This window comes from Chiloscyllium plagiosum, unplaced genomic scaffold, assembly GCF_037043375.1.
Source record: "Chiloscyllium plagiosum isolate Xiang-an unplaced genomic scaffold, Cpla_swu_hap1 HiC_scaffold_20, whole genome shotgun sequence".
Lineage (NCBI taxonomy): Eukaryota > Metazoa > Chordata > Chondrichthyes > Orectolobiformes > Hemiscylliidae > Chiloscyllium > Chiloscyllium plagiosum.
Window position 1 is genome coordinate 76,522,400 of NW_028270158.1, and position 144,179 is coordinate 76,666,578.

The window sequence follows — 144,179 nt, forward strand, 5'->3', positions numbered from 1 at the left end:
GTCCCATTTGTAACTGCTGTATTGTTGGTGGTCGTGCAAATTGGTAACATTTGATTCAATCTATCCTAAAACCTCTCTGTATCTGTACTTCGCTTTTGTTCACTGAGACCCTCATTCAGTCTGATGTCTTTCCAAACATTGCCCTGATATTTCCCTAGAGGGCCTTAGAGAGCTCAGAATGAAATGTTCACAGAATTGTTACGATGCAAAAGGAGGCTGATTGGCTCATCAGCTCTCCAAAGGATCACCTCACTGAATGCCATTCTTCTACCTTTACCCCATAAATCTTCACATTCGCCCTCTTCCAGTAACCGTTCAATTCGATTCTCTTCATTGTACCTGGTTCCACCACACTCTTTGGCATTGCATTCCTGACCATAAACTTTCTCTGCATGAAAATGTTTTCTCCCATGTCACATGTGCTTCCTTTGTCAATCCCTTTACATCAGTGCCTCATCATTATTGATTATTTCATGAATGTGAACACTTTGTCCCAATCAACTCTCAGTGGATCCCTCTTGGAGGTATCTGTACCCACCATCCCCCGGGAAGGTGAATATCATCCCTCCCGGTCACAGGAGACCAGTGAGAGACCATTCAGGTGCTCTCACTGTGGGCTGGGTTCAGGACACCATCCGGCCTCACTGTACTCCAGAAAATACACACCGGGGAGAGGCCATTCACCTGCTCTGAGTGTGGGAAGCAGTTCACTCAAATATCCAGCTTGATGAAACACCAGCGAGTTCACAAGTAAGCACAGCGATTGGATTAGTTTTGTTTGTTCATGGGATCACGGCATCACTTGCTGGGGCAGCATTTGCCATCCATTCTAAATGCCCAGGAGATGGTTCAGAGTCAACCACATTATTCAGGGTCTGGATTCACATGTCGGCTGGACGAGGTCAGAATTAACAGTTTCCCAGGCCCAATGACATGATGAGTTGATTTCTGGCCTGTTATTTCTGAAATGATAATGAATAATGTTTGCCTTTGAATTAAAAGTGAAAGACCAAAATGAATTTTATTCTGATTGAGCACGTCCTCCTGTTTTCTCAGTTGTTATTGACAATCTCATTCCCCTCGCACCAGAACTTGTTCCAGAGAGTGTTACAGAAAAGGCAGAATGGTCAGCTGCAGCTGGTCACCTGACCGGTCACTGGACCCAAAGTTTCACTCTCCACAGATGCTGCAAGATCTGCTGACTTTTTCCAGCAATGTCTGTTTTTGTTTCTGATTTCCCAGCATTTGTAGATGTTTAGTTTTTCAAAATTGATCTTGTCTGTTGCAGAGGAGTTTATTGATGAGTTCAGAGAGTTTTGAAAATTGCAAGTTAAGCCACAAATCAGCCATGATCTAATTGAATGGCAGAGGAGGGTTGAGGGGTGAATGGCCTCCTCCTGTTCCAATGAAGGTTGTCCATCTGCAGCTTGTGGCAACATTTCCCTTCATTGCTTACTTCACCTCCATGTCTAACACACTGTTACTGACTGAACAAACCTGTGTTTGGTCCAAACCTGCTAATGTTCAGTGGCTCCCTCTCCTGCCACTCGGGTTTAACTCTCATCATGGAATGCTGTCTCGTATTACTGCGGGAATGCCCACAAAGGACTCAGCCTGGAGTCTGTATCCCTGAGATCCACAAACCGCGTTTATTTCCTACTTCCTATTTCATTATGGCTAATGAATTCTCAGTTTCAATCCAATCTCCTGTCATGCTCTTCAACATGCCCATGTGGGTACTAGAGGCGGCTGGGATTTAATGAAGGGAAGTGGGGATTAGGCAGAAGCATGAGGAGAGGTGACAGCAAAGAAAGCTCTCATTGTAACGGCAAAGTTTCTCTGTGACCCAGGAAGTGGTGAGGCATCTGAGTTTATGGGGGAGACAGATTCAATCGGGGATTTGGGAAGACACTCAGGCACTTAGACACTAACCTGCCCATCTGATTGTTAACTCAGACAGATAGACAAATAAATGTGCACATTTAGATAGCACCTTTGATGTTCTGGGGCAATGAAACATGCTTCGAAATCAATTATTTCAACTTCAACTCTCTGAAAACACAGGCACAAAGCTTCCTGCTTGTATCAGGTTGTCTCTCAGCTTCCTCCTTTCTTGAGAAAAGAGTTTTAAGCTGTTTAGCCATTCCTGTTGATTGTAACCTTGTAAGATGTATGACTGAACCTTTATTTTCCTGTTCCCTGTAAGCGACATTAGCAGCAGAAACAGCTCCTGACATGTGAGGGGGTCTGGTTGGAGTATTTGTGTTTACAAATTCATTCTCACCCTCACGTACTATGTGAAATTGCTGTAAAACTGAAGGAAAGGAGTGAGTGAGCACCCACAGAAACACCAAGACAGCATGTGTACCTGAGCTGAATGGCCATGGCATGAGGAAAACGTGACGACAATCACAACTAGTGAGAATCACAGAATCCCATAGTTTCAGAAGGAGGCTATTTGGCCCTTCGAGTCTGCAATAGCCTGCTCTCCCACCCTACCTCCATAACCCCACATTTATCATGGCTAACCCAACCCGCTGAACGTGCACACTACAGGCCATATTAACATGGTCATTCCAGTGAAACTGCACATCTGTGGGCAGGTCACAGATTACACCCAAATGCTCGGAATTGTGGATGAAGGCACACAAATACTTGACTCTGACACAAATGCTCTGTTTTTCAAAATAAAATCTGGGGGAAAATGCAGCCAGAAAGATTTCCAATTATTTCTGGAGGAAGAGAATTCAAAATTCGTGCTACTGACCCAGGGGGCGCAGTGAAGTCACAGAGGCTTGGGAACCATCAGAAATGTAACAGGATGTGAGCAAGGTGGGGGTGAGGCAAGGACAAAAAGACAGTCTGTCATACGGGGGAAGGCAGGAGAGATTAAATAACAGAAATGGTAGTCCCTCAAGGCCACGGGGAATGGAGTTAGGGCTGGGAAAGAAACCAGGAAACAAGGTGAGCAGCTATCAAAGAAATACATTGGAAAAATAGATTATAACAACATAGAGGGCAGAGTACACAGTCTGAAATAGTTGCTCTCATCGGTGAGTACAGAACGTTGTAATGACTAGGTAGTTATATTACAAGCAACACATACAGGATGGGCCAAGTGACCTCGACGTGCACAGTAAGTCTCTGATTTTTTTTCTGATATTTGGAGTTCAAGTCTGATGATGTTAATAAATTTTCAAATTAGACTGGAGTTTAATATTCTGGAGAAATGTCAAATAAATCACAATGATCCCATTCTGCAGACCTTAGTCCATAATCCTGCATGTTCCAGCATTTCAGTTACATCCATGTCCTGCCGGTGGGACAGGACATACAGGGATGGTGACGATGGTGTCTAGGGCATTGTAAGCTATGATTCTGTCCGTGTAACTGTGTCAGGCCTTTGCTCGACTAGTCTGCATCCAAGCTCACCCAATACGATGTTGGCAGGGTGAGAAACTAATTGGAGCTCCTCTGCTCACCAGTTCCTTTCCTTTCTGCTTTTTAAAAAAATATTTCTCTCTCACTTCCCCCTTGCAGTCTCTGACACAAATGTCTCAACATTGAATTATGTCAGGATAACAATGTATTCCATGCCTCATTACTTTCTGAATAAGCCTACCATGGGGAACCTTATCAAATACATTGCTAAAATCCATATACACCACATCCACTGCTCCGTCATCACCAATGTGTTTGTCACAACCTCAAATAATTCTGTAAGGTTTGTGAGGCATAACCTGCCACTCACAAAGCCATGCTGACTATCTCTAATCAATCTATGCTTTTCCAAATAATAATAAATCCTGTCTCTCTGAATCCTCTCCAATAATTTGCCCACAACTGATGTAAAACTGACTCATCGATGATTTCTAGGATTATCTTGATTGCCTTTCTTGAATAAGGGAATAACGTTTGCCACTCTCCAATCATCTGGTATGACTCCAGCGGACAGTGAGGATACAAAGATTTTCACAAAAACACAGTAATCCCTTCCCTCGTTTCCCATAACAATCTTAATTATATCCTTTCTGGCCGAGGAGACTTAACTATCCTCATGATTTTTCAATATGGTCAGCACATCCTCCGTCATAATCTGTACCATTGGGATGGTCTCCACCTGAACCGATCTGGTACCAATGTTCTAGCGAAGAGGATAAATAGGGTGATCAGTAGGACTTTAAATTCTGAGTTGGGGTGGGAGGGAAAGTGAAAGCGACAGGGAGTATGGAGTTAAATGGAAAGATAAACAGCAGGATAGCGTGTGTGCAGGTGGATTTAAGCTTAAGGCAGACTAGGAATACAGCAAAAAGGAGGGATAACTTCGGATATCTATGACTTGCAATATCTCTCATGATAAGAAAGTTAGCATTAAGGCACTTTACCTGAATGCTTGTAGCATTCGTAACAAAGTAAATGAACTAACGGCACAGATCATCGTGAATGATTATGATGTGGTAGGCATCACAGAGACGTGGTTTCAGGGGGTTCAGGACTGGCAGTTAAACATCCAAGGATTTACAACTTATCGAAAAGACAGGGCGGTGGGCAGATGGGGCGGGGTTGCCTTGTTAGTTAAGAACAAAATTAAATCTATGGCACTGAGTGACATAGTGTCGGATGATGTGGATTCTGTGTGGGTGGAATTGAGGAACCACAAAGGCAAAAAAAAAACATAATTGGAGTTGTGTACAGACCTCCCAGCAGTGGTCAGGACCAGGGGCGCAACATGTACCGGGAAATAAAGAAGGCATGTCAGAAAGGCAAGGTCACGGTGATCATGGGGAACTTCAATATGCAGGTGGACTGGGTAAATAATGTTGCCAGTGGATCCAAAGAAAGGGAATTCATGGAATGCTTACAGGATGGCTTTTTGGAACAGCTTGTAATGGACCCCACAAGGGAGCAGGTTATTCTGGACCTAGTGCTATGTAATGAACCAGACTTTATAAAAAATCTTAAAGTAAGCGAAAACTTAGGAAGCAGCGACCATAATATGGTAGAGTTCAGTCTGCAGTTTGAAAGAGAGAAGGCAAAATCAGATGTAATGGTGTTACAGTTAAATAAAGGTAATTATGAGGGCATGAAAGAGGAACTGACGAAAATAGACTGGAAGCAGAGCCTAGTGGGGAAGACAGTAGAGCAAAAATGGCAGGAGTTTGTGGGTAAAATTGAGGACACTGTACAGAGGTTCATCCCCAAGTAAAGAAAGATTATCCGGGGAGGGATTAGACAGCCATGGCTGACAAAGGAAGTCAGGAAATGTATCAAAGAAAAAGAGAGATCCTATAAAGTGGCCAAGAGCACTGGGAAATCAGAAGATTGGGAAGGCTACAAAAACAAACAGAGGATAACAAAGAGAGAAATAAGGAAGGAGATGATCAAATATGAAGGTAGGCTAGCCAGTAATATTAGAAGTGATAGTAATAGTTTCTTTCAATACATAAGAAACAAACGAAAGGCAAGAGTAGACATTGGCCCACTTCAAACTGATGCTGGAAGCCTAGTGATGGGAGATAAGGAAATAGTTGGAGAACTTAATAAGTACTTTGCGTCAGTCTTCACAGTGGAAGACATGAGTAATATCCCAAATATTAAAGGGAGTCAGGGGGCTGAGTTGAGTATGGTTGCCATTACAAAAATGAAAGTGCTAGAAAAGCTAAAAGGTCATAGAATTGATAATTCTCCTGGCCCTGATGGGCTACACCCTAGAGTTCTGAGGGAAGTGGCTGAGGAAATAGCAGAGGTGTTGGTTGAGATCTTTCAAAAGTCACTGGAGTCAGGGAAAGTCCCGGATGATTGGAAGATCGCTGTTGTAACCTCCTTGTTCAAGAAAGTATCAAGACAAAAGATGGAAATTTATAGGCCAATTAGCCTAACCTCAGTTGTTGGTAAAATTCTAGAATCCATCATTAAGGATGAGGTTTCTAAATTCTTGGAAGAGCAGGGTCGGATTAGAACAAGTCAACATGGATTCAGTAAGGGGAGGTTGTGCCTGACAAACCTGTTAGAATTCTTTGAAGAGGTGACACGTAGGTTAGACCAGGGAAACCCAGTGGATGTGGACCATCTAGACTTCCAAAAGGCCTTTGATAAGGTGCCACACGGGAGGCTGCTGAGTAAGGTGAGGGCCCATGGTGTTCGAGGTGAGCTACTGGTATGGATTGAGGATTGGCTGTCTGGCAGAAGGTAGAGAGTTGGGATAAAAGGTTCTTCTTCGGAATGGCAGCCAATGACAAGCGGTGTTCCGCAGGGTTCAGTGTTGGGGCCGCAGCTGTTCACGTTATATATTAATGATCTGAATGAAGTGACTGGGGGCATTCTAACGAAGTTTTCCGATGATACGAAGGTGGGTGAACAGGCAGGTAGTACTGAGGAAGTGGGGAGGCTGCAGAACGATCTAGACAGTTTGGGAGAGTGGTCCAGGAAATGGCTGATGGAATTCAATATGAGCAAATGCAAGGTATTGCTCTTTTAAAAAAAGAATACAAGCATGGACTACTTTCTAAACGGTGAGAAAATTCATAAAGCCAAAGTACAATGGGATCTGGAAGTGCAAGTCGAGGATTCTCTAAAGGTAAACATGTAGGTTGTGTCCGTGATTAAGAAAGAGAATGCAACGTTGTCATTTATCTCAAGAGGGTTGGAATATGAAAGCACCGATATGCTACTGAGTCTTTATAAAGCTCTGGTTAGGCCCCATTTGGAGTACTATGTCCGGTTTTGGTCCCCACACCTCAGGAAGGACATACTGGAGCATGTCCAGCGGAGATACACACGGATGGTTCCTGGAATAGTAGGTCTAACATACGAGGAATGGCTGAGGATCCTGGGATTGTATTCATTGGAATTTAGAAGATTAAGGGGAGATCTAATAGAAACTTACAAGATGATACATGGCTTGGAAAGGGTGGATGCTAGGAAACTGTTTACGTTAGGCGAGGAGACTAGAACCCGTGGACACAACTTTAGAATTAGAGGGGGTCAATTCAGAACAGAAATGCGGAGACATTTCTTCAGCCAGAGAGTGGTGGGCCTATGGAATTCATTGCCGCAGAGTGCAGTGGAGGCCGAGACGCTAAATGTCTTCAAGGCAGAGATTGATAAATTCTTGATGTCACAAGGAATTAAGGGCTACAGGGAGAATGCGGGTAAGTGGAGTTGAAATGCCCATCAGCCATGATTGAATGGTAGAGTGGACTCTACTTCCACTCCTATGTCTTATGTTCTAATGGTCTATCCATCTGTTAATGGATAGCTCCTTCCTATCCACTCAATCTGGATTCCTCAGCATCTTATCACTTCAATAAAAGCTCAGCTCATCCTCCTTGGAAATCATCCCCACCCTATCCAGCCTTTCTCAGAGCAGAAATTCTCCAATTGGCGAAACATTCTGATCAAGCTTCTCTGGTGAGAACACATCACCCTCGAATGTGGGGAACAGAACTGAGTGCAGTATATTGGCCGTGGTCACACAAGTGTTGCTGACCTCCGTGTTCTTGTGGTTGTTGCTGACACAAGAAGTGTCCTGGTTTTTCCACATGGAACAGGATGTGCACTCCATGAGACTGGGATTCCCCACCATGTGTCTGACATTCTTGTTGGTTAATATCTTGAAAAGAACTGTCCTCCTGAACTCTCTCAGTTGAATGAGGGCTGATCCTGTGGTTTGATGGTAAGAGGTAAGTTGAGGAATAAGCTGGGCCATGATTCAGTAAGCTTTGTTGTAGTGCAACTCTACTTTTGTTGTTGGAAGGAAAGAGCTCAACTCTTACACTATCAGCCCTTTACAAGAAGCTACATGAACACTGATAGGCCAAGACAGGAAATACGAGCAACACTGTACAATGATGCAGGATCACAACTGCAGCAAGGGGAATTTAAGAGCCACGTGACATAGGAGTAGGGAAAGAAGCAGCTGATCAGATTGTTTCATTCACAGTCACAAAGAGACTCTGTGAGATTATTGTACTGTTGGGGGTGAGGATGGAGGAGGTTGGGCAGATGGAGACTTCTTCTAAAGAAACTAATCTGCCTGAGAGTTATGGGATCGACTTGATTGCCATGCATTTAACAGAAAGCTAACTGAAACTGTTTTTATCCCCAAAAGATAACAAGACTGATGGTGTTTCCAATCATCATCAGAAACAAACCCCAGAATACATGGTTCAGAGATGGATGTCAATAGCCCGTCAACATCCAACTCCTGCAATCATTGAGCAAACGTATATGTGATTACCCTGTTCTGATTAACCAGAAAATCACTGTTCACTCTGTGCAGATGGACAGAGATGTGGGGAAGGACTGGCCTAGTGGTATTTTCACTAGACAGTTAATCCAAAGCCACAGATAACGTTCTGGAGACCTGGGTTCAAAGCCTGCTGCAGCACCTGGGGAATTTGAATTCAATAAAAATAAGCTCTTGGTTCTTAAGTGTCTAATGATGACCATTAATCGATTGTCAGGAAAACCCATCTGGTTCAGTAATGCCCTTTCAGGAACGAAGCTGCCATCCTTACCTGGTCTGGCCTACATTGTGACTTCAGACCCACAGCAATGTGGTCGACACTTACCTGCCCTCTGGGCAATTAGGGAAGGGCAGTAAATGCTGCCCGGCCAGCGACATCCTCATCCTGTGAATGAATAAAGGAAAATAAAAGTCTCTACCCAGTGTGAATCTGTACATGTTCAACGATGTTGTGAACATTTCCAAAACTCACTTCTCCACATACATAACTTTATTAGCATTATAACTGCCAAAACCATTGTTCATTCCTTGGTGTGAAGAGAAAAAAATCCTTCAACTGTGGCTATCAGTAAATTGACTGGTGTCCCAGCAGGATGGATGCCTGAGTGAATCCCTTCCACCCCACACACGGAGCAGGTGAACAGCTCCCCAGTCTGACTGGTTTGGCCCGTTTCCAGGTGGGATAGGTAAAGAATTCCCTTCTGACATTCCCCATATTTCCACAGTCTCTCCCTAGTGTGGCTGCACTGGTGTTTTGCTATTTCAGATAAATGCTGGCAGACTGTTACACACACTGTGTCGGTGTGTTCCTGCCCAGTCTGAATGCTGCTGTTTCCTGTTGAAAACCTTTTGATAATTAGGTTCCAATAAACCCTGCAACCCAAATATTTCTTAGCCACCGTGGGAGCCTCCTCCCCACATTCCTGATGATGGGTTTATGCCTGAAACGTCGATTCTCCTGCTCCTCACATGCTGCCTGACTTGCTGTGCTTTCCCAGCACCACACTTTTTGACACTGATAAACAGAATGACTGTCAGAGCTGGATGTGGTTTTGTCTGAATCCTTTAACCCAGCCTTTCCCAGGATTTGGACAGTCCAAGGCATGTCTCTATGAAATGGGAAGGGTTTATAAATCCCAAATAGACATAGTGCAGTCACTCCGTGTCCCAGGATATGGATATCATTGCCCTGCTGTATGTGGAAGGAACATAGTTTATTTCCTCAGTCTGTCAGAAAGCATTTCATGTGTTGGTGTGGGTCTAAATGTTCTGAGATATTAACAATCCTGGTTAGACCACCCTGGAGCAGGTGTTCAGTTCTTTGTACCCTAACTGGGGACCCCCACCCCCACCCCCCGCAACAACCCAGCATAAAGCAAAGAACATCATCTCCTGCTGTGGAAAGACAGCCTGTGTTAGTCTGAGTAGGAACACTGAGCAGATTTATCTCAATGATAATTTAACCCCTGAAGGCAAGTGACCAGAGCAAGTTAAGCAAGTACAAATAAAATGCATTGTACCACAGAAAGAGACCCATCAAATCCAAGCTGGCTCTCTGTAGCAGAATCCCATATTCTCATTCCCCATATGACCCCTACACTCTGCAAGTTTATTTCCCTCAGATCTGATATAATTGCTTTTATCAATCATTGCACCACCATAATAGGCAACATGTTCTGCATATTTCCAGCCAATAGAGTCAGCAGAAACATTTGCTCATCTCCCGCTGTCTCAAAACCTTACATCTGATTTTAATCCTTGTGCCAGCTGAATATCATTGGCCTTTTCATGTGGAAGGAAAGGTGTGCATTCCATCTGTGGATCAATATTTCAAATGTCAGTGTGACTGTAAAAAGTACTCTGTGGTTTATGGCTTTGACTGGTGGCTATCTATCAGGATTGTCTCCATGACAATAGCACCTCATGCATCAATGAATTTAATACATGCTGTGATGTCAAAAACTTTTTCCGCCACCTCCGAGCTCATTTTTACAATCAGGACTCCCGCCCACCTTCCGAGGACTCCTTTGACGGCCTCCAACACACTCCATCCACCTGTACACCGCGTGCCGGCCTATTACCTGGTCTCAATCTCTTCATTTACAACTGCTGCTGAGACATTAACCACCTCAACCTGTCTACCCCCTACACCACTCCAAACTCTCACCCTCACAACTCTCACCCTCCACACTCTCTGCTCCAATCCAAACCTCACCATCAAAACAGCAAATAAAGGGGGTTCAGTGGTAGTTTGGCACACTGACCTCTACACTACTGAAGCCAGACGCCAACTCGAAGACACCTGCTCCTACCGCACCCTTGACCCAACCCCATCACCAAACCGTCATCTCCCAGAACATACAGAACCTTATCAGCTCAGGAGATCTCCCACCCACAGCTTCTAACCTCATAGTCCGGGAACCCCGCACTGCCCGATTCTACCTCCTTCCCAAGATCCACAAGCCTGACCACCCCAGCCGACCCATTGTCTCAGCATGCTCTTACCTCACCGAACTCATCTCCACCTACCTTGACACTGTCCTACCCCCCCAGTCCAGGAACTCCCCACATGTATTCGAGACACCACCCATGCCCTTCACCTCCTCCAAAACTTCTGTTTCCCCAGCCCCCAATGCCCCATCTTCACCATGGATATTCAATCCATCTACACCTCCATCCACCATGACCAGGGCCTCCAAGCCCTCCGTTTCTTCCTCTCCCGACGTCCACAACTTTACTCTTCCACTGACACTCATTCGTTTGGCTGAATTGGTCCTCACACTTCACAATTTCTCCTTCGAATCCTCCCACTTCCTCCAGACCAAAGCGGTAGCCATAAGAGCACATATGGGCCCCAGCTATGCCTGTCTCTTTGTTGGCTACGTAGGACAGTCCATCTTGCGTAATTACACTGGCACCACTCCCCACCTTTTCCTCCACTATATTGATGACTGCATTGGTGCCAACTCGTGCTCCCGCGAGTTGGCACTATCGCAGTTCATCACCTTCGCCAACACATTCCACCCCAACCTTAAATTCACCTGGACCATCTCTGACACCTCCCTCCCCTTCCTGCACCTTTTCATCTCCAATAATGACGACCGACTTGACACTGACAATTTGTACACACCCACCGACTCCCACAGCGACCTGGATTACAACTTTTCCCACCCTACCTCCATCAAAATGCCATCCCGTATTCCCAATTCCTCCGCCTCCGACGTATCTGCTCCCAGGAGGGCCGGTTCCACCACAGAACACACCAGATGGGCCTCCTTCTTTAGAGACCACAATTTCCCTTCCCACGTGGTTAAACATGCTCTCCAACGCATCTCATCCACATCCCGCACCTCTGCCCTCACACACCAACCCTCCAACCGTAACAAGGACAGAGCCCCCCTGGTGCTCACCTTCCATCCTACCATCCTTCGCATCAACTAAATCATCCGCCGACATTTCCGCCACCTCCAAAAATACCCCACCACCAGGGATATATTTACCTCCCCACCCCTTTCCGCCTTCCGCAAAGACCGTTCCCTCCATGACTACCTGGTCAGGTCCACGCCCCCCAACAACCCACCCGCCCATCCTGGCACCTTCCCCTGCCACCGCAGGAACTGTAAAATCTGCGTCCACACCACCCTCCTCACCTCCATCCAAGGCTCTAAAGGAGCCTTCCACATCCATCAAAGTTTCACTTGCACGGCCAGCAATATTATTTATTGTATCCGTTGCTCCCAATTTGTTCTCCTCTACATTGGGGAGACTAGGATGCCTCCTAGTAGAGTGCTTTAGGCAACATCTCCGGGACACCCACACGAATCAACCACACCGCCCTGTGGCCCAACATTTCAATTCCCCGTCCCACTCTGCCAAGGGCATGGAGGTCCTGGGCCTCCTCCACCGCCACTCCCTCACCACCCGATGCCTGGAGGAAGAACGCCTCATTTTGCACCTCCGAACACTTCAACCCCATGGTATCAATGTGGATTTCACCAGTTCCCTCATTTCCCCTTCCCCCTCCTCACCCCAGCTCTCACCCTCCAGCTCAGCACTGCCCTCATGACCCGTCCTACCTGCCTATCTTCCTTATCACCGATCCACCCCACCCTCCTCTCTGACCTATCACCTCCATCTCCACCCCCATTCACCTATTGTACTCTATGCTACTTTCTCCCCACCCCACCCCTCTCATTTATCTCTCCACTCTGCAGGCACCCTGCCTCTATTCCAGATGAAGGGCTTTTGCCCAAAACGTCGATTTTCCTGCTGCTCAGATGCTGCCTGACCTGCTGTGCTAATCCAGCACCACTCTAATCCAGACTCTGGTTTTCAGCATCTGCAATCCTTGTTTTTACATAAGTCAGTTCAGCACTTTGTTGTCAAAACAACCCCACCCCCCATAGCTCACCCAAGTACCTGACAAAATTCAATTTAAGTTAAAAATCACACAACACCAGCTTATAGTCCAACAGGTTAATTGGGAAGCACTAGCTTCCGGTATCTACCTGACAAAGGAGCAGTGCCCTTGAAGCTTGTGTTTCCGAATAAAGCTATTGGATTGTAACCTGTTGTTGTGTGATTTTGTCCACCCCCATCACCATGACCTCCACATCCTTTCCATGAATTAGGAATTCTAGTCACTGGCAGTGAATGTGGGACGGGGGTGTAAGGGCAAGAGGACCAAGTTGGTGGGATCTGGTCCTCCAGCCAATGAGAGTGAATGAGGAGTGGGCCTGGAGGGCTGAGCTGGTGGGGGCTGGTCCTACAGGCTTTGGGAGTGAATGTGTGGTGAGGTGGGAGGACTGAAGGGGTGTGGCAGGTCCTCCATCCAATGGGAGCGAACGAGGATGGAGCTGGTCCTCCGGTTATTGGGAGTGCATAAGGGGTGTGGTTGGTCTTCCAACAAATGAGATTGAATGGGTGGTCGTGGTTTAATGAAAATACAAGAGCTTTCATGAGGACTTCCTGCTCCAACCAGCCCCATATATTTCCAGTTTCATTCAGCTCCATTTCACAACATGACTTTGGGCTTTTGTATGTTCTCCCACATTCCTTTGATGGTATTTCTGATATCTGATTACCAAATTGCATGGGATATAGCAGGGTTTAGGGGTTACTCCATCAGCAGTTTGTAATGCTACCTCACAGCACCAGGAATCCCATTTCGATTCCACCCACCATTGTCTGTGTGAAGTTTGCACATTCTCCCGTGTCTGTGTGGGTTTCCACCCGCAGTCCAAAGATGGGCAGGTTAGGTGGATTAGCCAAGGGGGAAATGCAGGGTTATGGGAAGAGGGTAGGGGGCTGTGGGTCTGTTTGGGATGTTGTTCAATAGGTTGGTGCAAACCTTACGGGCCGAGTGACCACCTTCTGCACATAGGGGATCGATGATTTGGTTTGTGTTTCCCAACTGCAAACCAAACAGCAGATTAGAATCTGACAGTCAGCTAGTTTATAGTAACCTGAATTTTTAACATGCAGGGAAAAATCATTGTTCCCATTGGGCAGAGACCGGTCACGTGGACAATGATTCAGTGTTATCAGAAGCAAAATGTACTGACAAAAGTGGGAAATCCTGTAAACACGAGGAATATGGGAGAGACTTTTTTTCTTATCTGAACTGGGTATTCACTGACTTGTCACAGCCGAGAGTGACTTCACGTTCCTCTGGCTGCAGGAAAGGATGCAGAATGTCGGACTGGGTTCAAACTGAACTCAACTCACTGCACAGCAGTTTTGTCACACTGGGAGAGAGCTGGGAAGTAACTGCCTGTGACATCAAGGCAGCACTGGATGGAGTATTGCATCAAGGAGCAAAATTGCAATCAGTGTCAATAGTTGGACACGAAGCTTGATAATTGTGGTTAATGGAGTTCAATAATCTCAACCTTGCAACATCACTGCAGGGATCCCTCAGGATGGTGTCTTAGACCCAAACGTATTCAGCTACTTCATCAATGACCTTGTCAACATCAGAAGGTTGGGGATGGGGACATTTTCTGATCATTGTACAAAGCCCAGCACTACTCTTCAGTCACCGAAATGGTCTATATCCATGTGGAGCAAGATCTTCACAAGATTTAAACTGGGACTGATTGCGCTTAATTGCCAGGCAATGTTCATCTACAACAGGAGAGAATCTAATCGTCTCGTATTGACATTCAAGGGCATTGTTATCATTGAATCATCCACTGTCAACATCTTGTTGTTTTCATTATCCGTAACCTGAACCAGACCGGCCATCTCAGCTCTGTCATTATAAGGGGTCAGAGGCTCGGAAATCTGCAGTGACTCCACAAAGTCTGATTGTGGAGATACCAGTGTTGGTCAGGGCTGGACAATGTTAAAAGACAGACGATAGCAGATTATAACCCAACAGGTTTATTTGAAGTCACAAGTTTTCATAGTGCTGCTCCTTCATCAGGTAAAGTGGATGGAAGCACACAGTCACAGGAAGTTTATGATTTCAAATAAACATGTTCAATTACAACCTAACAGTTTCCTCAGTGCCTTTGCACTATTCGCAAGAAATCAGTCAGGAATGTGATGGAATATTTCCTAAATGAGTGCAGCTCCAAAACACTAAAGAAACTCAACTCCATCTAACACAAAGCAGACCCTATAATCTGGGCACAGGAATCAAGATATTCACTCAGGGAATTAGACTGTTTCTTTACAATGAACAATGTACGGAGTTAGAGAGAGGAGGTCGGAGATTGCACTGGGCGACAGCTGATGCAGACACAATGGTCAAGTGGCTTCCTTATGCACTGCACGGCCTGGGAATCTTACTCCATCAGCCACCTGCTTCATTCACTTCACTCATCATTGCTGGACAGTGGTAGTAGTTTGTATGAAAAGCACGATGCATTGCAGCAACTTCCCCACAATCCTTCAAAAGCAATTCACGAAACTATAATCTCTACCACCTGGAAGGACAATGGCAGCTGGACCATGGAGACGTCATCCCCTGAGTTCCCTTCCAAGTTGCACAATATCCTGACTTGGATATCACTGCGTGAAAATCCTGGAACAGCTTCACAGCAATATACGTTTGTCTATAGGATGACAGTAGTTCAACAAGGCATCTCACTGTCACCTTGTCCAGGCCATTAAGGATTGGCAATAAATGCGAGAGTAGGCAACAAAGGATGCCAAGAATGAATAAATAAAACAGTGTTTGTGTTCTTTCTAAGCTTAAAATCCTTCCCGCATTGGGAATATTTGTTTTACAAATACATCCCCTAAAACCTGAACACAGATCAAAAGCACAACACTTTGAAAAAAGGATTCAAAAATGCAGAAATATCTAACAGGTGTTAGGTATTTAAAAATTTATAAATATATTTAGAGATGCAGCAAGGTATATATTTACAAATATATTTATAAATCTATAAACATATTTCTAAATATATTTATACCGGACCTCAGTTTCATTAGGATTGTGGGGAGTACACTAACCCATCCCTGCCTGTCTCTGTCAGGGCCTTAGTCAGACAAGCTTTCAGTGTTTGCTTCATTCCTTCTACTGTACCTGAGCTCTGCGGATGGTATGGGGGATGGGATTTCTGTTCAGTATTAAACAGGATAAACAAAATAGCTGTTTAACTACGTTCCCTTGGTCAGAATCTGCAGGGGAATGCTTCCACCACAGAGTAAGCCTGTTTATTAAGACCACGCAGGATTTCCTTCCTTGGGATGGGGATGGGGGTGTGGGTAAAATCGATCAGTATTTGTTCCCATGGGCCCCTGGGTCCCTGCCTCTGCCTCTATTTTATCTTGACTACATTCCCTGGCTCACACTGTGTACAGAGTACACACCTTCGACAGAAACTTGCTGTATCTCTTCCTGTTCCAGGCCACGCCTGTAGTGGATCATCTGATATTGCATGTTATCCTGCCCAATATGGACCTGGCCCTGATATATTTTTAATAATGTTTGTCTTTGACAGTGTAGTGGCACTGAAGAATCATCCAGACTCTGTTTTGTCCAATGACTAGGTATAAACAATGACTGCAGATGCTGGAAACCAGATTCTGGATTAGTGCTGCTGGACGAGCACAGCAGTTCAGGCAGCATCCGAGGAGCAGTAACTACTGCTCCTCGGATGCTGCCTGAACTGCTGTGCTCTTCCAGCACCACTTGTCCGATCACTGCCCCACCCCTTTCCCATTCCTGTTTCTCCTGTTGTTGCACTATTTCTGGAAATGTATTCAAACTTTCTTTTCTCGCTCCTGCAGCTACTGCCACTGCAACTTCCCAAATGTGTGCACTGTTTCAGTAAGTATTTTACCTGCCTTACACACATACCCACTACCCCGTTGGTGTGGGGTTTCTACTTTCCTGTGAGCTCTAATCTTCATTATTGCTATTTCACTGGGAAAGTTAGCTGCTTTCACTAACTCTCTGACCTGTACTTCATGCTCTATGTGACCCCAGACAGGGTGATCTACCCTCACCGAGCACAGGCCAACACATGGTCATGAACAATACCAAAGGCATGCTGACTGTCTGTGTATATGCTGACTCCCTGACCCCTGGCTAATGTCAGTGCTTCTGTCAGGGCTTGTGATGGTTCTGCTATTTCTGGATAATTCTCCACAAAATTCCTCCAATAATTAAACAATCCCAAAGTTTGCCTTACCCCCTTCACGGTGAGCGGGTGGATAGTTTTAAAATCATGGTCTTTCGTTCCACGGGGATTGTCCCCTCTCCATTCCTGATTTGATCTCCCTGATATGATGTCCAGGTACGTCACTCCCTACCTTCCCACTCTCTGTGGGTTAATTTTAAGTCCAGCCTGCCTGACCCGACCCAATACTCTGTTTAGGATTTGGATATGTTCTTTCTCACTAACTGAGGTGATGAGGTGTTGGTAAGATCAATGTGACTAACTCCATCGGTGGGATATACTGGAATATTGTGGGATACCTGAGGTAACTGGATCCAGGTGTATTATTTAAAGACCAGCTTATTCTGCCATTCCAGGTCAACATGTATGGACTAGACCCCATTCCCAATATCAAGATCTGAGACTGTATCCTGTTGCGATTTCAACCCATTAAATACAGTGGTGTGGTTCGCTACTGTAGGATACTCTTTAGTGGCGGATTTACTTAGAGAGGTATAATCAATAGTGAGGTGGCATGAGCCCTCCAGCTTCTGTGAATTAGCCAGCGATACTGTCGGTCTGACTATTTCCTGCTTCTCTCAACCTGTTACTGTCATAATTACTGCCTCCTCAGCCCCAGCTTTAATGGTATCCTGTTTGTGTGGGGAGTGAGAGGGTCCTCAATCTTTACAAGATCTACAGATAATAACCCACATTCCTGTTTGAGTTACCCTCACTGCTGAGAGGGTCCTAGCTATCAATCCCCAGATTCAGTGTCTGTCCCAGTCTCCCTACAATGGAGCTACTCTGGACATGTCGCCTCCTTTTCATTCTGTCCCAGGCCTGGCCAGGTTGTTCCCATGTTACAGTTCGTGCCTCTACATCAATAGTTGTTCCTAATTGTTCTAAAATGGCAGCCCCCAGAATGGTCCCTTTCTCAGTTAGACACTCCCGTATCTGAATACATTTTGTCATATCCGTGACCTGCATCGGGACAGGTTCGCTTCATCCAGCTTCCTCGGATCCCCCTCCGATTGCTCTCTTTTTATAGTTGCGGGGATTAGGGGTAAATCCATATCCGTAACTGACGTGGATGCTCCTGTATTAACATCATGTGCTGTTGATCCCAAACAACTCATCAAGAAACGTTCCTGGGCTATGCATGCGTGTACGTTAAAACAGGCCACACATAATTTGAACATCTATTTCTCTCTCTCCGCCTACGTTCCTCGGCTATGTGCCCTTTCCTGCTTCCCTTGTAGCATTGTGGGTCTGGTTTCCCTCTCTGTCCTGCACCTATTCCCTTGTGTTTCTGAGTTTGCCTCAGCTCTCATGGCCCAATTCAGAATGTGGTTAGACTCCCACTGGGAGTCCCAATGATTATAATTACAGTTAAATGTGGTCCCATTGTAAATACATCAAACTGATTTCATCATCACAGGTTGGGGTTTGGTAATCCCCCGTGATCCTACACACCTCAGGCTTCCTCTATGTATGATCCTCGATATTACCCTTGGGTCCCTGAGTCACCAAGGTTATTTTAGCCCATTCATCCTGTCCCCTTCCCAGTGTGTCCCTGTAATATCTGTAAATGCCTGGAGGCACTGATCGGCTGTGCACTGGGGGGAACCGGCTCACACCTTCACCCTCTTATTGCAGGGACAGCTTCTGCTGTACGCATCAGGGCATCTTGGCCTGAGGAAGGATATGTACATCAATGTCAGTGAGACTGTACACCTCAACTAATTCATCCATATTCACCCAATAAGGCCTATTATTATCATTTCTCTTTCAGGCTGGGTGTTTATCACCAACATCTGTCATTCAGCCAGGTAAACGGTTCAGGTTTAGTTTCTGTCAGTTCCCTTTGTTGCCCCCTCCTGTCTGTCCAGGTTTGAGCTTTGATGTCTAGCGATGCCATAGACACGGCCTTCTATGCCTTACAGGGCGGTGGGTCATCCAACCCATTGCCGTCCCTCTCTCCATACGTGGGCGCTTCGCCATCTAACCCATTCCAGTCAGTGTCACCATCCTCACGGCTTTTTGAGGAGACCGTGGAACTAGGTATCTGCCCCACTGTAACTACCACCTGGCCCTTTGGCTTTAAGGCCTCACGTCTGAGAGCCACCACCTTCACTTGTTCCTGTTTCTCATAATAGTGTTATACATTCCCTCATTCCTGGAATAAAACAGAACAAAATGTGAATTTAGTTTTACTTGAAATAAGAATAATTTCACATTCACTTCACATAACTATAGAGGTGAAAATTCTACTGTGATTATTTAAGCGAATTTAACTTGATCATACACTGAAAATAACTCTGGAAATCAATGACAATGAATGAACTGAATGATATGTGATTATTTGTAACATTTCTTGCATTGAAGATTCAACTTTATTTTAATGCTTGTCACCTATTACACCATGCAATGTTATTAGGAAATAAAGTAATGGAAGGATCTCAAAAAAATCCCTGTAGTTTGCCTGCAATAATGAACCAAAGCAATGTTTGGACAGATGGTTGAACTGGAAACTATTTGCTATATAGTGTCATCATCGATAAGAAACACGTTTTAGTTTGCAAGATGTTCTGCACTAAGAATAGTTTGAAGTGAACAGTGATTATGAATTGACCATTTAAAATATATTTTCAAGAGAATAATCAGATGCATTTTTAGAGGAAATTAGGAAAGGAAATGAATATGTATACATTGGTATTAATAGTTTAAAAATGTTTAGCAGTTGACCGAATTATTTGAATGAGAGAGTCTGCACGATTATAAAGACTAATTCACCTTTTTCATTGCATTGTTGGTTTCATTAGAACCTGTTGTGTTCTAAGATCTTGTTATGTGCAATATCGCTAGTAGCCTAATTTATATGAGAGACCCCGATCAGGTTTCCTTTGTCTGTGAATCAGGCAGCCAATGAGGGACACACCTGCGTTTCTTTGTGGAAACAGAGATTATTTCCAAAGGAAATAAGTAGTATATCACAGTGCAAATGGTTTCCAGCACACACCATCAGCAGAGAAGGGTTTTTCTAAAGAATTCCAATCTCTGTCTACAAATCTGATGGTGACTATGTTTGTCAGTTTGTGGAGGATTCAGTCCCTTTATTCTGAGCTGTTTTTATACAAACAGTTGTTTCATTCTGTCTTTGCCAAGAATGTTGTTTACTTTCCCCTTTTACGATGATTCTGGGAGATTGCTTTCTGCAGTTTCTAATATTCTGAAAATCAGTAATGTTCACTAATTTAATGTTCAATGATTTTGACTCTAACAGAGCAATTGACCTGTTTTCAGCTCATTATTCACTTTCCATTTCCTGGTTGTGTTGAATGTTACAGAAACAGGCTCTGAGCAATGTTTCCATTCACTTGTGTTGGAGTCACTGACAGCCACGTGGTCACTCAGCTTCAGGCTAATGGATCAGTTTCTCAGTTGTATTAGATGGTGGTCACTTGCTCAGTTTCCGATGGCTCACCTCAGCGTCATTCCATCAGCTGCTGAAACCCTCCATCCAGCATTTGTTCCCTCTCACCATGACTACTCCAGTACAGTCCCAGCTTGTCTCCCATATTCTACCTCCATATACTCATGATTACCTCAGATCCTACTGTCGGTGTCCTTGCAGCAAGTCCCATAAGACATCGACCTCAGTCTTAACCTGATCAATATCATTTTATAATTTAGTTCACTGCTTTTAAACCTACCCGTGCCTTCACCCTGTCCTCCCTGCGTAGTTCCACACCTCCCTAAGCTATCTGCACTTATCCAATTCTAGCTGCATGACAGTTTCTTATTTTATTCTCCTCCCTGTTGGTGGCTTTAGATTCAGCTGTCTTAAACCTTAAATTGGTGATTCTCTTCCCCCATTCCCTTCAACTCTCCTCCATTCTATAGGCTCTCATTAATTTCTACCTGTTTGATCAAGGATTTGGTTTACACCCTTAAAACTCTCCCTTTGTAGTTCGGTAACAGCCGCATGGTACCATTGCTGAACTGTTAATCCAGAGACTCATCTAGAATTATGGGTCTATTGATTAAATTATTCTCGATTGTCAGGGAAAACCCATCTGGGTCATGGATGTCCTTTAGGGAAGGAAGCTGCCATATTTACCTGATCTGGCCTACATGTGACTCCTGACCACAGCAATGTGGTTGGTTCTTACCTGTCCTCTGGGTAATAATTCTGCCCATAGCCAGTGGCACCTACATCCAGTGAATGAATTTTAAACAAAGCCCTCAGTCCTGGGATCATGTGAGAAAGAAGCAGAAGGTGACCATTCGGTTCCACCATTCAATAAGACCAGGCCTGATCTGTTAGTGATTTGTACTCCATCTCCCCCCAAAGTCCCTTAACAAGAATCTATCAACCTGTATCTTAAAATAGTCAGTGAGCCCACCTTCTGGGGCAGAGAGTTCCAAAGTTGCACTGCTCTGTGATTGGAAACAAATCTCCTCACATCTGTCCTGAAATGGTGAACATAATTTTAAAGCAGTTCCCTCTCGTTCAAGAATGGCCCACAAGAGGAAACTTCCTTACCACATCCTCCTTATCAAATCATTCAGGATCTTAGACACTTCAGTGATGTCACCCCTCACTCTCCCAAACTCCAGCTAAAACAAACCCAACCTGTCCAACCGATTTCCATTTTATTTCTGTCACGCCAGGTGTGAGTGGGGTTGAAATGTTACGTTATGTTTATAATGCAATGAATGTGTTGCTTCACTCTACGGTGTCTAAGAGACAAGATGAGTCACATTAGCTTTCCTGTCTCACTGTATTACATATATCTTACATTACTGTCGTGCTTCCACCTCCCTCCCTCATTCTAACCAAAAAAGGAGACAAATCGAGAAAATCTGTTAGGAAAAATGGTTGTCGCCTAAATAGTACTTAGTCTGATTGTAGAGATTGCATTGTAACTGAAGTAACCAGTTAATAAAAATTTACTGACGAGATTTTGAGAGGGGATGCTGTGTTGGTGGTGACAGTGCTGCTGGTTGGTATAAGTGAGGGCCGGGGTGAATACTGGGCTTTGGTGAGAAAGGTGAACATGGGAAAGTTAAGGTGAGATTCTTTTGTCTTCCTCAATAAGAAGAGGGAAAGATGGCAGTTCGGACAGTGTGGAGCCGTTTTAATCTTGCAGACATTCTTTTTTTTAATATTCATTTTGTGTGATGTTAGTGTCACTGACTTGGACAGCATTGATAGCCCATCCCTCCGAATAATTTCAGAGATGTAGAGGAAAGGATAGCAAAGATGATTCTCGATAGGAGTGAGAGAGGCAGGGTAGTTGTCATGGGGACTTCAACTTTCCAAATATTAACTGGGAACACTATAGTACGTCTACTATAGATGGGTCAGTTTTTGTTCAGTCTGTGCAGGAGGGCTTCCTGACACAGTATGTAGACAGGTCAACAAGGGGCGAAGCCACATTAGATTTGGAATTGGGTAATGAGCCCGGCCTGGTTTTAGACTTGGAAGGAGGTGAGCACTTGGATGATAGCGATCACAATTCTATTTTGTTTACTTCACTGTTAGAAAGGGATAGGTGTATACCACTGGGCATGAGTTATAACTGGGGCAAAGGCAATTTCGATGCGATTAGGTAAGATTTAGGAAGCATAGGATGGGGAAGGAAACTGCAGGGGATGAGCACATTAGAAATGTGGAACTTATTCAAGGAAAAGCTCCTGTATGTCCTAGATATGTATGTACCTGTCAGGTAGGAAGGAAGCTGTAGAGCGCGGGAGCCATGGTTTACGAAGGAAGTGGAATCTCTGGTCAAGAGGAAGAAGAAGGCTTATGTTCGGATGAGATGTGAAGGCGCATTTAGGGCGCTTGAGGGTGACAAGGTAGCCAGGAAAGCCCAAAAGAGAGAGCTCAGAAGAGCCAGGAGGAGACATGAGAAGTTGTTGGCGGATCGGATCAGGGTAATCTTTAAGGCTTTCTATAGGTATTTAAGGAATAAAAGAATGACGAGAAAAAGATTAGGGCCAATCAAGGATAGTAGTGGGAAGTTGTATGTGGAATCAGCCGAGATAGAGGAAGCACTAAATGAATATTTTTCACCAGTATTCATTCTGGAAAACGACAATGTTGTCGAGGTGATTACTGAGATACAGGCTACTAGATTAGGTGGGATTGAGGTTCACAAGTAGGAGGCATTAGAAATCCTGCAGAGTGTGAAAATAGGTAAGTCCTCTCGGCCAGATGGGTTTTATTCTAGATTCTCTGGGAAGCCACGGAGGAGATTGCCGAGCCTTTGGCATTGATCTTTAAATCATTATTGTCTACAGAAATAGTGCCAGAAGACTGCAGGATGGGAAATGCGGTTCCCGTGTTCAAGAAGGGGAGTAGAGACAACCCTGGTAATTATCGACCAGTGAGCTTTACTTCAGTTGTTGGTAAAGTGTTGGAAAAGGTTATAACAGATAGGATTTAAAATCATCAAGAATAAGAATAATTTGATTAGGGATAGTCTGCACGGTTTTGTGAAGGGTAGGTCGTGCCTCACAAACCTTATTGAGTTCTTTGAGAAGGTGACCAAACAGGTAGATAAGCGTAAACTGGATGATGTGGTGTATATGGATTTCAGCAAGGCGTCCGATAAGGTTTCCCACTGTAGGCTATTGTACAACATGCAGAGGAATGGGATTGTGGAAGATATAGCAGTTTGGATCAGTAATTGGCTTGATGAAAGAAGACAGAGGGTGGTGGTTGATGGGAAATGTTCATCCTGGAGTCCAATTACGAGTATTGTACCGCAAGGGTCGGTGTTGGGTCCACTGCTGTTCATCATTTTTATAAACGACCTGGATGAGGGCGGAAAAGGGTGGGTAAGTAAATTTGCAGATTACACTAAGATCAGTAGAGTTGTGGATAATGACGAAGGATGTTCTAGGTTACAGAGAGACATAGATAAGCTGCAGAGCTGGGCTGAGAGGTGGCAAATGGAGTTTAATGTGGACAAGTGTGACGTGATTTACTTTGGTCGGAGTAACCGAAACGCAAAGTACTAGGCTAATGGTAAGATGATTGGTAGTGTAGATTAGCAGAGAGATCTCGGTGTCCAGGTACACAGATCCTTGAAAGTTGCCACCCAGGTTGACAGGGTTGTTAAGAAGGCGTACAGTGGTTTAGCTTCTTTAATAGAGGGATCGAGTTCTGGAACCATGAGATTATGCTGCAGCTGTACAAAACTCTGGCGCGGCTGCAATTGGAGTATTGTGTACAGTTCTGGTCACCGCATTATAAGAAAGATGTGGAAGCTTTAGAAAGGGTGCAGAGGAGATTTACTAGGATGATGCCTGGTATGGAGGGAAGGTCTTACCAGAAAAGGCTGAGGGACTTGAGGCATTTTTCGTTAGAGAGAAGAAAGTTGAGAGGTGAATTAATAAAGACATATAAGATAATCAGAGGGTTAGAGAGCCTTTTTCCAAGTATGGTGACGGCAAGCACGAGGGGGCAAAGCTTTAAATTGAGGGGTGATAGATATAGGACAGATGTCAGAGGTAGTTTCTTTACTCAGAGAGTAGTAAGGGTATGGAATGCTTTGCCTGCAACGATAGTAGATTCGCCAACTTCAAGTACATTTCAGTCGTCATTGGACAAGCACATGGACGTACATGGAATAGTGTAGGTTAGATGGGCTTCAGATTGGTATGACAGGTCGGCGCAACATCGAGGGCCGAAGTGCCTGTACTACACTGTAATGTTCTATGTTCTATCCTAGGCACAACATCATAAGCTGAAGGGTCTGTTCTGTGATGTACTTTTGTATGTTATATGTTCTGTAATTCGAGATAATCCTCTTAGACCACAGTACTCCCTCAGTACTGACTGTCTGACATTGCTGCGTTCTCTCAGTATTGACCCACTGGCATGGGTGCAGTATGTCAGTCCTAACCTCTGACAGTGCAGCGCTCCATCAATACTGATCCCCTGACAATGGAATGCACATTCAGTCCTGAATTTCTAACAGTGCAGCGCTCCAGCAGTACTAACTCTCCAACAGTGAGGCACTCCCTCAATACTTACACTCTCAGTACTGACTAATTAAAACAGTAGTACTCATTCAGTACTGAGCAACTGACAGTGCAGCACTCCCTCAGTACTGACACACTAACAGTGCAGTGATCCCTCAGTATTGACCCACTGACAGTGCAGCACTCCCTCAGTACGGACCCACTGACAGTATAAAGCTCCGTCACTATTGATCCTCTGACACTGCGGCCCTCCCTCAGAATAAACTTATGACAGTGTGGCCCTCCCACAGAACTAAACTTCTGACAGTGTGGCCCTCCGTCAGTAATAAACACCTAATAGTGCGGCCCTCCCTCAGAACTAAACTCCTGACAGTGTGGCACTCCCTCGGAACTAATCTCATGACAGTGCGGCCCTCCCTCAGGACTAAACACGTGACAGTGCGGCACTCCCTCAGTACTAAACACCTCACAGTGCGGCAATCCCTTAGCACTTAACTCCTGGCAGTGCGGCCCTCCATCAGTTCTAAACTCCTGACAGTGCGGGCCTCCCTCAGAACTAAACTCCTGACAGTGCGGCCCTCCCTCAGTACTAAACACCTGACAGTGCGGCCTCCCTCAGAACTAAACTCCTGACAGTGGGACCCTCCCTCAGTACTAAACTCCTGACAGTTAGGCCCTCCCTCAGTACTGCCCCTCTGACAGTGCAAAACTCCCTCAACACTGACTCTCTGACAGTGCAGCACTCACGCAGTACTGACCATCTAACAGTGCAACACTCCCTCATTTTGACCCATTAACCATAGAGAGGGCATCAACCGGGACCTTGGGTTTATATCACATTACAGGTGACCACCCTTCCATTACACACACACAGATTCTCCTTCAAACACACTCTGTCACATATACACGTTCGCAGGTACACACAGACGCGCACACAGACACCCACACACACCCTTACAGACACACACACTCCCACACTCACAGATGCACCCCCTCACAGACCTAAGACACTCTGCACTCACTACACACACATCCACTTTCTCACACTCACAACACCCACCCCAGACTGACACACACACAAAGACAGACAAAGACCCACATGCACAGATATATTTTGTGGGGTGAATTTGTAATTGCAGGGTTACATTGTACTTTGCTCAAAAACTGCATGAATTTTTGTAAAAGTCCATTATCTCACTTTTTAGATTAGAATCAATCTAAACATCAGGTCATAGACAGAGAACACAGGGGGCTAACACCTTCAACATATTGTCTACCTATCACCATTGTTAACAGCTAACCCGAGAATGCAACTTTAAAAAAGGGGTTTTGTGATTTACACATGAAAGAAGTGAAACTATCACTGTATTCTAACAGATGAGAGACTTAACAGATAATCAATTTTTCAATGTATATTTTCAGTTACATTACACTGTAAATTTTTCGTATAAATTCTGTCTTACGATCGAGCCCTCCACTATCACCTGATGGATGAGCATCGCTCCGAAAGCTAGTGTGCTTCTAATTAAACCTGTTGGACTATAACGTGGTGTTGTGTGATTTTTTAACATTGTACAACCCAATCCAACACCGGCATCTCCAAATCATACTGACCCATTGACAGTGTCACGCTGTCTCAATACTGACCCTCTGACAGTGCAGTGCTCCCTCAGCACCGACCCATTGACAGTGCCGTGTTCTCAGTACTGACCCTCTGACAATACAGCACTCCCTCAGTGCTGACCCTCAGAAAGTGTAGCACTCTCTTAGCACTGACCGACGAACAGTGCAGCACAACCTCAGTACTGACCCTCTGACAGTGCAGCACTCCTTCTGTAGTGACCCTCTGAAAGTGCGGCCCTCGCTCAGTACGAACTCTCAGACAGTGCAGTACTCTCCCTCAGTACTGAACCTCTGAGAGTGAAGCACTCCCTCAGTACTGACCCTCTGACAGTGGGGCACCCCCTCAGTACTGATCCTCCAACAGTGTAGCTCTCCCTCTGTACTGACTATTGACAGTGCAGTGCTCCCTCAGCATTGACCCATTGACAGCGCAGCACTCGCTCATACTGTCCCAGTGACAGTGTCGCGTTGTCTCAGTACTGACCTTCTGACAATGCAGCACGCTCTCTGTACTGACCGCCAACTGTGATGTACTTGCTCCATTCTGACGCTCTGACAGTATAGCGCACCTTCAGCACTGACCCTCTGACAGCGCGGCAATCCCTCAGTACTGACCCTGTGACACAGCAGCACATCCTCTGCACTGACCCGCTGACGGCGCAGAACTCACTCAGTAACGACGCTCTGACTGCGCAGACCTCCCTCGGTGCTGACCTTCTAACGTTGCAACCCACTCTCGGTACCAACATCTGACATTGCAGCACTGTCTTAATACTGACCCGATGACAGTTCAGCACTCACTCAGTAAAGACCCTCTGACTGTACGAAACTCCCTTACTACTGACCTTCCAACTTTGCGATATTCCCTCAGTTCTGAATCTCCAACACTGTAGCTGTCCCTCATAACTCTCCCTCTGGCAGTGCTGCAAACTCTCAGTACTGACAGTTCAGCATTCACTCAGTAAAGACCCTCTGACAGTCCAACATGCCGTCAGTACTGACTCTCTGACAGTGTGGCACCACTCAGTACTGACCTACTGACAGTGCAGCGCTCCCTCAGGTCTGAACCTACAACACAGCAGCGTTCCCTCAGTACTGTCCATCCGGTAGTGCAGCAAACCCTCAGTACTGACCGTAAGACAATATAGTACACCCCCAGTACTAACCCTCTGACAGTGTAGTACTTGCTCAGTATTAACTCTCAGACAGCGCAGTACTCTCTCGGTACTGCGCTCGGACAGTGTAGCACTCCCTCAGTACTGACCCTCTGACAGTGCAGTGCTCTCTCAGCACTGACCCTTTGAAAGTGTAGCACTATCTCATACTGACCCATTGACAGTGTAGCGCTCCCTCAGTACTGACCCTCTGACAGTGCAGCACTCTCTCCATACCGACGCTCTGATAGTGTAGCGCTCCCTCAATACAGACTGTCTAACAGTGCAGCACTCCCTCAGGACCCATCCTCTGACAGTGCCACACTCCCTTAGTACTGACCCTCCGACATTGCATCTCTCCCTCAGTCAAGACCTTCTGTGTGGAACTCCCTTGGTGCTGACCTTCCGACAGTGCAGCACTCCCACAGTACTGACCCTCTTACAGTGCAGCACTCCCTCAGTCCTAACCCTCTGACAGTGTGTGCACTCTCAGTACTGACCCACTGATAGCAACAGCATTCTTTCAGTACGGCACTTTGACAGTGTGGCGCTCCCTCTCAAATGACCCTTTGACAGAGTGATGCTCCCTCAGTTCCCTAACCTCCCACAGCGGTATTCCCTCAGTACTCTCACTCCGGCAGAGTGGCAAACCCTCAGTACTGATCCTAAAACAATACGGCACTCCCACACTACTGACCCTCTGACAATGCAGTGCTCCCTCAGTACTAAACCTGCGACAGTGCGGCATTCCTTTAGCACTGATCGACCAACAGTGCAGACCACCTTCGGTACTGACCCATTGACAATGCAACACTCCCTCAGCACTAAACCTCCATCAGTGCGGCATTCCCTTAGCACTGACTGACCAATAGTGCGGCACTCACTCAGTACTGACCCTCTGATAGTGCAGAGCTCCCTCAGTACTGGCCCTAACAGTGTAGCATTCTCTGAGGACTGAACCTTTGACAGTGTGACACTCCCTCGGTACTGACCTCTCACAGTGCTGCTGCTCCGACAGAGCGCCATTCCCTCAGCACTGACTGACAACAGTGCAGAACTCCCTCCTTACTGACTCTCTGACAGTGAAGCGTTCCCTCAATACTGATGATCTGGCAGTGCAGCTCTCCCTCAGCACTGACCCGCTGATTATGTGGTGCTCCCTGATTATTGACTGTGCGACAGTGTGGCAAACTCTCAGTGCTGAACCTCTGACAGTGTGGTGCTCCATCATTACTGTCACTCCCAGAGTGCAGCATTCCCACAGTACTGGCCCTCCGACAGTAAGGCACTCCCTCAGCACTGACTGACCAATAGTGCAGCACTCCCTCAGTACTGACCCTCTGACATTGCAGCACTCCCTCAGTACTGACCCTCTGACATTGCAGCACTCCCTCAGTACTGATCCTTGGACATTGCAGCACTCCCTCAGTACTGACCATTTGACAGTGTGGCACTTGCTCAGTGCTAACTGTAAGACAGTGCAGCACTCCCTCAGTACTGACCTGCTGAAGTGTAGCACTTGCTCAGTACTGACCCTCTGACAGTGCAGTACTCCCTTTGAACTGACCATTTGACAGTGCAGCAGTCTGCTCGTACTGACTGTCTGACAGTGTAGCGCTTCCTCAGTACAGACCCTCTTACAGTGTAGCGCTTCCTCAGTACAGACCGCCAGACAGTGGAGTGCTCCCTCAGCACTGACCCACTGACAGCGCATCACTCCCTCAATATTGACCTTCCAATAGTGCAGCGATCCCTCACTACTGATCATCTGGTTGTGTGGTGCTCCCTGAGTACTGACCTTTCGACAGTGGCACTCTCTCAGAACTGACCCTCTGACAGTGTGGTATTTCTTGGTACCAAACCTCTGACAGTGTAGCACTCCCTTAGTTCTGACCCTCTGACAGTGCAGTGCTCTCTCAGCACTGACCCTTTGAAAGTGTAGCATTCCCTCAGTACTGACCGACCAACAGTGCAGCACTCCCTAGTAATGAACCTCTAACAGTGTAGCACTCCCTCAGTACTGACGGTCTGACAGTGCTGCGATCCCTCAGTACTGACCGTCTGACAGTGCAGAGCTCCCTCAGTACTGACCCTCTGATAATGCAGCACTCCCTCAGTACTGACCCTTTGACAGTGCGGCACTCCCTCAATACTGACCCTCTGATAGTGCAGCACTCACTCAGTACTGACCCTCTGACAGTACAGTATTCCCTTTGTACTGACCATTTGACAGTGCCGCACTCTGTTCATACTGACTGTCTGACAGTGTAGCGGTTCCTCAGTACAGACCCACTGACAGTGTAGCGCTTCCTCAGTACAGACCCTCTGACAGTGGAGTGCTCCCTCAGCACTGACCCACTGACAGCGCAGCACTCCCTCAATATTGACCTTCCAACAGTGCAGCGATCCCTCAGTCCTGATCATCTGGTTGTGTGGTGCTCCCTGAGTACTGAACTTCCGACAGTGGCACTCTCTCAGTTCTGACCCTCTGACAGTGCAGCGCTCCCTCAGTACTGACCCTCTGACAGTGTGGCATTTCCTTGGTACCAAACTTCTGACAGTGTAGCACTCCCTTAGTTCTGACCCTCTGACAGTGCAGTGCTCAGTCAGCACTGACCCTTTGAAAGTGTAGCACTCCCTCAGCACTGACCGACCAACAGTGCAGCGCTCCCTAGTAATGACCTCTGACAGTGTAGCAATCCCTCAGTACTGACCCTCTGACAGTGCAGAGCTCCCTCAGTACTGACCCTCTGACAGTGCAGAGCTCCCTCAGTACTGACCCTCTGACAGTGCACAGCTCCCTCAGTACTGACCCGCTGACATTGCAGCACTCACTCAGTACTGACCCTCTGGCTATGCAGAGCTCACTCAGAAATGACTGTCTTACAGTGCAGCACTCACTCAGTTGGGGGAAAGACAGTATGAGCCTGCACGAGAGAAATACCGATTGCGCGTGTGATTACTGGGACAGGGGACATAAACACGAAGTTTATACACAGTTACATTATGGAGGGACAGCATTGACACAGAAACTGGGCACTCAGATAGAAACACACACAATCTCACTCTCTCTCTCTCTCTCTCTCTCACACACACACACACACAGAGGCATGGTCTCACACTCTCTCTCACACACACAGACATGGTCTCTGTCTCTCTCTCACATGCAGAGACATGCTCTCACTATCTCACACACGCCGAGGCATGGTCTCACTATCTCACACATGCAGAGGCATGGTCTCACTATCTCATACACGCAGAGACATTGTCTCACTATCTCACACACGCAGAGGCATGGTCTCACTCTGTCACACACACACAGAGGCATGGTCTCACTCTCTCTCACACACACAGAGGCATGGTCTGTGTCTGTGTGTCTGTCTGTATGTGTCTGTGTGTCTGTCTGTAGGTGTCCGTGTGTGTGTCTGTGTCTCTGTGTGCGTCTGTGTGTGTCTGTTTCTGTGTGTGCGTGTCTCTGTGTCTGCCTGTGTGTGTGTGTGTGTGTGTCTGTGTGTGTCTTTGTGCGTGTCGGTCTGTATGTGTTTCTGTGTCTCTCTGTGTGTGTCAGTGTGTGTGTCTCTGTGTGTGTGCCTATGTGTGTGTCTCTGTGTGTGTGTCTCTGTGTGTGTCTACCTGTGTGTGTCCGTGTGTGTGTGCCTGTGTGTGCCTGTGTATGTGCGTCGATGTGAGTGTGTCTGTGTGTGTTGGTGTGTGTGTGTGTCTGTGTGTGTCTGTCTCTGTGTGTTTTTCTGTGTGTCTGTGTGTGTGTCAATGTGTGTCTCTGTGTGTCTGTGTGTGTCTGTCTGTGTGTGGTGGCGTGAAGGCAGGGGAGCAGAGAGGGTGAAATGTGGGGTTTGACGGGCAGACACGTGATCTATATTTAAATTCCCAAACTCTGACAATATGTTTGAGAAAGGGCAAAGAAAGAAAAGACTCAAAATCAAGTTAGAAATGGCTGAATGTAGACCAGGGCAGGGAGAGACAGAAAGAGAGGGAGAGACAGAGAGAGAGAGAGACACATACAAGGACAGAAAGAGAGAGGCAGAGAGAGAGAGATAGAGACAGAGAGAAGAGAGAGAGACATGGACAGAGAGAGAAGACAGACAGACAGAGAGAGACAGAGACTGGGACACACAGGGACACAGAGAAAGAGAGCGACACACACACACAGGAACAGAGAGAAAGAGACCGACAAAGAGAGGGAGAGAGACGGAGAGAAAGAGAATGAGAGAGAGACACACACAGAGAGACAGACAGACAGGGACAGAGACAGAGATTAATTCTGGAATCACACATACAGCAGGAAAATCCCAAACAATCCTCAGTAAATATCCCCCTCTCCATTCCAAGCCCTGTGTGTGTGTCTCAGGAAGCCTACCTCCGTCAGGCTCTGAGACGCTAATGTGGAAAAAATCATTAATATTTTCAAACTGCACTGACACAACTAATAAGGCTTTAAAAAAAGACTTCTAGCAACTGGGAAAGATAACGCTTTGTTGCCCCAGAATTAACATCTCAGTGGGCAGCAAGATCCCACAAGGCTCCTGCCCTGAGAATGAACACGTCAATCAGTCAGAGCCCTCCCCAGGAAGCAGACTGACAGACGATGCAACGTGTCAGAGAGGGCAGGGGTGGGCTCCACTAACACCTCACCCAGAATAAATGTGCACAAGGAATTGGTCAGATTCATTCTCCAACCCTGTTCTCTCTCTGTATGGAGAGTGAGCAGCCCTCCCTGTCTGGTTGAGACAGAGTGAGTGTGTGTGTGTGTGTGTGTGTGTGTGTTTAATAATGTTTCCAGCCTCTGGTTAATTGCTTTCTTATGATTTGTTTGTATTTTGATGTTGCTATGATGTTGTCAATGCATTGGGGATGGGGGAAGGGAGTGGTGGGATTGTGTTTAAACTGGGATCTTGCTGTGTAATTTTGCATCACACAGTTCTCGCTCCCCCGGCCCCCCACCAATTCATCTCTTCTTTCTTTTATCCCGAGGAACTTTTGCTGGGAAAGCAGGAAAGTAAAGATCCAAAATGCCTGGGGCCCAGGAAAGCCTTGGACAAGAACAACATCCAGAGGACGTGGAGCATAGGCCTGAGGCCTGTTGGCCAGGCTTCAGCCCGCGGTCCCAGGTGAGTGGGCGTCTGTTTATTCCCCCGAGGTTTCATCTCCTCTGGGGGTGGGGGTGGGTGGTGTGTGTGTTGGAGCCTGGTTTGTCGGGGCCTCTGGTTAACTGGGTCCTGTCAGATCACGGCCTTGTCGTTTTTAAAACGGGTTTTAAGCCTGGAGTTAAAGTCACCGGGGCATTGATGACACAAACAGGTGAAAACCCCAGGATCTGGGAGACAGGACTCCCTCAGGAGGGAATTGTAACCCAAAATATCTGACCCTCCAGAAAGAATTGTCACACTATCAGAGGAAAGTGGGTCATAGAGAGGGCAGGATGATCGAATTCGACATGGAGAGAAAGAGAGTAAAATAAAGAAATGGAAAATGGTGAGAGCAAGAGAACCAGGAGAGAGAGAGAGGGGCAGTGTGAGATTGTGAAATAGCTGCAATGTTTGATCCTGGGGTGACAGGAAATAATTAAACTGGAAATAAAAATGATCAGATTATTGAGCTTCTGCAGCACTGTCACTTGTGGGATCTTGCTGTGCATCAGTTGCCCTAATGCCATCATTGCAGGCAGTGAGTGTTTGAATCAGCTAAACCGTGATTTTAAAAACTTTTCAACATGAAAACTCAACTCATCACCCGACGTGTTTGTGTTTGGATGTTGCTGAGAAACTGTCTTTTTACTTTGAGAGGGGAAAACCTTGGATCTTGCTGTGCTTTCTCCCTGCGAAAGATTTTCCTGCTCAGCCTTCCCGTTAATGCTGCCTCTTTCCTCCCAAAGGGATCTTCCTGGCCACTTGACGATCTGAAAAGTGTGTGTTTGGGAGCAGGAAACCTTCAAACAAGAACTTTGTCCAGAGGGGGAGCGCAGTCCTGAGGCCTGTTTGACAGGCTGCAGCCTGTTGGGCCCAGGTGAGTTTTGTCTGTGTATTACCCAGAGGTTTAATCTCCTCTCTCTGGGGAGGGCGCTGGCGTTTACCGGGACCTCTAGGTAACCGGGTCCTATCAGATTGCAGCCTTGTCATTTTTGAACAAGTTTGAAGCCTGGGGATAAGGTAACTGGGGCCTTGGGATTTGACAAAAATACGTCAAACGTTAACCAGCATCATCTACGATGTGTTTGGGGTTAGAGTGCTGCTTGTGGGATCTTGCTGTGCGTTCCTATTAATGTTTCTAGCCTCTGGTCAACTGCTCTGCAGTGATGTCTGTGTATTTCAATGTCGCTGTGATGGTCAGCAAGTCAATCATCCTGTATTCTTCAGTGCATACATTTAATGTAATTTTATTCTGATCTATGTCCAGAATCTGCCTGACTGCTCCATGGGGAGTTTGCAATAGTCTGCCCTCTAGTGGGGTCAGAGCACCTTGCTGTGTGTCTGTCTGACTGCTCCATGGTGAGTTTACAATATTCTGTCCTCTAGTGGGGTCAGAGCACATTGCCGTGAGTCTGTCTGACTGCGCCATGTGGTGTTTACAATAGTCTGCCCTCTAGTGGCGTCAGAGCTCTTTGCTGTGATTCTGCCTGACTGCTCCATAGGGAGTTTACAATAGTCTGCCCTCTAGTGGGGTCAGAGCAGACTTCAGAAGCTTCGCAGAAATTCCAGGGATTATTTTTTAAATTCCTTTTTGTTGTTCATACAATTATTTCTAAACAGCAGTCCCTGTTCCCAGTCCAAACAAATCCAAACAACACTGAAGGGATGCTTTGGAGATGCCGGTGTTGGACTGGGGTGTACAGAGTTAAAAATCACGCCTGGTGTTGTGTGATTTTTAACACTGAAGGGAAACAGACTGGACATATACACTGCAGATTATTCTATCTTTCTAACTTTGTACAAAATTTTATTTTATTTGGTTGAAATGTAAAAACATGTCGTTTCTTTGATTAATCACTTCTTAATGATATTGAGGAAGGGTTTAAGTGAAATGCAACTACTCTCTCTGACACACAAGGCAAATGTGCTGTTGCTGATGATATCAGGGCCCATCGAATTGAGCAAAAGGTATCAAGGGGGCAGATGTTTTGATACAGCAAGTTGTTGTGGTCTGGGATATAATTGATATCAATTCCAATGCACAACAATATTTATGAAAAAGCATTAAATTCTCCAAAACAAAACAGGATTTAAATATAAACATGGACACTTCCCATCCACAACAATATTTGTGTTTAAAAACAAACAGTTCCCATACAAAAAAAATTAAATAAACCGAGATAGTTTGATGCACAGTAATATTTACGTGTAAACAGATCAGCTCGAATGCAAAACAATATTTATGCTTAGACAAACAGCTCTACACAATGTATATGATACAACAAGGTGAATTCTTCTGATAGCCAAGTTGGAGTGGGAGACGCAGAAGGGAAAGCAGGGACAGAAGGAGTTAAACCCAGCTCCTGAGCTCAGGGCCCAGTGGCCTCCCCTTCCCTGAGGACCAGGACTTGGAGCTGAGTCTGTCTCTCTCCAGCTCAGCTTCTCCAGCACAAAGACACACAACAACATTGGTCACTCTGCTGCTCGGCACGCTTTAATCAACATTTTTGTTGTTTACAAATGGAAGTGATGGATACAATCAGTGGGATGGTGCCTTTTCTCACTAGCCCCTGAATTGTGAGAAATATTGAAATGTGTCCCTGTAACCCCTGGGGGATAAGGATAGACAAACCAGCGCTACCCTCACTATGTTACCACAGTGACAGGCTGCTCCACCGCTGAAACACTGGACTGAAATGAGAAAATCCTGGATGGTTTGATTAATGAGGGAATTTGATTGAAGGTTGTATCTGGGTGAAGGGATATTTCAGCACATTCTTCAGCTGCTGCCTGAACTTAGTCTGGGTCACGGCATAAATCGCGGTGTTTGTGCAGCAACTGAGGAGCTGCAGCATGAAACCCAATTCTTGCACAAGGGGATGGAGATACACAGACCCATACCCAATATTATACATCCGGTACCATATAAAATACAGCATTAACGTTGACCATAACAGGATGAAATTGGCCGAGATCACAGATAATAAAATGATGGACTTCTTTCGGTTTCTCATTTCTGTGTCAGACTGAGCACAATTGGTGTGAGCACGGAGTCTCCTGCGGGCTCTGCTCGTCACTAAAATGTGTCTGACGGTGAGAACATTGAGCAGCAGAACCAGGAGAAATGGGACACACGGGGTTAGAATGTGGTGGAGGAACTCGATCGTGACCCAGACACTGGAGGATAGAACAGCGTCTGTTACATCACAAAACCAAGGGAGGTTCAACACCAAATACCGAGCCGTGAGAATAAAATACCAGGAAATGTTCTTTAAACAGCTCAGCACAGTCACTGCTCCCAGAACCACAGCCGCCGTCTTCTCACTGCAATATTTACTTTTCAGCTTCTGGCAACAAATGGCCACAAACCGATCAAAGGTGAAAGTGACGGTGAACCAGACAGAGCAGTCAGTGGCTGCATAAAGCAGGATGGCGTGGATATTACACACGGGGACGGAGTCCCTCAGGAAATAAAACTGTTCCCAATAAACAATGGGAATGTGTCTCAGGATCAGGTCGAGGACAATGACCAGGAGATCCGCCGCTGCCATGGCCCCCAGGTAACGTCGGACACATGGAGACAATCCACAATCTTTATAAAGCAGGACGTAGATGGTCACTACATTAACTGTGAGGAAGGAAAACAAACCCATTATCCATCAGCCTGGAGGCAAAGAGACCCGTTTGATCGGGGACCCAGTGAGATTTTCAAATGTCTCCCTGTATTCAAGGATTTAGTAAAATAATTGGAGCTGGAATAACAAATGGGAAGATTGGAATTACTGACAAAAATGTGACATAAACCACAAGAAACCCTCCCTCCCCAAACACACAGAGACACATCCATAAGGACAGATGGTTTCTAGAACATTCCCACACACTCGATCACTCGAGAGCAGACACGGGTCACTCCTTCCCAGTTCCTAATACGGAGGGTGGAAACGTTGCTGTCCTGAAGGATTCTCTCCCAGTTTCCTGAAGACAAATGGATTTTGGGGATTTCTGTATTTTGGTCTAAATTGCGGTCGATCCTGTGACGTGGAGAAACTTAAACGCAGGGAAAACGTATTCCTTCCCTCGGGATCTTATCGTTTTTTTCAATTCACTGACGTCCAGCCGTTCACAAAGAATGTCAGGGAGAGTACTTTCCTGGGAATGTCAGGTATAGAATGTCGCGGACAGAACGTTCCGGGGAATGGCAGTTATAGAATGTTGGGGACAGAACGTTCCGGGGAACTCTTTGACCTGTCCATGACCTTCCCCCATCCTCTCTGACCTATCACCTCTCCCCATCTCCATCTCCCGATCACAGTCCCAGCTCCCTTCCCCCCAGCCCCAGCTCCTGCCCAGCCCCCTCCCATTTATCTCTCAGACCCTCTGCCCACAAGCCTCATTCCTGATGAAGGGATTAAGCCTGAAACATACTTTCCCATGGTCCTCGAATGCTGCCTGACCTGCTGTGCTTTTCCAGCACCACGGTCCCAGTCAGGAAACAGTCCGACACCGTTATACTCACAGGATAAGGCCTGATTGGATAATTTAGATTAGATTATATTATATTACTTTCAGTGTGGAAACAAGCCCTTTGGCTCAACAAGTCCACACCGACCCGGCGAAGACCAACCCACCCAGACGCATTCTCCTACATTTACTCCTTCACCGAACCCTATGGACAATTTCCCATGGCCAATTCACTTAACGTGCACATCTTTGGACTGTGGGAGGAAACCCCCGGACCACCCAGATGAAACCCACGCCGATATGGGGAGAATGTGCAAACTCCACACAGTCAGTCACCCGAGGCTGAATTGAACCCGGGTCTCTGGAGCTGTGAGGCAGCAGTGCTAACCACTGTGCCACTGTGCTCACCCAGAATGTTTCATGAAACCCCATCACCATCCCTGGGTATATCCTGTCCCACCGGCAGGACAGACCCACCAGTGACGTGGACTCCCTGGGGTACAGTCAGGGAAGGAGTTACCCTGCAATTCCCGAACATGATTCCAGAACCCAGGAAATCTCATGGTAACAGATCATGTTCAAGGAAATCGCCTGAGGGTGGTTATCTCCTGCCCCTCCCACCTCTCCTCTCGGTGATAACTCAGTTCCCCTCGATGTTGGAAACAAATCAGAGGAAGCACTGACGGTGATAAGGGCACAGACCGTCCTCTGGGTGTGAGACTTCAATGTCCATCACCAGGAGTGTCCCCACAGGCCCACCGCTGCCTGAGCAGGGACAGGCTTCAATACACAACAGCCAGACTGGGGGAAATATTCTCACCAAACTCCTTGTCCCAGATGGATCTGTCTCTGACAGTATCTGTAGGAGCAGCCAGCACACAGTCCTGGTGGAGGCACAGTCTCAGGCCCATATTTCACATACTCAAGATTAGTGTGTTTCTGGAAAAGCACAGCAGGTCAGGCAGCATCGAGGAGCAGGAAAATCACCGTCTCGGGCAGCAGACCTTCATCACGAATGAGGCTGAGAGACTCTGGGATGGAGAGATAAATCATATTAGGCGTACTGCTCACTGTGTGATGTGGCACTCCCTCCTGTGAAGTAGGATATACTTCCAAAGGACTGAGCACATGGAAACTGGCCATCCATGAGGCACTGTGGGCTAGTAACAGCTGCAGCATCAATGGCCTTCCCTCCATCATAAAGTCAGAAGTGGGCTATTCACTGATGGTTTCAAAATATTCAGCACCATTCACAACTGCACCGATACTGAAGCAGGCTATTCAGCCCATCAAGAGTTTTAAACAGGAACAGAATGAGGCCATTCGCCCATTGGAGGCTGTTACTCAGCGATTGGAGCAGATCTTGTAATCTCTCATACCTGTAACACAGGAAATGGAAGGGAACATTCAGCATTTCAAAGCTGCTACACAGGAATACGGGGAGCTGTGTAGACCAAAGCAGTGCATTGTTCTATAAACCCGGACCAGATATCTGTCCAGAACCGGGAGCTCTGCAGAATTCAGCAGTGCACTAATGTGTGAACCTGAAAGAAATATCGATTCAGTATGTGGAGCTGCACGGACTGCACCATTGCATTATCAATGAACCTCAACCAGTTAGTCTGACCATCACAATGAACAGTGCAGTAATCACCGTGAATTAATCAGTAAAAGAGGCGCAGTTACCCTCCGAGCATGTAGGACTGTGTACCACACCCCAGTGCATTGATCTGTAAACCAGGAGCAGTTACCCTCCCAGCATGTAGGACCTTGTACCCCACCCCAGTGCATTGATCTGTAGACCATTAGCCGTCACACTCCCAGAATGTAGGACTGTGTGCACCACCCCAGTGCATTGATCTGTAAACCAGGAGCAGTTACCCTCCCAACATGTAGAACTGTGTACACAACCCCAATGCATTGATCTGAAACCCAGGAGCAGTTACCCTCCTGCATATAGGACTGTGTACACCACGTCAGTGCATTGATCTGAAATTTGAAACTTTTTTGCTGGAACAGCACAGCAGGTCAGGCAGCATCCAGGGAACAGGAGATTCGACGTTTCGGGCACAGGCCCTTCTTCAGGAAAGGATGCTGCCTGACCTGCTGTGCTGTTCCAGCAATAAAGTTTCAACTTTGATCTCCAGCATCTGCAGACCTCACTTTCTCCTCATTGATCTGAAAACCAAGAGCAGTTACCCTCCCAGCATGTTTGGCTGTGTACCCCACCGCAGTGCATTGATGTGTAAACCAGGAGCAGTTACCCTCCCCGAATGTAGGATTGTGCACAGCAACCCAGTGCATTGATCTGTAAACCAGGAGCCGTTAACCTCCCAGCATTTAGGACTGTGTACAACACCCCACTATATTGATCTGTAAACTAGGAACAGTTAACCTTCCAGCACGTAGAGCTGTGTACCCCACCCCCCGTGTGTTGGTTTGTAAACCAGCAGCAGTTCCCCTACCAGCATGCAGGACTGTTAACACCACCCCAGTGCATTGATGTGTAAACCAGGAGCAGTTACCATCCCAGCATGTAAGACTGTGTACCCCAACACAGAATATTGATCCGAAAGCCAGCAGCAGTTACCGTCCCAGTATTTGGGACTATGTACTCCAACACAGTGCATTGATCTGTAAACCAGGAGCAGTTACCCTCCCAGCAAGTAGCACTGTGTATAAGACCCCAGTGAATTGATCCGTAAACCACGAGCAGTTCCCCACTCCGCATGTAGGACTGTGTACACCGCCCCTGTGCATTGATCTGTAAACCAGGAGCAGTTACCCACTCCGCATGTAGGACTGCGTACACCACCCCAGAGCATTGATATGTAAACCAGGAGCAGTTATCCACTCCGCATGTACGACTGTGTACACCATCCCAGTGCATTGATCTGTAAACCAGGAGCGGTTACCCACTCCGCATGTAGGACTGCGTGCACCACACCAGTGCATTGATATGTAAACAAATAGCAGTTACCCTCCCAGCATATAGGACTGTGTACCCCACCCCAGTGCATTGATCTGTAAACCAGGAGCAGTTACCCACTCCGCATGTACGACTCTGTACACCGCCCCTGTGCATTGATCTGTAAACCAGGAGTAGTTACCCACTCCGCATGTAGGACTGCGTACACCAGCCCAGTGCATTGATCTGTAAACCAGGAGCAGTTATCCACTCCGCATGTACGACTGTGTACACCATCCCAGTGCATTGATCTGTAAACCAGGAGCAGTTATCCACTCCGCATGTAGGACTGCGTACACCACACCAGTGCATTGATATGTAAACCAATAGCAGTTACCCTCCCAGCATGTAGGACTGTGTACCCCACCCCAGTGCATTGATCTGTAAACCACCAGGAGCAGTTACCCTCCCGGCATGTACGACTGCGTACACCACCCCAGTGCATTGATCTGCAATCCAGGAGCAGTTACCCTCCCAGCATGTACGACTGTGTACTCCACCCGAGTGCATTGATCTGTAAACCAGGAGCATTTAACCTTCCAGCATGTAGGACTGTGTTCACTACCCCAGTGCTTGGTCTGTAAACGAAGAGCACTTACCCACCTACCATATAGGACAGTGTACATCACCCCAGTGCATTGATCTGTCTACCCGGATCAGTTACCCTCCCCGCATGTTGAACTTTGTACACCACCCCACTGCATTGATCTGTAAACCAAGAGCAGGTACCCTTCCCGCATGTAGGACTGTGTACACCACCCCAGTGCATTGAACTGTACACGTGGAGTAGCTAAACTCCAAGCATGTAGAGCTGTGTACCCGACCCCAGTGCATTGATCTGGAAGCTTGCATCAGTTGCACTCCCTGCATGTAGTGCAGTGTGCCGAACACCAGTGCATTCATGTGTATACAAGGAGCGTATACCCTCCAAGAATATCGGACTGTGTACCCCAGCCCATTGCATTTACCTGTATACCAGGAGCACTTACCCTCCCAGCATGTAGTACTGCGTACACCACCCCACTGCATTGATCTGTATACCACGAGCAGTTACCCTACCAGCATGTAGGACTGTATACACGTTCTCCCCGTGTCTGCGTGGGTTTCCTCCGGGTGCTCCGGTTTCCTCCCACAGTCCAAAGATGTGCAAGTCAGGTGAATTGGCCATGCTAAATTGCCCGTAGAGTTAGGTAAAGGGGGTAAATGTAGGGGTATGGGTGGGTTACGCTTCGGCGGGTCGGTGTGGACTTGTTGGGCCGAAGGGCCTGTTTCCACACTGTAAGTAATCTAATCTAATACACCAGACCAGTGCCTTGATCTGTAACCCAGCAGCAGCTACACTCCCAGCATGTAGGACTGTGTACATGACGACAGAGCATTCAACTGTGCACGTGGAGCAGTTACACTCCAAGCATGTAGATCTGTGTACCCCACCCCAGTGTATTGATCTGTGAACCCAGGGCAGTTACCCTACCAGCATGTAGGACTGTGAACACCACACCAGTGTATTGATCTGTAAACCAGGAGTAGTTACCCTCCCAGCATGTAGGACTGTGTACACTGCCCCAGTGCATTGATAATTAAACCAGGAGCAGTTATCCTCCCAGCATGTAGGACTGTCTACACCACACCAGTGCATTGATCTGTAACCCAGCAGCAGCTACACTCCCAGCATGTAGGACTGTGTACACTACCCAGTGCATTCAACTGTACACGTGGAGCAGCTACACTCCAAGCACGTAGAGCTGTGTACCCCACCCCACTGCATTGATCTGTAAACCACGAGCAGTTACCCTCCCCGCATGTAGAACTTTGTACACCACCCCACTGCATTGATCTGTAAACCAGGAGCCGTTACCATACCCGCATGTAGGACTGTGTACACTGCCCCAGTGCATTGATAATTAAACCAGGAGCAGATATCCTCCCAGCATGTAGGACTGTCTACACCACCCCACTGCATTGATCTGTAAACCAGGAGCCGTTACCATCCTCGCATGTAGGACAGTGTACACCACCCCAGTGCATTCAACTGTACACGTGGAGCAGTTACACTCCAAGCATGTAGAGCTGTGTACCGCACACCAGTGCATTCATGTGTATACCAGGAGCGGATATCCTGCAAGAATATAGGACTGTGTACCCCACGCCAGTGAATTGACCTGTATACCAAGAGCGCTTAGCCTCCCAGCATGTAGGATTGTGTGTACCGCCCAAGTGCATTGATCTGTAAACGAGGATCAGTTGCCCTCCCAGCATGTAGGACTGTGTACACAACCCCAGTGCATTGATCTGTAAACCTCGAGCAGTTACCCACCCAGCATGCAGGACTGTGTACACCAAACCAGGGCATTGACATGTAAAACTCGACCAGTTACCCTCCCAGCATGTAGGACTGTATACACCAACCCAGTGCATTCAACTGTATACGTGGAGCAGCTACACTCCAACCATGTAGAGCTGTGTACGCCACCCCATTGCATTGATCTGTAAGCTTGGAGCAGTTACACTCCTTGCATATAGTGCTGTGTGCCGAACACCAGTGCATTCATGTGTATACAGGGCGCGGATACCCTCCCTGCATGTAGAACTTTGTACCCCACCCCACTGCATTGATCTGTAAGCCAGGAGCAGTAACCCTCACAATAAGAACAGTTGTGTACCCCACCCCAGTGCATTGATCTGTAAACCAGGAGCAGTTACCCTCCCCGCATGTAGGACTGTGTACACCACCCCACTGCAGTGATCTGTAAACCTCGAGCAGTTACCCTCCCAGCATGCAGGACTGTGTACACCACCCCACTGCATTGATCTGTGTACCAGGAACAGTTACCCTCCCCGCATGTAGAACTTTGTACACCACCCCACTGCATTGATCTGTAAACCAGGAGCAATTACCCTCCAAGCATGTAGGACTGTGTACACCACCCCAGTGCCTTGATGTGTAACCCAGCAGCAGCTACACTCCCAGCATGTAGGACTGTGTACCCCACCCCAGTGCATTGATCTTTAAACCAGGAACATTTAACCTCCCAGCATGCAGGACTATGTACACCACCCCAGTGCATTGATCTGTAAACCAGGAGCAGTTACCCTCCCCGCATGTAGGACTGTGTACACCACCCCACTGCAGTGATCTGTAAACCTCGAGCAGTTACCCTCCCAGCATGCAGGACTGTGTACACCACCCCACTGCATTGATCTGTGTACCAGGAACAGTTACCCTCCCCGCATGTCGAACTTTGTACACCACCCCACTGCATTGATCTGTAAACCAGGAGCAGTTACCCTCCCAGCATGTAGGACTGTGTTCCCCACCCTAGTGCATTGATCTGCAAACGAGGAGCAGTTGCACTTCCAGCATGTAGGACTGTGTATCCCACCCCAGTGCATTGATCTGTCAGCTTGGAGCAGTTACACTCCCTGCATGTAGTGCTGTGTGCCGAACACCAGTGCATTCACGTGTATACAAGGAGCGGATACCTTGCAAGAATATAGGACTGTGCACACCACCCCAGTGCATTGATCTGTATACCAAGAGCACTTACCCTCCCAGCATGTAGGGCTGTGCATACCACCTAAGTGCATTGATCTGTAAACGAGGATCAGTTGCCCTCCCAGCATGTAGGACTGTGTACATCACCCCACTGCATTGACCTGCAAACAGGAGCAGTTACCGTCCCACCATATAGGACAGTGTACACCACCCCACTGCATTGATCTGTACACCAGGGGCAGTTACACTCGTTGCATGTAGGACTGTGCACACAACCCCAGTGCATTTATCTGTAAACCTCGAGCAGATACCCTCCCAGCATGTAGGGCAGTGTACACTACCCCAGTGCATTCAACTGTACACGTGGAGCAGCTACACTCCAAGCATGTAGGACTTTGTACCCCACCCCACTGCATTAATCTGTAAACCAGGAGCAATTACCCTCCCGGCATGTAGGACTGTGTGCCCCACCCTAGTGCATTGATCTGTAAGCGAGGAGCAGTTGCACTTCCAGCGTGTAGGACTGAGTATCCCACATCAGTGCATTGATCTGTCAGCTTGGAGCAGTTACACTCCCTGCATGTAGTGCTGTGTGCCGAACACCAGTGCATTCATGTGTATACAAGGAGTGGATACCTTGCAAGAATATAGGACTGTGTACACCACCCCAGTGCATTGATCTGTATACCAAGAGCACTTACCCTCCCAGCATGTAGGACTCTGCATACAACCTCAGTGCATTGATCTGTAAACGAGGATCAGTTGCCCTCCCAGCATGTAGGACTGTGGACCCCATCCCAGTGCATTGATCTGCAAACCAGGAGCAGTTCCCCTCCCAGCAGGTAGGATTGTGTACACCACGCCACTGCATTGTTCTGTAAGCCAGGAGCAGTTACCCTCCCAGCATGTAGGTCAGTGTACACCTCCCCAGTGCATTGATCAGTATACCAGAAGCATTACCCTCCCTGCAAGTAGAACTTTGTACAACACCCCACTGCATTGATCTGTAAACCAGGAGCAGTTACCCTCCCCGCATGTAGGACTGTGTACACAACACCAGTGCATTGATCTGTAAACCTCGAGCAGTTACCCTCCCAGCATGTAGGGCTGTGTACACCAAACCAGGGCATTGATCTGTAATCCAGGAGCAGTTACCCTCCCAACATGTCGGACTGTATACACCACCCCAGTGCATTCAACTGTCCACGTGGAGCAGCTACACTCCAACCATGTAGAGCTGTGTACCCCACCCCATTGCATTGATCTGTCAGCTTGGAGCAGTTACACTCCCTGCATATAGTGCTGTGAGCCGAACACCAGTGCATTCATGTGTATACAGGGAGTTGATAGCCTCCCCGCATGTAGAACTTTGTACCCCACCCCACTGCATTGATCTGTAAGCCAGGAGCAGTAACCCTCACAACAAGAAGAGTTGTGTATCCCACCCCAGTGCATTGATCTGGAACCCAGGAGCAGTTACCCTCCCCGCATGTAGGACTGTGCATCCCAACCCAGTGCATTGATCTGTAAACTGGAAGCATTTACCCCCCCCAGCATATAGGACTGTGTACCCCACCCCAGTGCATTGATCTGTAAACCAGGAGCAGTTACCCTCCCAGCATGTAGGACTGTGTACACCACCCCAGTGCCTTGATGTGTAACCCAGCAGCAGCTACACTCCCAGGATGTAGGACTGTGTACCCCACCCCAGTGCATTGATCTTTAAACCAGGAACATTTAACCTCCCAGCATGCAGGACTGTGTACACCACCCCAGTGCATTGATCTGTATACCAGGAGCAGTTACCCTCCCCGCATGCAGAACTTTGTACACCACCCCACTGCATTGATCTGTAAACCAGGAGCAGTTACCCTCCCAGCATGTAGGACTGTGTATCCCACTCCAGTGCATTGATCTGTCAGCTTGGAGCAGTTACACTCCCTGCATATGGTGCTGTTTGCCGAACACAAGTGCATTCATGTGTATACAAGGAGTGGATACCCTCCAAGAATATAGGACTGTGTACACCACCCCAGTGCGTTGATCTGTAACTCAGAAGCCGTTACCCTCCCAGCATATAGGACTGTGTATACCACTCCAGTGCATTGATCTGTAAACGAGGTGCAGTTACCGTCCCACCATATAGGACAGTGTACACCACCCACTGCATTGATCTGTAACTCAGAAGCCGTTACCCTCCCAGCATATAGGACTGTGTATACCACTCCAGTGCATTGATCTGTAAACGAGGTGCAGTTACCGTCCCACCATATAGGACAGTGTACACCACCCCACTGCATTGATCTGTAAACGAGGAGCAGTTACCCTCCCCGCATGGAGGACTGTGTACACAACCCCAGGGCATTGATCTGTAAACCTCGAGCAGTTAACCTCCCAGCATGTAGGACAGTATACACTGCACCAGTGCCTTGATCTGTAACTCAGCAGCAGCTACACTCCCAGCGTGTAAGATTGTGTACACTACCCCAGTGCATTCAACTGTACATGTGGAGCAGCTACACTCTCGGCATGTACAGCTGTGTACCCCACCCTCGTGCATTGATTGATAAACCAGGAGAAGTTACCCTCCCAGAATGTAGGACTGTGTACACCACCCCAGTTCAATGATATGTAAACCAGGAGCAGATACCCTCCCAGCGTGTAGGACTGTGTACACCACCCCAGTGCATTGATTGATAAACTAGGGGCAGATACCATTCCAACATGTAGGACTGTGTACACCACACAAGTGCATTTATCTATAACCCAAGAGCAGTTAACCTCCCAACGTATAGGACTGTGTACACCACCCCAGTTCATTTATCTGCAACCCAGCAGCAGCTACCCTCCCGGCAAGTAGAGCTGAGAGCACCACCGCAGTGCATTTATCAGTACATCTGGAACAGTTACCATCACTGCATGGAGAGCTGTGTACGGAACCCCAGTGCGTTCATCTGTACACCAGGAGCAGATACTCTCCAAGCATGTAGGACTGTGTACAGTACCCCAGTGCATTAATCTGTACTCCAGGATCAGTTACCCTCCCTGCATGTAGCGCTGTGTACACCACCCTCGTGCAATGATCTGTAAACCAGGAGCAGTTAACCTCCCAGCATGCAGGACTGTGTTCACACCTCAGTGCATTGATCTGTAAAGCAGGAGCAGTTACCCTCCCCGTGTGTAGGACTGTGTACACCACCCCACTGCATGGGTCTGTATCCCAGGAGCAGTTACCCTCCCAGCATGTAGGACTGCGTACACCACCCCAGAGCATTGATCTGCAACCCAGGAGCAGTTACACTCACAGCACATACACAGTGCGTACGCAACCCCAGTGCATTTATCTGTAAACCAAGAGCAGTTACCCCCCAAGCATGTAGGACTGTGTAACCCACTCCAGTCAATTGATCTGTAAACCAGGAGCAGTTGCCGTCCCAGCATATAGAGCTGCGTACACCACTCCAGTGCCTTGATCTGTACACCTATAGCAGCTGCCATCCCAGCATGTAGGTCTGTGTACACTACCCCAGTGCATTGATCTGTAAACCAGGAGCAGTTACCCGCCCAGCATGTAGGATTGTGTACACCACTCCAGTGCATTGATCTGTCAACCAGGAGAAGTTAACGTCCCAGCATGTAGGAATGTGTACACCATCCCAGTGCATTGATTTGTAACCCTGGAGCAGTTACCCTCTCAGCATGGAGGACTGTGTACACCAGCCCAGTGCATTGATCTGTAAACTACGAGCAGTTACCCACCCAGCATGTCGGACTGTGTAGACCACCCCAGTGCATTGATCTGTAAACATGGAGCAGTTACCCTCCCAGCATGCAGGAATGTGTATCCCACCCCAGTGCATTGATCTGTAAGCTTGGAGCAGTTGCACTCCCTGCATGTAGTGCCGTGTGACGAACACCAGTGCATTCATGTGTATACAAGGAGCGGATAGCCTCCAAGAATATAGGACTGGATACACCAACCCAGTGTATTGACCAGTAAGACAGGAGCAGTTACTCTCCCAGCATGTAGGACTGTGTACACCACCCCAGTGCATTGACCTGTCACCCAGGGGCAGTTGCCCTCCCAGCATGTAGGACTATGTACACCATCCCAGTGCATTGACCTGTCACCCAGGGGCAGTTACCCACCCAGCATGTAGGACTGTGTACACCACCCCAGTGCATTGACCTGTCACCCAGGGGTAGTTACCCTCCAGCATGTAGGACTATGTACACCACGGAAGGGCATTGACCTGTAACCCAGGCGCTGTTACCCTCCCAGCATGTAGATCTGTTTTCGCCACCCCAGTGCAATGATCTGTAAACCAGCAACATTTACCCGCTCAGCATGTATGACTGTGTACACCACCGTAGTGCATTGAGCTGTAAACTAGGAGCAGTTACCCTCCCAGCATGTAGGACTGTGTATACCCACCCCAGTGCATTGATCTGTAAACCAGGATCAGTTACCATCCCAGCATGTAGGACTGTGTACACCACCCCAGTGCATTGATCTGTAAACCAGGAACAGTTACCCTTCCAGCATGTAGGACTGTGTACAGAACCCCAGTCATTGATCTGTAAACCAGGCGCAGTTACCCTCCCCGCATGTCGAGCGGTGTGAACCACCCCAGTGCATTGATCTGTAAACCAGGATCAGTTACCATCCCAGCATGTAGGACTGTGTACACCACCCCAGTGCATTGATCTGTAAACCAGGAACAGTTACCCTTCCAGCATGTAGGACTGTGTACAGAAGCCCAGTGATTGATCTGTAAACCAGGGGCAGTTACCCTCCCCGCATGTCGAGCGGTGTGTACCGCCCCAGTACATTGATATGCAAACCAAGAGCAGTTACCCTCCAAGCATGTAGGTCTGTTTTCGCCACCCCAGTACATTGATCTGAAAATCAGGAATTTTTACCCGCTCAGCATGTAGGATTGTATGCACCAACCCAGTGCATTGATTGATAAACTAGGAGCAGATACCATTCCAGCATGTAAGACTGTGTACACCACCCTAGTTCATTGATCAGTAACCCAGGAGCAGGTACCGTCCCAGCATGTCGGGCTGCGTACACCACCCCAGTGAATTGATCGGTAAACCAGGAACTGTTCCCCTCCCAGCATGTCGGACTGCGTACACCACTCCAGTGCATTGACCTGTACACCTATAGCAGCTGTCATCCCAGCATGTAGGACTGTGTACACCACGTCAGTGCAATGATCTGTAAACCAGGAGCAGTTACCCTCCCCGCATGTAGGAATGTGTACACCAGCCCGGTGCATTGATCTGTAAACCTCGAGCAGTTACCCTCCCAGCATGTAGGGCTGTGTACACCAAACCAGGGCATTGATCTGTAATCCAGGAGCAGTTACCCTCCCAGCATGTAGGGCTGTATACACCACCCCAGTGCATTCAACTGTCCACGTGGAGCAGCTACACTCCAACCATGTAGAGCTGTGTACCCCACCCCATTGCATTGATATGTAAGCTTGGAGCAGTTACACTCCCTGCATATAGTGCTGTGTGCCGAACACCAGTGCATTCATGTGTATACAGGGCGCGGATACCCTCCCTGCATGTAGAACTTTGTACCCCACCCCACTGCATTGATCTGGAACCCAGGAGTAGTTACTCTCCCCGCATGTAGGACTGTGCACACAACCCCAGTGCATTGATCTGTAAACTTCGAGCAGTTACCCTCCCAGCATGTAGGACTGTGTACCCCACCCCAGTGCATTGATCTGTAAACCAGGAGCAGTTACCCTCCCCGCATGTAGGACTGTGTACACCACCCCACTGCAGTGATCTGTAAACCTCGAGCAGTTACCCTCCCAGCATGCAGGACTGTGTACACCACCCCACTGCATTGATCTGTGTACCAGGAACAGTTACCCTCCCCGCATGTAGAACTTTGTACACCACCCCACTGCATTGATCTGTAAACCAGGAGCAGTTACCCTCCCAGCATGTAGGACTGTGTACACCACCCCAGGGCCTTGATGTGTAACCCAGCAGCAGCTACACTCCCAGCATGTAGGACTGTGTACCCCACCCCAGTGCATTGATCTTTAAACCAGGAACATTTAACCTCCCAGCATGCAGGACTGTGTACACCACCCCAGTGCATTGATATGTAAACCAGGAGCAGTTACCCTCCCCGCATGTAGGACTGTGTACACCACCCCACTGCAGTGATCTGTAAACCTCGAGCAATTACCCTCCCAGCATGCAGGTCTGTGTACACCACCCCACTGCATTAATCTGTGTACCAGGAACAGTTACCCTCCCCGCATGTAGAACTTTGTACACCACCCCACTGCATTGATCTGTAAACCAGGAGCAGTTACCCTCCCAGCATGTCGTACTGTGTGCCCCACCCTAGTGCATTGATCTGCAAACGAGGAGCAGTTGCACTTCCAGCATGTAGGACTTTGTATCCCACCCCAGTGCATTGATCTGTCAGCTTGGAGCAGTTACACTCCCTGTATGTAGTGCTGTGTGCCGAACACCAGTGCATTCATGTGTATACAAGGAGCGGATACCTTGCAAGAATATAGGATTGTGCACACCACCCCAGTGCATTGATCTGTATACCAAGAGCACTTACCCTCCTAGCATGTAGGGCTGTGCATACCACCTAAGTGCATTGATCTGTAAACGAGGATCAGTTGCCCTCCCAGCATGTAGGACTGTGTACACCACCCCAGTGCATTTATCTGTAAACCTCGAGCAGTTACCCTCCCAGCATGTAGGGCAGTGTACACTACCCCAGTGCATTCAACTGTACACGTGGAGCAGCTACACTCCAAGCATGTAGGACTTTGTACCCCACCCCACTGCATTAATCTGTAAACCAGGAGCAATTACCCTCCCAGCATTTCGGATTGTGTACCCCACACTAGTGCATTGATCTGTAAACCAGGATCAGATGCATTTCCAGCATGTAGGACTGTGCGTCCCACCCTCGTGCATTGATCTGTAAGTGTGAAGCAGTTACACTCACTGCCTGTAGTGCTGTGTGCCGAATACCAGTGCATTCATGTGTATACAAGGAGCGGATACCCTCCAAGAATATAGGACTGTGTACACCACCTAAAGGCATTGATCTGTAACTCAGGAGCAGTTACCCTCCCAGCGTGTAGGACTGTGTATACCACCCCAGTGCATTGATCTGTAAACCAGGAGCAGTTAGCCTCCCAGCGTGTAGGATTGTGGACCCCATCCCAGTGCATTGATCTGCAAACCAGGAGCAGTTCCCCTCCCAGCAGGTAGGATTGTGTACACCACCCCACTGCATTGATCTGTAAGCCAGGAGCAGTTACCCTCCCAGCATGTAGGTCAGTGTACACCTCCCCAGTGCATTGATCAGTATACCAGAAGCATTACCCTCCCTGCAAGTAGAACTTTGTACAACACCCCACTGCATTGATCTGTAAACCAGGAGCAGTTACCCTCCCCGCATGTAGGACTGTGTACACAACACCAGTGCATTGATCTGTAAACCTCGACCAGTTACCCTCCCAGCATGTAGGGCTGTGTACACCAAACCAGGGCATTGATCTGTAACCCAGGAGCAGTTACCCTCCCAGCATGTAGGGCTGTGTACACCAAACCAGGGCATTGATCTGTAATCCAGGAGCAGTTACCCTCCCAGCATGTCGGACTGTATACACCACCCCAGTGCATTCAACTGTCCACGTGGAGCAGCTACACTCCAACCATGTAGAGCTGTGTACCCCACCCCACTGCATTGATCTGTAAACCAGGAGCAGTTACCCTCCCAGCATGTAGGACTGTGTACCCCACCCCAGGGCCTTGATGTGTAACCCAGCAGCAGCTACACTCCCAGCATGTAGGACTGTGTACCCCACCCCAGTGCATTGATCTTTAAACCAGGAACATTTAACCTCCCAGCATGCAGGACTGTGTACACCACCCCAGTGCATTGATATGTAAACCAGGAGCAGTTACCCTCCCCGCATGTAGGACTGTGTACACCACCCCACTGCAGTGATCTGTAAACCTCGAGCAATTACCCTCCCAGCATGCAGGTCTGTGTACACCACCCCACTGCATTAATCTGTGTACCAGGAACAGTTACCCTCCCCGCATGTAGAACTTTGTACACCACCCCACTGCATTGATCTGTAAACCAGGAGCAGTTACCCTCCCAGCATGTCGTACTGTGTGCCCCACCCTAGTGCATTGATCTGCAAACGAGGAGCAGTTGCACTTCCAGCATGTAGGACTTTGTATCCCACCCCAGTGCATTGATCTGTCAGCTTGGAGCAGTTACACTCCCTGTATGTAGTGCTGTGTGCCGAACACCAGTGCATTCATGTGTATACAAGGAGCGGATACCTTGCAAGAATATAGGATTGTGCACACCACCCCAGTGCATTGATCTGTATACCAAGAGCACTTACCCTCCCAGCATGTAGGGCTGTGCATACCACCTAAGTGCATTGATCTGTAAACGAGGATCAGTTGCCCTCCCAGCATGTAGGACTGTGTACACCACCCCAGTGCATTTATCTGTAAACCTCGAGCAGTTACCCTCCCAGCATGTAGGGCAGTGTACACTACCCCAGTGCATTCAACTGTACACGTGGAGCAGCTACACTCCAAGCATGTAGGACTTTGTACCCCACCCCACTGCATTAATCTGTAAACCAGGAGCAATTACCCTCCCAGCATTTCGGACTGTGTACCCCACGCTAGTGCATTGATCTGTAAACCAGGATCAGATGCATTTCCAGCATGTAGGACTGTGCGTCCCACCCTCGTGCATTGATCTGTAAGTGTGAAGCAGTTACACTCACTGCCTGTAGTGCTGTGTGCCGAATACCAGTGCATTCATGTGTATACAAGGAGCGGATACCCTCCAAGAATATAGGACTGTGTACACCACCTAAAGGCATTGATCTGTAAGACAGGAGCAGTTACCCTTCCAGCATGTAGGACTGTGTATACCAGCCCAGTGCATTGATCTGTAACTCAGGAGCAGTTACCCTCCCAGCGTGTAGGACTGTGTATACCACCCCAGTGCATTGATCTGTAAACCAGGAGCAGTTAGCCTCCCAGCGTGTAGGATTGTGGACCCCATCCCAGTGCATTGATCTGCAAACCAGGAGCAGTTCCCCTCCCAGCAGGTAGGATTGTGTACACCACCCCACTGCATTGATCTGTAAGCCAGGAGCAGTTACCCTCCCAGCATGTAGGTCAGTGTACACCTCCCCAGTGCATTGATCAGTATACCAGAAGCATTACCCTCCCTGCAAGTAGAACTTTGTACAACACCCCACTGCATTGATCTGTAAACCAGGAGCAGTTACCCTCCCCGCATGTAGGACTGTGTACACAACACCAGTGCATTGATCTGTAAACCTCGACCAGTTACCCTCCCAGCATGTAGGGCTGTGTACACCAAACCAGGGCATTGATCTGTAATCCAGGAGCAGTTACCCTCCCAGCATGTCGGACTGTATACACCACCCCAGTGCATTCAACTGTCCACGTGGAGCAGCTACACTCCAACCATGTAGAGCTGTGTACCCCACCCCATTGCATTGATATGTAAGCTTGGAGCAGTTACACTCCCTGCATATAGTGCTGTGAGCCGAACACCAGTGCATTCATGTGTATACAGGGAGTTGATAGCCTCCCCGCATGTAGAAATTTGTACCCCACCACACTGCATTGATCTGTAAGCCAGGAGCAGTAACCCTCACAACAAGAAGAGTTGTGTATCCCACCCCAGTGCATTGATCTGGAACCCAGGAGCAGTTACCCTCCCCGCATGTAGGACTGTGCATCCCAACCCAGTGCATTGATCTGTAAACTGGAAGCATTTACCCCCCCCAGCATATAGGACTGTGTACCCCACCCCAGTGCATTGATCTGTAAACCAGGAGCAGTTACCCTCCCAGCATGTAGGACTGTGTACACCACCCCAGTGCCTTGATGTGTAACCCAGCAGCAGCTACACTCCCAGGATGTAGGACTGTGTACCCCACCCCAGTGCATTGATCTTTAAACCAGGAACATTTAACCTCCCAGCATGCAGGACTGTGTACACCACCCCAGTGCATTGATCTGTATACCAGGAGCAGTTACCCTCCCCGCATGCAGAACTTTGTACACCACCCCACTGCATTGATCTGTAAACCAGGAGCAGTTACCCTCCCAGCATGTAGGACTGTGTATCCCACCCCAGTGCATTGATCTGTCAGCTTGGAGCAGTTACACTCCCTGCATATGGTGTTGTTTGCCGAACACAAGTGCATTCATGTGTATACAAGGAGCGGATACCCTCCAAGAATATAGGACTGTGTACACCACCCCAGTGCGTTGATCTGTAACTCAGAAGCCGTTACCCTCCCAGCATATAGGACTGTGTATACCACTCCAGTGCATTGATCTGTAAACGAGGTGCAGTTACCGTCCCACCATATAGGACAGTGTACACCACCCCACTGCATTGATCTGTAACTCAGAAGCCGTTACCCTCCCAACATATAGGACTGTGTATATCACTCCAGTGCATTGATCTGTAAACGAGGTGCAGTTACCGTCCCACCATATAGGACAGTGTACACCACCCCACTGCATTGATCTGTAAACGAGGAGCAGTTACCCTCCCCGCATGTATGACTGTGTACACAACCCCAGGGCATTGATCTGTAAACCTCGAGCAGTTAACCTCCCAGCATGTAGGACAGTATACACTGCACCAGTGCCTTGATCTGTAACTCAGCAGCAGCTACACTCCCAGCGTGTAAGATTGTGTACACTACCCCAGTGCATTCAACTGTACATGTGGAGCAGCTACACTCTCGGCATGTACAGCTGTGTACCCCACCCTCGTGCATTGATTGATAAACCAGGAGAAGTTACCCTCCCAGAATGTAGGACTGTGTACACCACCCCAGTTCAATGATATGTAAACCAGGAGCAGATACCCTCCCAGCGTGTAGGACAGTGTACACCACCCCAGTGCATTGATTGATAAACTAGGGGCAGATACCATTCCAACATGTAGGACTGTGTACACCACACAAGTGCATTTATCTATAACCCAAGAGCAGTTAACCTCCCAACGTATAGGACTGTGTACACCACCCCAGTTCATTTATCTGCAACCCAGCATCAGCTACCCTCCCGGCAAGTAGAGCTGAGAATACCACCGCAGTGCATTTATCAGTAGATCTGGAACAGTTACCATCACTGCATGGAGAGCTGTGTACGGAACCCCAGTGCGTTCATCTGTACACCAGGAGCAGATACTCTCCAAGCATGTAGGACTGTGTACAGTACCCCAGTGCATTAATCTGTACTCCAGGATCAGTTACCCTCCCTGCATGTAGCGCTGTGTACACCACCCTCGTGCAATGATCTGTAAACCAGGAGCAGTTAACCTCCCAGCATGCAGGACTGTGTTCACACCTCAGTGCATTGATCTGTAAAGCAGGAGCAGTTACCCTCCCCGTGTATAGGACTGTGTACACCACCCCGCTGCATGGGTCTGTATCCCAGGAGCAGTTATCCTCCCAGCATGTAGGACTGCGTACACCACCCCAGAGCATTGATCTGCAACCCAGGAGCAGTTACACTCACAGCACATACACAGTGTGTACGCAACCCCAGTGCATTTATCTGTAAACCAAGAGCAGTTACCCCCCAAGCATGTAGGACTGTGTAACCCACTCCAGTCAATTGATCTGTAAACTTCGAGCAGTTACCCTCCCAGCATGTAGGACTGTGTACCCCACCCCAGTGCATTGATCTGTAAACCAGGAGCAGTTACCCTCCCCGCATGTAGGACTGTGTACACCACCCCACTGCAGTGATCTGTATACCTCGAGCAGTTACCCTCCCAGCATGCAGGACTGTGTACACCACCCCACTGCATTGATCTGTGTACCAGGAACAGTTACCCTCCCCGCATGTAGAACTTTGTACACCACCCCACTGCATTGATCTGTAAACCAGGAGCAGTTACCCTCCCAGCATGTAGGACTGTGTACACCACCCCAGGGCCTTGATGTGTAACCCAGCAGCAGCTACACTCCCAGCATGTAGGACTGTGTACCCCACCCCAGTGCATTGATCTTTAAACCAGGAACATTTAACCCCCCAGCATGCAGGACTGTGTACACCACCCCAGTGCATTGATATGTAAACCAGGAGCAGTTACCCTCCCCGCATGTAGGACTGTGTACACCACCCCACTGCAGTGATCTGTAAACCTCGAGCAATTACCCTCCCAGCATGCAGGTCTGTGTACACCACCCCACTGCATTAATCTGTGTACCAGGAACAGTTACCCTCCCCGCATGTAGAACTTTGTACACCACCCCACTGCATTGATCTGTAAACCAGGAGCAGTTACCCTCCCAGCATGTCGTACTGTGTGCCCCACCCTAGTGCATTGATCTGCAAACGAGGAGCAGTTGCACTTCCAGCATGTAGGACTTTGTATCCCACCCCAGTGCATTGATCTGTCAGCTTGGAGCAGTTACACTCCCTGTATGTAGTGCTGTGTGCCGAACACCAGTGCATTCATGTGTATACAAGGAGCGGATACCTTGCAAGAATATAGGATTGTGCACACCACCCCAGTGCATTGATCTGTATACCAAGAGCACTTACCCTCCCAGCATGTAGGGCTGTGCATACCACCTAAGTGCATTGATCTGTAAACGAGGATCAGTTGCCCTCCCAGCATGTAGGACTGTGTACACCACCCCAGTGCATTTATCTGTAAACCTCGAGCAGTTACCCTCCCAGCATGTAGGGCAGTGTACACTACCCCAGTGCATTCAACTGTACACGTGGAGCAGCTACACTCCAAGCATGTAGGACTTTGTACCCCACCCCACTGCATTAATCTGTAAACCAGGAGCAATTACCCTCCCAGCATTTCGGACTGTGTACCCCACACTAGTGCATTGATCTGTAAACCAGGATCAGATGCATTTCCAGCATGTAGGACTGTGCGTCCCACCCTCGTGCATTGATCTGTAAGTGTGAAGCAGTTACACTCACTGCCTGTAGTGCTGTGTGCCGAATACCAGTGCATTCATGTGTATACAAGGAGCAGATACCCTCCAAGAATATAGGACTGTGTACACCACCTAAAGACATTGATCTGTAAGACAGGAGCAGTTACCCTTCCAGCATGTAGGACTGTGTATACCAGCCCAGTGCATTGATCTGTAACTCAGGAGCAGTTACCCTCCCAGCGTGTAGGACTGTGTATACCACCCCAGTGCATTGATCTGTAAACCAGGAGCAGTTAGCCTCCCAGCGTGTAGGATTGTGGACCCCATCCCAGTGCATTGATCTGCAAACCAGGAGCAGTTCCCCTCCCAGCAGGTAGGATTGTGTACACCACGCCACTGCATTGTTCTGTAAGCCAGGAGCAGTTACCCTCCCAGCATGTAGGTCAGTGTACACCTCCCCAGTGCATTGATCAGTATACCAGAAGCATTACCCTCCCTGCAAGTAGAACTTTGTACAACACCCCACTGCATTGATCTGTAAACCAGGAGCAGTTACCCTCCCCGCATGTAGGACTGTGTACACAACACCAGTGCATTGATCTGTAAACCTCGACCAGTTACCCTCCCAGCATGTAGGGCTGTGTACACCAAACCAGGGCATTGATCTGTAATCCAGGAGCAGTTACCCTCCCAGCATGTCGGACTGTATACACCACCCCAGTGCATTCAACTGTCCACGTGGAGCAGCTACACTCCAACCATGTAGAGCTGTGTACCCCACCCCATTGCATTGATATGTAAGCTTGGAGCAGTTACACTCCCTGCATATAGTGCTGTGAGCCGAACACCAGTGCATTCATGTGTATACAGGGAGTTGATAGCCTCCCCGCATGTAGAAATTTGTACCCCACCCCACTGCATTGATCTGTAAGCCAGGAGCAGTAACCCTCACAACAAGAAGAGTTGTGTATCCCACCCCAGTGCATTGATCTGGAACCCAGGAGCAGTTACCCTCCCCGCATGTAGGACTGTGCATCCCAACCCAGTGCATTGATCTGTAAACCAGGAGCAGTTACCCTCCCAGCATGTAGGACTGTGTACACCACCCCAGTGCCTTGATGTGTAACCCAGCAGCAGCTACACTCCCAGGATGTAGGACTGTGTACCCCACCCCAGTGCATTGATCTTTAAACCAGGAACATTTAACCTCCCAGCATGCAGGACTGTGTACACCACCCCAGTGCATTGATCTGTATACCAGGAGCAGTTACCCTCCCCGCATGCAGAACTTTGTACACCACCCCACTGCATTGATCTGTAAACCAGGAGCAGTTACCCTCCCAGCATGTAGGACTGTGTATCCCACCCCAGTGCATTGATCTGTCAGCTTGGAGCAGTTACACTCCCTGCATATGGTGTTGTTTGCCGAACACAAGTGCATTCATGTGTATACAAGGAGCGGATACCCTCCAAGAATATAGGACTGTGTACACCACCCCAGTGCGTTGATCTGTAACTCAGAAGCCGTTACCCTCCCAGCATATAGGACTGTGTATACCACTCCAGTGCATTGATCTGTAAACGAGGTGCAGTTACCGTCCCACCATATAGGACAGTGTACACCACCCCACTGCATTGATCTGTAACTCAGAAGCCGTTACCCTCCCAACATATAGGACTGTGTATATCACTCCAGTGCATTGATCTGTAAACGAGGTGCAGTTACCGTCCCACCATATAGGACAGTGTACACCACCCCACTGCATTGATCTGTAAACGAGGAGCAGTTACCCTCCCCGCATGTATGACTGTGTACACAACCCCAGGGCATTGATCTGTAAACCTCGAGCAGTTAACCTCCCAGCATGTAGGACAGTATACACTGCACCAGTGCCTTGATCTGTAACTCAGCAGCAGCTACACTCCCAGCGTGTAAGATTGTGTACACTACCCCAGTGCATTCAACTGTACATGTGGAGCAGCTACACTCTCGGCATGTACAGCTGTGTACCCCACCCTCGTGCATTGATTGATAAACCAGGAGAAGTTACCCTCCCAGAATGTAGGACTGTGTACACCACCCCAGTTCAATGATATGTAAACCAGGAGCAGATACCCTCCCAGCGTGTAGGACAGTGTACACCACCCCAGTGCATTGATTGATAAACTAGGGGCAGATACCATTCCAACATGTAGGACTGTGTACACCACACAAGTGCATTTATCTATAACCCAAGAGCAGTTAACCTCCCAACGTATAGGACTGTGTACACCACCCCAGTTCATTTATCTGCAACCCAGCATCAGCTACCCTCCCGGCAAGTAGAGCTGAGAATACCACCGCAGTGCATTTATCAGTAGATCTGGAACAGTTACCATCACTGCATGGAGAGCTGTGTACGGAACCCCAGTGCGTTCATCTGTACACCAGGAGCAGATACTCTCCAAGCATGTAGGACTGTGTACAGTACCCCAGTGCATTAATCTGTACTCCAGGATCAGTTACCCTCCCTGCATGTAGCGCTGTGTACACCACCCTCGTGCAATGATCTGTAAACCAGGAGCAGTTAACCTCCCAGCATGCAGGACTGTGTTCACACCTCAGTGCATTGATCTGTAAAGCAGGAGCAGTTACCCTCCCCGTGTATAGGACTGTGTACACCACCCCGCTGCATGGGTCTGTATCCCAGGAGCAGTTATCCTCCCAGCATGTAGGACTGCGTACACCACCCCAGAGCATTGATCTGCAACCCAGGAGCAGTTACACTCACAGCACATACACAGTGTGTACGCAACCCCAGTGCATTTATCTGTAAACCAAGAGCAGTTACCCCCCAAGCATGTAGGACTGTGTAACCCACTCCAGTCAATTGATCTGTAAACTTCGAGCAGTTACCCTCCCAGCATGTAGGACTGTGTACCCCACCCCAGTGCATTGATCTGTAAACCAGGAGCAGTTACCCTCCCCGCATGTAGGACTGTGTACACCACCCCACTGCAGTGATCTGTATACCTCGAGCAGTTACCCTCCCAGCATGCAGGACTGTGTACACCACCCCACTGCATTGATCTGTGTACCAGGAACAGTTACCCTCCCCGCATGTAGAACTTTGTACACCACCCCACTGCATTGATCTGTAAACCAGGAGCAGTTACCCTCCCAGCATGTAGGACTGTGTACACCACCCCAGGGCCTTGATGTGTAACCCAGCAGCAGCTACACTCCCAGCATGTAGGACTGTGTACCCCACCCCAGTGCATTGATCTTTAAACCAGGAACATTTAACCCCCCAGCATGCAGGACTGTGTACACCACCCCAGTGCATTGATATGTAAACCAGGAGCAGTTACCCTCCCCGCATGTAGGACTGTGTACACCACCCCACTGCAGTGATCTGTAAACCTCGAGCAATTACCCTCCCAGCATGCAGGTCTGTGTACACCACCCCACTGCATTAATCTGTGTACCAGGAACAGTTACCCTCCCCGCATGTAGAACTTTGTACACCACCCCACTGCATTGATCTGTAAACCAGGAGCAGTTACCCTCCCAGCATGTCGTACTGTGTGCCCCACCCTAGTGCATTGATCTGCAAACGAGGAGCAGTTGCACTTCCAGCATGTAGGACTTTGTATCCCACCCCAGTGCATTGATCTGTCAGCTTGGAGCAGTTACACTCCCTGTATGTAGTGCTGTGTGCCGAACACCAGTGCATTCATGTGTATACAAGGAGCGGATACCTTGCAAGAATATAGGATTGTGCACACCACCCCAGTGCATTGATCTGTATACCAAGAGCACTTACCCTCCCAGCATGTAGGGCTGTGCATACCACCTAAGTGCATTGATCTGTAAACGAGGATCAGTTGCCCTCCCAGCATGTAGGACTGTGTACACCACCCCAGTGCATTTATCTGTAAACCTCGAGCAGTTACCCTCCCAGCATGTAGGGCAGTGTACACTACCCCAGTGCATTCAACTGTACACGTGGAGCAGCTACACTCCAAGCATGTAGGACTTTGTACCCCACCCCACTGCATTAATCTGTAAACCAGGAGCAATTACCCTCCCAGCATTTCGGACTGTGTACCCCACACTAGTGCATTGATCTGTAAACCAGGATCAGATGCATTTCCAGCATGTAGGACTGTGCGTCCCACCCTCGTGCATTGATCTGTAAGTGTGAAGCAGTTACACTCACTGCCTGTAGTGCTGTGTGCCGAATACCAGTGCATTCATGTGTATACAAGGAGCAGATACCCTCCAAGAATATAGGACTGTGTACACCACCTAAAGACATTGATCTGTAAGACAGGAGCAGTTACCCTTCCAGCATGTAGGACTGTGTATACCAGCCCAGTGCATTGATCTGTAACTCAGGAGCAGTTACCCTCCCAGCGTGTAGGACTGTGTATACCACCCCAGTGCATTGATCTGTAAACCAGGAGCAGTTAGCCTCCCAGCGTGTAGGATTGTGGACCCCATCCCAGTGCATTGATCTGCAAACCAGGAGCAGTTCCCCTCCCAGCAGGTAGGATTGTGTACACCACCCCACTGCATTGTTCTGTAAGCCAGGAGCAGTTACCCTCCCAGCATGTAGGATTGTGTACACCACGCCACTGCATTGTTCTGTAAGCCAGGAGCAGTTACCCTCCCAGCATGTAGGTCAGTGTACACCTCCCCAGTGCATTGATCAGTATACCAGAAGCATTACCCTCCCTGCAAGTAGAACTTTGTACAACACCCCACTGCATTGATCTGTAAACCAGGAGCAGTTACCCTCCCCGCATGTAGGACTGTGTACACAACACCAGTGCATTGATCTGTAAACCTCGACCAGTTACCCTCCCAGCATGTAGGGCTGTGTACACCAAACCAGGGCATTGATCTGTAATCCAGGAGCAGTTACCCTCCCAGCATGTCGGACTGTATACACCACCCCAGTGCATTCAACTGTCCACGTGGAGCAGCTACACTCCAACCATGTAGAGCTGTGTACCCCACCCCATTGCATTGATCTGTCAGCTTGGAGCAGTTACACTCCCTGCATATAGTGCTGTGAGCCGAACACCAGTGCATTCATGTGTATACAGGGAGTTGATAGCCTCCCCGCATGTAGAAATTTGTACCCCACCCCACTGCATTGATCTGTAAGCCAGGAGCAGTAACCCTCACAACAAGAAGAGTTGTGTATCCCACCCCAGTGCATTGATCTGGAACCCAGGAGCAGTTACCCTCCCCGCATGTAGGACTGTGCATCCCAACCCAGTGCATTGATCTGTAAACTGGAAGCATTTACCCCCCCAGCATATAGGACTGTGTACCCCACCCCAGTGCATTGATCTGTAAACCAGGAGCAGTTACCCTCCCAGCATGTAGGACTGTGTACACCACCCCAGTGCCTTGATGTGTAACCCAGCAGCAGCTACACTCCCAGGATGTAGGACTGTGTACCCCACCCCAGTGCATTGATCTTTAAACCAGGAACATTTAACCTCCCAGCATGCAGGACTGTGTACACCACCCCAGTGCATTGATCTGTATACCAGGAGCAGTTACCCTCCCCGCATGCAGAACTTTGTACACCACCCCACTGCATTGATCTGTAAACCAGGAGCAGTTACCCTCCCAGCATGTAGGACTGTGTATCCCACCCCAGTGCATTGATCTGTCAGCTTGGAGCAGTTACACTCCCTGCATATGGTGTTGTTTGCCGAACACAAGTGCATTCATGTGTATACAAGGAGCGGATACCCTCCAAGAATATAGGACTGTGTACACCACCCCAGTGCGTTGATCTGTAACTCAGAAGCCGTTACCCTCCCAGCATATAGGACTGTGTATACCACTCCAGTGCATTGATCTGTAAACGAGGTGCAGTTACCGTCCCACCATATAGGACAGTGTACACCACCCCACTGCATTGATCTGTAAACGAGGAGCAGTTACCCTCCCCGCATGTATGACTGTGTACACAACCCCAGGGCATTGATCTGTAAACCTCGAGCAGTTAACCTCCCAGCATGTAGGACAGTATACACTGCACCAGTGCCTTGATCTGTAACTCAGCAGCAGCTACACTCCCAGCGTGTAAGATTGTGTACACTACCCCAGTGCATTCAACTGTACATGTGGAGCAGCTACACTCTCGGCATGTACAGCTGTGTACCCCACCCTCGTGCATTGATTGATAAACCAGGAGAAGTTACCCTCCCAGAATGTAGGACTGTGTACACCACCCCAGTTCAATGATATGTAAACCAGGAGCAGATACCCTCCCAGCGTGTAGGACAGTGTACACCACCCCAGTGCATTGATTGATAAACTAGGGGCAGATACCATTCCAACATGTAGGACTGTGTACACCACACAAGTGCATTTATCTATAACCCAAGAGCAGTTAACCTCCCAACGAATAGGACTGTGTACACCACCCCAGTTCATTTATCTGCAACCCAGCAGCAGCTACCCTCCCGGCAAGTAGAGCTGAGAATACCACCGCAGTGCATTTATCAGTAGATCTGGAACAGTTACCATCACTGCATGGAGAGCTGTGTACGGAACCCCAGTGCGTTCATCTGTACACCAGGAGCAGATACTCTCCAAGCATGTAGGACTGTGTACAGTACCCCAGTGCATTAATCTGTACTCCAGGATCAGTTACCCTCCCTGCATGTAGCGCTGTGTACACCACCCTCGTGCAATGATCTGTAAACCAGGAGCAGTTAACCTCCCAGCATGCAGGACAGTGTTCACACCTCAGTGCATTGATCTGTAAAGCAGGAGCAGTTACCCTCCCCGTGTATAGGACTGTGTACACCACCCCGCTGCATGGGTCTGTATCCCAGGAGCAGTTACCCTCCCAGCATGTAGGACTGCGTACACCACCCCAGAGCATTGATCTGCAACCCAGGAGCAGTTACACTCACAGCACATACACAGTGTGTACGCAACCCCAGTGCATTTATCTGTAAACCAAGAGCAGTTACCCCCCAAGCATGTAGGACTGTGTAACCCACTCCAGTCAATTGATCTGTAAACCAGGAGCAGTTGCCGTCCCAGCATATAGAGCTGCGTACACCACTCCAGTGCATTGATCTGTCAACCAGGAGAAGTTAACGTCCCAGCATGTAGGAATGTGTACACCATCCCAGTGCATTGATTTGTAACCCTGGAGCAGTTACCCTCTCAGCATGGAGGACTGTGTACACCAGCCCAGTGCATTGATCTGTAAACTACGAGCAGTTACCCACCCAGCATGTCGGACTGTGTAGACCACCCCAGTGCATTGATCCGTAAACATGGAGCAGTTACCCTCCCAGCATGCAGGAATGTGTATCCCACCCCAGTGCATTGATCTGTAAGCTTGGAGCAGTTGCACTCCCTGCATGTCGTGCCGTGTGACGAACACCAGTGCATTCATGTGTATACAAGGAGCGGATAGCCTCCAAGAATATAGGACTGGATACACCAACCCAGTGTATTGACCAGTAAGACAGGAGCAGTTACTCTCCCAGCATGTAGGACTGTGTACACCACCCCAGTGCATTGACCTGTCACCCAGGGGCAGTTGCCCTCCCAGCATGTAGGACTATGTACACCACCCCAGTGCATTGACCTGTCAACCAGGGGCAGTTACCCACCCAGCATGTAGGACTGTGTACACCACCCCAGTGCATTGACCTGTCACCCAGGGGTAGTTACCCTCCAGCATGTAGGACTATGTACACCACGGAAGGGCATTGATCTGTAACCCAGGCGCAATTACCCTCCCAGCATGTAGATCTGTTTTCGCCACCCCAGTGCAATGATCTGAAAACCAGCAACATTTACCCGCTCAGCATGTATGACTGTGTACACCACCGCAGTGCATTGATCTGTAAACCAGGAACAGTTATCATCCCAGCATGTAGGACTGTGTACACCACCCCAGTGCATTGATCTGTAAACCAGGAACAGTTACCCTTCCAGCATGTAGGACTGTGTACAGAAGCCCAGTGATTTATCTGTAAACCAGGGGCAGTTACCCTCCCCGCATGTCGAGCGGTGTGTACCGCCCCAGTACATTGATATGCAAACCAAGAGCAGTTACCCTCCAAGCATGTAGGTCTGTTTTCGCCACCCCAGTACATTGATCTGAAAATCAGGAACATTTACCCGCTCAGCATGTAGGACTGTATGCACCACCCCAATGCATTGATTGATAAACTAGGAGCAGATACCATTCCAGCATGTAAGACTGTGTACACCACCCTAGTTCATTGATCTGTAACCCAGGAGCAGTTACCCTCCCAGCATGTCGGGCTGCGTACACCACCCCAGTGAATTGATCGGTAAACCAGGAACAGTTACCCTCCCAGCATGTCGGACTGCGTACACCACTCCAGTGCATTGACCTGTACACCTATAGCAGCTGTCATCCCAGCATGTAGGACTGTGTACACCACGTCAGTGCAATGATCTGTAAACTAGGAGCAGTTACCCTCCCCGCATGTAGGAATGTGTACACCAGCCCGGTGCATTGATCTGTAAACCAGGAGCAGTTACCCTCCCAGCATGTAGGACTGTGTACACCACGTCAGTGCATTGATCTGTAAACCAGGAGCAGTTATCCTCCCAGCATGTAGGGCTGTGTACTCCACCCCAGTGCATTGATCTGTAACACAGGAGCAGTTACCCTCCCAGCATGTAGGACTGTGTACACCACGTCAGTGCATAGATCTGTAAACCAGGAGCAGTTATCCTCCCAGCATGGGGGATTGTGCACACCAGCCCAGTGCATTGATCTGTAAACCAGGGGCAGTTAGCCTCCCAGCATGTAGGTCTGTGTATGCCACCCCAGTGGATTGATCTGTAAACATGGAGCAGTTACCCTCCCAGCATGCAGGAATGTGTACACCACCCCAGTGCATTGATCTGTAAACCAGAAGTTACCCTCCCAGCATGTAGGGCTTTGTACACCACCACAGTACATTGATCTGTAAGCCAGGAGCGGTTACCCTCCCAGCATGTATGACCGGCTACCCCACCTCTGTGCATTGATCTGTTAACCAGGAGCAGTTACCCTCCCAGCATGTAGGACTTTGTATACAACCCCAGTGCATTGATCTGTAAGCGAGGAGCAATTAACCTCCCCGCATGTAGGATGGTGTGCCCTACCCCACTGTATTGATCTGTGACCCAGGAGGAGTTTCCCTCGCAGTATATATTGCTGTGTGCACCACCCCAGTCATTGATCTGAAAACATGGAGCAGTTACCCTCCCAGCATGCAGGAATGTGTACACCAACCCAGTGCATTGACCTGTAAACCAGGTGCAGTTACTCTCCCTGCATGTAGGACTGTGTACCCCACCCCAGTTCATTGATCTGTAAACCAGGAGCATTCAATCTCCCAGCCTGAATGGCTGTGTACCCCTCCCTAGTGCATTGATGTGTAAACCGGAAGTGGTTTCGATCCCAGTATGTAGTGCTGTTTACACCACCCCACTACATTGATCTGTAACCCAGGAAAAGTTACCCTCCCAGTATGTAGTGCTGTGTACACCACCCCGCTGCATTGATTTGTAAGCCAGGAGCAGTTACCCTCCCATCATGTAGGACTGTGTACCCCACCCCAGTGCATTGATCTGCACCCCAGGAGCAGTTCCCCTCTAGGCATGTAGGACAGTGTACACCGCCCCACTACATTTATCTGTAAACCAGGAGCAGTTACCCTCCCAGCATGTAGGACTGTGTACACCAACCCAGTGCATTGATCTGTATACGAGGTGCAGTTACCCTCCCAGCATGTAGGAATGTGTACCCCACCCCAGTGCATTGATCTGTAAACCAGGAGCAGTTACCCTCCCAGCAAGTAGGACTGTGTACACCATCCCAGTGCATTGATCTGTAAACCCGGAGCAGTTACCCTCCCAGCATGTAGGACTGTGTACCCCACCCCTGTGCCTTGATCTGTAAACCAAGAGCAGTTACCCTCCCTGCATGTAGGACTGTGTACCCCACCCCAGTGCATTGATCTGTAAACCAGGAGAAGTTACCCTCCCAGCATGTAGGACTTTGTATACAACCCCAGTGCATTGATCTGTAAGCGAGGAGCAGTTAAGCTCCCCGAATGTAGGATGGTGTGCCCTACCCCACTGTATTGATCTGTGACCCAGGAGGAGTTTCCCTCGCAGTATATATTGCTGTGTGCACCACCCCAGTGCATTGACCTGTAAACCAGGTGCAGTTACTCTCCCTGCATGTAGGACTGTGTACCCCACCCCAGTTCATTGATCTGTAAACCAGGATTAGTTACCCTGCCAGAGTGTAGAACTGTGTACACCACCCCACTACATTGCTCAGTAACGCTGTGTTAGATCCTGGCCAGCATTCGGAATCTTGCAGTCCATGCTGGAAGTAACAGTATGTACAGCTCCCACCCGTTTACATCTCCATATCTCCAATGGTCCATGGCAATGGCGTGCTGTGGTTGTGACCATCACTGCCAGGGAGAGATGGCGGGGAATCAGTTTATATATCACCACATGGGAGGAGTTTGGGGTATAGTCAGAGAGAGGGAGACTGGGAGACAGTGTCATGGAAGGATGTGTTCCCAGGTTTCAGAATGCTGAAATATAGACACTTCGATAACATCCTGTAACATGAGCCAGTCTTCCCAGGAAAGATGGGAAAAAGTGATATTGGTGTGAGGTCAGATGAGCATTTGTTCTGCGTCTTTGTTACTGGAATTTGTTTCAACAGAATCAATGACTCATTGGGCAGATTCTAACAATAATTTATCTTTGTTCGATTTTCCTTGAGTGTAACAGAGGGATTATCTGTACGAGGTTGAGGTAGTTTCCTGGTGCTATCATATAGAAATCAACTCATTAACTACCCACCCCACCCCATGGTGCCCCTCTCATTCAATATCAGCCCGATTCTCCCACCCATCATGGCCGGTGGTACTCACCATCGCCCGGATGCCCCTGGATATTCCATGATCCCTGGCAGTGGTGCCACCTTTAAAAGGCCAATGGGCACAGGGTTGAGCTTTCTCAGTTCGGAGCTGCCCTGCACAGTTTACCCCGAGCATGGCAGATAAGGGGCAATTACACCGCGGTTTGTCGACAGAGGCATGGAGGTCCGGGGGATGGGCTACTACAGAGGAGGACCATTCTCTTTCCAGAGGGGGCTACAACACCAGACCTAAAGAGCATGATATGAGCTCCCCACCCAGCTCAGTGCAGTATCTGCGGTCTGAAGAAATGTCCAGCAATACAGGACAAGCATCAATAACTTCCCCGGTCTGTCAGGACAAGTGTCACCGTATTCTCTCTGCTCCCTCACGCTCACTGTATATCTGTCATAGGACCTATCGCCGAATAAGGCTCATGTTCCACCACTCTCACTACTTCATGCAGCATCTTTCCCCCACACCCCCATCTCTCTCTCTCTCTCTCTCTCTCTCTCTCTCTCTCTCTGTATGTCACCCCTTCCATTACACTAGTAACACTGAATGAATGCAATACTGTGGATTGACTCTCCCCATCCCCCAACCACACCAGCACTAACAACAGGGCCACCCACTCCCACCCTCCCTTCCTTTCTCGCGTATCCATTCCCTCACCCCCACCCCCACCCCCCACCCCCGCCATGTGGGGAGGACTCTGGTACAAGCCGGAGAGGACTGGAACACCTCGTGTGGAGATTCTGAAACATCCACGTCCCACCGACCGAGGAAGGAGCAATGCTCAGTGAAGGGCAATTCTCACTTTAAACCCACTGGCAGCTCCGTATCCCCCCGACACAACTTAGAAACCGTGGCCCTGATGCCATCTCCCTTTTGTGCCGAACTGGTCCAAATGGAATCCCCACGGTTTCGGTGGACAGGAGGGTGGGCTCACAACACATCGTCGCCATCACCTCCCAGGAATGGAGCACCGAGACTCCCTCCTACACCACCCCGTGTAAACAGCTCACATACTGAAACTAATCTGTGATAGTTACTGCTCTCCCCACTTGTCCTGACATCTTCAACAATCTATGGTCATATACATGCAGCACTCTCTATTCCTGCAGCCCCATTATAACGGTACAGCCTGTATTAAACTGCCTTTCAATGTCATTCCTACCACAGTACATCACCTCACACTGCTCTGCATTGATCCCCATCTGCCTGAAAACTACTCCAAGGTATCACTGTCCTGTTAGAGTTCCACACTGAGCTCCATAGACTTTACAGTTCTTCCAGGTTCGGTGCCATCAACAAACATTGAAATTGTCATAGCATCACAGTCCCCATGAAACAACTGAAATCCTGCCCCTCACTCGCGAGTGTGAGCAAGTGAAATACTGATATATTCCCACGGACAGAGTCGAATAATGACATGCTGTCAATGGAGCAACAAAAATCCTGACACATACGAAACAGAGTAGATGAAATATTGACAAACCACAGAGCAAGAGAAATACGGATAGGTTCCACTTATCGATATTCATCAGGGTATAATGTGATGAAGTTGAAAGTGTGAACTGTACCTTTAAGCGAGGGTGAATGCTGTTCTGAACTGAGAGCTGACAAGCACCTGTGATATGAGAGGATGGTAGACCCAGAAACAGAATATTGCTATAGAGCTGGAGTCGGGTAATAAGCAGTTAAGAGAAAGGGGGTCTCAGAGTTGTGAATAGTTCATGTAAAATGTTCACTTTCAGAGTTATAAAATAAAATGATGATTTTATTTAAACAGTGGAATTTGGGAGTTCTCTGTCCCTCATATTTTAACAGTTTACAAGGCGAATTGAGCATTTCTTTATGTTTCATTTAAGTTACCAGATGAGCTTCACGCAGTGCCCTAACCATTCCCGTCTGTATATCTGTGTTTCTCTGTGTGGGGCAGGTCTGGCAGTCTCTGTGGTGCTTAAAATGATGAAATGCCTCCCTCTGCTGGCCTCCACACGCCACTGCACAGGGTGGCGCCACTGCACAGAGGGTGAAAACCAACAGGGATTCATTCAGAGAGGGGGAGGGAGAGGGCAGCTGCTCACAGCACCATCCAAACTGATGTCTTATCCATGTACTGATCTAAATGTCCTTTAAACGTTCTAACTGCAAACACTTTCACCACTTCCTCTGGAAGTTCATTACACACACAAGCCAGATTCTGTCTAAAATAATTACCTCTCATGACTTTTGTAAAGCTTTTTCCTCGCATTTAAAATATCCCTCAGTTTTGAATCCCCAACTCGCGGGAAAAGACATCAACCCTTCAGCTTATCTGTCCCCCTCACGATTTTGTAAACCTCCGTAAAGTTACCCCTTAATCTCATCCTCTCCAGTGAAAAATGTCCCAGCATACCCAGCCTCTCCTTATACCTCACTCCCTCCATTCCCAACAACATCCAGATTAATCTGTTCTCAACCCTCTCCAGCTTAATAATATCAAGGTCAGTAATTTCAAAGTATATAGTCAAGGTGTTTTCTAAGGGTAGGGGAATCCAAAAGTACAGGACATAGGCTTAACGTGAGAGGGGAAATATTAAAGTGACCTAAGGGGCACCTTTTTCACCCAGAGGGTGGTATGTCTATGGAACGAGCAGGCAGGGTGACCAGACTGGACACAGTATTCCAGAAGAGGTCTCACCAATGTCCTGTATAACCTCAACACGACGTTCCAATTGCGATACTCAAAGGTCTGTCCAATGAAGACAAGTGTGATAAACACCTTCTTAACTGCACTATCTGTATGAGATGCAAATTATAAAGAATTATACCTGACAGCCTAGGTCTCTGTTCTACAACACTGCCAAATGCCCTACTCTTAATTATATAGATCCTGCTCTTGGTTGATTTACCAAATCCAATACCTCGCATTAATCCAAACTAAACTCCATCTGCCACTCCTCAGCCCAGTGTCTGATATTACTGCCTCCTCACCCTCCCCCTTCAATTTTAAAATGCCCATTCCTCTCCAGGATGCCTGCATTCTCCGGCATTGATTTTCACAAAGACCCTGAGTTTGGTTTGCCTTGTGTGGTTAGAGGGAGGAGGGACAGATTGCTGAAACAGTCAGTGGGGAGGAGAGGCTGGACAGTAATCACCGGCTAGGAAGAGGGAAGTCGCACGTTCGAGTTGGGTAAGAGTGATCGGTGTTTTGTGACCAGAAATTAAGCTCTTCTTTCGTCTCTGGTGTTCAGTAATAAATATCCATTTGAGACCCTTCATTGGGCAGAGTGTGTCTGCAGGATTCCTTTCCTTAATATTGCAGACTACAGATAATAGTGATGAAAGACGTTCAAAGTAAATTTCGATGGCACAGCACGTGCACTCAACATCCTACAGTTGAGACAAATATCTTGCATTTGTTTAACAATACAAAGTGCTTTGTGGAATTCAGTAATAGTAACCTGATTGTAATAAATCCACACCGAACTGAAAGTGGGCACTAAAATATGACCCAACATCTGTTTATGGTAGTGTAGTGGGTAGTGTCCCTGTCTCTGAGCCATAGCTCTGGATTTGATTCCAATTCCTAAACTTGTGTGGTTGTGTTCCTAGCTCTGAACTAGAAGGCCTGGATTCAAGTCCTGCCTGTTGCAGAGGTATGTCACACCATGTCAGGACAGGCTGATGAGCAAACACATCGGAGAATAATGTTACAGCTTTATGGGTATTGCTGAGTAATGCTAGTATCCCTACCGCTGGGCACAAAGGTCTGGGTGTAAAGCCCACAGAGGTGTCTCATGACACATCTGAACAAATTGATTAAAATGGATTTAGAATTGTGACTGGATTGAGAAGGAAGAGGTATCAGAATTTGCATTTCAGAATTTAGGCCTAGGATGAATGGAAGTACAGCTATTCGTGTTGATTGAAGTCACATTTCGCAGCAGTAAAGGTTTATAAAATCAGAATGGTCCTGGATAGGGTGCGTAGTCAGGGTTTTTCACCAGTTTTGGGGCCTCCAAACCAGAGGGCATTGTTTAAAGTGAGAGGGGAAAAGTTTTGCTGAGGCCTAAAGGGCACCTTTTCACACAGAGAGTGGTGTGCATACGGAATGCGCTGCCAGAGGAAGTGATGGAGGCTGACACAACTCCAGCATGTAAAAGGCATCTGGATGCGTACAGACCTGCCGAGCCTTTCCAGCAATTTCTGCATTTGTTAAAAAATACATGCATTTTAACACAGGTATTCTGAATACATTAAATATTTTATTTTTTTAATGACGCAGGGCCATGTAAACATATTTCAAATCGGCCGAGACCATTTTTTGCTAAGGGTATGGCTCAGTGTATGACAGCAGCAATGATGCCCCTACATGGAACAGAGAATGTGATGGAGACATAGTTTGACAATGTACAAGGAGACCTCACATGGTCCAGTTTGGGAAATGATGATATTATTGTGGTATTCAACGCAGAGAGGGAGACAATGTAATCTCCTGAGAAGGAACGGCCTATTGCACTCTCTCTCCTTCATTTTTCCTAATCACAGCAATGTGTGCAAGCTAAAACAACTCTACAGTTATCATTACCATTCTTATTTATATAGAATCCCCGCAGTGTTGAAACAGGCCCTTCGGCCCAACAAGTCCATACCAACCTTCCCAACTCATTCCTCATTCCTGAAGAAGGGCTTATGCCCGAAACGTCGATTCTCCTGCTCCTTGGATGCTGCCTGACCTGCTGTGCTTTCCAGCAACACATTTCTGGCTTTGATCTCCAGCATCTGCAGTCCTCACTTTCTCCTCCTATATTTACCCCTGACTAATGCACCTCACCTAGAATTCCCTGAATACTACAGACAATTTAGCATGACCAATCCACCAAACCTACACAGTTTGAGCTGTGGTAGGAAACTGGATCACCCATTAGAAGCTCACACAGGAAAGTGGAGAATGTGCAAACTCCAAACCGACAGTCACCCAAGGCTGGAATAGAACCCAAGTCCCTGCTGCTTTGAGGCAGCAGGGCTAACCACCGTGCTACCCTTTGGGTGCTCCCTGAACAGAATTTATTGGAATCTACTCACTGCCTAAAGCAAAGGGAATTCAGCCAAATCCAACTCTCCCAGGATGAAATCCCATTGCTAGCAGCGGTGTGAGTACAATATCGTCAGAAGCAGAATAACGTTTTGGACAATCTCAATTTTTACTTTTGTCAGGAGTTCCAATAATGTCTGGACAAAGTTCTTTCAAATTAAAATTGCAGAAATTTTGTTAATCTGTGTGTGTGTGTGCGTATGCATGTGTTTGTGTGTGTGTGTTTGTGTGTGTGTGTGTGTGTTTGTTTGTGTGTTTGTGTGTGTATGTGTGCGTGTGTGTTTGTGTGTGCGTGTGCGTGTGTGTTTAGAAAGGGAAGTATTAGAACATAAGACCAAAAGAGTGGAAGTAAGGCCATTCGGCCCATCGAGTCCACTCCGCCTTTATCATGGCTGATGGGCATTTCAACTCCACTTACCCGCATTCTCCCCGAAGCCCTTAATTCCTTGTGACATCAAGAATTTATCAATCTCTCCCTTGAAGACATTTCGCGTCCCGGCCTCCACTGCACTCTGCGGCAATGAATTCCACAGGCCCATCACTCTCTGGCTGAAGAACTGTCTCCTCATTTCTGTTCTGAATTTACCCCCTCTAATTCTAAGGCTGTGCCCACGGGTCCTAGTCTCCTCGCCTAATGGAAACAATTTCTTAGCGTCCACCCTTTCCAAGCCATTGATTATATATTTGCAATACCCAGTTTGCCATTCATCTTTCCATCATAGTTTGAGTAACATTGCTCTGGATCATAAACGTGTTGTTTTAGCAGATTAAAGAAACTAGCCTGACTTGTTCCGAAATCTGACCCTGACCCAGTCTGAGACCGATATCATCGTCCAAATCACCAACCTGGTTACATTTAACATTTGTTGTTAGCAGTGGAGGAGTGGGACTTGAAAATGAAACAATGACCCAAAAGCCAGGGAACTATAGACCGATGACCTGATGTCAGTGGTGGGTAAGTTGTTGGAGGGGATTCTGAGGGATAGCATTTGCATACATTTGGAAAGGCAAGGACTGATCGGGGTAGACAACGTGGCTTTCTGCATGGGAAATCATGTCTCATTAATTTGGCTGAGTTTTTTGAAGAGGTGACAAAGAAGATTGATGAAGACAGTTTGGTGGACATTATCTATGTGGACTTCAGCAAGGTGTTCATTTAAAGAACAAAGAGCGAAGAAAATTTACAGCCCAGGAACAGGCCTTTCGCCCTCCAAGCCTGAGCCGATCCAAATGTACTGTCTAAATCTGTCGGTCAATTCCTAAGCATCTGTATCCTCTGCTCCCCACCGACTCATGCATCTGTCTAGACGCACCTTAAATGAATCTACCGTGCCTGCCTCTGCCACCTCTGCAGGAAACACGTTCCAAACGCCCACCACCCTCTGTGTGAAGTACTTACCGCGTGTATCCCCCTTAAACATTCCACCTCTCACCTTGAAAGCATGACCTCTCGTGACTTAATTCTTCACCCTGGGAAAAAAGCTTGTCTCTATCCACCCTGTCTAAACCCTTCATGATTTTGTAAACCTCAATCAAGTCCCCCAAAAATCTCCTTTTTTCTAGTGAAAATAAATCTAACCTACTCAGCCTCTCTTCATAGACAGTATTTCATTCTGATTGGTAGACAGATGAGCAAGTTTCAGTCACATGGGATACAGGAGAAGCTCGTCACAATTGGCTTGAAGGAAGAGGGATATTTTTCAGACTGGAGGCTTGTGAGCAGCAGGGAGCTGTAAGAATCAGTACTGAGTTCACTGCATTTCATCATTTATGTAAAGGATTTAGATGCGAATGTTGGGGCCATAGTTAGTAAGGTTACAGATTACATCATAAATGTGGTGTAGTAGATTATCTCAGAGTACAACGAGACCACAATTAGATGTGAAAAAGGGGCAAGGAGTTAGAGATGAAGTTTAATTTAGATAAATACGAGGTTTTGCATTTTGTGAACGCAAACCAGGGCAGGAATTATACACTTGATGGTAAGGTCCTGGGGCGTGTTGTGAAACAAGGGGACACAGAGCTGCAGGTACATAGTTCCTTGAAAGTGGAGTCGCAGGTAGATAGAGCGGGACAGAACACATTTGGCACATTTGCCTGAATCAGTCAGAGCATAGAGTATAGGGGTTGTGGTGGCATGTTACATCTGCACAGGACGTTGGTGAGGCCACTTTAAGAATACTGCGTCCAACTCGGTTTCCTGCAGAACTGACTTACACAGATGTTCCAGGACTGGAAGTTTGAGCTTTAGGGAGAGGTTGATTAGGTTGTGGCATTTCCCCCTGGAGTGTCAGAGGTTGAGGGGTGACATTATAGAGGTTTCTAAAATCATCAGGGGCATAGATATTCTGCACAGCCACGTTCTGCTCCCCAGGGTAGGGGAGCCCAGAGCAAGAGAGCATAGGTTGAAGGGGACAGGGCGAATGATTTAGAAGGGACCTTAAGGTAAATGTTACACACAGAGAGTGGTGTGTGCACATAAAGTGCTGTCATAGGAAGTGCTGAAGGTGGTTGCAATCGCACATTTAAAAAGTGTCTGAAAGAGGAGGGACATTGGCCAAATGCTGGCAAATGTGACTGGATCAGATGTGATATCTGATCGGAGTGAACAGATTGGACTAACGGGTCTGTTTCGGTTCTGCATGACTCTCTGATTCTATAAAAATGATGACGAATAACTCTGACAGAACCTTTCAAGTGGGAATTCTCTTCACTGGAAGTTTATCATGCACAGAAACAGAGGAGACTATTCAGCCCTTCAAAACTGTCCCACACGCTTTCAGGTGATTTGGGAAATGTAATTGGAAAATCCAGGCTGGATATGAAAGAGGCCCCTCATCTCTCTTTACAGAGCTTCCCCTCTCTGCAACTTGTGCTTCATTTGTTGGTCATGTTGTAGACCCAGATTCACTGTGACTACAGCCCCTATACCTCACCCAGAGATGGCTCACAGAATCATCTGGTCTCCCTGACTGCAATATGCAATAACATAACATTCATGAAAATAACACCCACTAACTTTCCAATAACAGAATGGGAGAACATCAGAAACAGGGGCAGGTCGTTCACTCCCCAAGCCTGCTTGTAAATCACTAAGATTGTGGCTGATCTGCTCTCGGTCTGAAATCCTCTTTAATACCCAATTCCTCATAGCCCTCACTTCTCTGACAGATCAATATCCATCTAACTCCTCTTCAAATAATTTCAGTCATCTCATCCCCGAACACTCTTGAGAACAGAAATACTGACATTCAATCCCACCTGTTTGAAGAAAACACTTGCAGCTCCGATATCATGGTTTATTGATAAGAACAAAAGAGGTTGAGACAAGGGTTCAGGTAAAATGGACTGGCCCCGATATCAAGGCAGTGGTTGACGTCTGTTGACATCAAGGAGCTTAACAAAACTGGACTTAATGGGAATCAAAATAAACTGTCCAGTGTTTGGAGTCAAACGTGGCACAAAGGAAGATGTTCATCATCTCAGTCCTGGGTCACCTCTGTGCGAGATCCTCAGGGTAGCTTCCTCTTCACAAACAGCTTCAGCTGCTTCATCAATGTCTCCCGTCCTCAACCTCCCCACCATAAGATCAGAAGTGGGGATGGTCACTGAAGATTCCACAATGTTCAGAACATTTTGTCCCCCCTCAGCTCCTGAACTGGTCTGTATCCATGTGCAGCAAGACCCAGACTCCATTGAGAGTTGTGCTGTTAACGTGTCTGTGACATTCATGTAACTGCACTGCCTATTGCCACAGTAAAATAAGAGTTCATTCAGCACTTCATGCTGGTTTCACAAGAATATGAGGATGTCATTCAGCCCATTGACACTATTGGAGATGAACAGGGACAGCCCATTCAGTGCCTCCAGCCTATTACACAGGAGGAGAAGGAGTCTAGTGTGATGGACCACACCAGAGCCCCTCCAAAATATTGGACGGAAATAGCCTAGATTCTAAAGTTTTCTTATTTTAAAGGAAATATAAAGGGTCTGTTCCAGATGCAATGTGACAGCATCAAGAGAAAATTCAGTGAGAGTAGCAGCCAGGAGACATTCCCTGAAGCTTCCAACTCTGTTGAGACCCGTATAGTTTTTGATGTAACTGAGAAACCAAAACCCAGAGATCCTAATCAGTGAGAGCTGGCCACACCCATTCAGGCTGCATTAAAATAAATCTAAGGCATGCCTCGCTGTTACTCAAGTGGTCTTATCTAGCCAGCTTGGTAACGATCGTTCAATCTCTCTCTTAAAAGAAACCAGGACAAAATAACCTCTTAATGCTTCAGCATCATCACACTTGTCAGTACATTGAGCTATCAAACAGGAGCCAGGGGTAACCAGTCAGGCCCTTGGCCCTGTCCAATTGGACGAGGAAGAAGTCAATCAGCCCTTTGAGTCACTTATACAGGAACAGTAGGAGGCCATTCCCACCTCAATGCACTTACACGGGGACAGAATGTGTTAAGTGATGCTGATTCCTGATGAATGTCTTATTCCCGAAACGCCGATTCCCCTGCTTTCGGGTGCTGCCTGACCTGCTGTGCTTTTCCAGCAATCGACGCTCTACTCTGATCCTGGATTAGTGGTGCTGGAAAAGCACAGCAGTTCAGGAAGCATCAGAGGAGCAGTAAAATCGACGTTTCGGGCAAAAAACCCTTCGAGGAGGAAAACCTCTTCAAGGCAGGCATCCTTGCAAGAGGATTCGCAGTAGGGTTAGAATCAACTAGGTAAAAACAATGACTGCAGATGCTGGAAACTCTGATCTCCAGCATTGGCAGTCTTAAGTGTCTCCAGATTGATACTCCAACATGATGAACAATTGGAGCAGAGGCTGCACAGACAGGCTGCTCCACGTTGTTCCTCCTGGCTCCGTTGCTTATGATACACACGTGGGACTTTAACGTGGTTTTCTAGTGGTGAGCAGGGAAGGCATATGTCTTGTACGAAGTCTGAAGAAGGCATCTTTCATCCCCAAGAAACCAGCCTGGTGTTCCCTATGTAGGGCGGAAGCTGGTGGGAATGGCTACGTGTTTCAGGTCGAAGGTATTGTGGCTGCTGTTGGGGATTGTGAACAACATGGCGTACAGTACGAGTTCATATGCGGACTGCACATTAACTTGGGGAGAGTTAGTTAAGGCATATAAACTATTAGGATAGTCAGGTTAGACTGATGAATGGACTCTCTAAGTTCAAATAATGCTGACCGTGTTCATGTTAATCTTGTCTAATGCACGTCCTGTTCAGTGTAACCTGTATGCCTTACTCTGTCCAAGTCTATTTCCATCCTATGATCTCTCTGGCCATGCTTACTATGATCTGCCTCCACTGCTCATAAATAAAGTGTTTCCCTGTACTGAGGTACACGTGCCAATAAATCAAACCAATCAATCCTGGGTAAAATATGGAACTTCTCACCCTGTCAATGTCTCTTTTGGAAATAAATGATCGCTGCCACACCTCGTGTTTCAGCATCACCATTTCTTTGTCTCTCACAGCTCTACAGATTAAACAATCAGCTTCGTTCCTCTATCCTCATGTTACCATCACCGGTGTCTGTGGTAAGGGAATCATTCCTTACAAAGGAGATCAAATCTGTACAGAGTGCCCCTAATGCTCTCTCAACAAGGCTTTACAACAGCAGGAAGATGGCTTTACTTATGAAATCGAACCGTCTTACAATGAAGGAGAGCATACCATTGACTGCATCCATTACTTACACAGCGTTTGATTCGGAGCAGTCAGCATGGACTTGTGAGTAGGGGATCATGCTTCCCAAATTTGTTAGAGTTCTTTGATGAAGTGACCAGGAAGGTTGACGAGGACAGAGGGGTAGACGTAGTCTCTCTGGATTTCAGTAAGGCCTTTGATAAGGTCCCACATGGCAGGCTGCTCAGGAAGGTTACATCGCGTGGAATGCTAAGGGAACTGGCCAACTGGATACACAGTGGTTTGTTGTTAGGAAGCAGAGGGTTTAGTGGAAGGATGATGGTCAGACTGGAGGCTGGGTCCATAGCTGTTTGTTATCTATGATTATCTATGATTATCTATGACTGCAGACACATAGATATGGGATAAAACTTTTCAATGATCTCTGAATCAGCAAAGCAAGACACTCTATTGTATCAAACGGCTCTGAGGTCTTAAAGGATAAACCTGGACAGAACACCCGGCCCCAGCCTCAGTATCGGAAAAAGGGAACGGGAAACACAGTCCTGTTGACAGTGCAGAGACCTCCTTCCTAACATCTGAGAGCTTGTGACAACAATATACAATAGACAATAGGTGCAGGAGTAGGCCATTCTGCCCTTCGAGCCTGCACCACCATTCAATATGATCATGGCTGATCATTCTAATCATTATCCTCTTCCTACCTTATCTCCATAACCCTTGATTCCACTATCCTTGAGAGCTCTATCCAACTCTTTCTTAAATGAATCCAGAGACTGGGCCTCCACTGCCCTCTGGGGCAGAGCATTCCACACAGACACCACTCTCTGGGTGAAGAATTTTCTCCTCATCTCTGTCCTAAATAGTCTACCCCGTATTTTTAAGCTGTGTCCTCAGGTTTGGCACTCACCCATCAGCGGAAACATGTTTCCTGCTGCCAGAGTGTCCAATCCATTCATAATCTTATATGTCTCAATCAAATCCCCTCTCAGTCTTCTAAACTCAAGGGTATACAAGCCCAGTCGCTCCAATCTTTCAGTGTAAGGTAGTCCCACCATCCCAGGAATTGACCTCGTGAATCTACGCTGCACTTCCTCAATAGCCAGAATGTCTTTCCTCAAATGTGGAGACCAGAACTGCACACAGTACTCCAGGTGTGGTCTCACCAGTGCCTTGTAAAGCTGCAGAAGAACCTCTTTGCTTCTATACACAATTCCTCTTGTTATGAAGGCCAGCATGCTATTAGCCTTCTTCACTACTTGCTGTACCTGCATGCTTACCTTCATTGACTTGTGTACAAGAACACCTAGATCTCTCTGTACTGCCCCTTTACCTAAATTGATTCGATTGAGGTAGTAATCTGCCTTCCTGTTCTTGCCACCAAAGTGGATAACCATATATTTATCCACATTAAACTGCATCTGCCATGCATCTGCCCACTCACCTAACTTGTCCAGGTCATCCTGTAATCTCTAACATCCTCATCACATTTCACCCTGCCACCCAGCTTTGTACCATCAGCAAATTTGCTAATGTTATTGCTGATACCATCTTCTAAATCATTAACATATATTGTAACAAGCTACGGTCCCAGCACGGATCCCTGCGGTACCCCACTTGGTCACTGCCTGACATTCCGAAATGGAGCCGTTTATCACTACCCTTTGTTTCCTATCAGCCAACCAATTTTCAATCCAATCTAGTACTTTGCCCCCAACACCATCTGCCCTAATTTTGCTCACTAACCTCCTATGTGGGACTATATCAAAAGCTTTCTGAAAGTCCAGTTACACTACATCTACTGGATTTCCCTCGTCCATCTTCAAAGTTACATCCTCAAAAGATTCCGGAAGATTAGTCAAGCATGATTTCCCCTTCATAAATCCATGCTGACTCTGACTATCCTGTCACTACTATCCAGATGTGCCGTAATTTCATCCTTTATAATAGACTCCAGCATCTTTCCTGAAAATGTTTTGCTGGAACAGCGCAGCAGGTCAGGCAGCATCCAGGGAACAGGACATTTTCAGCTCTGATCTCCAGCATCTGCAGACCTCACTTTCTTCTCCAGCATCTTTCACATCACTGAGATCAGACTAACTGGTCTATAATTTCCTGCTTTCTCTCTTCCACCTTTCTTAAAAAGTGGTATAACATTAGCCACCCTCCAATCCGCAGGAACTGACACCGAATCTATCGAAATCTGGAAAATAATCACCAACGCATCCACGATTTCTCGAGCCACCTCCTTCAGTACCCTGGGATGTAGACCATCAGGTCCCGGGGACTTACCAACCTTCAGACCGAACAGTCTCTCCAACACCAAATCCTGACAAGTATAAATTCCCTTAAGTTCATGTCCTTCTGCCACTGTTACCTCAGGGAGATTGCTTGTGTCTTCCCCAGTGAACACAAATCTGAAGTACCCATTTAATTCTTCTGCCATTTCTTTGTTCCCCGTAATATATTCCCCTCTTTCTGTATTCAAGGGCCCAATTTTATTCCTAAACATTTTTTTACCTTGCACATGCCCAAAAAAGTTTTTACTATCCTCCTTTATATTCTTGGCCAGTCTACCTTCGTACCTCACTTTTCCTCTGCGTATTACCTTCTTAGTAATCCTCTGTTGCTCTTTAAAATCTTCCCAGTCCTCCCTTTTCCAACTTATCTTTGCTATATTATACTTTTTCACTTTTAACTTTATATGTTTCTTAACATCCCTCGTCAGCCACGGCCACCCATGCCTCCTCCTGGGATCGTTCTTCCTTTTTGGAATGAACTGATCCTTCAACTTCTGCATTATACACAGAAATATCCGCTATTGTTCCTCCACGGTCATCCCTGCTAAGGTATTGCCCCATTGAACTTTGGCCAGCTCCTCCCTCATAGCTCCACCTTTCCCTTTATTCAACAGAAATACTGTCACTTCCGACTGTACCCTCTCCCTCTCAAACATTTACAGAGCTTTCCCACAGACTGCACAGAAACATCAGGAATGGAGTAGGCGATACAGCACATTGAGCCTTCCTTCAAGTTCCTTATTGTCGTTCAAGTTCAAACATCTCTGCAATGCACTTATCCCACACAATGAAAATATCCGTTAATGTGATTAACCGTGGATAGCTATAAATAGGAAGTACAGTCGTGCCTTTGTTCCATCGAGTTTGCTACGGAATTCAGTATAATGATGGCTTGCCCTTTATTTTCACATCGTTCTCCTGCTCTCCCAACATTCCTTTACTGTCTCTAAATCCTTATATATATTCAGTGTGTTGGCTTCCAGGTTCGATCCCATTCCCCAGATTCACCAGTCGCTGAGTGCAGACATTTATTCTCATCTCATTGCAGAATGGCTTGTCTGTCCCTCATACAGCCTGGGGAATTATCATTCCTGCTTCTAATCCGTCTCACCCTGTCAGAGTTTTATATATCTCATTGTGATCTCCACTCATTTTCTTAAACCCCATGGAATGCAGGCCCAGTCGTCCCACCTCTGCTCCCACAACAAGCCTGTCATCACAAAGATCGGTATGGTCATCCTTCACTGCTCTCCCTCAATGTCAGGCTTGTCCTTTATGAGCTACGGAGAACAAACCTGCACACAATACTGCACAGTGTTTGAGATGGGAAGTCACCAAGGCCCTGTACAGCTGCAGTAAGGCACGCTTACTCCTGGACTCAAATCCCCTTTGAATGAAGGTCAGCGCATCAGTGATCTTCCTAATTGCTTTATTTCCTGCAATATCGCTTTCAGTGACTGGTGTACAGGGAGATCCAGATCCTTTGTAATGTTACAGCTCCCCACATGGTGGGTCGAAGTACCCTGGTCAGCATGACAATGCCATTCCCAGTGTTAACCTCTGGGTTCAGACCTCACTGCGCTGCAGGGACCTCGGAGGACTGCGCAGATGGAAACAACAAAAAGGAGCATGTGTCCCATTGTAGAGCAACATGTTTCAAACAATCCCTTTTCAAATGATAGGCTGTCAGTCTATTGTTCCCACCAAAGGGCACACCGCCACCTCTACCCACATTGCTCTCCATCGGCCACGTATTTGCCCATTCACTCCACTTGTCTTCGTCACATTGAAGCTTTTTTACAACATCCTCACCCACTCACAATCCAACATCCTTTAGTTCTGTCAGCAGGTTGGGATATATTGTATTTGATTCCTGCAACCAAATGTTTAATGAGTATTGTGAACAGTAGGGGCCTGAGTAACGACCTCTATGATATCCCAGCAACCTTCCTCTGTTTTTTTTTAAATAATATTTATTTCCTGCATCTGTATGTGACTGGCTGGGCCAGCATTTCTTTCCTGTCCCTGGTTGCCCCTTGAGAAGCTGGTGGTGAGCTGCCCTGTTGAACCGCTGCAGTCCACTGTGGATTCAGTGACAGTAACACCATTGAATGCCAAACAGGAGTGGTTAGATTGTATTTTAGTGGTTATGGTCACGGTGTGGCATTTGTGTGGCGTGAATATTACTTGCCACTTGTCAGCCTGCATACTGTCCAGGTCTTGTCGCATTTGGACATGGCCTGCTTCAGTATCTGAGGAGCCACAAATGTTGCTGAACATTGTGCAATCATTGGCGAACATCCCCACTTCTGACCTTATAATAGAGACAAGGCCATTGATGAAGAAGCCCTGAAGATGTATGGGCCTAGGCCACTGCCCGAGCAACTCCTACAGACTTGTCCTGGAGCTGAGTTGACTGGGCTTTATCAAACATAACCACCTTCCTATGTGTCAGGTATGATTCTAACTAGCGGGAGTTTGCTCCTGATACCCATTGATTCTAGTCTTGCTAAGGCCCCTTGATGCCACAGTTGGTCGAAGGCAGCCTTGTTCTAAAGGGCTGTCAATCTCACCCCACCTTTGGAATTCAGCTCTTTTGTCCATGTTTGAATCAAGGTAATGAGGTCAGGAGCTGAGTGGCCCTGATGGAGCCCAAACTGGGCGTCATTGATCAGGGTATTGCTGAGCAGGTGCTGCTTGAAAGCACTGACACCTTCCACCACTTTACTGGTAATCGAGAGTAGACTGATGGGGTGGTAATTGGCCGGATGGGATTTGTTCTGCTTTTTATGCATAGGAGATACTTGAGGTAATTTTCGACGTAATCGGGAAAATGTCACTGTTGTAATGGTATTGGAACAGCTTAGCTCGGGCAGTGACAAGGTCTGGAGAACAACTTTTCAGTACTATTGCCAGAATGTTGTCAGGGTATGTACCCTCTGGAGTATCCAGTATCTCCAACTGAATCTGGATACCGCGTGGAGTGAACCAAATTGGTTGATGACTGGTAACTGAATTGCTGAGGACCACTGGAGGAGGCCAAGATGGATCATCCACTCAGCACTTCTGACTGAAGATTATTGCGAATGCATGAACGTTATATTTTGCACTGAAGTGCTGGGCTCTTCCATCATTAAGGATAGGGATACTTGTGGAATCTCCTCCTCCAATGATTTGTTTAATTGTCCATAACTATTCTCAACTAGAAGTGGAAAGACTGCAGAGTTTCGATCTGATCCGTTGCTTGTGGGATCTCTTAGCTCTGTCTATCACTTATTGCTTATGCTGTCTGGCACACACGTTGTCCTGGTTGGTGGCTTCAACAGGCTGACACCTCATTTTCAGGTAATCCCAGTGCTGCTCCTGCCCACCTGCACACTCCATTGAATCAAGGTTGATCCTCTGGCTTGATGGTAATTGTTGTGAGGGGGATATGCCAGGCCATGAGGTTATGCTGGAGTACAATTCTGCTGCTATTGATGACCCACAACATCTTATGGAAACCTAGAATGTTGCTGCTAGATCTGTTCGAAGTCTGTCCTATTTAGCATCGTGATAGTACCACCCACAATGGTGGAGGTTATTCTCAATGCGCAGGTGTGACTTTATCTTCAAAATGACTATGTGGTGGTCACTCTTACCGATACTGTCATGGACAGATACTTCTGGAACTGGCAAATTAGTAAGGCTGTGGTCAAATATGGCTTTCCCCTCTTGTGGTTAATTCACCACCTGCCGCAGACCAAGTCGAGAAGTTATATCCTTTCGGACCCAACCAGCTCGATCAGTAATGCTGCTGCTGAACCACATTTTTGTGGACATTGACATCCCCCACCCAGAGTACATTTTGTGCCTTTGCCACCCTCAGTGCTTCCTCCAAGTATTGGTCAGCATGGAGGAGTACTGACTCATCAGTTGGGAGAGGCTAGTATATGGTAATCAGCAGGAGGTTTCCTTTCCCATGTGTAAAGTAACTCCATGAGACTTCATGGAATACAGAGTCACTGTTGAGGACTCCCAGAGCAATTCCCTTCCAACTGTATCCCACTTTGCCACCACTTCTGCTGTGTCTATCCTGCTGGTGAAACAGGAGATATCCGGGGAAGGTGATGGGGTGTCTGGGACATGGTCATACTCACAGAATCATACCTTAAATACAATGTCAGTCTGTTGCTTCACAAGTCTGTTTATTTCTATTCACTATTTCCTGCCAGCTGTCCGATTCTAGAAGCATGTCCATATATTGTCCCCAATCCACTAAGATTTGATTTTGCAAACTGGGATTGGAGCTTGACCAAACTCTTTCTGAAAATCCACATGTTTTACCTCCATTGCTTCTCTTTCATTTGTCTCCCAGTCTGTTTCTCAAACATAATTCCCATTTCATAAATCTATGTTAGTGTTGTCTTTGACCATTACTTTCAGTCCAAATAATTTCTCCCAAACCATTTACTTACTATGTTCTATGTTCCATGTACTATTTCGTTCTCTACATCAGACTTGGTTTTCCTGGTATTGTCAGAAAGTCCTGTGAAGACAGAACTGAAGTAGTGGATTCATACTTCTGCCATTTCCCTGTTTCCCATTCTCCATTCTTTGGTTTCAAACTAGAAGGAACCCGCACTGTTTTTTCATACTTCTCACATTGACATAATTTGACAAGCTATAACAGTTCCCTCTTATAAACTTTGTGAACATTATCTTCAGAAACCTATCAATTCCTGTGTTAAGCTGCTCAGCTCCACATCATACACGCACAGGAGCATAGTATCTGTATAAACAGAAATACAACACGATCTATATTAGTCCCACTTTCCAACACCAGGAACATAGCCTAGAATGTTATGACACTTCCAAGTGCTCGTCCAAGTACACTTAACGGTTGAGAGATTAGCCGTGACAACTCCCCTCTTAGGAAGTACATTCAGGACATCAACACACTCTGGGTGAAAAGAAAAGTAATCTTTAAATCCTCGCTGAACGTCAAACCCTTCACTTTAAGGTGTGCTCCCTTGTTCTTGACCCTCTGCCTAAAAGAAACAGCTACTGTCTATACACCCTGTCCAAGCCACTTGTTAACCTATCCTTCTGAATCACATCCCCCGCAGCCTCCTCTGCTCCAAAGTAAACAACCTGAGCTTATCCAGCCTCTCTCCATAGCTGATATGCTCCATCCCAGGGAACATCCTGGTGAATCTTCTCTGCAACCCCCTCCAGTACAATCACATCCTTCCTGTAATGAGGCTCCCAGAACGACATACAGCACTCCATCATGGACTAAACCAAGCCCTGTATAGCACTTATAATCTACCCACTGATTAATAAAAGCTACACCCAAGGTTCAATTCTTAACTTGTCCATTACCCTGTTCAGTCACATTCAGAGATGTGTGGAGAAACACCCTGTGAGCTTCCTCGTGTGCTGTCAATCAGTGTGTACACCCCATGTCTGGTTCCTCCTTCCAAAGTACATCACCTCATATTTATCAGGATCACATTCCATCTGCCATTGATCTGCCCATCTGATCATTCCACTTGTATTTTCCTGTAAAATCAGAACTTCCTCCTCACTGCCAACCACCCGGCCAATCTTTGTGTCAAACACAAACTGACTTATCACAACTCCCACCCCTCCACCCACTCCCCCTCCAGATTCACATCTATACCATTTATGAATGCTACAAATAATAAGGGACACAGCACTGATCCCTGTGGAACACCAGGGGACACTGGTCTCCAGTCACACAAACAGCCTTCTCCCATCACCCTCTGACTCCTGGCACTAAGACAATTTTCGTTGTAACTTTTCAATTTATCCTTGATACTCTGAGATTTTACTTTATTTTTCAATTTCCGATGTGGAACTTTGTCAAAGGCCTTGCTGCAAAACTAAATAAGCGACCTCCTCAAACTAATTCAATCAAATTCATTAGGTGTGACTTCACTCTGATAAAGTCATGATGATTACCCCTGATCAAACCTTGCGACTCTGATTGGAGTTCGATTTTCTCCTTCTCTATTTTCTTCAGTAGTTTCCCGAACAGTGATCTAATACTCGCTCGTCCATAGTTACCTTGGCGAATATCTACCACCCTTACTGTGAAGTGGAATCATATTAGCTGCTCTCCGGTCCTCTGGCACCTCCCCTATGGTCAGATTCCAATTAAAATTTCCTCCCTTGACTCCAACAGTATCCAGACCTGCGGCTTTGTCCACTTTTATACCAGACAAAGCCTTAAACCCCTGCTCGTATTTTACATCAATCTCTTCAAGAGCTTTCCAGTCCTTCCTCTCGAGTTCTGTACCTGCATCCTCCTTCTCCCAAGTAAAACAGCTGTGATGTTTACATGTACCAATCTATCAATGTTCTACGGGTTGACGCACTGATTGCCCCTTTGGTTTCTAATGGACACTAACTGTTTGCTGATTATTCTGTTCTACTTGTCCGGATTTTCCCTAATTGCGCCTGCTTACACTTCTCCATGTCCCTCTGTTATTCAGTCCCCTCTATGTTTCTAAGTTTGACTGCAATCACCTCTCATCTTTTGAAACTCGAGATCACAGGCTGAGTTTCCCCATGAGACAATCTTGCCAGTTTATGGATTAGTCTGGAAAACAGCTTTTGCAGTTCCTCTGTAGTCAGTATATTCTATCTTAGATTGGGACTCCAAACGGTACACAATACTCTAAGTTTAGTCTCAGCAACACTCTATGCAGCTGGTGCACGACATCTTCTATATTGCAATTACATACACATGAATGTAAACCTAATTTTTCGTTTCCTATTTGCATGCATTCTTCCCAATTCCTTTCACTTTAACTTTTCTCATGAAGTTAGTGGGAGAGTTCTTAAAAAAAGATCCTCCTGAATATCCAACGATACGTTATCCATTAGCTCCTTGTTGCCTACGTCCACAAGAATCATCTTCAAACCATTCCAAAAAGTGTTTGCCACGTATGGTTTTTGTTTCATCGATGCATTATCATCCCCCCCCCAGCTTTCCCATTACCTTCTATATATCCAGTAACACGTTCTTTGTAATTCAGCCCAAGGGACACCCGACCGCGGATTACAAGTTAACTGATCTGTAGTTCACCACTCTCCATCTTCATCCTTTCTGAAACTGTTGGATAATATTTATAACTATTGCCATATCCAGATTGGCTAAATATCTTTCCGGAATGTATTGGAAAATAACATGAAAATCTGCGTTGAAATCAATACGTCTATTGCTGCTTCCTCTGAAATTCTTGTATGAAGTACATCTGATCTGTCAGATTTATAAATACTCAATTCAGCTTTCTTTTCAAAGATGACCTCAACAGTGAAAAGAATGATCTAAGACTTTACTTACACAAGTCCCATGGTCACTTGGTATTTCTGGTAGAATTTCGGGATATTCTGCCTTGAAGATAGACACAAAGAAACTGTTTCTTTCTCCTGTGATTTCTCTGTTCTCTTCAATAAATTACCCTATCCGCACACATACTATTCCATATTTAACCTTGTTTTTACTTCTGTTTCATACACTGATGTACGTTAAATTTTTAGCAGTCTTTATGTTTTTTTAGCAGTCTTTATGTTTTTCTTTAGCAGTCTTTATGGTTTTCTTTTGTTTGCATGCTGTTTCGCTTTTTGATTTCCTTCTCAGTTTCTTGGTCATCCGTTGCTGGGTCCTACATTTCCCCGAATCCACTGGATTACTACAATACTTGGCATTTTTCTAAGCTGCTTTCTTTGACCTAATAGGTAGTTAAAGGTGAGGCTGAAAGGGTTAGGTCGGAGAGGAGGGTGGACCAGATTGATGGGAAGGAAGATGAACACATAGGAACGTTCAAAAGGGGGAGTGTGCTGAGTTGGAATATTGGATAGGGATAAGGTGGAGTTAAGGGAAATGGGGAAACTGGTGAAATCTACATTAAACCCTTGTGGTTGGAGGGTCCCAAGGCAGAAGAGGAACCTTTCTTCATCCATGCTTTGGGTGGTTAGGGTTTGGCGATGGAGGAGCCCCAGGATTCTCATGTCCTTGGCAGAGTGGAAAGGAGAGTTAAAGTGTTTAGCCACAAGGTGGTGGAATTGGTCAATGTGGCTGTTCCAGCGATGTTCTCTGAAATAATCCACGTGTGTCTCGCCAATGTAGAGAAGACCACACTGAGTTTAAAGGATGCAGTAGATGAGGCGTTCTGTCTCCCTTCATCACCTCTCACTTTCAACACTACCTTCATCTACCTATCGCATTCCTAGCTACCTGCCTTCTGCCACACCCCCTTCTCATTTATCTCTCAGCTCCTTTGACCCAGAAACCTCTTTCCTGATAAAGGGTTGTGCCCGAAACGTCAATGCTCCTGCTCCTAGTACGCTGCCTGACTGTGCTTTTCCAGCGCCACTGATCTCCAGCAGCTGCAGTACCCACTTTCTCCTCACACCATCAGGGCTTGCATGATTCAGATTTATAACAGTTACTTCAAATAAAACAAAAACTACCTTATACTCAAACCGCATAAAAGTAAAACAATGCATTGTGGTAACTGTTCCCAAAAGGTCCTTTTAAAGTAAATTTTTCAATTAGCTTTTCTGATCATCCAACATCAATTTCTAAATAACCTGATCTCTAGCTCTGTGCTCAACAAAATGTTAATGCCAGCTATGTAACACATGCTCATGAAATCCATTTTTCCCAGCATTAACATTCAGTTTGGTTAACACAGTTTAGATATAATGTAAACAGTACATTATTACTGCAGTAGCCACAATTGTGTATATCTTAATTTCCTGTTTTATAACCTACCCAACATTTGTACTGCAGCTTTCACTTTGATACATAACTCCCATCAATGTTCCTGCTCCTTGCTGTTTTTACGCTCCACCTTACTAGATTCTGTAGAATCTGAGTGACGTGGACTTTGGGGAGATTAATGGTAGAGATCATTTCGCCACATCATTTATGATCTTCTTAAGCATCATCGTGACATTTTCTCCAGATCTCACGTTATGCTAGTGGAGTGGAGAAGGACAATGCTCTGTACTTCCCCCAGAGAGCTGAGACTGCTCTAACCTGGGTGGGAACCTTACAGCAGGCTGGTGAAGCATTGCTGCTGCTGTACATGGTCTTAGTGAGATCAAATTTGGAGTAGTGTGTACAGATTTTGTCTCTTCGATGAAGAACGGATGTTATTATATTGGAAGCAGCTCAGAGATGGTCCCCTCAACTGATTCCTGCAATGAAGGTGCTGACGTATAATGAAAGGATGATCAGGTTGATCCAATAGCCATTGGAGTTTACAAAAATGAAAGAAGATCTTATTTCAACATAGATGACAGGAAGGAGTCAACAACTGAAGAGAATTATACAGATAATGGAGGAATCCATTCCGTTCTTCAGCCTGTTACACACGAACAACAGAAGGATATTCAGGCCTTTGACCCTGTTACACCAGAATAGGACGAGGCTGTTCAGCCCCTGGAGCCTGATGTATATTTACAGGAGGAGGCCAATCAGCCCCTCGAATCTATAACACTGGCCCCACAGTCGGCCATGCAGCACCAGTATCCTATTACACAGCAACAGAATCAGTCCATTCAGCCATCTCAAGTCCGTAACATAGAAACTGAAAGCGGTCACACAGTGACTGGAGATTTGTTACAGTGGGATAACAGGAAGCCATTCAGACCCACCGAGTCTGTTGCAAGAGAATTGGATAAGGACAAAAACTATCTGAGACTTATTTCATGAGAAAGGAGGAGGTAATTCAGACACGTCTCTATTGTATGGGAACACAAGAAGACCAATCGCCATCTTAGTCCCATCTCTGGGATACATGAGGAGACCGTTCAGTATCTCCACCTATTATGGAGAAATATGAGAAGACCCATCAGCCCCTCAAAATGTTGCACAGCAACAGGAAGTTTCCATAATCCCCCACTCCTCTAACGCATCAACAAGGGGTGGTCATTCTGGCCTTGGAGATGACAACGTGGGAACGCCAGAAAGACTTCATCCCATCGATTTTGTACACCAGCAGGATGATGAATCCAGTCAGCCACAGATACCGTTTATGCAGCAAGTGGAACACATCTCTTAAAACCCTTTTGCCAATCAAACAGGAATTCAAGAAAACGTACATGTTTTAGAAAGGGAAGAACTTATAATAACTGAATACATTCGGGAGTAAAATGTAACAATAGAGTATTGTAATTTAAGGCAAATTATTAGACTCCATTGTTGTGGACATTTGCAAACGTAAACCACAATTCATCGGAGTCAACATGGTTTTGCAAAGGATAATCATGATTGAAGTGTTTTCTTGAGTTTTTTAAAGATGTGACAAACAAGGTGGATAGTGGGAATCCTGGAAATGGAATATGTCTGGTCTTCGTGAAGGTTTCAGATACGTCGCTTCTTCAAAGAGTGAATGGTAAGATCAGACAGCATCGGTTTATGAGTAATTTATTGGCTTGGATGGAGGATTGGTTAACCAACAAAATGCAGTCAGATGAATTAATTGTGTCATTTTCTATTGGAAAATGCAATTTGTTGGGTGCCATAGATTTCAGTTCACATGCTTCAACCATTTGTGATCGACATTATTACTCGGTTGACGGGATAGAAAATGCTATAGCTACATTTTCTGATGACACTAACATTGGTGGGAAATTACTTCGGAATGATGATGCAAGAGATTTAAAAACTATATGTATAGATTGTGTGAATGAGCAAACATTTGGCAATGAAAATTAAAGTGGATAAATATGGGGATATTAAAGTTGGCCAGCCTAATAGAAAGGCAAATTATTATCTAAATTGAGAGAAACTTCAAAGTGCTTAAGTGCAGAGGGATTTGGGTGCCTGCTTGCATATCACAGAAACCTTACTTGCGGGTACTTGAAGTAATGAGGAATGCAAGCATAACTTGAGCGTTTATTTGTAAAAGGATAGAGTAGAAAGGTTGCTGTAGCTATGCAAGGCGTTAGTGAGGCTGCAACTGGAGTACAGTTGGGGTCCTGCAGAATGAGGAATTTCCATTACAGGCAATTCAGAAGAGCTTCATTAGATTGATTCCATATTTGAAGTGTTTGTTTTATGAAGAGAACTTGAGCAGTTTAGGCCTATACTCTCGAGTTTATAAGAATGAAAGGAGATCTCATTGAGATCTGTAAAATCCTAAATGTAATTGAAAGTGTACATGTGGAGTGGATATTTTTTCATGTGGCGCAATTTACAATAATAGACTACAGTTTGAGGATCGAGAGATGGCAGGAGAGTGGAACAGAGGCCGCGATGACATCAGCCATGATTGTATCCCATAGCGGAGCAGTTTCGAAGGGTTGGATTCCTGACTGATGCTCCTTGTTCATATTCAGCTTTACGTCTGTGTTACACAGTAATGGGAGAGGATTATGTATCAAACAGGAAGCAGACACTCCGGATAAATCAGTCTAAATCAGTTTGATAGATCGTCACCAGAGGAGTCACACAATGACCAGTGCTGGGTCCTCTACTATTTACAATCTATATCGATGATCAGGAGGATGGAACCGATATCGAGATACTGAGTTTGGTCATGTTGCTGTGATAAGCAAGAGATTAAATTATCAAAAGAGGGTGGAGGTCTACAGATAGATACAGAGAGGTAAAGGCAATGGATAATAATGTGGCAGCTGCAATATAACATGATATAATCTGTCATTTCATTTACAGGAGTAATGGAAGGCAGTATGTTACTGAAATGGAGAGGGATTACAGGGATTAATGATACTGTGTATTGGGGGGTTCACTCAGACCTGTTCAGACATGGGAGGTTTTGCTCCATCCCTGATCGTCTGCTCCTTGATGCTCCAAGTGACCCCATTGCTCTCCGTGCACATGGAATACTTTGAAGTGTTTGGTTGCTGATTGGGGATGCTGTGATCAAATGTGTATCAAGGGGATGGCCTTTATCCAAGATACATTCATTCCTTTCTACATGGAGATCTGAAGATGATGGGAATGGCTGCCTGCTTGTGAATGAAGAGGTTGTGGTTGCTGTCTGGACAGGTGTATTCACCAACATGATGTACTGTGATGGGCACGCTGCAAGATTATTACAGAGAGTGCTCCTTCAGTTCCTCTATCTCTCCCCATTGACACGGCTACTCCGCAGATGCCATGTACAATATCGGGAATCCCCTATACTGGATACACCCGGCAGTTCCCTGCTGAGGGTTAATACAATGTACTGACCTCATCCACCATATATATCCTCCGTCACTAAATGGTTACATTGATGGCAACATACTGGGAAATGATGGATATGTCACCCAGTCCTGTTTGAAAAGTTCCAGAACATTGAAGCTGAATGAAACAGTGACCCTAACAGCCACTGGCAGCACTGTCCTCCACCTTGTGTGAAGCTGCAGGACGTATTAAAGGAGGTGGCACCGCTCTGTGACCAGCTCCTTGTTCAATCAGTGTCCCCTCACACTCTGCTTCTGGGTTAATTGTAGCTTGCGAAGCTGTTCCTGGAAAACCAGGTGTGGGTCCTGCACATTCCTTTAAACACACACACTAACACCTAGTTTTCAGAGCTTTCCCTCCATGCAGCCTCTGCTGCATTTGTTGTTCATGTTACAGGCCCAGATGTTGCAACTACAGTCCTCAGTCTCCATCCAAAGTTGGGTCACCAAATCCTCAGGTCTGCCTGCATGTCTGAGGCAGCTCACAGCACAACCTCCAGCAAACCATCCCCAGCTGCTGCACTAACTTTCCAATAACAGGAGTCAGTTCGAAACCCCTCGTCTATAAGTGTTGTGAACCAGACCAGATTCCCGCAAAATATTTTAAGAAGGCCGCTTAGACCCAAACCTTTCCTTATTTTGAATACAGATGTGAAGTGTGCTTTCCAGATATGTTGTGACTGGCCAAACCACTCGACATTAGGCAAAATATAATCTATTCAAATGCTTTAGTTAAAATACAATCAAATAAAAGAATATTTTGGGATGGCTTATATGTTGGAACACTTACATAAACAATAGATACCATACCTATTGGTATACACCGCTTGGCACAAAGATATATTCAAATACAGATTCTTACATTGCAGTTTTCTGATCCAGGAGAAATCAACATAAATAGAGATCTCAGAGAGAAAGGCAGCTGGGGATCATGTATTGACACTTCCAACCATTCTGGGACCCGAACAGTTTCTGAATGCTGCAGCTAAAAACAAAACGAGGAAACCTGGTTTGGGAGAGATGGCCACTGACCTTGTTATCACCGTTTTAATAAAACCTAAAGGCTTTCTCAGTTATTTACTTAAACTGTTTTCAGACAGCAGTTCTGCACCTCTGCCTTTAAAACCTCTCGTCAAAAAAAACCCAAGAGAAAATAACCTTTTTACGTGATAGTATTCTCACAACTCCACCTTGAATAAAATGATCCATCAATATACAAAAATGGATTCATTTTAGACCACCTAATCTTCCACTATTAGTAGACTGGAATGAACATATATTACATTGACTCTGAGCATACAAATGTTCACAACTCGATTCGATTTCAGTCATTTCACTCCTGCCACAGAATGCCTTTTGTCTTTCTTCATCCAATCTCCACAACCTGTCAAAACTTAGGTTTTCTCGCCCTGTCAACTTTATACTTTCAATAAGCTCAATAAAAATAGACTGGTATTTTTCTCCCTAAACTTCTCCAAAATCTTTAAGGGGTCACGATCAGTGACAAAGATTTGTCTCAGGTATGTTATTGGCAATTTAAATGCTGAAATGTTGTAACGCCAACACCAAGCTCAAGGCCTCCTTCCCCATTTTGGAATAAATCAGTTGATGTTTCCACCGGACACTCCAACCACACGTTACATAATGGAGCACTTCTCATCTCTCCAATAGTCCCTCTGAATGACATAGCTCCTCATGTCTCAGCATAAAAATATTATATCCTTCTGTACCACTTCGTGATGTAACCGCTTCACCTGCTACTCCTGGCCTATGTCAGTAAACCTTACTCTCACAGGTATATGTTTTAAGAAGATCTCACACATTCTTCTCAATCCCTCACAGAAACCAAACTTTGATTTCTGAACTCAATCATCATCATTAGCCATTTCAGCTTCTAATCTTGCCAAAGTAACTCTCTGCTCTTCCACGCGAGTTCTCACGACTGCAGGAAGTGAATTGTTGAACTTCTCCAAAATTAGAGCCTCTCTCAGAGTGCCATAACTTTGCTCTGTTTTCATACCCTTCCCCACCTTTCAAAATTACTTTGTTTGATTCTTTCAAACACAACGTGCGTTTAACCAGGGATGCTATTTTAGATTCCTGAAACACTGTCGGCTTCTGGCACAAGCTCATATGCACTTCAGATGGCTTTCTTCATCTCCTCCGATAGGGATGCAAATACCTATCAACTTTGTTTGGATAAACTAAATCCACATGTTCTCTGGCCACTGCACTTGTTTAGACACTTTCTGAAATGAAATTAAAAAGGCTCCCCCATCATTCTCATCAAATTTAGATAATGCCTGGATGTATTTAAACAGATCCTGATCAGGCCTTTGGCTACTATAGGGTTGCTCCACCTCACTATCCTCTAATGAAAATCCATACAAAATGAAGAGGAAGTTGGAATAACTTAACTATTGTAAACCTTAACCGAATAATGGATACAGTACGTTCTGCAAATGAACTGTTCAGTCTATTAACATCACCTAAACACACCCCTTGGCAAAAAGGAACATTCAGACATGCATTCTTGCATACAGTTCTCCAATCCAGGAGGAAATACCATCAAGTGAGGCTTTAGAGAGAGTAACAGCTAGGGATAATTTACTAAAACTTCCAAACCCTCTGGGACCCCAAGCACCCGGTGATTGTTACAGCTGCAAGAAAAAACAAACTAGAAAGCCTGGTATGTGCGAGCTGTCAATTGTTACTACTATTTATTAAAAAGCCTAAAAGCCCCGTAAGTTATTAACTTGAGCCGTTTTCAGTCGGCACTTTGGCCTTTAAGACCTCTTACTAAAAAAAATGAGAAGCTAACGTTTTACTTAAAAAGTAAAAGCATTGTCAGGCAATTTAGATGCCTGGTCCTTTACTCAGTGGGCTTGCTCGTGTTACTGATCGCAAGGTCACCTGAGAGGAACAACCACAGGTACAGACCAAGTTACAAGGATTTGTCTCATAACTTCTGAAACACGCCTGCCCATGGACCATAACATGGAACATACCAGGAAGTGAACAACAGTTTGACACACACCATTTCAGTATTTCTGAGCTACACAATGCCAGCATTCGAGACACGAGGGAGCCAAAACCCAAGGCCAGGGAAAGATACAGAGGGACAGAGAGATTCACATGAAAGACAGAAACAGACAATTAATTAACTGAAAAGATGTTGTGGAAATATGTGGAAAAAGACAGGGCAGTGGGACTAACTGGAGAAGTGAGATCTTCGTGAGTAAAATGACAAGAATGAGAACATTGAATAAAGGCATTGTCAGCTCAGCTGAAATGGTTTGTTACATCAAATTCTGAATCTGCTTCACCGAACACCACAAACGACATAAACTGGGACAAGATGACAGCCCAGCATGGAGAGCTGTGCAGGCCATGCTAGTGTGTTGTTCAGTGAACTGCACTATCTGCCCAGCATAGAGAATATTGCAAACTTTGCTATCATATGCTAACTTTTCTCGAATCAGAGTACTGCCTGCAATGGGAAGGTTTGCTCTGTGTGTGTGTGTGTGTGTGTGTGTGCGTGCGCGTGCGCGATTGGCGTGGTTGAATGCGACACTCACTGTTTGAGAAGGAACGCACATGGAGGAAACTTTTAAATACGAACAACTGGCAGTCTTTTTGTTAATCAACAGAGAGAACGAGGGAAGTTTCATGGACAGATGAGATAAAGTGTTTGAGAATTTTGAGTGGGAGCAGCGGCCGAGTTGAGGTGAACCCGGGAGACTACAGCTAAGGTAAGAGTTTTTTTCAAAATTACTTACCTGTAGCGGGCATCGGTGTTTTGTTTTCTCTCTCCTTCACAGAAAGAGCGGGAGCAGCAGAGGAAGTGACGGCAAGCAGAGGGGCAGCCGAGACCCGGAAGCAGTTAGTGTAAGCTTACCTGGGTTAGTTTTTTCCCCCTTTAAAAGCGTGAAGGAGAGGAACCCGAGGCACTACACAGGTAGTGCCTCCCACCCGCCCTCCTCCTCTCACCTCATAATAACATCTGTTGTGGCAAGCAGGTAAGTGCTGAATTTTGCTTGTATTATTTAGACACAGTTTTTCTTTAAACAGTTAGCTTTAGAGGGATGGCAGTGAAGGCAGTGCAATGTTCCTCCTGCAACATGTATGAGGTGAGGGATGCCATCGATGTCCCTGCCGATTACACTTGCAGGAAGTGCACCCATCTCCAGCTCCTCCAAGACCGTGTTAGGGAACTGGAGCTGGAGTTGGATGAACTTTGGATCATTCGGGAGGCAGAGGGGGTCATAGATCAGAGTTATAGGGAAGTAGTAACTCCAAAGATGGCAGATAGATGGGTTACAGTGAGGGGGACTGGGAGGAAGCAGCCAGTGCAGGGACCTCCTGCGGCCATTCCCCTCAAGAACAAGTATACCGTTTTGGATACTTGTGGGGGGGATGACTTACCAGGGGTAAGTAACGGGGCTCAGGTCTCTGGCACGGAGCCTGTCCCCGTTACTCAGAAGGGAAGGGTGAAGAAGAGCAGAGCAGTATTAATTGGGGACTCGATAGTTCGTGGCACAGATAGGCGGTTTTGTGGGAACGAGAGAGACTCACGTTTGGTATGTTGCCTCCCAGGTGCAAGGGTACGTGATGTCTCTGATCGTGTTTTCCGGGTCCTGGAGGGTGAGGGGGAGCAACCCGAAGTCGTGGTCCACATTGGCACCAACGACATAGGTAGGAGGAGTGCTGAGGATGTTAGACAGGCTTTCAGGGAGCTAGGTTGGAAGCTCGGAGTTAGAACAAACAGAGTTGTTGTCTCTGGTTTGTTACCCGTGCCACGTGATAGAGATTCGAGGAATAGGGAGAGAGAACACTTAAATGCGTGGCTTCAGGGATGGTGCAGGAGGGAGGGGTTCCAGTTTTTGGATAACTGGGGTTCTTTCTGGGGACGGTGGGACCTCTATAAACAGGATGGTCTACACCTGAACCTGAGGGGAACCAGTATCCTTGGGGGGAGGTTTGCTAGTGCTCTTGGGGGGGGTTTAAACTAACTCGGCAGGGGCATGGGAACCCAGATTGTAGCTTCAGGGTGCAGGGCCTGGAGTGTAGGGAGGTGAGGAACATGGCATCAATTTCCAAGGAGGGTGCCTGTAAGCAGGGAAGAGGTTTGAAGTGTGTATACTTCAATGCAAGAAGTATACGAAATAAGGTAGGTGAACTTGCAGCGTTGGTTGGTACCTGGGACTTCGATGTTGTGGCTATTACGGAGACATGGCTAGAACAGGGACAGGATTGGCTGTTGCAGGTTCCGGGATTTAAATGTTTTAGTAGGGTCAGAGGTGGGGGTAAAAGAGGGGGAGGTGTGGCATTGCTTGTCAAAGATAGTATTACAGCGGTGGAAAGGACGATGGATGAGGACTTGCCATCGGAGGTAGTTTGGGCTGAGGTTAGGAATAGGAAAGGTGAGGTCACCCTGTTAGGAGTCTTTTACAGGCCTCCTAATAGTCCTAGAATCATTGAAGAAAGGATTGGGAAGGTGATTCAGGAGATGAGTGACAGTAATAGGGTGGTTGTTATGGGGGACTTTAACTTTCCTGATATTGATTGGGAAAGCTATAGCTCAAGTTCGTTAGATGGGTCAGTGTTTGTTCAATGTGTGCAGGAGAGTTTCCTGACACAATATGTAGACAGGCCAACAAGAGGTGAGGCCATACTGGATTTGGTTCTGGGTAACGAACCAGGCCAGGTGTTAGAATTAAAGGTAGGTGAGCACTTTGGGGATAGTGACCATAATTCGGTGATTTTTACACTCGTGATGGAGAGGGATAAGTGTGTACTACAGGGCAAGAATTATAGCTGGGGTAAGGGAAATTATGATGCGGTGAGGCATGACCTAGGATGTGTGGCTTGGAAAAGTAGACTCCAAGGCAAGAGTGTAAATGATATGTGGAACTTGTTCAAGGGGCAACTATTGAGTGTCCTTGATAATTATGTACCTGTCAGGCAGGAAGGAAAGGGTCGTGCGAGGGAGCCGTGGTTTAATAAGGAATTGGAATCCCTTGTTAAGCGGAAGAGGGCGGCCTATCTCAAGATGAGACGTGAAGGTTCAATTGGGGCGATTGAGAGTTATAGGGTAGCCAGGAAGGACCTGAAGAGAGAGCTAAAAGCAGCAAGGAGGGGACATGAAAGGTCCTTAGTCGATAGGATTAGGGAAAACCCTAAGGCTTTCTATAGGTATGTTAGGAATAAAAGAATGACTAGGGTAGGAATAGGTCCAGTCAAGGATAGTAGTGGGAAGTTGCGTGTGGAGGCGGAAGAGATTGGGGAGACACTGAATGAATACTTTTCTTCAGTATTTACTCAGGAACAGGGCATTGTTGTCGATGAGAATACTGAGGCACAAATAAGTAGAATGGATGGCTTTGAGGTATGTAGAGAAGAGGTGTTGGAAATCCTGGAAAAGGTGAAAATAGATAAGTCCCCTGGGCCTGATGGCATTTATCCTAGGATTCTCTGGGAAGCAAGGGAGGAGATTGCAGAGCCATTGGCCTTGATTTTTATGTCCTCTTTGTCTACAGGAGTAGTCCCAGAAGACTGGAGGATAGCAAATGTGGTTCCCTTGTTCAAAAAGGGGAGTAGGGATAGCCCCAGTAACTATAGGCCGGTGAGTCTCACTTCTGTTGTGGGCAAAGTTTTAGAGAGAATTGTAAGGGATAGGATTTATGCACATCTGGATAGGAATAATGTGATCAAGGATAGTCAGCATGGTTTTGTGAAGGGCAAGTCGTGCCTCACAAACCTTATTGAATTCTTTGAAAAGGTGACGAAGGAGGTTGATGAGGGGGAAGCGGTAGATGTGGTATATATGGATTTTAGTAAGGCGTTTGATAAGGTTCCCCATGGTAGGCTACTGCAGAAAATACGGAGATATGGCATTGAGGGTGAGTTGGAGGTTTGGATTAGGAATTGGCTGGATGGAAGAAGACAGAGGGTAGTAGTTGATGGGAAAGTTTCTTCATGGAGCGCCGTCACTAGCGGTGTTCCGCAAGGATCTGTTTTGGGACCATTGCTGTTTGTCATTTTTATAAATGACCTGGAAGAGGGGTTAGAAGGTTGGGTGAGCAAGTTTGCGGATGATACGAAAGTCGGAGGAGTTGTTGACAGTGAGGAAGCATGTGGCAGGTTACAGCAGGATATAGAGAAGCTGCAGAGCTGGGCAGAAAGGTGGCAAATGGAATTCAATGTAGCTAAGTGCGAGGTGATTCACTTTGGGAAGAATAACAAAAAGATGGGGTACTGGGCTAATGGTCGGATACTTGGTAGTGTGGATGAGCAGAGGGATCTTGGTGTCCATGTACACAGATCTCTGAAAGTTGCCACCCAGGTAAATAGTGCGGTGAGGAAGGCATATGGCGTACTGGCTTTTATTGGTAGAGGAATTGAGTTCCGGAGTCCTGAGGTCATGATGCAGTTGTATAAGACTCTGGTACGGCCGCATCTGGAATATTGTGTGCAGTTTTGGTCGCCATACTATAGGAAGGATGTGGAGGCATTGGAGCGGGTGCAGAGGAGGTTTACCAGGATGTTGCCTGGTATGGAAGGAAAATCGTATGAGGAAAGACTGAGGCACTTGGGGCTGTTTTCACTAGAGAAAAGAAGGTTTAGGGGTGACTTGATTGAGGTGTACAAGATGATTAGGGGGTTTGATAGGGTAGACAGTATGAACCTTTTCCCGCGTATTGAGTCTGGTATTACAAGGGGGCATAGGTTTAAATTAAGGGGGGGTAGATATAGGACTGATGTTAGGGGTAGGTTCTTCACTCAGCGAGTAGTTAGTTCATGGAATGCCCTGCCAGTAACAGTGGTGGACTCTCCCACTTTATGGGCATTTAAGAGGGCATTGGATAGGTATATGGAGGATAGTGGGTTAGTGTAGTTTAGGTGGGCTTGGATCGGCGCAACATCGAGGGCCCAAGGGCCTGTACTGCGCTGTATTTTTCTATGTTCTATGTTCTAGAATATTAAAATGAAGTCATTGCCAGACACAACAGCAATATACATCGGCATACACATGAATGACAGATGGATGGGGGTTTGGTGTGAATTCGAATCAGATTTGCTTCGTCAGGTTTGAAGCCGGGAGCGTCAGCAGCGGATTATTGGCTGCATTAAGACTGTACTTCACAGCTCAAGGTTCAAACAGCAGATGGAATAAGCCGTGAGATATATTCTGGAGTGGTGAGCATTTCAAGTTAGGAATGGTCAGGACATGGTATCAGGAATCAGCTCATGGTCAAAGGGATCACCCACAGTTGTGACTTGTCTGCTTCAGCTGCAGATATTGGCCAGGGATGGGATGGAAACAGTGGAAGGAAGTGGAGTTTGTAACCAGAGCAGTAGACTGTGACCTCTATGCTCTTAACAGCAAAGGCAATGATACAATGCATTGTGGTTCTCCCCTGAAACTGAATAGATCAACATAGAGACCCGGAGTAACACTGCCAGAACAGAGAGCGAGACAGTAATTGAACGCATTCATTCATGTAGTTAGTAGTGGTCTGTAGAGTGAATATCTGGATTGAGAGATTCAACAGGGACAATAATAGTGGCAGGAAGTGTAGACTACATGAAATAACAGTAATACAGTCATAACTGGTTTATAGAAACAAAATCTGGATAGTGACACTCACCAGGAACACCAATGATAGCCAGGAAGGGATAATAAAAATATTGAATAATGGGAAGAGCGTAATAGATCCGCAATGATAATGACAACCAATCAAATGCAGAAAGATACCAAACATAATTGGATAAGCGCCTGTCTATTGTTGGAACATGCCAGTCTAATGTTCTCAGATTCTGATCCATTGTTTGAATATTCCAGTCTCATGTTCTCAGATTCTGATCTCTCCTCCCCCTCTCTCTGGATCTGCTGATCCCTGTCAGTGCTGTCGGTGATGCTCCCCCTCATGTTATGGAATAACACATTGAACGGAGCCCATTTATCATTAAAAGAGGGAAACCCTCCACTGGCATAATTAGAATCCATGGAGATTGGCATTAATCGCACTTACTGAACAAATAGGCTCAGTTAACCTGTTCAAAACATCACTTTTCATTTACTGGTTTTGGATGGAATGGATGAGGGTTGCTGATGGATGGATCATAAATCGTTAAATCTTTTAAATCTTTTTATTAACTTGTATATGAGTGTATTAACAGGACACTGCAGGGGTCTATATATGTTCCACTCTGTTTATGAAAGGAGGCAGCTATAAAATAACAGATCGGCTGCATAAAAAAAAAGTCGGGTGGGCAATTTTCTCGATACCTGAACACAAAGTACGGTACTTATTGACCAGTGTGCGGCCACTCCTGGTTTTAATGCCCTGTTGTCAAATCCTTTCATAACCTTGAGACAGAGCATTGAGACTGCTGCTCAGGAACAGGCCGAAGTAATTATGTCCCTATGGGCCTCTTACACAGGGATAAGAGAAGGCCATTCAGCCCATATTATCCTGTTGCGACTTGAAAAGGTGGAAAGCTGGAATATTGGCACATTTTGCCGATAGAATCATCCAAAACAAAGAGATGTGTCGCTGTAGCTGTATGAGGTGTTACTGAGAGGGCACCTGGAGTAAATAGTGTTGTTTGTGTTTCTGTAACTGAGAAGGGATGGACATCCATCAGATACAGTTTAATGGCTGCTCGTAATCCACGGGTTGCTGCCTCGGATCTGTTACACAGGGACAGAAGGAGGCCATGAAGCCTCTTGAGTCTATTTCAGAGGGACATGAGGAGGTCATTCGACCTCTCCAGTCTGTTACAGAGGGACAGGAAATGTTTATTTAACATTCAAGGCTGTTACACATAAATATTAGTTTTAAACTAGTTGTGGAATATGAAAGACCTGATGTAAACATTAAAGTTCTAACTTTGAATAAGGACAATTTTGAAAGTGTAAGGCGAGCCCTGTGAAAGGCTGATTGGAATACCCTATTCACAGGTAAAGGGATGGTTGGAAAATGCAAGGCCATCAAAACGTGGTTTCAGAAAGTCCAGAGCCTACGTGTTCCTATTAATGAGATGGGCAAAGATGGTGGGTGCAGGGGGTGCTGGATGGCTAGGAATATTGATGCTCTGGTCAAGGTAACGAAGGAGGCATATGTCAGGTAAACAGAGCTGAGATTAAGTGAATCCAGAGAGGAGTATAAGGGCAATATGTGTATAGTCAATGGGGAAATTGGGTCAGAAAAATGTGGACATGAGATGGCTTTAGAAATAGGGTTAACGAGGCATTGAAGCAACTCTACACATCCTTTAATTGCACAATATTAGCTAGGGAGAGAATAGGGCACCTTAAAGATCAGTAAGGCTACGTATGTGTGGAACCATAGGAGATGGAAGGGATACTAAACACGTATTTTTCCTAGTATTTAATGTAGAAGAGGTTAAAAGAGCGAGAGAATGAAGAAATATATAGTGATATCTTGAAAAGTATCGATATTACAAGGAGGTGTTGGACACTTTAAAACATATAAAGGTGAACAAAGCCCTGGGACCTGATCAGTTGTATCCCAGAATGTTGTGGGAAGCTAGGAAAGAAATTGCTCAGCCTTTTGCTGATATATCTGTAGCATTGATTTCCACAGGTGAGGTGGCAAAGGACTGGAGGGTTGCTAACATAGTGTCATTATTTCAGAAATTAAGGAAAACCCAGGTAACTATAGATCGTTGAGCCTGACGTCATTGTGACTAAATTGTTGGAGTGGATTCTGAGGGAAACGATGTATATGCATTTGGAAAGACAAGGACTGAAGAGGGCTTTGCACATTGGCGATCACGTCTCACTGACTCGGTGGAAACCTTTGAGGAAGTGAAGATGATTGATGAAGGCAGGACAGTGGATGTTGTCTTCATGGAATTCAGTAAGAAAACCAAAATGTTCTACATGGTAGACTGGTTAGCAAGGTTAGACTGCCTGGAATCCAAAGAGAGCTCGCCATTTAGGTCCAAATGTTTCTTAAATATCGGAGACAGGGTGTGACAGTTGGCATTTGTTCATTAAACTTGGAGACCTGTGACCAGTGGCGCTGCACGCAAAGATCAATACTGGGTCCACTGCCTTTTGTTACTTATACAAATCATTTGCACTTGAGTATATGAAGTATTGTCAGTAAGTTTGTAGATAATTCCAAATTTGGTGATGTAATCGACAGTGAAGAATGATCTCTCAGAATATCACGGGAACTTAGTTAGGCAAGTTGAGGAGTGGCAGATGGAGATTATTTTAAATAAATGTGAGGTGTTATATTTTGGCAAGAAAAATCAGGGCCAGACATATAGGTAGGATCCTGTCGAAAGTTGCGAATCAAGGAGAACTCCATAGAAATTATAGAAACCCTACAGTTAGGATACAGTATTTTCGGCCAATCGAGACCACACCGACCCTCTAAACAATATCCCACTGGACAAACCCCTACCCTATACCTCTCAGCCTGCATTTCCCATGGCTAATGCACCTCGCCCTCACATCCAAGGTTGCTATGCACAATTTAGGATGGCCAATCTACCCTTACCTGTATATCGTTATACTGTCAGAGGAAAACATAACACCCGGAGGAAACTCACACAGACTCGGGGAGAATGTACAAACTCCACACAGTCAGTCATTCAAAGATGGAATTAAACCTAGATCGCTGCCCTGTGAGGCACCTTGTGGTGCAGGTTCTCCGTTCCTTGAAATTGCCGTCACAGGTAGACAGCGCAGTGAAGAAGGCACTCGGTGTTCTTCCCTTTATTGGTACGTGCTTTGAGTCTAAGCGTTTGTATGACATGTTGCATTTGTACAGGACATTGTCTTGGCCACTTTTGTAATATTGCCTTTAATTCTGGTCCACCTGCTGTCGGAAAGATGTTGTCAAACTTGAAAGGGTGCAGAAGATATTTAAAGAATGTTGCAGGTTTTGGAGGGTTAGAGTTACAGGGAGCGTTTGAATCGGCTGGAGCTATTTTAAAGTGTTGAGGCTGAGGGTGGACCTTAAACAGGTTTATAAAATCATGAGGGGCTTAGAAAAAGTAAACAGTCAATGTATTTTCCCAGGTTAGACGATTCCAAATATAGAATACAAAGGCTGAAGGTGAGTGGAGAAAGATTTAAAAAGAGACGTGAGGGACAACATTTTCACAGAGACTGCTGTGTGTATGGATTGAACAGCCAAAAGAGGTGGTAAAGGCAGGTATAGTTACACCTTCCAAAAGGCATTTTGATGGATACATGCATGGAAAGTGTTTAGAGGGAGATGGGCCAAGTGCTGGCAAGGGAGATGCGATTAATTTAGGATATTTGGCTGGTATAGATGACCAGACCGAAGGATCTCTTTCCATGCTATACATCTCTGAGAGTCTATTGAATCTTGAGTGTTTAACATGGGAACAGGAGGAGGCTATGCAGCTTCTGTAGTCTATCAGTCAGCTTGTTTGCTCAATTACTGACAGTCAAATATAAAAATAAATCATTCAGATTTTGATGGTGTTTTACAGAAACAGGAGAAAGGTTTTAGTCAAGAAAAGCTGTAAAGAATGTGAAGAGGCTATTCAGTCCCTCAATTCCATTTCACAGGAGCAGCAGGTGAGCACAGAGCTATTGCAGCCTGTTACTCTGAAGCAGGTGGAGGACATCTATATTCACAAAACTTCACCTAGGAGGCAGTCACTCAGCTGCTGAAGACTGGGACACAGGATCAGGAGGGAGTCATTCAACTGCTCGAGACTGGGACACAGGAACAGAAGGCGGTAACTCAACTGCTCGAAACGGGGACACAGGGAAATCTAAAGGCTAGTGAGACCGAGGATCCTGTTACGCAAGAACAGGAGGAGGGGACTCATTCCCCACCAGTATGGGACACTGGGAGAGAAGGGGAGTTTGCTTGGAACAAACACAAATACATGAATAATTTGCATTCGTGGTCCACACAATCCTGCCCCACCATTCACTAAGACCATGGCTGATCTGATTGTGATTCCCTCATTCCATTTTACAGAGATTGTCCTCTCTGCAGCCTCTGCTCCATTTGTTGGTCATGTTGCAGACTCAGATGCTGTAACAGCAGTCATCATGACTCATCCAGAGGGTCAGGTCTAACCGGATGAGTCGGGATTTGAAGTGTCCAATAATAAGAATGAAAACATTAAATAAAGGAATTGCCAGATGTTTCATTATCTCACATTCGCAATCCAACTCACATAACCAGCCCATCTATTATACTTTCAGGATTGAGCACTGTGTAGATATGGCTAGCGTATTGCTGAATACAACCCAGCAATGTCCAGAGTGGAACTCTGTGCAGCCCACACCAATACTTGATCAATAATCATGGGCTATTTGTTCATTTTGGGGAGCTCTGCAGACTGCACTGGTTCATTCATACGTAAAGCCAGACTGTTGCATTGTTCTGTAACACTGTGTTAGATCGCTGCCCAGTGTGGGGAAATTTGCAGCCAATGTTGGAGGTGACAGGATGTGCAGCTCCCATCCATTTACAGCTCCATATCTCCACTGTGCCTTGACAAGGGGTGCCATGGATGTGAAAATCACTACGATGCAGAGATGTAAATGGAAACAGTTTAAATACCAATAGTTCTGATTAAGGCGAGTATCACACCAGTATTTAAAATTGAAATACCTGAGATAATATCCAATGAGGTTTCGTGAATGGTGCAAATTAGTTAGAGGGGGATGGTAATGTTATAGTGGTTGCACTATAATCAACAATGTGAATTAGAGGAACAAATATGCAGGGGGACTGAGGAGACTTGCAGGAACAATAGGGTTGTTATAATAGGTGAGTTCAATTTTCCTAACATAGACTGGGGTTTCCAGATGGTTGAGAACTTAGATGGAACGTAATTTGTTAAGTTTGTTCAGCAAAGTTTCCACAATCAATATATAGAGTATCGTACTCGGGAAGGGACAAACTCGACCTACTGTTGGGAAATAGGGCAGGATAGGTGATGGAGATAAAGTGGGGGAGCATTTTGGTAAAAGTGATTAGAGTTGTATTAATTTTAAAATAGTTATGGGAGGGACACAATTGGTCCACAGATTCAAGTTCTAAATTGTGGCAAGGCGTATGTTGTTGGAGTTAGATAGGGGATTGCAGGGGATGATCGGAGTTGTTTGATTTCAGGTAAAAGGATCTCGAGCAAGTGGGAGGGCTTTAAAAGTGAGATAGCTAGAGTTCAAGGTTTCCATTTTCCTGTGAGGGTGAAGGTTATGTGAGACTGGAAGAGACAACCCTGAATATCAAGAGATATTGAGGCTTTGATCAGAAAAAAAGGAGGCGTGGGTCATGTTCAGGCTGCTGGTATCAAGGGAATCCCTGCAGGTATAATGGGGATAGAGGAGTTTACTGAAGAAGGAAATCAGCAAGGCCACAAGGGGGTATGAGGTAGTCTTGGCTGAGAAGATTAGAGTGAATCCAAATTCAGTATAGGAAAGATAAACAACAACTAGAGAGAGAATAGGATGCTTTAAAATCCAAAACCGGCATGCATGCGTAAAACTCAAGAGATGGGTGACGTCCTCAATTTCCCCTCTGTGTTTATCATGAAGAAATACATGAAGATCTGTGACCTTTAGGAGGTTAGTTGTCATATCTTGGTACTGTCCATATCACAGTAGAGTTGCTGTTGGACATATTAGAACGCAGAAAGTCAGACAAATCTCTTGGTCCTGACCAGATATATCTAAGAGCACTGTAAGAGGTGAGAGAAAAAGCGTAGGGACCAAGATCCCGGAAGACTGGGTGGTAGCAAATGTTGTGCCCTTATTCAAGAATGACTGCAAAGAAAAGCCTAGGAAACATAGACCAGTAAGCTTCACACTTGTTTTTGGTAAACCACTTGAGAAGGTTCTAAAAGATAAGATGTGCATGCATTTGGAAAGACAGTGTTTGACTTGGAGCAGTCAGCATGGCTTTGTGCATGGCGGATCATACCTTACAAATTTTATTAGAGATTTTTGAGGAAGTGACCAGGAAGGTTGATGAGAGCAGGGTTGTAGACATATTCTATATGGATTTCAGTAAGACCTTTGATAAGGTTCCACATAGTAGGCCGCTCTAGAAGGTTAGATCGCATGGAATCCAAGGTGAACTGGCAAATTAGACTGAGTTGCCAGTGGAAGTGGTTGAAGTGGGTACAATAACAACATTGAAAAGGCATTTGGACAAATACACAGATAGGAAAGGATTAGATGGATACCGAGCAAAGGCAGGAAAATTGCAGATTAGTAGATAAGGGGCAATTACACCATGGTTTGTTGACGGAGCACGGTGGGCGTATTGGATGGGCGAGTACAGAGGGGGAACTTTTCCATCCCAGAGGGTGCCACACCACCAGACCCTCCGAGCATGGTCTGTGCTCACTACCGAGTTCAGGTCTGAAGCAATGTCCAGCAATGGGACAAAGGGACAAGAATCAATAACCTTCCCCGCTCTGTCAGGATAAGGGTCACCGTATTCTGTCTGCTCCCTCACAATCACTGTGATTGCAACTACCCCCGAACAAGCTCATGGTCCCCCACTCTCACTACTGCATGCAACACCTTCTTTCTCTCTCTCTCTCTCCTTTGCAATACCTCCCACACAGTCATAGAATATTCTGGAAAATGCCGATTATAGAATGTTCCAGATAATGTTCCAAATATTTCCCAGTTTCAGGAAAATGGTAGTGTCCCAGTGTGTAACAATAAGAGTCACTTGACTTACCTTAATGATATTAAACAAAAAACAAGTTCTAAACACGTCTTGTTATAAATACAATTTCGAGCAGAGAACATTTTTACCCTCAGGCGTTATCTTGACCGTTATCTGAAATGTACCACTTTCCTTATTATGAATGTTTCTCTTACCCTTTGTCTTTGACTGTTTGTGTCTGTAACAGTTACACAGTCTCCCACTCAGTTGGCAAGACAGCAGGTTTGTGATGGAGAGGCAGGGCAACAGCGCAGGTTAAGTTCCTCACACTGACAGAGATAACCGTGAAGGGGACGCTCTCTCAGCCTCACCCCATTACCCGAGATGTGGTGATTCTCAGGATAAACCATGAGTGGTCTCTCTAATGAGAGTCTTCTGGGACTGTATTTTATCAATGTTAGCATTTTGATTTAAAAAAAAAATAAAAAGAGATTTTTAATATTATAATAAACCAATAACAACATAACTCAAATAACTGAAAAAGATTACATCCAATTGCATGTACATACAAATCAAGTTAAAACACTATACAGACAGAAGAAAAACAAAACAAAACAATAATTAATGAATAAATAATACAGCTCAGCATAACAAAAGGATAGCTCTCGTTCATCAAGAGCATTAACTGAGAGACATTTGTATGTTCATAGTTCTTCCTCTCTGGGGGTGGGGGAGTTCAGAAATCCAACACAACAGAATATTTTTCCTAGCACGGAAAGCATGGATTGTAAGGATATAATTTTTTTCCCATATTCATCTGTGGAAAGTACCTTGGGCAGGCCCAGGAAAACAGAAACCAAGTCCATCTCCAATTCAGTCCCCTAGACCCACTCTATCACATCTAAAACAGTGCTCCAATATAGACGACGTCTGCAGCAGGACAACAAGCAATGAGTAACAGTGCCTGTAGTCATTCTGCATTTAGACCATGCGGAAAATATTCTCACTTTGCATTTTGAGGGACAATTTGGGGTCAGATAGACCCTACGAAGAATTTTCAACTGCATGGAATGGGTCCTATTACAGATCAAAATCCTTCGAGCATTTTCACAAATATCCTCCCATGTCTCCGAAGTGTTCTGAACCCCCATCTCTCGAGCAGACATCACAAAGCTGAACAGTCTCGTCTGAGGGTGTACTCTCCAACTAATGATAAAGGGTACTGACAGAGAGTGTATTCGAAGCAATAAGCGCCCTCTTCCATATTTTCGGATCTGTAAGAGTGTGGTAAAAGTGTGTTTTTTTAAAAATCAAATATCCGATCTGGAAAAAAAACAGTAGAGGTCTCTAATAGATAGTCCATACGTACGAGTTATTTGATCAAATGATATCATTGTTTCCCCATCAAATAACACGTGGTGGCTCAGTTGTGAGTATTGCTGCCTCACAGCACCAGGGTCTCAGCTTTGGTTCTGGCCTTGGGTGACTGGCTGTGTGGAGTTAACATATGTTCGCCGTGTCTGCGTGGGTTTCCTCCCACAATACAAAGATGCGCATGTTAGGTGAATTGGTCATTGATAAATCACCCATAGTGTTCAGGTATATATAGGTTTGGGCATTAGTCAGGGTAAATATGGGATGGTAGGGGAATGGGTCTGGGTGGGTTACACTTCAGAGGGTCGAAGTGGACTTGCTGGGCCCAAGGGCTTGTATCCAAACTGTAGAGATTCTACTAATTCTAAATCACTCAAGCAAGGTACACCCCTGGCTGCCCACAGTTTCAACCTGGAATCCATTATCCCCGGATCGCAACCTGGTATACCAATTATAGGGGTAAGAAACATGGTTTTGGCTGTATTGCCCTCGAACTGACGCATTGTCATTCATGCTTTAACAGTATTAATAATTATTGAGTTATGACAATACTCCATAAATGTTGTCATTTTGTCTAAGAACAACAACGGTTCACTTTGTCTGAGGGTGTTCAATATCTAACCGTATTGACTCTGAGTCCTCAGCGGCCTAAGCACTAATGTAGGATAAAAAGAGCTTAATTGATAGCTTTTATCTGGGAGATCTACTCCCCACAATCTGTGGGGTAGTTGCAATTTGGTTAGCTTGATAAAGAGTTGCTTATGCTGCCAAATAAGAGAGCTAAACCAGTCATTATGTCTCCTAAATACCTATGTGGGAAACATCAAAGGAAGCATTCACACGGGGTACATGAGGAAGGACATTCATTTAATAAGAGCTAATCGACCGAGCCAGGATATTGGAAGTGCCTCCCATCTTTGAAGGTCCTGTTTAATTTTGCTAAAGACATGGAAATAGTTCACGTTAAATAAATTATCAAAGACGGATGTATTGGATATACCGAAATTGAGAACCCACCCCCACACAATCGCCCCGCCCCTCACTCGTGATCATTTAAGAGGAAACAGGATTTGCCGTCAACATCAGGTATTTCCCTAAGGCCTCCCATAGGCATGGCCTCCAACGTTGTAAAATTAATCTTTTAGCCCGAAAAGGCGACAAGCGAATCAATGCAATTACATCACGTGAGCTGCTGAAATTGTGGGATTTGACAAAGATATAAGACCCTAACCTGTATCCAACATAATCTTATGTGCCATCTATCCCACTTCTGGGGCAGATATGTTGGGATAATATTCCCAACTATACAGGATGCCACAGAATCTAAGATTGTTGCAGGGATGGGGAAGAGATCAACCCTCGTGTGACATTTCTGCGGGTTAAAGAAGAAAATAAAAACCCTACTTGTGAGGTAGATCTGCCTCCAGACATCCACCAACTCTAGTTCTGCACACAAATCCACTAATTGCTTACATTATAACGGGGGTATTGGGGGACGTTTGAACATTCTGCCCATCGTGAGGTCTATAAGACAGTTGAAATCTCCTTCTGCAATAATGTGCCACGATGCAAAATAACTTAATTTGGCAAATGCAATTACCAGGATTTTAAGAGGGTGTGCTATGTTGGGGGGCGGGGGGTTGCGGGGGCGGGGGCGGGGGCGGGGACGGGCAATAAACATTCAAAATACTGCATTAATTCCCATAGTTCAAGGCTTTAGTGATTATGATCCTCCCGTGAGTGGCTAATACAATCTACTAATTTAAATGGAAGATTCCTCCTGTCCAGTATGGCTTCTCCCCTGCTCCTAGTATTAAAAGACGAAAATAAACCCGATCAAATCCACCCTACTGTAAAATCAAATGATCCTTGTCATCAAGGTGCATCTCGTGCAATCGGACAACATTCACCCTCTCCTTTTAAAGACTAGAAAGTATATTTTCCTCTTGACTGGCAGATGGCTCCCCTTAAAGTTCTAGGTACACCACTTAAGCACCTCATTATCTATAACACACTGTAGCAACATTTCGACTCTCGAGTTTCACATCGAATTACACATCGCTGATCATTATTGAAAAAAACGACGCATAGAGCCTAAAAGCTGCACAAACTAAAACTACTACACATAACCAGCTCTCATAACTTTCCAAAACTAAACACATAAAAAAACCAAAGAACGAAACAAAGACCAAAGTGCCAATGACACTTGATAGGGTAATTTACCGCCACACCACCCCTGCCCACCGGGGACGCTTACATATCACAAAACTTTATCTTCTGCCCGTTACCAATATGGCATCCAGGGCAATTAACAACAAAAATCCGGCTTGAACTGCCGGTGGGCACTTAGCAAAGAAAGAGAAAATGAGTAGTAATATTAATGAAGAAGTTAAAAGTGAGTATTCTACCCATCCCCGACTATAATTAAACACTGTTACCACAAGAAAAATCCAAGAAAATTTCTTTAAGAGAGAAACATGATTGTCTAAACATCCAGCTTACTTTAAAATATCCACAAAGTTTTCGCTTTCTCTGGAGAGTCAGACGGGTTCACGGATCCATTCAAAGCAATACAGAGCACCGCCGGGAACCATAAGGAATACTGAATCCCGAGTTCCCTTACTCTTCTCTTGATATCATCAAAAGATTTTCTTTCTTGAATCACCGAAGATCATAATCCTCGAGCTCTCGTAAATTAAAGCCATCGGATCTTTCGCCTGGGTTCTGGAAGTTTCCATCAGTCTTTGTTTGTCCCCATAACTATGTAATCGCTCAAGGACAGGGCGAGGGCGCTGGTCTGAGGCTGACCTCCGCGCCATAACCCGATGGACTGTCTCGCTCTTCACCCATCCCTCTTCAGCTTCGAAGTGAAGGAATCGCTGCAGCCAGTTCTCGAAAATACTCACTGACTGACTACCTGCTGTATGGTCAAGCAGACGGACGATGTGAACATTTTTCATCCTGCCCCTGTGCTCAATGTCGTGATCTTGTTCAGTTAAGTTGCAGACCTGTTTTTCAAGGGTGAGCATCTGCTCCTTAGAGAAATCAGCTGTGGTCTCTGCCACTGCAGTAAGGCGCTCAGACTCATCCGTTCTGTTTCCAAGGCTTTCAAGTCATGTTTTTGGAGCACGGCTGAGAATGGCTCTAGCCTACTGCTGAACTTTTCTTTAACCATACCTTCAATCATTTCACATAACTTGGTGAATTCAGTGACCAAGGCCTGGGGAGTAACTGGGTCCATGGAACGAGCAGAGTGGGTTGCAGAGGTGGCCTCAGGCAGGCTCGATCCTTCTGACGGGTTCACTGTGTGTTGGAACTTACTCGATCCTTTCCTGTGTTTTGTCATTTCTTCTTGACAAAACGGGATTAGTAAAGATTCTATCGTTCTTTTAGCGTTGAATTTTAAATGAATGGCTGGGGTGGAGTGGGTTAGAGCAGCAAAATAGACCTTCTGTACCGTTGCCATCTTCGATTCCCCCTTAACATTTTATCAATATTATAATTTTGCTTTGCATTATATTAATGGATGTTCTGGAGCCGTGTCATTTGGTACCATTGTCTACCTTTTCGCCCACACTGCACATTCCTGCCAATCCTCAATAATCCTCGTTGTTCTTTATGAAACATCTGTCTGTGCCTCAAAATATTCAATATTTCTGCCTCCAATGCTCTGTGGGGAAGCGAGTTACAAAGACCTAAAACGCTGAGGAAACAAAGCTAAACCTCAAGACCTGAGTTTGCGATTAGTTTTTCTTTGTCTCCTTATCTGAGAAAGGATATAATTACATTGGAAGCCGTTTGGAGATGTTTCACTTCATGTATTCCAGGGATGAGGGCCTTATATATGGAGGCTTTAACAGGTTATTCATGGCATAAGAGGTGGTCTTATTGAAACATACAAGACTTAGAGGAGAATGGATCAGATAGATATGCAGAGTATTGTCCAAATTTCTTGTCATTTTTATAGAATCTCTACAGTGTGAAAGCAGGATATTCATTCAATCAAGTCCACACTGACCCTCCGAACAGCATCCCCTCGGCTCTGCCCCCCTTTCCCTATCCATGTAACCCTGCATTCCCATGACTAACCTACCTATGACACTACGATACCTAAGGCCTATGGTGTATTAGCGTTCATTAGCAGAGGGATTGAATTCAAGAGTCGTGAAATGATGTTGCAGCTGTACAGGACTTTGGTTAGGCCACATTTAGAGTACTGTGTGCAGTTCTGGTCGCCTCACTTTAGGAAAGATGTGGAAGCTTTGGAGAGTTTGCAGAGAATATTTACCAGGATTTTGCCTGGAATGGAGAATAGGTCGTACGAGGATAGGTTGAGAGTGCTTGGCCTTTCCTCGTTGGAACGGCGAAGGATGAGGGGTGACTTGATAGAGGAATATAAGATGATCAGAGGAATAGGTAGATTAGACAGTCAGAAACATTTTCCCCGGGTATATCAGAGTTTTACAAGGGGACATAAATATAAGGTGAAGGGTGGAAGGTATAGAGGAGATGTCAAGGGTAGGTTCTTTACCCAGAGAGTGGTGGGGGCATGGAATGGGCTGCCTGTGGGAGTGGCAGAGTCAGAATCATTGGCGACCTTTAAGCGGCAATTGGATAGGTACACGGATGGGTGCTTAAGCTAGGACAAATGTTCGGCACAACATCGTGGGCCGAAGGCCCTGTTCTGTGTTGTATTGTTCTATGTTCTATGTTCTACCTAACCTACACATCCCTGGGCACCATGGACATGGCCAATCCACTCTAAGATGCATATCTTTGGACTGTGGGAGGAAATTGGAGCATTATGAGGAAACCCACACAGATACCTGCATAGAGAATGCTCAAACTCCACACAGAGCGTCGCCCGAGATTGGAATTGAACCCAGCTACTTGGTGTCGGAGGTAGCAGTGCTAATCACAGATTCACCATGCACATCCGTTAGTTATATTAGTTACTTGTGGCTGACTAAAAAAATCTGCCTGACTTGTTCCTATCACTGAACCTGACCCAGTCTGAGACCTTTATCATCGGTCATATCACCAACGTGGTTACATTTAAAAGTTCCTGCGAGCAGTGGAGGAGTGGAACTGGAAAAGGAAACAGTGACACCCGCCAACCTCAGTCATAGCAAGAATTAGGATAAATTCACCAAGTGGGAATTCATTCAAATGGGAATTCTTTTTCCCAGAAGTTTGAAATGGTTGAATCTTTATATCATATTGAGGCTGGCTTCGGCTGATTTTCCGTGGACATGTGAATCAGGGAAAATGGTACATGGAGAGAAATGTGCAGCTGGGACCACCATGAGATGAGCCATGACCTCATTTACAGGTTGTGCAGTGTTAAATGGCCGAATGACCCACTCCTATCCCTCAGCCCCGTGTTCTGATGTTCCATTCAGCCCTTCCGACCTGCTACATGGTGGCAGATCGAGGCCACTCAGATGGTTTGGTATAGTTTGGGAAATGTATTTGAAAAATCCAGGCTGGGTCAGGAAATGAGCTCTCATCCCCAATCCCCCTTTGCTGGCTTCCCCTCTCTGTAACTTCTGCTCCAGATATGTCTCATGTTACAGACCCAGATACGCTAAGAATACAGCCCCCAAACATCACCCAGGGTTAACTGAAACAAATCCTCTGCTCTCCCTGAATAAAGCATTGTGCACACAACTTCCAGAAAAAATAATCAGTTATTTTCCAAAAGCAAAACATGTGAAATGAATATATAGGAACAGGAGTAGGTCATTCCACCCCTCAAGCTAGCCCTGTCATTTAATAAGAACATGGTTGATCTACTCCAGGGATCAACTCCACTTTCTTGCCGACTCCGTGTATCCCACCATACTTCCCTGGGTTATGGAATTCCGGACATTCACAACCTTCTGAGAGAAGACATCACTCTGTGTCTCAGATTAAAATCGATGTTCCATATTCGGTATCTATATCCTCGAGTGTGAGACTCCACCTAGGAGTGGAAACAACTTGTCAATATCAACCTTCTCAGGCCCCTTCTGTGTCTTGTATTTTTCAGCAGTATCACTCCTCATTCATTTAAAACCACAATGAATAATCGCCTCACTATCTTAGAGTTTCTCAAAAACTCAACCCTTTCGGCCCAGGAAGCCGTCTAATGTACCAACCTAGTTACTTGCTGCATCAGCATGCTGACTTTATGTTTCATACACAGGAAGACTCCAAGCCCTTTGTACTGCTCCTTTTCTGGAAGTCCCCACCATTAAATAACAGCCTGTCTTTTGATTCTCAGAGTCATTCACAACCTCGGATGTGTATTGCACTCAGCTCCCGCCATCAGGCTATCAGTATAGATTGTAAATAACTGATGTCATTGGACTAATATTTGTGTACTCCAGCAGGTATACCTTGATCATGAAGATCCATTAATCCTGACTCTCCGATTTCTATGTGTTAACCAATCATCATCCCATGTTATTACATTATCCGTCATCCTACGAACTTCTGTCTTGTGTAAGAACTTTTATTTGTAATACCTTGTGGAAAATATCTGGAAAGCCTGGTGTCCACCAGATCCCCTTTATCAAGTCCGTTTGTTACATTCTCAGGCATCTCCAGAAATACTTTGCATAATTTTACTGGGTAAAGTATAATTTCCCTTTCGCAAAACCACTCTGACACTGCGTGAAGCTTTTCTAAATGTCCATGCTGGCCAAGTTTTCCAAATTAAGCTAGTCCCATCTGCGTTCATGTGGCCAATATGCCTCGAAATGTTTCCAGTTCACATGTTTGTCCAAATGACTTTTAAATGTTGTAGCTGTACATGCATCTACCAAACTTCCTTTGGCAGCTCATTCCATACCCAAACCACCCAATGTGTAAAACTGCTGCTCCTTCGTTCCTTTTAAATATTCCTTCTTTCACCTTAAACTATGCCTTCTGTGTTTGAACTCCCCCATCCCGTGGAAAGGACCTTGGCTATTCACCCTATCCATGCCTCTCATGATTTTATAAACTTCTATAATGTCACCCCTCAACCTTCTACACTCCATCTGATGATAAATTCAAGAACAAGCATTTCAGGATATGCACTGCAAATTTGAAACTATATTAAACATGACAGTAAAACAATACTCAGCCCAAACTTTATACTGTTATTTATTTTTCTCCCTATTACAATACTAAGACAGCAAGAAACGTTTACTAGTGCCAATAAGAAGTCAAACACCTAAATTCCCTTGTCTAAAATGGGTGATAATCTCGACAGTGAAAACGTAGTTATGGCCAGATCTATATAAGGGCACATAGTCAACATTCTCCCTCCTGGCCTCCCTATGACCTTGTGTGATTGTGTATTCTTTATCTTGTATCAATAGAGAGAATCCATTTCACCCAGCCACGTCTTAATTTAAATCCATTTATATCATCTTCTCGTTCACCAGTGCTAAAAGCCCGCTTCTCTTTGCCACACCCACTTTTCCCTGTCACCCATCCCCCACCTCTGGCAAGGGATTAAAAATCCCAATTTCCGATCCTTTTCTGTTTGGAAGAAGTATCACACTGGGCTTGAAAAGCTAACTCTGTTTATCTGTCTCTGCAGATGCAGACAGACCTGCTGAGTTTCTCCAGAAATGAATAGGAACAGAACACATTTTTAATTAAACAAGTAACTGTGGATACTGAAAATAATAATACAAAAATTGCTGGAGAAACTGAGAGCTTTGTATAGGGTCATTGGACCTGAAAGTTTCACTCTGCATTCACTTCGGAAGATGCTGCAATATCGTCTGAAGTTTCTTCAGCAATTTCTGTTTTTGAACAATTTCCAATAAAGTATGTTAAAGATGCTCAAACATCCCGTCCAACCTGGAGCACCGTACACTGGGGACTGAACAATAATGCATGGTGACAAGTTCATTGACTCTGAAACTGCATAAGACTGGCGTCAGTGACACTACGGACATCTTAATCATGGCTAGGGAGAAAAGCAGAGGGAAACACATTCACTTCGAACACAGAATATGGCATTACGGATGAAACATTGTTGAGTGGATGAAACACCTCGTCCTCATCATGATACCACTGAATCACAGATGCCAGTTTTCAATCAATTCGATTCGCTGCACTTGACATGAAGAGATAGCTGATCACTGTAGAAACGGCAAAGGCAATGAGCCCTGACACCATTCCTGCAATAGGACTGAAGACTTGTGCTGCACAATCAGCCGTGTCCCTGGGGAAGCTGTTTCATTCCAGCTACAACTCTGACATCTCCCTGTCAATGTGGAAAATTACTCAACTATGTCCAATCCCCTAAAAGGGGAATAACTACAATTTGACCGTTTACCACCTCTTAAGTCCCATTACGACAGTTATTATTGGTGGGAATTCTTTCTGACAGAGCTGCCAAGCAGCACAGAAATAACATGCTCAGTGTGGTTTCCGATAGAACCCCATGTGGAGATGGTGCTGTTGTGGAAATGTCACTGGATTACTCATCCAAACCAGGCTAATGCTCTGGCAGCTGGTGGAAGTTAAAAATAATTAATAAAATATTGAGACATAAAATCTGGTGTCAGTAATAGTGATCTTGTGTCTAATGTTGATTGTCAACATTGATCTCCTTCCCCAATGGACTTTCAGGAAGTGAATCTCCCATGTTTTCCTGGTATGGCCTAAAATTGACTCTAGACACACAGACATTTGATAAACTCTTCAATGGTCTCTGAATCGGCCAAGCAAACAACTCTATTGTATCAAACTGCTCCAGTGTCTTAAAGGATATAACCGGACAGAACACCCGGCCCCAGCCTCAGTATCGGAAAAGGGAATGGGAAACACAGTCCTGTTGACCCTGCAGAGGCCTCCTTCCTAACAGCTGAGCGCTTATGACAATTTTACAGAGCTTTCCCAAAGACCACGCAGAGACTTCGGGAAAGGAGGAGGTCTTTCAACACATTGAGCTTTCTCCATGCTAATTCATGGCCGAACGTCTCCTCAATGCAGTTTCCCCATACAGTGTTCATTTTCTCTAAATATGTTTAAACATTGTGAAATATAAAATATGAACTGCTGTCGTCCTTTTGGTCCATCAATTTCGCTCCTCCATTCAATTTACAGGCAGTTCTCCGATAACAAGTATTTATTTAATACGATATGGCTGTGGTCCCTTGTTTTTGGCACCCTAGCCTGGGGAATTATCATCACTGCTTCCAATTTGTCTCGCCCTGTCAGAGCTTTATGTATTTTAAGGAGATCTCCACTCATTTTCCGAAAGCCCATGGATTACAGGCTCAGTTGCCTCAAATTCTGCTCCCACAACAAATCTGGTCATCCTTCGCTGCACTCCATGAATGTCAGGTTTGTCCTGTATTAGGCAAGGAGATCAAAAAGCACACAGTATTGCACAATGTTCGAGATGGGGTCTCGCCAAGGCCCTGTACAGCTACAGTAAATGACCCTTACTCCTGTATTCAAATCTCCCTGAAATGAAGGTCAATACACTATTTATCTTCCTAACTGCTTACTGCTCTTGCAAAATTGCTTTCAGTGACTGGTATACAGGGAGATCAAGATTCTTTTCAATGTTACAGCTCCCCACTTGTTGGGTCGTTATACACTGGTCAGCGTGCTAATGCCATTCCTATTTTCAACTTCTATGTTCAAAACTCACTGCCCTGCATGAACTCAGAGGGCTGCAGAGAAATAAACAAAAATGCAGCTTAAGTTCCTTTAAAGAGCAACATCTTTCAACCAATCTCTTTTCAAATGATGGGCTGCCGTTCTATTGTTCTCATCAACGTACACAACATCACATCTCTCCCATTGCTCTCCATCTGCCAGATATTTGCCCACTCACTCCATTTGTCTCAATCGCCTGGGAGCTTTTGTTTACATCCTCCTCACCCACTCACAAGCTGACATCGTTCGACTTGGGAATATTGCAGTTGAGACCCTCAACCAAAGATATGATGTGTTTTGGGAATAGCTGGTTCCCAAATCCCGATCTTTGTTAAATCATCCAAGTCTTCCATTCAAAAATCATGGTTTTATTCCAACTTAGTGTTTCCTGCCAGCTCTCCCATTCGAAAAGCATGACCATATATTAGCCGCAATCCCATAGGATTCGAATTTGCATGAAATGCTTGGGGCTTAATCAAATATCATTCTGAGATTTCAATCGTATTGCATTGATACTTTCTCCATAATTTTGCTAAAAGCAACTTTCACAAATATGATTCCCATTTCATAAATCTCTTTTCACTTTGCCTATGCCGATTACTTTCAATCCAATACTTTCTCTAAAACTGTTAGTTCCTAATTTCATTCTATTCCCTTTTTCTCACCAGACTAAATTTCCGTAGTATTACTAGGAAGTTTCCTTTTTTCGTTTTGCTTTCTTCTGTGAAGGCATAACTGAAATATTTCCTCCATAGTTTTGCTATTTCCCTGTCCTCAATTATCTGGTAACAGACTGGAAGAAAGCTGCACTTTTTTCTCTTCATTTTGCCACTAATATATTTTCAGAAGATGTTAGAAGTTCACACATATAGGTTTTGATAAGAAATTCTTCAGAAACCTATAAATTCCTATCTTACACTACTCAACCATTGACCTTCCACAACCACACAATCACAGAAGCACAGACTCTGTACCATTAGAAATGCAGCGCGGTCGACATTAGCCTTACTTTCCGACACAAAGCCTGTAGCCGTGAACGTTAAAGCATTTCAAGTGCACAACCGTATATTTTCTAATGGTTTCGAGGTTACCATAAGAACTCTCGTCTCAAGAAGCGCATTCCAGACCCCAATACACTCTGGGTGAAAAACAGTCCTCAAATCCTCATGAAATCTCAAACCCTTCACTTTAAAATTGCGGTCCTTTGAGTAAAAGGAACAGCTACTGTCTATCCACCCTGTCCATGTCCCTTGTAATCTTATGCTTCTGAATCACGGCCCCCCTCAGCCTTCTTTCCTCCAAACTAAACAACCCGAGCTTATCCAGCCTCTCTCCATAGCTGATATGCTCCATCCCAGGGAACATCCTGGTGAATCCCCTCTGCACACCCTCCAGTACAATCACATCCTTCCTGTAATATGGTTCCCAGTACTACACACAGTATTCCATCTTGTCCTCACCGAAGTTCCGCTTAGCTCTTATAATCTATGCTTCGATGAAAAAAGGGTATGTTAACAGTCCTCTATGCTTTCTCAAATTGTGTATTAACTTGTCCAATCACATTCCGGGATGTGTGGAGAAGCACCTTCTGACCTTCGTAGTGTTCTGTCATTCATTGAGTCCTCCTCTGTCTGGTTCCTTCTTCCAAAGTGCATCACCTCATATTTATCAGGGTTACATTCCATCTGCCATTGATCTGTCCATCTGATCATTCCATTTGCATCTTCCTGAATCATAAGACTTTCCTCCTCTCTGCTAACCACCCGGACAATCATTGTATCAAACACAAACTTAATTATCACCCCGCCCCACTCATCGTCCAGATTCACAAAATAATAAGGTTAAAAATCACACAACATCAGCTTATAATCTAACAGGTTTATTCAGAGGCACGAGCAGGCGATTGTGCATTTTGATGAAGAAGCAGCGCTTCGAATGCTCATGCATTCGTGGACGAATAATATTTAAATGCAAATGTGGACGATGGGTGGGGCGGGGTGATAAATAAGTTTGTGTTTGTTACAATGATTGTCCGAGTGGTTGGCAGTGAGGAGGAAAGCCTTATGTATCAGGAAGATACAAATGGAATGATCAGATGGACAAATCAATACCATGCCTCTGAATAAACGTGATTGATTGTAAGCTAGTGTTATGCGATGTTCAGCATCGTCCACTCCAGTCCAACACCAGAACCTCCGAATCACAAATAATAAGGAGCACAAAACTGATCCCCGGGGTACACCATTTGACACTAGCCTTCAGTCACACACACAGCGTTCTACCATCTCCTCCTGTCTCCTATCACTAAATTTGATTTGGATCCAACTTGGCAAGTCACGAATGAGTCCTAACTGTTCCCTCGATATTCTGTTCCGCTTGACACACTTGTACATTATCTGGGGATTCTCGCCAGTCCTGCCCTGCCAGCAGGTTTCCATGCCCCTGTGTTAGTTAAGTGAAGAATTTCCTCCGTATTGCAGTCTTAACTATCCTGTCCCATATCATGTCATTATTTGCCATGAATGTGGATTAGACAGCCAGGGAAGCATTCTGTTTATTTCCAACTTGTCATATGTTTTGTGAATTTTCCAAAGTTCACTGTGACCCACCTCTCATTCCTGGAAGCGCGAGAGAACTCGGCGCTAGGCCGAGTTTCCTCAACAGGCAATCTCACTATCTGAGGGATTAATTTGGAGAATGTCCATTGCACTTCATCTCAGGTCAGTATATTCTTTCTGAGATTCGTTCACCAAAACTGTGCACAATACTCCAGGTACAGTCTCACCAACACGCTGTGAAACTGCTTCAACATGTCTTTACATCAATGTTCTGACTCTCTTAAATGAAGGCAATAAAACTTTAACTTTCCACTTACATATATTCCTCCAAACAACCTTCACATTCATTGCATTTACGAACTCATTATTTGAATTCTTATAGAAACCCTTCCGAAAATCCAACTTATGCCACTTCTAGTGGTTCCCCATTATCTATGCTGTAAGAAACAACTTCAAACAATTCCGAAGTTTATCAAATATGATTTCTCTATCAGAAATGCATGCTTATTCTCTCCATTGTTGCTGTTAATTTCTAAATATCAAAAATCTCATCCTGTGTAATAGACTTCAAAAGTTCCCCTACAGATGTCAAGTTAATTGGTCTGCAGTTCTCCACGCTATGTCTTTTTACCTTTGTAGCTGTTTAGATCCCTTCCATTCATCTATAGTGCTTGGATCACGTTTACTACCTTCCATTTATCTACAATGGCTTCCGGTCTCTGTAGTTTGTGCAGGAAAATAAAGCACAGTCATCGACAGTGCAATTAATACTTCTATTAGTGATTTATTTCTGACATTTTGATAGGAAGTACATCTGTTTCGTCAGACTTAGCAATTCCCACTCCAGCTCCATGTTCAAGTACGACCTTGTTACTGATATGAATTAACTTTATGTCTTTAGCTGCAGAAGTCCGATATGATCACTTGGTATTACTGGGTGATTTTCTGGATCTTCCTCCATGAAGACAGATGCAAAGTAACTGGTTATCTCTCGGCTATTTCCCTGTTCTCCACAATAACCTCTCATAACCCGATTACAAATTCCCACATTTGCCCTTGCTTTTATTTTGTTTCCATTGAAATATAGATCGTAGATAGATACAGTATTTGTGTTCCTGTTTGTTAGCACGCTTGTTCTTTTTTTTATTTCCTCTTCAGTTTCATGGCCTTCCTTTTCTGGATCGTTAATTTCTGAGAATTCTCAGGTTTCCACAATATGTGGAATTCTTCTGAAGTCACTTACTCTGATTAGCATATTTTCTAATTTGTGATGTTAACCATCATCGAGCCACTTTCTCACTCTCTGTTGTGTGTACCTGAAATAAATAGACGTATTTTTCAGACTTTGCAGCATTTCTAAAAAAAATTCCTGGTCCTGACCAGATATATTCAGGAACACCGCAGCAGGGTAGGAGGATAGAAAATAAATTGTGGGAGCACTGCTTGGCTCTTTTCTATCATCACTGGCCAGCGAGTGAGGTCCTATACGAATGCTGAGCCCGTATTCAAGAAAAGCTACAAAGATAAACTTGGGAACTAAAGACCAGTAAACCCAAAATCTAGTGGGTAGGTTATTTCAGAATATTCGGAGAGATTGGATACACATGCATTTGGAAAGTCAGGGTGTGGTTCGGAGACTAGATTGGTGCTGTAAAAGCAGAGCAGGTCAGGCAGCATCCGAGGAGCAGGAAAATTGATGTTTCGGGCAAAAGCCCTTCATCAAATTCAGCACGGGAGTTTGTGCAAGGGAGATCATGACTCACAATTTTATTGGAGATCTTTGATGAATTGACCAGCAACGTTGAGGAGCTCCGGGTGGTATATGTAGTCTGGATGAATTCCAGTAAGGCCTTCAATAAGGTTCCACATGGTACGCCGCTCTGGAAGGTTAGATCGCATGGAATTGAGGGGGAGCTAGCAAATTAGGTACAAAATTGCCTTGATGGTAGGAAGCAGTGGGTAATACCGGAAAAATGCTGGTCAGACTAGAGGCCTGTGAATAGTGGAATACCTCAGGGGTTGATGCTGGGACCACTACATATTATATATACCTTTGATTTACATGAGAATGTACAGACATGATTTGTAAGTTTGAAGACGGCACTAAAACAGGCCGCATCATGGACAGTGAGGAAGGTTATCAGAAATTCCAGAAATTACAGCAGTATCTTGATCAGCTGGGGAAGTGGCTGAGAAATGGCAAATGGATTTTAATAAGGACCAATGTAAGTTCTTGCATTTTAGAAAGTCAAATCAAGTTTGGAGTTTCTTTGTGAATGGTTGGGTCCTAAGGAGTGTAGTCGAACAGAGGGACCGTGGAATTCAGGTGCATGGTTCTCTGAAAGTTGATTCAGAAGTAGACAGTGAAGAACGCTTTAGGCACACTGGCCTTCATCAGTGTATTTCTTTGAGTATCGAAATTAGGGAGTTATGTTGCAGTTATACAGGATGCTGGTAAGTACATATTGGTAGCGTAATGATCAGTTTTGTTCACTTTGCTACAGGAAGGATGTTATTAAACTGGAAAGAGTGCAGAAGAAATTTACAAGAATGTTGCCATGGTCTCAATTGTCTGAGTTATAGAAAGAGGTTGGACAAGCTAGGACTTTTTACTTTTGTGTGTATGAGAATGAGGGAGGATCTTATTGAAGTTTATAAGGTAATGTCAGGCATGGACAGAGTGAATGCACCCAGTCTTCTTTTCCCAGGGTTGGGCAATCACAGACGAGAGGGCATCAGTTTAAGGTCAGACGGGAGAGAATAAAAGGGAAGCTGAGGAACATCTTGTTAACACAAGGGCTGGTACGCATATGGACTGAGCTGCCAGGGGAAGTGGTTGAGTCGGATACATTAAAAACATTTAAAAGCCATTTGAAAAATACATCGATAGTAAAGGATTAGAAGAATACGGGACAATGGCAGGGAAATGGGGTTAACGTGGATGGCCATTTTGGTCGGAATGGACCAGTTTGGGCTGAAGGACCTGTTTCCTGCTGTAGGACTCTATGACTCTAGCAACCATTGCTTGTCTCCCACTGAATGTTATATTCTACTTACCCAATTCACTGAAGATATCTTGACACTCTAACCTCCAGTTTTCCCTGATGTTTGACTAGAATGTTCAAGCATTCGATGTTATATGCAGACACCATGTAAAATGCACCTTATTAATGTCATTATTCCTTAAAAGCTGCATCCGACCGAGGTTAATAATTCATCCTTCTGACCACACAACATCAAATCCGAGATAACCTGCTCTCGAGTTTGCATCAGAACGTACTCTTCAACCCATCTCATCTCGATTTCCGGAACTTATTATTCACAGCTTGAGCAGTCACTTAGTTAACGCAGTTCAGACACAACTTGACACCATTCAATAAGAGATGGAAATGTGTTGCTGGGAAAGCGCAGCAGGTCAGGCAGCATCTAGGGAACAAGAGAATCGACGTTTCGGGCATTAGCCCTTCTTCAGGACCATTCAATAAGACTCCGGTATCCACAATACTTGCCAACCTAATTTCCAGAGTACATGATGCTCAGATTTTCTGCTACCGTTTTGGTTTCAATATATAACACACAAATATTTGCTTCTCCTTGCTATCTGTAAACTCGACCTAAACTGATTCTGTGGAAGCAGAGGGATAGGTCTGTGTCTTTATTAGTGATAGACCTGGACAAGACATTCAGGGGGCTCACCTCGACGCTGAGATGATCTGAAAAAATGTCCCCCAATACTGGACAAGCAACAATATCCTCCTTGCTCTGTTAGGATAAGAGTTACAATATACTCTCTGCTCCCTCACGCTCACCGTGGATCTGTTATATCACCTAACCACGAACAAGTTTCACGCTCTGTCTCCAAATAAGGGTCAGGCAGTACCACTCACACTATTGAATTCAGCAACTAATAATACTATATCGTTTCACAACTGTCGACTGACTCATTCTCGACACCTCACAACTTTCCCCACCTCTACCAGCACAAACAGCAGTGTCACCCATTCACACTCTCCCTCCATCGCTTTCTCCCATCCCAGGAGAAACAGCCGGGAATAGGATAGAAAGAGCTCAGCTGGGTGGTGGAGTGCCCGATATCCGTTCCTTCAATCTCCTCCACCCGCCATGTATGGAGGACTCTTGAAGAGCTGGAGAGGACCAGGACGCCTCGTGTGGAGAATCTGCAACATCCACGTCCAACTGACCAGTTAAGGAGCAAAGTTCAGCGAAAGACAATTCTCAGTTTAAGCCCATTGGCAGTTCCAACAACAGTTGGGACACGCTGTCATGTCGACATTTGTTATGAGTTCAACTTTCTGTGTCTCACATTTTTCTCTAAAATGACTTACTCTGAGACCTAAATCATTGGCCACCTCACTTAACTGGTTGCATTTAAGATTGGTGTAAACAGCGGAGGGGTGGGACTGGAAAAAGACATAGGGACCCTCCAACATTTTTTGGAATACAAATGAGAAATTCTAAAAGGGATGTTCAAGTGAAAATTTCCTTCCCCAGAGGATTGTGGTGCCTGGATGTTTGCATTTATTTAAAGTTGTTTTTGGTATGTAGTAAAATGGTATACAGACAGAAACGTGCTACTGAGACCAAAAGCACATGGAGCGGTGACAAATTATCTAATAGCCCACTCCTGCTGCTCAGTCCTGTGTTGCTTTGTTCTATCAACTCTTCACAGCTCCTGCAAGGAGCAGCTGGAGGTCACTTGCTCCACATACCTGTTCCACAGTAACACAGGATCTCATTCAGTCCCTCAAGACTGTCACATATCGTTTGGTATAGGTTGGAAAATGTTATTTGGTTGAAAAGACGCCTCTGGTCTCTTTACAGAGTGGTTCCTCTCTGCAACTTGTGGTTCATTTGTTGGTCATATTATAGACGCAGATTCACTGTGAATACAGTCCCCATACCTTAACCAGAGATGACTCACAAAATACGTTACTCTCTCAGATTGCAACGTTCAATAAAAGAACGTTCAAGAAAATTACAGCCATTAACTTTGCAATTAATGAATATGAGGACAAAAGGAACAGGATCTGGTAATTCGAATGATCAAGCCAGTGTATACCATCATAGCTGATATACTGTTGACATTTACTCCTCTTTAATGCCCAATTCTTCACCCCTTAGCTCTCTGACAGCTCCAAAATCCCTCTACCTCCTCCTTAAATGCTTTCAGTGATGTAGCTCCCCTAGCTCTCTTGCCCAGATAACTCTTGATAGTGATTACCTTCTGTGAGAAGAAAACACTCCCCACACATACATGGTCACCTATTTATATGAGCAAGAGGCAAACACAGGGGCTCTGGAAAGAGGGAATGGCTTTGATACCAAGGCAGTATTTGACTGAGGTTGGCATCGGGAGAACCTACTTATTTGAGCTGATTGGGAATCAGATATAACCTTCCCACTGGACGGGGTTTTTCCAAACACAAATAAAGAGGTTTGGGGTCCATCACCAACAATCTTTTCAGTCCCGGGACATCTCTGCAGGAGATCCTCAGGTTAGCCTCCTCCGCACAAGCATCTTCATCTTCTCCATAAATGTCTTTTCCCATCATAAGATCTGAAGCAGGTAGGATGACTGAAGATCACAGAATGTTCAGAATATTTTCTCCCCTATCAGCTCCTGAACCATTCTGTGTCCATCTGCAGCAAGATCCGGACAACATTCCGGTTTGTGCTGTTAAAGTGTCGGTAACATTTATGTAACAGTACGGCCAGACAGTGCACATTTTCACAGTGAAAAGAGGAGCTCATTCAGCATCCCAAACTGGTTGAACACTGGTATGAGCTAGCAGGAACAGGAAGAGTGAAAGTACATTTAATACTCCTGCCCGTTACACAGGAAGAAGAGTAGAAAGTGAGGTCTGCAGATGCTGGAGATCAGAGCTGAAAATGTGTTGCTGGAAAAGCGCAGCAGGTCAGGCAGCATCCAGGGAACAGGAGAATCGACGTTTCGGGCATAAGCCCTTCTTCATGATTTCTGAATTTGCTTGCTATTTGTAAAATATTCTATGCCTCTATTCTTCCTGCAAAATGCTTTCCCACAGTTCCCACATTGTACTCCATCTGCCACGTCTTTGCTCACTCACCAAACCTGTGAAAATCCTTCAGCAGGTGAAAGTGAGGACCTCAGATGTTGGAGATCAGAGTCAAAATGTGTGGTCATAGAAAAATACAGCCTGTCAGGCAGCATCCGAGGAGCAGGAGATTCGATGTTTCAGGCATAAAGCCTTCATCAGGAATGTGGAGTGGGCGGATGGAGGGCTGAGAGATAAATGGGAAGGGCTGGGGCTGGGTGGAAGGTAGCTTGGAAGGCGACAGCTAGATGAAGCTGCATAGTGATAATGATAGGTCAGAGTGGAAGGTGGAGTGGATAGATGGGAAGGAAGATGGACAGGTAGGACAGTTCCAGAGGGCGGTACTAAGTTGGAGTGTTTGATCTGGGATAAGGTAGAGTGAGGGGAGATGAAGAAACTGGTGAAATTTTCATTGATACTATGTGTTTTGAGGGTCCCAAAGCAGAAGATGATGCGTTCTGCCTTCAGACGTCAGGTGGCTAGAACTTGCCAGTGGAGGAGGCCAAAATCTTGCAAGGCCTTGGCAGAGTGGGAGGGGCATCTGAAGTATTCAGACACAGTGCAGTGGGTTTGTTGGGTTTGGGTGTCCGAGAGTGTTCTGTGAACCGTTCTGCAAATTGACGTCCTGTTTCGCCAATGTATAGGAGACAGGAGCAATGGACAGACTAGAAGAGGTGTTTGGATGCACAGGATGTTCTCTGCCTGATGTGGAAGGATCCTTTGTGGCCTTGGGTGAAGGTGAGGAGGGAGGTGTTGGCACAGGTTTCATACCTTTTGCAATCGCAAGGGAAGGTGCCGGGAGTGGAAAGTGGATTGGTGGGGCCGCAAGGACCTAACGAGGGAGTTTGTGAGGGAATAGTCTCAGCAGTTTGATGATAGGGGTGGGAGGAAGTATATCTCTGAACAATCCAGGACAAAACAGCCCAATTGCTTGGCACTACATCCACAAGCATTCATTCCCTTCACCACCAACGTTTAGGAGCAGCAGTGTGTACTCTCTACAAAATGCACTGCAGAAAACTTTGGAATTCCCTCCCTAATAGCATTGTGGGTCAACCCATAGCAGGTGGACTGCAGCGGTGCATGAAGGCACTCAGCACCACCTCTCAAGGGGGCAAGTAGGGACGGACAAGAAATGGTGGGCCCATCCAGCGATTCACATAACCAAAGAATAAGGTTTAAAAAGTTCCAAGTTGAGCACCTTGATGGCACAGGATGTCTGATTTGAATATGAACAGGAAAGCAATGTGTCTGATACTGAACATTTTAGACCTTTCTGTTATGAGAAGGGCTTTCAGTATTCGATGACTCCTTGTTGCTGAGTGCTGTGATAAATTGCACATATTTTGTTAAATTCAACAATATTAGCGTAACAGGATTGATCCCTCGAAAATAGCCAATTGAAAATGACAATCATCGTAGAGACAATGTACTCCTGGCAGGTGAGACTCACAGATAGCTGCTTATAGTCAACACATTACTGCGCGACTGGCCGACACTGAATCCTCCTACCGTCCATATTACAGGGGTTACCATTTACCAGAGGGTGAAGTCAAATCGACACACAAATACAAGGATAGCAAGTGCAGGTCAGAGACGTTCAATTCTGCACTGTATAATTGACGATATGACCACAAGGGCATGCGATGTAGCAATAGATTAAGGCTATTCAGGCTATCCCTTCACGCTGAAACTTTGCCATTTTGTCATCGTCTCTATGACTAGTGAAAATATCTTTTATACTCTAACTGTATCAATCGTTGCAGTAATCGATCAGTTTCAAACAGATGTGTTCCCCCACACCATTCTTCTAAATTCCATTGAGTACAGACATAGAGCCCTCAACTGCCGCTCATATGACAAGCCGTCATTCCCAGGATTGATAATGTCCAACACCCGTAGACCCTTCCCCAGAACCGCTCACAATAATCCGAATTTCGTCTGACCATAGCCCATTACATTCTCAGCAGTATGTCTCCGATCTTGTATTCTCGCTCTCCTGAAATGAATGTTAACATTGTATTTGCTTTTCTAACTGCCAACTGAACCTACACAATAACCACAAGAAGAGGACGAGTACTCCAAACTCCTTTTGTGCTTCAGATTGCATGAAGCCTTTTCGAACATAGTGTCTACCTATATTCCGCCTTCTGAAGTGCATAATCTCAGACGTTCCCATATTGTGTTCCATCTGCTATATGTTTTCCTAGTGTCCTAAACTGTCGTATTCCTTCTGCAGCCCCCCCACTTCCTCAATATCACCTGCCCATCCAATCATTATTGTATCATCTGCAAACTTAGTGAAACTGTCGTCAGGTCAGATGGTTCATGTAAATGGCACCTCCTGACTCCCTGACGACTGTCCACCATTGAAAAGACACAACAGTCAAGGTGCTTGACTCCATTCAGTTTAAAGCAGTGGCTTGACTGGAATTGCATCTGCAAAGTCTTCACTCCTTGCACCACTGGCACTGACATCCTGCCCTCTATTTTATTATGAATTTGCCCCATTATGGTGACACAGAACCTGATGGCGCACGATCCCAGTCTATTAATGGCAAACTGCCTCAACGCTGCCTGCGTGGTGCTCACACCAACCAATGCCACTGTGTGTTGATGACGACGGAGGGAGGTGGGGAGAGGGGATGTCAATCATAAATGACTGTGTGACTGTCACTAACTGGGAGCTGACACCGCCCCCAAAAGCCCGAGAATGTAACTGTGCCCGCTATCCCCGCTGCAGGCATGGTCAGTCTTCCAGTGAGTCAAATCAAAGAAAGTGATGGGCCTGGACCGTGTTCCCGGCTGAGCACTCACATCCTGTGTGGACCAACTGTCAGAGGTATTTACATACAACTTCTGCCCCTGCCTCCTGAAACCGAAGTCCCAACCTGATTCAAGAAGGCCATCAACATCCTCGTAAGTGAGAAAGCACATGGAACGTGCCCTCAAAGACTATCGCCTATTGGTTCTGACCTCAATAATCATGAAGTCATTCGAAAGGCTGGTTATCACCTCCAGTCTCCCAGCCTGTCCTGCTGCCCTATAATTTGCCTACTGATGTACAGGGTTCACAACAGATGACATATCCGAGCCCTGCATGCATCTCTGGAACATTTGGACAACAAGGACACCTACACCAGACTCCTGCTCATTGACTAAAGCTCCACCTTCAAAATCATTATCCCTTCCAGACTAATCACAAAACTCCACGACCTTGGCCTCGGTTCAACACTCTGCTACTGGATCTTCAGGTTCCTGACTGACGGACCACAATCAGTGAAGATAAGTAAAAGCACTTACTCCACAATAACACTCAACACTGGAGCTCCTGAAGGATGTGTCCTTAACACCCGACAATACTCCCTGTACACCCACGGCTGCGCCCTTAACCCTTACTGGACTCCCTGTACACCCACAGCTGTGTCCTCAGTCCCCTACTCTACTCCCTGTACACCCACAGCTGTGCCCTCAGCCCCCTACTGTACTCCCTGTATTCCAATGGTTGTGTCCCTCAGTCCCCTACTGTACTCCTTGTACACCCACAGTTGTGTCCTCAGCCCGCTACTGTACTCCCTGTACACCCACCGCTGTGTCCCTCAGCCCGCTACTGTACTCCCTGTACACCCACCGCTGTGTCCCTCAGCCCGCTACTGTACTCCCTGTACTCCCATGGTTGTGTCCCTCAGACACCTACTGTACTCCCTGTACACCCATGGCTGTGCCCCTTAGCCCCCTACTGTACTCCCTGTACACCCACGCCTGTCTTAATCTCCCTAGTGTACTCCCTGTACACCCATGGCTGTGTTGTTAATTCCAAACAACCCCAGTTGCAATTTCGCTGATGACATCACCAAATCTGGAGGGATATCAAACAATGATGAGTCAGAATACAGAAGGCAGACCATTGTCTTTTCAATGGTGGACAGTCCTCAGGGAGTCAGGAAGTGCCATTTATTTGAACCAACTGACCTGACGGCAGTTTCACTAAGTTTGCACTCGATACAATAATGATTGGATGGGCAGGTGATATTGAGGAAGTGGGGAGGCTGCAGAAGGAATACGACAGTTTAGGACACTAGGAAAACATATAGCAGATGGAACACAATATGGGAACGTCTGAGATTATGCACTTCAGTAGGCGAAATACAGGCAGACACTATGTTCTAAAAGGCTTCATGCAATCTAAAGCACAAAAGGAGTTTGGAGTACTCGTTTTAATTTGTTGTCAAAACGGCGACCAGAATGTGGGTATCCATTTAACAGCCAATTGTTACATCGAACTATTTTGGAACTGCCCATCTCCCTGTGCTCTGTACACTAGTTGCTCAACGCATTCTATTGGCGTGTATAATGGCCTGACATGGTAACGGCTCTGCCCAGGACCATAAGATACCACAAACGGTTGTGTGCGCAGCCCAGACCATCACGGAAGACAACCTTCCATCCATTTATACTTGTCATTGTCGCAGAAAGGCTGGTAACATCAAAGATCTCTCCCAAATCGGTAATGATCTCCTACAACCTCTTCCAAGAGGGAGGAGATACAGAAGCTTGAAAACATGGACCTGCATGCTCTTCCTACTTTCCCTACCATTATTAGACTGACGAATCAACATCTCTAACTTTTCAAATAATATTAATCTTGCTAATGTCGATCTTGCTTTGCCCACCTCCTGTGAAGCTGTAACCATGTATGCCTCACTATATCGAAATACCCTATTATCTCTGTTTTCTTGTTTACTATCATGTGCCTGCACTACATGGAAAACAAATATTTCCGTTGTACATTTGTCTAAAATAAATCAAATCAAATCAAATCAAACAGGTGGACTGCAGTGGCTCAAGGTCTTCTCAAGGGCAACTTGGAAAGTGAATAATGGTGGTCCAGTCAGAGATACCCATATCCCATTAACAAATATAAGAAAATGACCACACTCAGGGAAGATAGACAGAGGTATCAAATCGATTTAAGCATGATCTTAGACATATACAGGTATCCCTCCCTATCAGAAAGTAGAATGATCCTACGAAATTGTTCGCAAGTTGATATGGTGTAAAGTGCAGTAGCACTAATCTATGTGGGAGAAATTTCGGCTTTCTTCGTAAAAGTGAAAATCCTCCTCGGATTTCTTTTGGTTCGCGAAACAAAGTCCAAATGTAGGTCATTCGAAAAGGAAAGTGGTGAAAAGTGAACTTTTGAAAAGTGGGTGATATCTCTATCTACGTGAGCATGAATTTCAGGATGATGGGATAAGTGAAAAGCAAATGAACTGAATCTCGCATTTTATTTCCAGACCAGCTGATCATCATTCTCTTTGTTTGCTCTTTTTCTTCTATATCTCTGTTTTTCTGTCGATTCCTCCTTCCCTTCAAAGCAGACTTCCCAGTCAACGGTATTAATCACACTCCTTTCCAGCTGCTTTCAGTTCAGGAAAGTTCCCCAGCACTTTCTATTCGTTTCTTTGCATTCCTTTGTATAATTTCAGATTTACAGCATCATCCTTTATTTGATTTCACCTTCAATTTTGTTATTTCGTGGGATGTTGGCATCTCTGCTGAGGGCAGCATTTTTTAACCATCACTAATTGCCCTGACTCTGAGGCCATTCCAGAAGCCAATATAAAGTTAAGCACATTGTTATGGATCTGAAGTCTCACTTAACCCAGGCCGGGTAATAACGTTAGATTTCTTTACCGAAGGTGATCAGTGAAACAGGAAGTTTTCAGACAAAATGTTGCTTTTATGGTGTTTTTAATGAAATTCACTTTTATTCCAATTCTTATCGTCTTTATTTATGTTCTGTCATCAGCTGTGTTAGGACTTGAAAAATATCTTTCGTTTAATAAGCTTTGCTCCTGAATTACATCCAGCGACATTCCTACATTCATAATTTGTCCTAATCATGAAGTAACGTCCGAGACAAGACCAATTTTGTGATTGAAATATTTGTAATTGACAAAGTGGCCAGAAGAGAGCTTGAAACATTAAGTCTAAATTTTACCAACGTACAGCCAATGGTTTGTTCAGCAACAGCACTGACACAGAGATGAAGATTGGGGATACTAGGAGTTAGTAGTGAACAGGTTTGGTGACAGAAAGAACACGAGACATAAATCAGTTCAGGGCAAAAAGTGATCTCGAGGTTGTGCACAGATTTGTTCTCAGATATTTCTGAGGAAGTGGTCTGCAATTTATGGATAATGAATGGAGACTGCAATTGAAACTGAAGACAATAGTTTCTTTCTCTGACAAATATAGATAACAGAAATTGCAACGAAGTTCAAACTTGTTTATGGGATTAATGAATGGACAGAGGTAGAGAACACCAACAATAGAGAGAATAGGTTAGTAGCACACACTTCACCCCGCCCAGAATAATCATCAGCACTGCTGATATCCAATATGGTAGAAATTCCTAATAGGGGGAAATCTTGAAAAGACTCAAGGAAAATCTCCTCTCCACTGTTGTAATATTCTAGTCCGCTATTCTCAGATTCAGATCTGTCCTATCTCTGTCTACACAGCTGTTGATCTCTGTTATTGTTGGATCTGATCCATCTGCTACTACAGTGGGATAGCACAGTGAATGAAGCCCCTCACCAATAGGAGGGGAAAACCCTCCAGTGACACAGTTACATTGCATGGAGACTGACATTAATCACAGTCACTGAGCAAACAGTCCCAGCTTTCAATCCAGTACATTCAGTTCACAATATAACTGGACTGGACTACGTGTTGACATCGCTTGCTATTGGTCAAATCTCCCATCACCAATTCCTCCAGTGAAATCAGTTGTGAGGGAGAATGATGGATGTTATCTTTTCGTAGGCTAGATGATCCTGCTCTGTTGTCCGTTTACTATGCTGTAACCATCTCTCTCAAATCCATCCACCCCCACCAAAAAAAAAAATCACAGTCAGGATGTTGTTACTGTGCCGATCTCTCCTCAGCGGGAACAAACGCTAGCGAGCAGACTGTCATTGGGCACAGTCGCCCTGAACATACACAGGAAGTGTGGACTTCTCTGAACGTTCCTCTCCCTGCTCTAATAAGGCAAATTTGGAACTTCCATAGAGAATATGCTTCAGGAATTGATTTATACAAATTGACAAACTTCTAAATGCAGTTTTATTTGCTTTAAAACAGCATTTTTTAACAAATTTTGGCCTCAGTCCAAAACCAAAAGTGATCATTGCAATGTACTTATTCATTAAGACTTATGCATTAATGAGTCAGATTCGAATGAACATGACATTGGCTGCGAGATAAGGCGAAATGGGGTTTGTGGCTGCGGAGACTGCATGGGGAACACAATGATATTCCCCAGTCATCATCACTCTTTCTGACAGACAGAACTAAATCTAATGCACAACAGGGAAACGGCCAACATTCGGGAGATGTAATGCTGAATAACAATGTGATCTGAACAGGATAATTTTAAATGTGATAAAATGAGCAATATTTTAAATACACACCATTTAATCTTGGGGTATACAAATTGAGTAGAGTCACTGGACCTGAAACATTAATTTTGATTTCTCTTCACAGATACTGCCAGACCTGCTGAGCTTGCCCTCTATGTTCTGTTTTTTTGTTTAAGTTTGATCATATTGTTCATATCAGATAGGACACTTACAAATAAAAGCAGACACTAATAACAAAATGTAAAGAGCTATAGGGACAATACAGGAGACTAACAGTAGAAATATAGTCATTCCAAACTGGAAGAGACAATGGGCTGAGTTTCCCCCACTTTTGCTGTAAATAATTCTGTGATATGTAATCAAAGCCTTTGGACAGGGGGTAAACAAGCTAGTTCAATGAAGGATACAGAGTGATACATCATCAATAATCTATTCCTAATATCTCATGAGTTTACAGCTGGCTCTGAAATGTCTTTTCAAACAAAGTGGAGTTCCTGAGATTTACAGGATATTCAGAAAAATATTCTTTCTTTCGTTTGAATCTTAAAAAAAAAACACATTTCGGCCGTAACACAGGTGTCACCGACACACCAACTATAACAGGAACAGGAAAGGACGACATTGTCCACATATAACCAAATTCAGCATGTAACCCTGACAAGAAACATGAAATATAGTGATACGGAAACATGAAATACAAACAGAAAATGGTGGAGATACGCAACAGATGAGGATGTAACTGCAGAGAGAAACAGAGTTAATATATCGAATAAGATGTGACACTGTTATGAAAAAGTCATATTGGAATCAAAGGTTAATTCTGTGCATTTCTGCTCAGAGGGTGCCAGACCTGCTGAGTTTCCCTCGATCGATTTCTTTTTCGTTCTGAACTGTAACAAATTGACTGATCTGAACGATATAAGCAAAGCTGCTAACTCAGTTGAATCTCGAGTAATTTGTTATGGACATTAAATGAGAAATTACAAAGTTCCTATGTTTCATAGGGTTCGAAATATCGTTGACGTATTGCATTGTGAGACAAAACCATTGTGAGACACTGTCTTAAGCATAGGTACATCTTGGATATTCTGTGCAGTGGACACCCAGTCTACCTTTAGTTTCCTCAATGTAGAGCAGACCACAATGTGAGCAGCGAATGTAGTAGACCGGATGGTGGGAAATGTTTGTAGGATGCTGCTTCACCTGGGAGGTATGTTTGGCCTCTTGGATAGTGAAGAGGGAGGAAGTTAATGGGAAATGTAACAACTCCGGCAGGGGAAAGTGAAGTGGACCTGTGGTGGGGGGTGGGGGGGGCAGGTGTTGAACGAGAATAAAAAGCAGACCAGGGTGTCATGGAGGAAATTGTCCTTCAGAAGGCGGAAAAGGGAGAGGAGACAAATATGTGTCTGGTGGTGGCATCTCGCTGGAGGTTGGGGAAATGAGGACTGATGGTTCTCTGCATGTGAATGCCGGTGGGATGGTAGGTAACGACAGGGAGAACTCTAACGCTGTTGTAGGAGGTAAGAAAGAGGCTGAGGGTAGAAGTGCAGGAGGTGGGTCGGAACTGGTCGGAACTGTCCTGTCGATAACAGAGCTGGGGAATTCTCGGGTGAGGAAGAAGGTGGACGTTTCAGAGGCCACATTTTTGTAGTTGACATCATCAGAAGCAATGCGATGGAGACGGAGGAACTGAGAGAATGGAATGGAGTCTTTGCAGGAAACAGGGTGTGAAGATGTATACTCCAGGTAGCTGTGGGAGTTGGTGGGTTAATAGTGGATATCAGTGACCGGTCTATCCCCAGAAATAGAAGCAGATATGTCGAGGAAAGGAAGGTAGGAGTTAAAGGTAGACCAGGTGAAAGTCAGGGTGGGGTGCAAATTGGAAACGATGAACTTTTCCAATTCTGGACAAGAGAGAGGAGCAGCAGCGATGATATCATCTACGTATCGGATAAAGAGTTGTGGATGGGGGCTGGAATAGAACAGGAACAAGGAATGGTCTACGTACCCCATGAAGGAACAGGTATAACTTGGGCCCACGTATGTATGCATGCACCTCCTCTGTATGGCAGGAGCAGGCTGAAGCAATGGGATTTTCAGAAGGAGATAAAAGCGAACTCTGCTATCAGAGGGCCATCAGCTTCGGGACTGTTAGGTGGGGTGAGTGTGTGTGTGTTTGGTGGGGGGGGGGCGTGGGGGAGTGGGTGGGAATCTCCAGATGAAATGTGGTTATATTTAGTTAATAAAATAACCTGATGTGCCATGGTAGGGTTATGGACAAGCAGGTGATATGTGGAGGTATCTGAGAGCTGGCACTCAGCCTCTGAAATGTAGAGGTGAGTCCACCAGACTACAGCAGCACCACCCTTATCGGCAAAGGCTGAATAACACAGTCTGGGTTGGATCGAAGCATAGAGCGTACAGTCTGTTGAGATGGTGATAGGTTGGATAGGGTGAGGGGGTTACGGAGAACTCAAGACAACTAAACTCACATGGAGCGTTCTCAATGAACAGATTGAGTTCAAGTAAACGCCAGAGGAATGGATCCAGGTGGAGGGAGAATGTTGGAGTTGGGCGAAGGTCTGTGGGATGGGGAGTGTACTCTTGCATAAAGAAATGGACACCGAGGAGAAGGGTGGAAGAGGAGTTCAACATTATGTGGTCCCTGACATTCATTAAAGTGGAGCACAGAGGGATAAAACTGAGACCTTTGCCGAGTACAGAACATTCAGCATTTCAGCGTAGAAGGTTAGGAGGGAGGGGGTGAATACACTACAGGAGGTGGGCTTGGGGGAGGGGATGGACTCAGATTGCAGGGCATGGGTGGGGTGGCAGGTTCCAGAGGCTTATAGGCATCTCTAAGTTATGAGCTAGAGAATGAAGTAAAATTGGGGAATAGTGCAGCCTTGAGCAAATATGATGTGATACTGTTGGAAAGAGAAAATATTGATCTCAGTGGCATTGACATTGCACGATCAGAAAGTAAGTGATTAAAAATAATCGGAATCGTTATCTTATTGCAATGCTCTGATGTCATTGGGGTGACACTCAACCAGCAATGTTTTACTTTTCTGAGAATGCAGGTGACGTGTTTTTTTTCTCCCCTGGTGTTGTGTCTCAACATTTTGAATTTTATTAACAGTATGTATTTGCTTCCAATTCAGGTAGACATGAGAATATGATTTGACCTCCTTCATTTTGTCCATAACGTAGAATTTAATTGAATATTTATCCTCATCACATTAACTGATACGAGCAATGAATCTGTGTCCATGCTGCAGATGAAACATTTCTTCAGTTTTGACTATTGTTACAAAGGACAGTGCCACACAAAAGGCTAATGTTCCAGTGCAAGGTTCCAAACCGTAGTTCATCCTAAATTAGTTACAAACTTTATGAATAAGACATGCTGAGGGACAGAGTGTAAAATGTGAATTCAACTTTGTGGTTTTGGATGGCACTAGCAAAGGCAGAGTTTATTTGTCATCCCCAATAGTTCTGGGAAAGTTGTCATTGTTCATTGAGAAAATTACCAGTACAGAATTTCCTCCGATTCCCGTTGACCGCAGTTTCCTGAGGATCAATGATGCTACATGAGTCAAATACTACTTTGATGGCAAGGGAAGTTACTCTGATCTCACCTCAAATGACATTGGAAAATCAGTTAAAATACTAAAGAGAAAAAGGATAGAACACGGCTTATTGAACAATGTGGTCACTGTCCTCGCAACATGAAATGACAAACAGATGCATGGACGTCTGATTCTAAGGAGAGGTGTTTCCTCTTTGGGATGAGGGTGTTTGGTTAAGCGCTGGGACAGAGAGACAGAAAAAAACGTGCCACGCTGTTTGGGGAAAAAAAACACCCTATTCACGGTGCATTGGACAATGACAGACATACACTATTAGACATTGGGCACTGATCATCTCAATCTCATCATTCACTGATGACCAATAGCAGCACAGAAGCCAGGATCTCTCATCACCCCAGTTCGAAAGCAAAAAGCGGTAAGGGATCACCAGTGGAAGTGGGAGTAACTAGGGAACTGGTGTAACTTATAGTGGGAGTGGCAGAAGAATGGTCTGAAGAGATCTCATCAGTGGAAGAGTATGTGGCAGCAGAAGGGGTCGTTCAAGGGAAGTAGGAGTGTAAAGAAAGAGTAGGAAGGGGAGGAAGAATGGCGAAGGAAGTTTAGTGACTGGGTTAAGGCTTGTTATCGGAAAAATGAAGTTGGGTGAAAACCACCACTGTTCAGGAAAATTGGGCTCTGATTCCATTGAAAATTTGGATTTGATGTACTTCTTTTTCTATCATTTGATTCTTTATCAGATTGTACATTCACTCTGTGCTTTTGTATCTCCATCAAATGCAGGTGACGTGTTTGTTTTCTCCCCTGGTGTTGTGTCTCAACATTTTGTATTGTATTAACAGTATGTATTTGCTTCCAATTCAGGGAGACATGGGAATATGATTTGACCTCCTTCATTTTGTCCATAACGTAGAATTTAATTGAATATTTATCCTCATCACATTAACTGATACGAGCAATGAATCTGTGTCCATGCTGCAGATGAAACATTTCTTCAGTTTTGACTATTGTTACAAAGTACAGTGCCACACAAAAGGCTAATGTTCCAGTGCAAGGTACCAAACCGTAGTTCTTCCGAAATTAGTTGCAAACTTTATGAATAAGACATGCTGAGGGACAGAGTGTAAAATGTGAATTCAACTTTGTGTCGAAAATAGTATTTGCAGCACACTCATAACAGGTGTTAACTACATCACTCTGTAAATTCCCCCAAAATAAGAACAACAAGAGACTGGAATTCTTGATTATTCCTTTGTGAATAACATGTGGAGAATAGGAAGGAAATCAAGGTTTGTTTGTGATATTCATAAATGATGATGGTGAGAATGTGGAAGATGGATGGCAGTGGAATGATAACTAATGTTGGGGATGACACAAAGATTAGCTGGGTTCTTCACAGTGAGGAGGAAATGGTTAGCCTCAGGACGATATAAACAGGTGATTTATATGTCCAGATTAATGGCAGATGAAGTTTAACACTGATAAATGTGAGATGATGCACATCTGAATTAACAAGACAAGTGAGTACTCAAACTTTGAAGGGCGAGGGCTAAACTTGCTCCTTTTTTCTTTGCAGCAGGGAACGTTGAGGAGGAAACCTGGTACAGGAATACAAGATCATAAAGGGTATGGAGAGGATGAACAGACAGCAGCTGTTAACCTTACTAGCAAGGTTAAAAACAAAGGGAAACATTCTTAAAGTAAAAGGCAGGGGATTGAGAGAGGGTTTGTGGCGTCTGTATTGAACTGAGAGGGTGGCACAGACCTGGAATATAAAGTTCCTACAGTGTTGAAATAGGCCCTTCGGCCCAACAAGTCCACAATGACCCTCCAAAGAGTAACCCACCCAAACACGTTCCTCCTATATTTACCCCTGACTAATGCACCTAACCTAAACATCCCTGAACACTTTGGGCAAGGTAGCATGGCCAATTCACTTAACCTGCACATCTTTGGATTGTGGGAGGAAACCAGAGTCCCTAGAGGAAACCCACGCGGACACGGAGAGAATGTGCAAAATCCATATAGGCAGTCACCCGAGGCTGGAATCAAACCTGGAATCAAACTCTCAGGCAGGAGTTCCAGCCACTGAGCCACCATTCTGCCTCTGGTGATATGTGTCTGGAATGCATTTCCTCGACGCGTGATTGATCAGGTAATCTCATAAACTTTTAAAAAGCCTTTGGATATGCACTTGGTGGTGCAGGCTCGCATTTTCATACAATTATTCTATGTGGTGGCAGCCACGAACACGCAGATATATTCTGAAGCAATAGCTAATGGCAGTTCCTAGTTTGTTCCATTGACTGTACTTAGTAAGTGAGCCTCCTGTGAAGTGCTGGTGTTATCTCCCACTTTCTATTTAAATGTTTCGGTTTCCTTGGGTTGGTGATGTAATTTCCTGTGTCTATGATGTAATTTCTGGCCCTTTTTCTCAGAGGATGGTAGATGGAGTCAAAATTAATGTGTATGTCGATGTAGTTCCGGTTGGAATGCCATGTTTCTAGGAATTCTTGTGCTTGTCTCTGTTTGGCCTGTCCTAGAATGGATATACAGACCTAGTCAAAGTGGCGTACCTCCTCATCAGTACATAAGAAATTAGTGTTGGGATCATGTATTTTGTAGCTAGTTGATGTTCATATATTCTGGTGACTAGTTTTCTGCTTTTTTCCGTGTAGTGTTTGTTACAGTTCTTGCAAGGCTTATTGTTCCTGTAGCAGAACAGACAAAGATGTGAATTTATTGTGGAGCTCAAAAGTATGAAAAAAGTTGCAGAGTAGAAAAATAATACTCTATTAGTTGGCATTACAGCATCAAGGGATTCTAATTACAATGTTGTCAGCAAAACAGCTAGGAGTGAAATAAGGAAAAACGTCTTTATTTAGAATGTTGTTACGAATTGGAATTGTCTGGCTGGGAAAGTTGTGGATGAAAATTCAAAAGGGAACTGGATGCATATTTGGAAATTATTCATGCAACGGGCAACAGCGAGAGGGCTGGCAAATGGGAGGTGCTTGGGAGACATTTTTGGAGCTGATTCATACATAATGGCCAATGGCCTCCCCCTGTACTTTGAAGTTGTGTACTCTATTATATGCCAGCTGTGAATAAAAGTCAGTATCCAATTATTTCACGTTGTAAATGCTCTCAAATATCTGATTATTTGGTGCAGCATAAGCATTTAAAATGCAAGTATTGCAAGGTCAGCTTCATTATGACGTCTAATTATTACTCAGAACATGAATATTTTACATGTTGTTTTCCAATGACTAAAACAAATATATCATTGCTTGTCACAAAACCCTTTGGAAAGGTCTGACTTTTCACTGTCACTATATTATGTTAGTTGTTATTTTTCACTCTCCACATTTCGTATTAAACATCATTCATTCTGAAAATTGGAAGTTTTCAAATTATTATTCACTAAAATTTAATAACACAAATAATTTATTTAGTTTAATATTCACAGTCCATGTTGAATTATTGCTATTTTTATATTGCTGGCAAATAGCTGAAGATCGCACATTTCAGTGAGAAGTTAAACTGATTGTTTATTTAAAATGTATAAGAACGCTAATTCTATTTGTATGTTCAATCGTTTGCTCACTCTGAACATGTAATCATTCAGAAGTCAACCACTTTAAAAATATTGGAGTGGCAAATCATTGCTTTGAATCCTGATATTAAATATCTAATTCTGATCACCACAAGTGTTATGTTCTTTCTTCGATAAAATAAAATGTACATACTTTATTTCTGTATTAGAAAATCTTGACAGGAGTTTATATTTCAGTTCCATAAATATAGAATCAACATAATTGATTTAAGAGATTATAGTTCAGTTGAATGATTATCATTCACAGCTTAGTTTTGCCCAATTCATGAAATATAGCAAACATCCGTTTATTCTTCTGGTCAGTAAAGTCAACACCTTGCAATGAGCTATGCTGAAAATTACTTCCAATTTATCTGAAATCATTTACAGTGTTATCGGACCTCACAGCTGCCTGTGATACAGAGAGACTCAGCGGCCTGTTCCAAAATCTGTGCATAGAGCTTCTAACCTGGTTCAGGTCAGTCAGTCAAACATTACTTCAAAGCAAATAATTTGGAATCCACCTTGGGCAGGGGGAGAACACATCAACAGACTATCACTGGTCACAGTGTAGGTACAAATGTTGTCCAGGTTAGATACTAATGGCTGACCATCAACCAAATTTTAAAATTCATCTTCAGTCAGAGCCTGGCCCAGAGACCAGACGTGTTGACATGGAGAGCCAGAATCATACCATACAAGTTACCTAAGGTGATGAAACCTGACCTGCCTCCCAGACTCCATGCATCTGCACCCCGGATCAGACACGGGTGTAGACGTTAACAAGTTGACAATCTATTGTAGTGCCTTGTGTCTCACAAAGAAACCTGTAAATCCATATCCAATAAATGTCACCTTCGCATTCTCCAGTATCAAAATAAAATTGTACACATTTGTGAATGGTCAGAGATTACTACATGGATCACACAGTAGAATTTATGTGAAGTAACCAGCAGCAAACAGCAATCCAAAAATCACATTAATAACTGAACTTGGCAGATTCTGTCTGGTTTAAGTAACCACACATATTATCCTAGCTTTCAAGTGACTGTAACAATGCACACCATAACTGAAGGTTTTGGCCTTACACCCCTCCAAAGCTTTCTGATCTCACACACATCACTCCCTCACACATTCAACAATTAATGAGAATCCTCAAGCTGGGTGAAACTGGAAACATAGAACAGTGCAGCACTGTACAGGCCCTTCGGCCTTTGACATTCTGTCATCCTTCTTTCCAACTCTAAGATCCGACTAACCTACTTACCTTTCATTATACTAACATTCATTTGCCTATCCCTAA

The 144,179-nt window shown here is 45.6% G+C and overlaps 1 protein-coding gene across 5 annotated transcripts; it reads right to left on the reverse strand.

Annotated features, from left to right (window-relative positions):
- Positions 1-23,559: 23,559 nt before the first annotated feature.
- LOC148146675 (neuropeptides capa receptor-like) lies at positions 23,560-96,728 on the reverse strand. Of its 5 annotated transcripts, none has more exons than XM_087998045.1 (4): positions 96,704-96,725; positions 93,787-93,909; positions 38,318-38,625; positions 35,258-36,413 (listed from the first exon to the last, which is right to left on the reverse strand). In XM_087998045.1, the coding sequence occupies exons 3-4, from the start codon at positions 38,391-38,393 to the stop codon at positions 35,506-35,508; spliced, it is 984 nt and encodes a 327-aa protein (XP_087854171.1). In that variant the 5' UTR covers positions 38,394-38,625; positions 93,787-93,909; positions 96,704-96,725; the 3' UTR covers positions 35,258-35,505. The 5 variants fall into 5 exon arrangements, 3 of the variants coding, with proteins under 3 accessions (XP_087854171.1, XP_087854169.1, XP_087854170.1); XM_087998043.1 differs by having other exon boundaries at positions 38,311-38,625; XR_015760613.1 differs by lacking the exons at positions 35,258-36,413; positions 38,318-38,625 and adding an exon at positions 23,560-23,688 and having other exon boundaries at positions 96,704-96,728.
- Between the last annotated feature and the right edge of the window lie 47,451 nt (positions 96,729-144,179).

Coding starts and splice junctions, on each gene's coding strand:
- LOC148146675 (XM_087998043.1), bottom strand. CDS start 38,446: ATGATGGAGGGAAGGCCATTGATGCTGCAGCTGTTACTAGCCCACAGT. Junction 36,414..38,310: donor GCCACATCACACAGTGAGCA/GTACGCCTAATA, acceptor CCTTCCTCACAG/TTAATGTAGTGACCATCTAC.